Source organism: Cheilinus undulatus, linkage group 5 (assembly GCF_018320785.1).
Source record: "Cheilinus undulatus linkage group 5, ASM1832078v1, whole genome shotgun sequence".
Lineage (NCBI taxonomy): Eukaryota > Metazoa > Chordata > Actinopteri > Labriformes > Labridae > Cheilinus > Cheilinus undulatus.
The window spans coordinates 21001411-21123306 of NC_054869.1; the positions used below are offsets into that span (position 1 = coordinate 21001411).

Genomic DNA, 121896 nt, shown 5'->3' on the forward strand with positions numbered 1-121896 from the left:
ACGTGGGGAAAAAAATATGTGCTTTTTATTATATGTCCCCTTTAGTACATCTGATCTGTGTTTTTCAACTACCTTTAAATCATTCTGTCTTTGGTAAGATGCAGTTTAAAAGTCCTGGGTCAGAGTTATCTGGACAATACTTACCACTTAACCTCAAATAAATTGCATTATATACAGTGTATTTCAATCTAATAGTGCAAAACTTTAAATTGCAATCCTGGCCTGCATCATGAACAAAGATTATTCAATAATCATGGCTTTTAAGACTCTTAATTTCCTGGATCATGCACCAAAGACATCCTCAAACCATCTCCTAAGGGATTCAGTCACAGACAGATTAGTTTGCAAAGAGCAGTTTGATTTTTCTTCTTTCTCAAAAGGAGGACTCCCTGTAAATATAAATGATTTATCCTGACTCTCCCACATTACCATAACTCCCTTCATTGGTCTGTGATCCTCTCTGCGGGGGTATGTCTCTCTCAATCATCTCCTGCTCTAACTTTGAAGCACTTACTGTGTTTCATCTGTTTTTACTAGATTCTCTATAAACACAGAGGCAGTGCAGTGTAATTGGAAGAATTGGACTGTCCTAAACTGATGCTGGAGAGATGCACAGCTTACCAGCAGTTTGCGGACTTCACAAGGCGCGTCCTGGCAAAAACACACATATGACAGCAGGGCTTCAGCAGAGCTGCGGCGAGGCACAATTGGCCAATGTAAACATGCCAGCTAGCTTGAGCTCATTAGTTTCAGCATTCTGTCAGATGCCCATCTTAGAGTCGAACTCATGGGTGTAACCTCAAACAGAGAAATAACAAATCAGAATAATCAGTGATAGCTGGGACTGCACACGGTGCAGAGACTCTGCTGGGATTCAGAGCGTAAACAACGTCTGATGACTGATGAAAACTTTCACACAAAAGAAATGTTTCTCATTAATCTACAAGTGTATCTTTTGTTTTTACATTTTGGCAAAACATATGTTGGCACTCTTTTTCGATTTACAGTTAATGTTCCCTGGCTTGATGATGGAAATGGAGGTGATGCAACACAACAGTGACGTTGAACAGGACCACAAACAGGCTGATTTTCACACTCGGCTGACCACAGGATTTGGTGCTGTGCAATGAAAATAACACTCCTCTTTGTTGAGTAACAATGGACTTGTTTGTTCAGGCTGCTTGTTTTCTCTGTTAAGACTGTGAAAAATTTAGTCACACATTATTCACTCAACTGTTTCATATGCACAACATATCTATAGATGCTCCCGGCAGTCCACCTCAACCACTGACATTAGGTCAAAACTATCAAAATGCTCCTTTGGACTTCCTGATGCGTTCCTGGGAGTACATTTGAATAGGGCCATGGATTGCTGGCAGAAATGAGCTACCAGGATTAAGCTCTTCCATAAATTTTGTCCAAAAAAATGTTACAACTTAAACAGATAGTTTTAAAATTTGGCAAGACAGTGGCTGAAGACTGCACATCGCCGTCTCTGTCAGAATGGAAGTGATGGTCTTGTGTTTCAAATACATGGGCCAGACATGGCCATTGAACAGGCCGGGTGGATCTAGCATTGTGTAGTTCTTAAAGCACCTCCTCTTTTTTGCATTCTTCCTACAGGATGGAAATAAAGTAGCTTTGGTTCAGCACATCAATCAAAGGTTAGTAGGTTAAAAGCAGAAAGTTTCCCAACAATATGGATATGTGCCTCCTCCATAGTGTCAGACTTTGGGATGATCTCGGTGTCCAGGGTGTTATTAAGCCATGAGATTTCTCAAACTTCACCAGGTTCTCCAATCATGCGTAGATCATACTCAACATGGTGCCCATGTCCAGAGCATTTGCCACTACATGTATTTCCAGTTTTAGATGTTTTTTAAATTCAGCTTTATTCATAAACAAATACTGGTAGTTACATCCATGAAATAACTACATGCAAATGGACTAAGCAACTTTTCAAAATAAAACAGATAAAAGGTAGAGGTCTTATCAAGGGCTAATTAACCTGTTTAAGAAGTAGGTAAACAACGGTGCCTCACTTAAGCTTTGTTAGCTTTAGCTATAGCTAACATAGCTATACTAGCTAAATAGTTAACGTTACTATTAAGCCAATGTTGCTAAGTTAGCTGTAGCAATGGGAGCTTTAGAAAATATAACTAAAGCTCATGCAACTACATAGCTGCTTTGTGAGAATAGCTTTAGCTATATATGTTATCTACGTAGCTTATGCAGCAAACAGAGCTACATAAGCTACATTTGCTTTGTTAGATTTTCTTCATGAAGGACGAGCTTTTCTCCTATAAGCAGACTTTTAACTCAGCTTTGTTAAACATTTTGTAATTCAGTTTTGCAGTTCAGGTTTTTAACTTTTGGTATCCTAACCCTTCACGCAAGTTTAATCCAGTTTTATTTCAAATGTTTTAATGGGTATTTGCATTTCAACAGAGATGGCATCTCACATGAACAATATGTGAGAGGGCCATCAGAGATGACCGGCCCCCCCTCTTAAAGGGATACTTCAACATTATGGCAAATTTGCCCATTGCCATAATTCCTATAGTCTTAGTAATAGGTTTGTTTCCTTTAGTTGTCGGTGCAAGCTGTTTCTAGATCTGGGGGGACTGTTAAACCAGCTGCACCGCTAACACTGTTAGCAGATGGAATTTTTGCTTTCCCTCATCAAACTCATCAAATACACAATCCAACAACTCCAAAACACTCTCGTGGACAAGTTGTGACCTGTACATTCACCACGCTATGAAATAATCATGGAACATTACGAGACGGAGATGTTTTAAAGTTAAATGCAAAGCCGGAACTACACTCCAGACATGGCTGCTGCACTGTGTCACTCCGCCCAGTGGTTTACTCGGAAAGTAGTTCCGAGTATTTGCTTCATGTATTGTAATGGTACGTAATTATACATTATTATTTCATAGCGTGGTGGATGTGCATGTCACAACTTGTCCACGAGAGCATTTTGTATCAGTGAGTGACAGGTGTTATGACCCAGCCCCTTGATTTGCTGATCATTTATGATGTATTCATACAGCCCACAAGTCAACATCTTTTGACCTATGACACAGGTGTATTGTTAAGAATGCTCAAGAACAAGCATCTCTTATCTAAATAGACTATCCTTTAACTGGAATTGTCACTGGCAAAACACGATTTTCTCTGATTTTCTCTGATGTCCTCTAAACATGCATTCATGTTTTCTCTTCTCTATCTTTCTGAACCGTGAAGTCATTATGAGGTAAACTCAGACTAGAAATGCCCTCAGCCTGTCGTAACTCATCTTACTTTAATTTTCACTGGCAGCATACAGCTGCCTGAGTGTGCATAATTTTACTGAGATATTCCCCCATAATGTTCATTGTGTCGTTACTGGCTCCTTTAAAGTTTAAGCTAGCTAATGTTAAGATAGGTTATCCTAACTGTAGCTTGCTAACAGAAACAGATAAACGTGACTGACACGGTAATATAGCTTACCCCTGCATCACATGAAGCCCCATGAAGGAGACATTTAGCTGTTAAAAGAAAGCAGCATAAGAATTTGTGCTAAAAACACTCTCACTTGTTTCAAAACACTTTTATATCAAAAAGTCAGCTGCCACAAGGGGTGCCAACATCCACACATACTGGTATTTTTACAGGAGCTTTTAGTAAAACATTATACATCATTTCTTAAAATATAAAAATGATAGAATTTGGTTTGGTGCATTTCAGCCCCTACCGGAGGTCTCTGAGTGCTACTGCATTTTTTGTAAAACACACATGGTGTTGTTTTGTTTCCCCTAATGTGCATGTGTTGACAAGCTGAGGGTGGCGAACATTGCAAAAAGCCAAAGAACCATGTTGACTGACAAGGCACAATAATATTACTGGATTTTATGCAAATTTGACTCTGCTTGTATCTGCAGCCTTTTGTTGGCCAACCAACAAAAGGCTGCATGTGCACTATACAGTATGTATTACTCACCTATCCAACAGCAACATAGCCAGCTGGGTGTTGGACTTGCAGTGTCCGGTTTTCAGAGCTCTCACCAACATATTAAAAGCTGTTTTCTTCTTTGTTTCATCCTTCACTTTCCTCTAAAGTTTCCTGACCTCAGCCATTTTATCAAGCAGTGCTTCTGTGGGCTTCTGGCTTTAGCTAAAGGCTGGTGTCTGAACTAGTGCTGTTAAGCTTAACACACTTCTTAGGGAGAACTATGGCCTACCACCAAAGTTGTACAGTACTTAAAAGTAGGCGGCCGTGGTGCTTTGTGGAAATGGGATACTATTCTCCCAGTTGAAAGCTGTTGTAGTGTTAGACCAACTTTGTGGAAAGGTTGCATGTTGTTGCTTTTAGTTAAAGCTGGTGCAAATGTGATGATATTTCTGTAAGCCTGTTCCTGGTTGTCCATCATGAGTTAGCATAAGGCTAATATAGCTCAGTTAATCTGTGAGAAATTGCTCTTAGGTGGAAAATACTACCCCTGCTGCCTTGAAATGGCTCATTATGAGTCTCGAGCAAACATTGAGGGACTTGTGCCACCTCTTCAAATAAAATTTTACTGCCAAGTTCAAGGATTCGGTAGTTTCACCTTAAGTTTCAGTGTTCATGACTGCAGCAGAGGGTTACAAGAGCAACTCCTTAAAACTTTCCCATTACCTCAGTCACTTGTACAGCTCATTGTGGCTTTTTGTCATATCTAGGCATGTCTGATGTATAACACTGGATCAGTGTAATGAGGTCAAGTTGAACACAGTTGCTGGACCTATAGAATGAGTTTGGTGGGGCGGTGGTACTAGGATGGACAGACAATGAGTCAGCTCATCGACTCACCAACTGCAAGTCACTTGCAGGCCGAGAGATCACAAGTTTTTAATAATGTGTGTCTGTTTAATTTCAAATGGCTCCAGGCAATGCAGAATAAATGATCCACAAAATGAATCTGGCCCAGATGTTCTTCAAACACATACCTGTCAGGTTACCAAAGCAGCGAGATGAGTCATCTTCCAAAATGTAAACTCTGATCTATTTTTGATCTTTCTAAATTTTCTAACATCATCATCCAACTCTAGAGCACAGATGGGCCTCCCTTAAGACCCCAAAACAAAATCAGTCACTGGACAGCTTCAGCAGGGATCAGATCAGTCACACACACGGGTCACAGGCAGGGTTGGCAGGTAAATGTTTACCTTGAATCAAGCCAATAAGTCAACATCCTCTGTTTCCACTGGGATGTTCAGACACGTTTGTGCCATAAAAAATGGCATGAGATCATTTGCAGCTCATTTGAGAATAAAGGGATGATTTTTCAATTGTAAACTCCAGTGTGGCAGTCAAAACTGGTTAAGCTGGAGCCAAATTTACATTACAGTTCAGTCTTAAAGCTCTTGGTGGAGTTGCAAATTTGGCTTTCCTTAGACCAAATGCACAGTATGGGTGTTGCCCCTCCAAAGAGGACACACTGGAGGAAGCTAGGCTATACAGTGTAGCAGAAGGGTACACTATCGCTGCATAATATAGCAAGTTTAAGGTAAAAATGGGCCAGAAGACAATGCTAGCATTAGCAATTTTAAAGCATTTTATTTTTCACCAAGAAAGCCTCTATGTTTAGCAAAGCGAGCTTCGGCTACCTGTTCTGCCTCAGTGCATGTGGTCAGCTGTTTGGGTCTGTGTGCTTCAAAAAAGACCACAACAACAATCTAGGCAAGAAAAAAAAAAAAAAATGGGCAAGTAAGACTTGAGTGACGTTGGCATTCTGTTTACTGTGGATATGAGGGGATACTTTTGTGACCTGGAGTTCACAGAGGAAACTCTACAGATGGAGACTTGGCGGAAGGTGAGAGGGGAAAAACTTTAGTGGAGACTGGTTAGCGGGAGAGCTACCTGGTGGTGTAGGTGGACACTGTGAGCCCATGCCCACTCAGAGAGCTGCTGGTGTCATGAGTGGGGCTTAGCAGCACTTTTTCAGGACATTCCTAATCGAGGATAGCAGCTCACAAACCCCTGCAGCCTGCATCACTCCAAATCCAGAGTTCCCTGCCTTACTGAACGCCAGTGTTTGTATGGACCTTCTTGAACTTTCTGAAGATAAATTGGAGAAGCTGACCCCGACCAGGAGAGCTGAATGGAAATTTGTCATCCAAGTACGTTTATAGCTGACACTTTATTCTTGTAACGGCTGTTAACTAAGCGAAGCTACAGTCTACATGATATTTTTACTTTATTAAACTAGTGTCAGCTGTTCTAGTGCAAAAGTGAACTGAAATAATTAGTTGTAGATAAGCTTGTTGCTACTGTCTCTATTGAAGCATGCATACCCAAACAGCTGTTCAGATATGTTAAGGTGGAAGAGCACATAGCCTGTAGCTAAAACTTGAATTGCAAATAATGCCAAACACAGAGGCTTTCTGGGTGAAAAATAAAAAGCTTCAAAAATATTCGATTTAGCACACAATTGAGTCAACATTGTTTTTTTTTTTTTTACCAATTTATTACTAAAACTTGCGCTGGAGGACATCACTGGAGGCTACTGGCACTGATATTGTCAAGTACCTAATACAGCCCAACATACTGAAATATCCTTTTAAGCCTGTGTTTGAACTCTCTCAGCTGGTGCAACACATTAAATGTTCATAGAGCCTTCCGCCATAAGTTTTGAGGTCACACATTATGCAAAATACACTTTGTCAGGCCTTTCTACCAAATATGGGCCCCTGGCCTGTTGACAATCCCCCAAGCATCAGAACCCCCCACCTCCTTTCTCCACCTTTCAGAAAATGTGTGCTGAAACAAACCGTTCTCAGATTTTCCCCTCATGATGTCATGTGGAGAGTTAGCACCACCCCCAGGTTTGGTTGGCCCTCCCCGCTTGGAAGAAAGTTCCACCCTCCTCTCAGCTGGAGAGGAGGATCAGAAGAGCCACATCCATTAGGCCATATCCATTTCCTGACAGGGGCGGAGTCAGACAGCTTAGTAACATTTAAAGCCACAGACACAGAAATGGCTTGTTCTGAGTACAGGGCTGAAACAGAGGGACATGCAAAAAGCCAATACTGGGTTGTTTTTTCAGAAACAAACTTCACAGTCATGTTTTGGGGACCTCTGAGACCGATATGAACTTGTCTTAAAAGGGTAAAATATGTGACCTTTAAGCTAAATATGAACTGACTCATTGCTAGTGCAACCCATAGAAGGTCTAGCTTTGACTGTACAAACTCCTTTGTTGTTTAGTGCCAAACCAGCAGAGTTATGCTTACCCTCTCAGTACTCTTTGAATCTTTACATAATGGTGTTTCTCCACAGCTTACAGAGGGCAGCAGTAATTCATCACTTCTTCACATGAGTCTGGACTCCACCAGAGGGCATCATATCAGCCTCACTACCCCTAGGTACATGAAGACATCACAGTGGGGTGTATCTAAACATATAGTTCCTTTAAAAGCATCTCTTGATTTAAATGTTAAAGGGTTGTTTTAATTGATACAAATCGCAGTTTTTATTCATCTTTTCCTCTGTGTCTCTTCATGTTGCCCTCATCTCAGTGTGGAAAATCATGGTCTAAAGGGAATAGTTCATTTCCACACTAGTAATGATCTAATTTGTTTGTGTCTATTCTTCCAGTTGCTGTGAGGATCTCCTAACCACCATTATTTTTTATGTCCATGGGTGTGACCAGTATTGCATGCTATGACGACAGAGGTCCAGATTGCTGAGTGAGGGGGAACAAACCACGACAAAATGGTTGGTCACAGCACGTCACAGTGGTAATTATGTTGCACTCTTAGTTGATAGCCTTTGCATGAAAAACATTAACATTTTTTTCCTCCTTATGACGACAAAGGAGGTTATTTAGCAGAGAAGTCTTCGTCGATATCTGCAGAGCTTGCACTTATTCCTCCAAAATATCTTTCATCTAACACACTCGTGTCCTCAAGTAAAGAGAAAAATATTTTTGCCCAGATGAGACAAGTTGTTCAGATGTGGGAAGTGAGCGCGCTACAAAGGCCTCTCTGTCTCCTCCTGCTCTCTCAGACATGAGTCAGGCGGAGAGAGGGAGATGATGTCTCGCAGAAACAGGCCTCCCTGCTCTCTGCTGCGACTCCACAACAGCATCTGTGTCTGAACTTTACTCACATGTATTAAAGGTCTAACAGCTCTCACTTTATGGTGACACATTTGTAGCACCATTTTAGAGAAAAGAAAAATGGAGCTAAAACATGGCAATAAATTGATTAAAGAGCTACATATTAAGTATATTTGTCTCTCATACTGTAAATTTTAAGGCTTTGAGTTTAGTCCTGGAAAAGCCTTGTTTGGAAACATGCATTAACACATCCTGTACAGTCATTTATCAGTTCTGGAGGTGTTGCTTGACAGCCTGAGACAAACAGTGCCACATGCAGATGTGTTATTCCCTCTCTTAGCTACTCCCACTCTTAAAATGTTGCCTTCACGATAACTGGTTAAAATAATCACCTTGGGTTTACAGAGAGCTCTGCAAATAGTTTGTTTTCAACCCAAACACTTGAGTTTCCTCACTCTGACATATTTTCCCTTTCTGTTTTGTTTGCTGAAGATCTGAAAATGTTTACTTAAAGATTCACAAGTCTGATCACTAATCAATTTAAAAGGACCTCTCCGCCTTTGGGTGCACATCTTATAAAGCAGTCAATGTTTTCAACATAACTGAAGATTGAATCAAAGAAGATGGTTTTGAGTACCTAAAAATGGCTTAAATAAGTGGTGGTATAGTTGTTTACCAGGGTTTCCGAGGCCCGTGGTCCTCATCACTAACACACATAACCCCACACACAGCCTTGTTCTGTGACCTGAAGTATGCTTCAAGGGATTGTAACAAGGTCCATATGTGGTCACTTCCTCTCTCTGCTCCTCTAACATGAGGGGGCAGTATTAACAGGACCACAGAATCCATTGATTTACTCCTGAGAGGAAGAAGAAAGGCACAAAACAGCCTTACAACTTCCTAGCACAATAACTTTCTTTGACATTAGGATGTGCATGAAGCTGCACACCTGAAAGCTTTTTCCTTCCAGAGATAAATTATGCCAGTGGTCATTAGCTTTTGGTGAATCAGATCTCTAATCATGTGTGTAGAACCACTGAGCAAAGCAAAGACACCACAACCAAGATGCAACTAAAGGCAGGCACATTGCTGAAGGATCCAATTACTTTTTCCAACATGTTGAGGGTTAGTAATTTGCATGGATAAGCTGTTTCTGGCAGCAAAGTGTCGACCCAGTGGTAACTGCAGAGTCAGATAATGTAGACAGGTTCCAGCAGGTCAGTTTTTAGCCAGAAGAGGCATTTCAATGAAGGAAAACAATGACAAACTGACAAAAGATTCAAAATCAAGTCTTAGTTGCATCACATAAACCCAACATTGAGAAACTGATTTGTCACAGGGATGAATGTGCTGCTTTTGAAGTTCAAGAGAATTATGGCTTGTAAAACTTTCCAGATATCAGGTTATCAGTCAGATTCAAATAAAATAGTCATAGTTTGCTAAAGTGTCCAACATAAAGCATGCAAACATAGACAAATGTTAAATGTAAGGCAGTGCATGATACATTCATTTAGAGCACCATTCAGAGATATATGTGAGTAACTCTGTGACTGTTGAATGGTCATCAGAGTAACTCTGTGACTGTTGAGTGATCATCAGAGTGATTCTGTGACTGTTGAGTGGTCATCAGAGTGAATCTCTGACTGTTGAGTGGTCATCAGAGTGACTCTGTGACTGTTGAGTGGTCATCAGAGTGACTCTGTGACTGTCAAGTGATCATCAGAGTAACTCTGTGACTGTCGAGTGGTCATCAGAGTGACTCTGTGACTGCTGAGTGGTCATCAGAGTGACTCTGTGACTGTCAAGTGATCATCAGAGTAACTCTGTGACTGTTGAGTGGTCATCAGAGTGACTCTGTGACTGTCAAGTGATCATCAGAGTAACTCTGTGACTGTCGAGTGATCATCAGAGTGAATCTGTGACCGTTGTGTGGTCATCAGAGTGACTCTGTGACTGTCGAGTGATCAACAGAGTAACTCTGTGACTGTCGAGTGGTTATCAGAGTAACTCTGTGACTTTTGAGTGGTTATCAGAGTAATTCTGTGACTGTTGAGTGGTCATCAGAGTGACTCTGTGACTGTCAAGTGATCATCAGAGTAACTCTGTGACTGTCGAGTGATCATCAGAGTGAATCTGTGACCGTTGTGTGGTCATCAGAGTGACTCTGTGACTGTCGAGTGATCAACAGAGTAACTCTGTGACTGTCGAGTGGTTATCAGAGTAACTCTGTGACTGTCGAGTGGTTATCAGAGTAATTCTGTGACTGCTGAGTGGTCATCAGAGTAACTCTCTGACTGCTGAGTGGTCATCAGAGTGAATCTGTGACCGTTGTGTGGTCATCAGAGTGACTCTGTGACTGTCGAGTGATCAACAGAGTAACTCTGTGACTGTCGAGTGGTCATCAGAGTAACTCTGTGACTGTCGAGTGGTCATCAGAGTAACTCTGTGACTGTCGAGTGGTCATCAGAGTAACTCTGTGACTGTCGAGTGGTCATCAGAGTAACTCTGTGACTGCTGAGTGGTCATCAGAGTAACTCTGTGACTGTTGAGTGGTTATCAGAGTAACTCTGTGACTTTTGAGTGGTTATCAGAGTAATTCTGTGACTGTTGAGTGGTCATCAGAGTAATTCTGTGACTGTTGAGTGGTCATCAGAGTAATTCTGTGACTGTTGAGTGGTCATCAGAGTAATTCTGTGACTGTTGAGTGGTCATCAGAGTAACTCTCTGACTGTTGAGTGGTCATCAGAGTAACTCCTTCTTTGGGTCATCAATAAACACTTTTCAGCACATTCTTCCAGTTGAGACATAGGTGTATGCTAAATAAAGGTATGTACATTTAACCATTCCCTATCTATTTCATCTGACAGACAAAACAGAAAAAATATGCGAGCTTTCTTATCGCTTGATGTGCATATCAGGCATGTGAGAGGCAGCTCTCACTCAGGCAGTCTGAAAGCGTTGACTTATCAACATGCAAGCCTGATTGAAAGTCCAGTCCTGTCCCTAATACTTCACTTGCCTAGTCTCAAATGGGCTTTTAGAGATAGGATGAGGAACTTGGACATCAGGAGGGATCTCTGAGTAGAACTTTTGATTTTTTGTAGGTGGTCTGGGTGTTCGAATAGGATGGCTGCTGGACGCCTTCCTTTGGAGGTCTTCAGGGCATGTTCAACTGGGAGGAGACCCTGGGAAGACCCCGATTTTGCTGGAGGGATTATATATTCCATCTGGTCTGGGAACGCCTCAGGATTCCCCAGAAGGGGTTTGAAAATAAGAGGGTGTCTAGGTCAATTTGCTTAGCATGGATGGATGGGTGGATGGATGGATGGATGGATGGATGGATGGATGGATGGATGGATGGATTAAAAGCGGCCTTTAAAATCTGTAAACACTTGCTTGGATTAACAGACCGCCGTCTTAGGGCTGTGTTGTTTACAGTTGTTGGTTAGGAACAAAACCATGCAGATCTTCCATGTGAGTCACATATAAAATGAATGTATTGTTTGTTTCTTACAGCACTGATAAATAATTGTGCACAACACCCACAATCCATTTGTTGGTATTTTTCCCATCCGGGCCATTTGGATCTAATTAAAGGCAACATGTAAACAGTTCTTGTAATATGAGAGACTCCGACACAAACAGATGATTTATAGTGTATAATAAAAATTACAGCAGAGCATTCAACAGGAGGGAATGAGCCAATGAGCAGCACTCTGCATTTGCTGTCCCTCCATATGGATCATTATTTATTATTTAACCAATACTAGTGCCCACTTTCCCATGGATGCATTCAAAGGGTGGTGGGAAATATATGTCAGAGGATGAGAGAAGCATTCTTCTAAACAATTGTTGTATATCTGAGAGGAAGGATCCCGGTCACTCTGTGTATGCAGCAGACAAAACACTTTTACACAATCCTCAGATGTGCCGTATTTTAAGTCTTTGATGTGTCATTGTGGGGATCTGACAACTACAATAAAACCCATATGCTGTGACAGAGGTAGATGGCAAAGTGGGAATCGCTGAGAGAAACTTGGAAACATAAAAAAATTTAATCCTTGCAATGGGAGACACTAGGCGGCATAATTTATTACTCATGTACCAATAATTTCCCCTCTGTGATTTCTAAAAGTGATCATTTTCCCTTTTATTCTCTGCTTTTATTTGTATGGTTAATGTATCTTAGAGCCATTGTGATGTCTTTATTAATGCATTAAAACAGTTACATTCATCAGTCTTCCTAACAAATGTAAGCCTTCCTTCACAGAAAGCAATGTCAGTGAAATCAAACATCTAAAAATGTGTTCCCTTGCCAAACAACATCCATGACAACAATTATAATAAAGACTGCTAGAATAAAAAAGCGCTATGCATCACTTTTGCAATGGTCAGGTCAGGTATGGGAGCATATGCTGGTTTGACACTTCACTGCATCAACCTTGGTCCTGTACTGCTCTGGCCTCCTAATGGCTGTCCTCCAGGCCCCATCTCTCCAGGTATCCTCTCAGCTCCACAATGCAAGCAGACTGGACCAACGGTTCCGGTTCCTGGGCACCCAGTATGCAGTGAGCTGAATTAGACCCGGGAAAGCGTGCCAGGTGCCTGTAAAAGCACAGCTGCTGTTCCCATATCAAACAGCTGACCCTTACCATCCCTGCTCTCCTGAGCAAGTCAGCATTAGACACAAGGAGTATGAGTGACTTGCAAGGGAGTTTAATCATAATCTAAGTGTTTCCCCAGCAGCATCTGCAGCTTCATATTTGAGCAGGAGAAATAACAGATGCTTGCTTTCAACTTTGAATACAGTCATCAGCATCAGGCAGAGCTGTGCTAAAGTGAGGATCTGACATCAGTTTATGGATTGATGCAGAAAGGTGGCAAAGAGCAGGTCAGACTGCAGAAGCACACAGAGCAACATCATATTCAATACAGGATCATAACAGATTCTTGGATCCTTTGTAATGTGGTGTATGTGCATTCTGTGTAATTATAAACTGACCTTAAATCCCTTTTGGTACATTACAGGATGTTTGCCATCAATCATTTGGTACAAGAATAAAGATGGATAGAACATGCTGCTATCAACAACTGCACATCACATATCGAATCTGGTTTCCACCAGAACCAGCAGGGAAACTGAGACTGTGCAAAGACAAGGGCCTCTCACTGACCAGTCCAGGTCCAGCACTACACACATAATGAAGAACACATGGTGTGATGACCAGGAGCCAAGTCTCGTCAAAGGTTAGTGTCCAAGAAACAGACAGAGAGGAACAACTTCCTTTAGTAAAACTTTCTGATTCACTGCTTTGTCAGACTAACTTTGTTACACACTGAAAGCATGAACATTGACGTTAAGTTTGATTTCTATAAGATGTCATGTCCCTCCCTCTGTTTTCTGTCTTCTATCTCCATCTAGTGGCTAACAGTAAGCTGAGATTTAAGAGTTTCACTGCAGCATAACCTGTTGCCAACTACAACACAGAGTCAATATGTAGGGTGGTTTGTTATAGGGGTCTTTTTCAAATGCAAGAGGTCACTTTAAGAAGAGCAGTAAAGCATCTGACAGATCCTAAACTGTGGTCATTCTACTTTAAGAACAAGTTTAAACTGCCTTTCAGGCATTTTGAAAATAAAAGTAAAATCAGCATTTATGATAAGAACACTTGTAAGCAGATTGTGCCCTCGGTGCACATTTGTCATGGTATAACTCCAAAAAATGCAGCATCATGCCTTATGGCAGCAGCTCTCAACTGGTGGGTCAGGACCTAAATGTGGGTAGCAGAGTTGTTTTCAGTGAGAAAAGGTCTGTGAAGGCTTGCATCTTTTATTATCCTCTGTTGTGCTGTTATGATGAGTTTATTTCGGTTGTTTCCTTTAGATTTCTTTATCTCATCCATTTTCTGTGCTGCTTATCCCATTCGGGGTCATGGGGGACTGGAGCCTACCCCAGCTGTCACTGGGTGAGAGTCCGGGCTTGCCACCGGTCAATCACAGGTTATTTGTCTCATTATCTTGTGATATCAAAGTTAGTTTTCCCATGATAATGTATGCAATTCTTAAAATCTCAAAAAATTAAGTTTTTTTTAAATCACAATATCATGAAATTGAGTAAAATAAAATGTATTCATGCATGACCTCCTCAGACATCTGTGATTATGTGCTCTATAAACATGTCATGTTTTGTCCTGTCTCTATGTTCAGTCGTGTTTTGTTCAGGTAAAGAATGTTTTGTGGGGGAAATTTAGGTCCAAATTCTCCCATTAGGAGGTGGTGGTGGGTCCTTAGATTAGTCCAGTTTTGAACCACTGCTTTATGGTATTGTATGGATGCCCTAAGACAGGGATGTACGAACTTATATAACTGAGGGTTACATACAGAAATATACAAGGATGGTGGGTCCACTTTCACATACCTCATCATGAGGATATTAAAGTCAGTAAAACCAATCTAATGTAGGTTAAGGTATGCTTAGTGACTGAGTATGCTTAAATGGCAAGTTAATGGTTGAAAAGGCAAATAACCAGTCACTTTAAGGATTTGAGGACGGTCAATCAGATTTTAAGGGGCCCTGGTTGGCCCCACCTACCACTGGTTCTGCCCCTGGAATGCCATTGGTTCTGCTTTTTGCTGCTCCTTTTTGCCATTTTTTCCCATTTTTCCAAATTTAGCCCATTTGCCACTTTTTATCCCCTTATTTTTTTTCTTATTTTACAAATTTTCATATCACCACATTTACTTCCCATTTTTGCCCTGTTAATCTTTTTTTTTGCAACTTTTTAATCCAAGTTCACCACCTTTCCTGCCAATTTTTGCTACTTTCAATCTCTTCCTTGCCACTTTTAACCTAGTTTGCTACTTTATCTTTATTCCACCCCGTGATCTGGACATCCTTGCTCTAAGAGGACATGCATACATCTTATTTACAAAGTTTTCGTGATGATAACTATGCTTTAGTTGTTTTCTCAAGATCTTAGCATCATTTATGCCATCATCTCTGGTAAACAACTCTAGTTTTCTTCAGATCTCAAGAAACAGCTAAAATAATTTCCTATCATGGGACAACTAATGTTCTTATCCATAGATAATGAGAGAAATAAGTCAAGATCTCAGGAAAACAATCAAAATGTACTTATCTCAAGAAACCATAAAAAATGTGTGGATGGCTGTACAAAAGAGGCTTTTCTGCATGCAGAGAACCATAACATGGTCTTCTTTGTTCTTAACACATACAGATGACTTGGAGTTTGTACTAAAAAAACAACCCATTAAATACACACCATGCAACATTGATGTCATCTCACTCTAACTTTCCTGAAGCACAGAGGAGTAGTTATCAAAAACCACCACAAGAGGGCAGTGTGCCACTTTTGCCTCCAGGTGGAGGGTAACCAGGTGACTCTCATGGTTGATGTTATACATCATCTTCATTAGTTTAACAGGTGATATGATTCTTGAAGTTTTAAGTTAAACAGACAACAGATGATAAAGATCACAATTTTTCCACACAAAGTTAGATTTGTTACATAACACTCAGAAGTCAGTGTCACACGTTCTGTGAAAGATTAAGACAACTTGTGTGTTTAAATGAGCTGATGACTAAGTAGCATTCACTGTACTGCCTGAGATTTGCCTTCTCAATTCCAGTCCCATCAGACTGAGACGAAGGATGCTGCCAGCAGTGGAAGGAGACATCACTATTAATAAGGCCCTTACCAACTCACACACAGGCTCACTAATACACACTCAGAGCATATACTGTCTCAGGGACTGACAGAAAGAAGGGCTGGTCTGTCTTTAGTAGGGGCTGCAGTGGTTGCACCATTTGCTCACATGCTTGCAGATCCACACACACACACACACACACACAACCTAAGCCATCTCTGAACTCATCCATGAGAAAAGGATCAGAGCTGTGGAGGAGCTGAGTTAGCCGCACAGACCCACACCCACACAAATCCGCACACGCATACACACACTGAACGCCTGAGCCCCCATTGGTCGGCGTCTCTCCACCCCACCACGGGAGTCTCAGAGGGGTCTGCTGCAGCACTCTGCTCCAGGGGCCTGGAAACGCTGGAGTGAGCCGTTTTTTTCCCTCTTACTTCTATTTTTGGGCTGGATATCGGAGGTCCACAGCCTCACTCATTTTCCACTGTTTCTCCAACACACTGGTTCCCAGTGTACACTGCTAACACTGCTCCACTGCCTTCTCTGCAGATACAAACAGCAACACGGCCTGAAGCTCAGAGAGGCAATATGATACCACTGAGACAACAAGGATCTGTGCAATAAGCTTGTGAGGAAGGACGCATAAATTGTGCCGGGGCTGCAGGGCCCAGGGGCAGCAAGGCAGTGTTCAGCCAGCCATGTAGACTCAGGCCACAGCTAAAAGAATTTGGAAAGGACCCTTCCTGTAGCCCATCCCCCCCCCCCATATGAGAAGACATGACCTAACTAGTCCCCACCCAAGCGGACAAGGAATTCACAACCAGGGTTCTGTTGTTTATGAGTCAACACCAGAGACCTGGTTTTATGTTTTTTGTTTTTTGTTTTTTTTTTTTTTGCAATGAAACTCAATGAATATGCTGTTTATGTGTGGTTATTCAGCATTATTAATCCATTACGTATTCTTAATTGTATTCCATTTGGACTTACATTGAGATGAAGCATAATAAAATATATATATTGGTATATAAAACTAGGCCCTCCCACTGAAGACCCAATGAAAGGGCCCTCCTTAAATCTGATTGATACTTATCAGCGCGTGTCCAATCTCTTAACATGCTCTGTCCTGCATTTAAGAGATGATTTGGTATTTTTGGAATCGGGGTGTATGAGGTACTTGGCACAAATCTGTACATTAGCCACAGGAGATGCCGGTGAGCATGACCACTTTAAGGAGAGACCGGCCAGAATGCCAGAACCGAAGCAAAGCTAAACAGTGCAGAAGAGGTCATTTGCACCTTGCAAGTGTATCTACAAAGCAAGCTTGCAGCTCATACTGTTCCTTTATTGCATAATGACACACCTCATAGGCCGTGCATGACCAAAACACTGCATGTTTGTTGTTGAAGAGGAAAACTGAGCTAGGCGTCAGCTGGGAGGCATTTGTTGCTTAAAACTATCTGAAAATGTGGTGCAGTGACATTAAAACTCAGGATATAATAATCAGTCTACTGCAAAAAAAACAAACAAAAATCAAGTTAATTTGTTACACTATAGACCCAAAGAGCCAATCAGCATGCTGCAGGTGGAGGAGCACAGAGGTGGAGTGCCAAAGTAGTGCTAAGATGCAGCAGCTTGGTTGTGGAAAAGTCAAACGCTGAGATTTTTTTCTGTAGTGTTTCTCTAGCTTGATGTTGATTAGCTTGTAATTAGCTTTTATACATGAATGGTGTAAAATTGCCTCCTTCCATACTGATCAGCATCTCCTGCTAATATACTTGCTTTTGACGAGGACGCCATTCAAACCCACTTCAGAGTATCTCTTCAACATTTACATGCCTGGCTTTTAAAGCATTGCAATAATACACATCTGCCAGTGCATATGAAAAATGTTTTGGGGCTAGCCCACAGTGCACTTCTGATATTTTTGATATTACATCTTTAACAGACTTTGCTCTTACCATTTTCAAAAGAGAAATTCAATTTTGAAACAGAAAAAAGTTTACTTATGGGATGTTCAACAGCTGACAGAACTTGGTTGTAAGTTACATAGTTTTGAGTAGAAATAAGAAAATGCTGCTGTTTTAGTCTGTTTACAGACAAAGAAAAAAATCCAGCACAAGCACATTAAAATGAACCTAAAAGCTTAATGATGCAGTGTCCAGAGGATTTGAGCTTTGAGAAAAGGCTTAAAAAACATCACCATAGCTGAGCACCGACGCTGAGGTGGCACCAACTTGTCTCTTTTTTTGTTTTTTATTTAAAGGAAAGGAAGGGTTTGATTCTGAAATAAAAACCCAGTAAGTCTTTTTAAAAACTGCTGAATGTGAGGTGCAAAGGGAACGATTTATTGATTGAAGCACCAGGATGTCAAGATATCTGTTGCTCAGACACTCTGAAGATCTTCGTACCCTTAGAGGTGATGACTGAAGAAAGGTTAAGTGGTTTTGATTTTGCATTTTAAAAAAAGGTATGGTATTGTCTGCATTTAAAACATGTTACAAATTGTGTTAAACACCGCTAAAAGTAAGTTGTAACGGGGAGAGCGCATGGTCTGGACTGGGTGCTTAGCAGAACATGATAGTGCCATTAGCACTGCATTCAAAACATTTTGATTTTCACATTTTTGATTGCGATTAACCTCGGGGTTTCAGTAGATTTTCATGATTAATCGCAACCATTTAAAGTTGTTATTGTGTCATTTGGGATTTTTCCACCATCTTAAACTAAGAGTAGCTGACATCCTGTTCTGATACGGATCTACTTTTATAGGTAGATTGAAGCTTGGAATAAGAACTTGTTATGGATTGAAAAGGAAATACTGGGACGTAGGTTCTCAGTCATTCAGGTTATGGTTATCCTATGCTGATCAAGCAGCGTTTGAGAAATACTGAGACAATAAAATGTTACATCATTGATAACACAAGGTCCAGGTCATTTTTTGGGCCTGTTGATAGAGACAAAATGCATACAATTTAAAAAAAAATAGTGCACCAATAATGGATCGTAGTTAATTGCGATCTACATTATTGATACAAAGAATACAAAGAAGTGGTCTCAGCACTGACCCCCGAGGCACACCTTTGGTTACAGTGAGTACGTTGCAAGCGCAACCTCTCATCAGCACACACTGGTATAGCTGTTAACCAGTTAACCATTTGTTTGGACAGCCCTTATTTAAGTACTTTGCAGTCCATCACATTAGGGAGGAGCATTTCAGGCAGTTATCAGATAGTCACTGGTAATTCTTGGAAGAAAATCCCCCCAGCCCACACGCACTTTTAAACCTCATACACAAATAAACACAGAGGCTGCAGTCACCTTCATTAGTCTTTAAAATTACTGCCTGTGCTGCAGCATAACGACAGGGAGAAATGCTCCTAGGAGCACAAATGGTAGAGAGTGGTGGATCATTATGAACTCCGTCACCATCTGAGTGATTAACTCAAAGTTGTACATACACAAAACAGCATCCTTTGTTGCATAAATTTAATCCTCAGATGGACTGAGATGTATGTCATAGTTTGTAGGCTTGATGCTAACACAATGGAAATTGACATTATCTGATAATGTTAATCTAACTCAAGAAAATCTGACTGTGGAATGATCTTTTGATTCAACTAACTAGTGATGTGTGGTCCTGAACAAGCCAGTTCAAAGCTCTTTTGGGAGAAATGGGACCCTTGTCCTGTTTGGGAGCCTTTTCCTTTTTTTTATTTAAATTGACAGAATAGGTATGATCTTTTCTCCATACTGCTCTATCACAGGCACACCAAACACTGTGGACTTATGCTTGATGCATAATATAAACATTTTATACAGGGAATGCCATACAGCCCAGACAGTGAGCAGGTTTCATCTGGCCTGCAAGGCGTTTTAGGGGGAAAGAATATTTCTGAAGATAATTACACAAGATTTCATTAATTGTAATAATTGGAGTAAAGTACCAGCACAAATACCATTTATAAGTCAAAACATTGCTAAATTTGGCAGATCTAATAAAGCCAGAGTGATAAGAAATAAAAAGCCGGCTCATCTTGATAAGTTAAGCCAAACGATCGGGAGCTCAAAAAAGAGCCAGGATTCCATCACAAAGTTAACACGGGTACTTCTCTTTGTTTTGTCTAATAGAGGTTAGCAAATGCCAGAGTGGACTGCAAAGTTCTGCTTTTTATCCATACATTCAATCAAATCAAATAAAAACGAGGCTTAATGGTGTTATAGCTGTTATGATCTATGTATTTATGTTCAGGTATTAAGTATTTTGGGTTCTTAAAACAATGCTTTATAGATTTAAGCTATTATTATCATTTCAATTTATATATTTCAAAGGGATGTCAAGATTAATCACATTGATCGCGATTAACTACAATCTGCAATTAGTTTCTGCAACATTTTTTAAATTGTGATTAATCGCATGTTTTACTTTTGCTCTCAACAAACACTGGTTAAGCCATGTCAGTGTCTCCCTGCAGCAACAGTGATAAATGAAATAAATCCACCACTGCTCCTTTGTTTCATTTCGTTCTAAAAATATCACAGAAAGCTAAGTGAACAAGTCAGAAGTCAACTGAGCCTTCTGTATCAAACATTTACCTTTCTACTGTTTACTTATTTCCTTTTCAGTACATAACATGTTCCTTTTCCCAATGGTTAAGGTCTTGCTAAATCTTCTACCTGTAAAAGCAGCTCTATATCCAGACAGGAAGTTAAACACCTTTCGTTTAAGGCAGTAGGAAAATCCAAACGACACAAAAATAGTTTTAAAGGCAAAACAATGGAATCTTACAATGTAATTATAAAAAAATGGTGTGATTAATTGTGATTAACTACAGATTACTGGATTAATCACAACTAAAAATCGCTATCTTTTGACAGCCCATATCTTTCTGTTAGGGTTGTCAAGATTAGTCGACTTAATTGTGATTAATTAAGGTCCACAATTAGTGGACTGAATAGACTGATATTTTTAATCGCAGTTAATCTTGTGCTTACCAACACACTTTGGTTAAGGCGTGTCAGCTTCACCACTGCCCCTTCAAATGTCATTTCACTGTTAAAAAAACTCACAGACTGCTCATTGGCAAGCAATTTCTTTTTTCTGTGGTTTAGTTTGTTTACATCTTTGATCTACCTCTAAAAGCAGGCCTGTATCCAAACAAGAAGGAAATTACCCTTCATTCAAGACAAAAGGAAAATCCAAACGACACAAAAACAGTTTTGAATGCAAAATAGTGGAATTTTAAAATTTGATTGAAAGGCTGCGATCAATCACAATTAATTACATAAATCCTGGGATAATCGCGATTAAAATTTTCAATATTTTGACAGCCCTAATATCTTTATATATAGCTGGCCACCATGGGTCCTCCTAGTGAAGAAAAATAAAATTCCCCCTTTATGAACGGCCCTGACTGAGGCATGGCTATTAGGATTTCCCTTTCCTTATTCCACCTGATGGTAATTCTACCAAATAAAGACAATGATATATGATAATGATAATGTATATTTAATCGTGATTACCTACAGAAAATCTTTTAAAAGCACATTTTAAACTGCTTTGTGTGATTTTTTTTCTACTGTCGTTCCAGTTTGGATACAGACCTGCTCTTAGAGACAGATGACAGATTATAACATGAACTTAACCACAGAAAAAGGAACTTGTCATGGATCGAAAACGAAATAATGATGAAGGAGACATTAAGGAGCATTGGTGGACTTATTTTAAATCACTGTGTTAAAAGGGACAATAAAGCATGTGATTAAAAATAATTAGTGCATTAATTAATCATGATTAACTATATTATTATTGGCAGCCCTATTCTGACACTGATTAAAAGTAACAGGTTTGACAACAAATGGTACAAATATAAACGATTAAAATGTCTAAATTTAGATACAGCTACATTCATGCCTGGAAACAATGATATAAGAGGAAAATGTTTCAAGATGTCGGCTTGATTTTCTCTTAGTGTCATGGACTTTTTTGGAAATATTGTGATGGAAAATCCTGTGGTGAGAGAACAAGACGTCTCATTATTTGTCTACCATCAGAAGATCATCATCAGGGAAAGCTTCACCCTCACTTCAGGAATAAAAAAGAGTATCAGCCCACATTCAGAAAACAGAGGGAGGTCCCTAATTCCACAATAGCCTATAGGGCTTCAGACTCATGTAAGAACCTGTCAGAGGGAAGAAGCATGTTTATGAATGAACAAGCCCGAGATCAGAGTGAATTCTGTTTGGCAAAAGGGGGGAAAAGGGAGTCCTGTATGATGTGGAAACATCTGGCACTGCTTTTAAATCATAATGTGTGCCTTTTACGCATTTCCTTATTATAAATGCATGAATAAAACTCATAATAAGCTAAAATGTGCTAAATAGTGTGAGTAAAAGAGATTTGATATAGTTTGGCAGCTGTGTGGAGTTGATATTAGAAAGTTTTCACACCCCCATGTGTCGTTGTGACAGTTGATTGACAGTCGATGGTTTTGATGTGTGGATTTTACGCAGTGGTTTCTGTATCTCCGCGGCCTCAGAGATGGGTATCCGGCTTATTGATACTGCTGAATGCCAGCGGGCATTAGAACAGCAAGCGGCCATCTGCCAGCCTAGCGAACTAGCAACCCCACCAGCTGCAGTCGCAAAACGCCCTACAAAGCAGGACATGCATGCAGCTTCTGACGTCTGCGGCCACACTGCGCTACAAAGCCCAGAAAACCCAGGAGCGGAAACAATGAGAATCAGGCTTATAGACGCCGCATAGGTCCGCGACCAGCAAGTTTTTGGAGAGGAGGCTGCCTTTAAGTGCACATCAGTTCATTTCGGATGATTAGTTTGTGCGATTATTCCCCCACGTTGGAAAAATATACATAAAAAGACTCATGCAGGGGCACTTTAATACCCCGACATGGCGACGGCAAGAAAAGGGAGAGAGCTTTTTACTATTTTGGAAACTAGCGCGGACACAGAAAGTACAACGGTGTGCGACAGCGACAGCCAAGACGCTCCGCTTAATCTTTCAGCCGATGTGAAGTGGTTTGAAATTCCGTACAGAAAGCCAGACTCGGACGAGGAAGACGGAGTGCGGGAAGAGGAGGAGGAGGAGGTGGAGGAGGACGGCGAGGGGGAGAATGGATTCACGAGCACAGCAGCAGCCGCGGCGGAGGCTGCAGACGCGGCCAGCTTCATCGCAGGAGGAGGCTGCAACATAATTCTGGTGACCGGGAGTAGTAATGGACTCAAGCACGAAGAGGAGGAGTACGCAGAGGACTGCTATTATTCTACCTCCACTAACTGCTCCGATAGCAACTCAAACGACTCGGATATCGATTTCTCCGATTTGGAGGAGGAGGAGCGCAGGAGTTTTTTCAGCTTTGAAGAAGACTTGGACGAGGACTGCACTTCTCCGGACTTCTGGGGCGAACCTGACCAGGTAATCTCGATCGAGCCTTTCTGTGCTGTCAGCGGCCCTCAGCACTCGCTGGGGGACGATGCTGACACCCGTGACTATTTCCGGATACTCTTCCCAGATTCTCTTTTTGAACACATGGTGGAACAAACAAACAAATACGCCCTCTATCGGCAGAGGAGGAGTGGGAAATCAGACCCCCACTGGCACCCCACTGATGTGAGGGAGATGAGAGCTTATGTGGGTCTGAACATTCTTATGGGCATCAATCAGCTTCCAGACACTGGCATGTACTGGGCCAGTGATATTTTCATAGGAAACGCAGGATTTAAGAAAACAATGACTGCCAGACGCTTTGAGAAACTCACTCAGTACCTTCAGCTGTGTGACCGTGAGTCTGAGCCCGTGAGAGGAGAGCGAGGGTATGACGCCCTCTTCAAAGTCAGGCCTCTCCTTGATGTGGTGGAGAACACCATGTGGGACGCTTACACGCCCAACCGCTGTTTGACCATAGACAAGTGTGCCATTGTAATGAAGGGACGCTTCTCCCCCACCCAGTACATGCCGTCCAAGCCTCTCAGGAAGGGGCTGACGGTGTGGATGCTGTGTGACTCTCGCTCTGGTTACTGCCACCGGGCGAAGATCTACATAGGAAAATCCAGTGGGGACGAAGCAGCAGCCACCCTAGGCTACAGGGTGGTGGCCTCCCTGGTGCGCGGCCTAGAGGGCCAGTACCACCACCTCTTCATGGACAGCTTCTTCACCTCCGTGCCCCTCCTGCAGCGCCTGCTTAGGGACGGGCTCTATGCCTGTGGGCCCACCCAACCAGGGCGGAAAGGTTACCCAGAGGTTCTTCGTCCGTGTAATGTGGGAAAGCTCTCCCAGGGTGAATTCTACCAGTGCCAGCGTGGAAACCTTGTCGCTACTGTGACGAGGGATGTCAAGGTGGTTAGCTGCCTTTCTACTAATTCTGCGCCAGGGATTGTGGGTATCAGCCCAGGCCGGCAGCAGCGTGAAACAGACGGTGAGGGCGAGAGTGACAGCATGGAGAGCTCCGGCTTGTCTTTCGGCGTCCCTCGACCTTTGCCCCTACTGCTGTACCAGGAGAACATGAGGGGCGTCGACCTGTGCGACCAGCTGAGGGAGTGCTACCAGGTAGGCCGGCCCTGTAAGAAGTGGTGGCGCTACTTCCTGTGGTTCTACGTCAATCTGTGCATCGTCAATGCCTACATCATCCTGAGGGAGAGCAGAGGGGGGACACCACCGGCGGGCTTCAACGGCAAGCAGTTCACTCAGCGCCACTTTCGGGTGCGCCTGGCCCAGCAGCTGATCGGAGACTACCAGGGGGCAAGAGGCATGGAGCGGGCAGCGCGCAAGAGACACGCAGACTCACCCATAGAGTACGGACACCGCCTGGAACGCATGTCAGAGCGCTCCCGCCGTTGCAGGAACTGCACCAACAAGGGACTGCGACATGAAAGCGTCTTCGGCTGCAAGATATGCAACGTCCACCTATGCAGGGGTGGATGCTTCTCTGAGTTTCATAAATAGAAAAGAACTGATTTGTTTTTATATCCTTTGTGTAATCGAACAACTTGTGTCAAGGGGTTTTTCTAAAAAGTAAAACTATTTGTAATTCCAAAGGTTACCACTACAAGTGCACAATATAGTCACACACTTTATGTAGAGATAGTTTTAGGATAGAAGTATTATTGCACGTTTAATACAGCAAATAAACAGAGAAACTGTAGATTATTTGAATTAGTGTAGAATGTTTTGGCATCTTGCCTTCTGTAACACTGACAGAATTGCCTTGTGTCACTTTTTTATACGTTTAAAATGATGAGAAGGCTTTTATAAGAAAAAGAAGTAATCAAACTTTTCTGCACTTAAAGTAGATGATAAATGTTTACTATGGGAAGTTTATCTCTCTCCTTTTACAAAATAAAAATTCAGTATGATGTACTTTACCAAAATGTCTGTTTTTGTGTCATATGAAAGCATGTACAAGCTAGCTCTAGGGATGCCCTGATATTATTTTTTGTATCTGCAGATATGAACATTTCTGCAAATATATACAAAGCAGCTGTTAACATTGGCTTACACTGGCTGTAAATATCGGCGTTATGTATGAATGCGTTTGTGGAGTTTAAGGCAGGATCACCAGACCTTTGAACACGGGTGGAGTGAGGGGTGACTTACAGGGCTTTAGCCCCGATTCTTTTAAGATGGTGAAAAGTAGTTTTCACGCTGAGTGTTATCATGGATGGTAGCAAAGAGTAATAGATGATAATAAGCAATGAATCATGCTTGTCACAACATGAGAATTTCATTCTCGTAGCCAAATCGACCTTTTTTTTTTTAACTCAGCACCATACAGTAGAGAACAATTAAACATTAAACTTTTTTCTGCATTTTCATAAACACATTATTTCTGGTACACATAACTTGATTTATATGTCAAGCACCATTTTGTAACTTTAACTGACAATTCCTCTGCCTTTGTGATATAACTTTATAGGTGCAGTGTACAAATATTTTCAAAATTTGTATCTAATCACCTGGAAATAAGAAATTGTTTTATTTTCATTAATATAGAATAAGCCTTTTATTTATATTGGGATGCTCCCCTTCATGGACTCTGCCATCTTCGATTTTTGTCTTTTGCTTGTTTCTGCAGTACCACAAAGGGGACAAAATAATAATAAAACAATGTTATATATTCAGGCTATTAAACATAAATGTAGAAAAGCCTACTTATAAATATTGTGTTCCATTTTTGCCAAGTTTGCTCTGCTAAATGCTACGTGGGTAGATTTTACACACTGTACCTTAAAAAAATACGTTTTTACCCTTTTTTAAGAAGCAGGAGTGGAAATTACTGATCATCAGTGTGTTGGTTTCATATCATAAATGATGTTGGCTCTAAAGCCTTGGTTCCCAACCTGGGGTCTGGGACCCCCTGGGGGGGCACCCAAGATCTAAGGAGGGCGAGCCTTCGTCTGCTCTGAGGTTGTCATAATTAGATTTGCACATGTGAACTTTAGTCATGAAAAAACATTTACACAATAGTTTATTCAAAAGCCTTTTGAAAATAACATGTAGACCTATATTCTTTGGATCTTGTTGATGATACAGATGTAATTTATGTAGATTTGACAGCACACATGAAGATCTCAGCAATTATAAGGTACATATTTGGGGGAGGGGCTTCAAGGAAAAATGTTGGGAACCACTGCACTAAAAAATACCTTTTTTTAAGTGGAACTGTTTTTATTCTAAAACTACATTTGTATTTTAACCTGCATAAAAATAGTGCATATAACTACTAGACCTGTTAAGAATATTCATGTCAATTTGGAATGATCAAGGTTTTAATCGCGATTAATCTCATGCTTTATTGTCTTTTTTTAAACACTTTGGTTAAGCCACATCAGTGTCCGCCTGCAGCAACAGTGATGTAAATAAGTCTACTACTGCTCCTTAATGTTTCATTTCAGTCTAAAAATCTCACAGAAAGCTTAGTGGACAAGTCAGAAGTCACCTGAACATTCTGCTATCAAACATTTACCTTTCCACTGTTTACTTATTTCCTTTAAGATCCATAACAAGTTCCTTTTTTGATGGTTTAGTTCATGTTAAAGTCCCTGTAAAGTGATAAAAAAAAATCTTTATTTTAGGTTTGTTGTATGATAGTACACTGTGTTATGAACCACCAGGCCACATTTCAGTCATGAAAAACATCTCTAAGTTTATAGATTTAAGCTTCAAAATCATGAAAAGTGAGGCAGTAAAATCTGCCCATGTATGGTGTCGGCTTGTCAGTTGAATGAGCTGAAGCCACTCATGAGATGATACAATCCTCTCAAATAAAAAAAAAGTCTTTTAACTTTAAATGACGGTAGTGACATCAGCTAACAGCAGTACTGAGATGAACTGCTCTGTGATTGTATATCATTGTAGCGTTAGTGGGGTAGGGTTATTCCCCACTATGGTGATGTCATGGGCTCAAATGTTAGCCCTGCTCAAATTAAACCAAGCCAGGAAAGACGTGAACAACTTTCTAACGGTCTAAATAAAGAATTCAGTCACATGTAGATTTCAGTGTTTTCACATGTTTTTACAGCAACCTTATTCCTGCATATGCAGAGTGTCAAGACACAAATGCTGGATTTCACTTTACAGGAACTTTAAGATCTTTAATCTCCCAAAAAGCTGGTCTGAATCTGAACAAGAAGTTTAAGACAGCAGAAAAAAATCCAAAACGGCACAAAATATTCTGAACAGTGGAAAAATACTGCAAAATAGTGGAATTTTAAAATGTGATAACAAGAGTGTGATTAAGAGTGTGATTAAAAATGTTAATCTTTTTACAGCCCTAATAACTGCCTCATAAGCAGTTTCTCAGTAGCATGTCTCCAGATTTTCTAAAGTTGGGCTAAACTGTGTTTTAAGGACTGAAGTTTGTTTCTTTTTCATCCTTAAGTTTTAAAATGTGTTTTAAGAACTGAAAGTTTGGGTCTGGAAAAATTAGCATGTCAAATATGGGCAAAATCCAGCATCATGTTTCCATAGTTAGTTCACATAAAAGTGGAAAACAGTGCTACTGAATCCTGAACAGGCTAAGCTTTGGATGCTCCTGATCCCTCATACGCACATGAAAATCTGTGCTTCTCTGGGCCTTGAAGGGGACACAGCTTGGAGTAATTAGAGAGCAGAAAAAGCCCCTCAGTACTCTGCAGCCAGCGGACCTAGTGATGCCATGTCTTTCTCCAACCGCACCACAGACCCACAGCCATCTGTGGCTCTATTACACTCAGTCCAAACCCAGAAAGTGGTACTTGTTACAGACATGATTGGAAAACAGAACAAAGATGGCATAAATGCAACTTTGGGAGCGTTCTTTATCTCTTATTAGTGAAGGGTTAGCTCATTCGAGTTAAAATCCCAAGAGCAGAGAAGAAGTGAATTAAGAAACTGTTGAAACATGATGTGTATTTCTGTCCACGCTGTTATCAGACCACTGAGCTAGCGGCTGCATGTAGGCAGAGATAGGCCGCTTCAAGAGGTCAGACTACCAGTCTCCCGTGTCTCCTCCTGAGGTCTCTCTCCTTCCTCTCTCCACGCTGTCTCTCTCTTCCTCGCCTCCATCCTACACATTCTAACACACATACACACACACAAACACACACACACACCCTCCCTTCTCCTCCGCTCTCCCTGAGCCGTTCCCCAGCTGGGAGAGGGTTAGTCAACTGGACGGCCGTCCCGCTGATCTGCGGGAGCCCCTTTGGGGAGTTACCATGGCAACCGTGGCCGATGAAGACAGGGAGTCGCCAGCAGGCCCGCATGGTTGTCATGGTACTCGCTCTGGCTACGGAGGTGGGAGGTGCCAGAGGCCACACCTCCCTACCCTGTCTCCAAACCCAGGCAAGGCTGTGGTGTATATCTCTGTTTGTGTGTGGAGAGAGAGAGAGAGAGAGAGAGAGCTGGCTGGTTGACAGCCTGCACACTGTACATGGAGCCAGACTGGTTACCAGGCAGGCTTAGCTACAGCACAGCCAAGACGACGCCTGCTGCCAAAAAAATGAAGAGAATGACATGAAACTGCTGCTGGAGAGACATCTTCATGCAGGTGTAGGATTCACTGGATTAGAGTCGCACTGTTTTCTGCACCACAACCAATCACATGGAAAGTTTCTCCTCTGATTAAGTGAAGAACATGAAGCACAGCGTTGCTCTGCAGATATCTTTATGCAGGTGTAGGAGGCAGAATGAGCTAAATCTGCACTGTGTACTCTTGACACATGAAACCACACTGCACATTTCAGTCCTGTTCTGCTTAATCACAGCAATAAAACCCTGTATTTTTCACATCTACAGAGTTATATCACAGCTGTCAGTCTTCCTTTACCCACATAGTCATTATACTATCAAGGTGATTACAGTAATTGATGCATTAGAAGCTGGATCCTAGCATATCATTTGTGTTACACTTTATGTGCTTTCACTCATATTGATATGTTTTCCAGCAGGTTCAAGTGACACATGATGACGAGGCAGTTGCAGCAGATGTGGGCAGAAATACACATTTAATTTGCACTGCAAGGGATATATGCAGAGGAATCTGATGATCTTGTGACTTTGTTTTATTAATATTTACGAAAGAACACTCACAATTTCTTCTTTGTATTGTGGGATGGACGTGAAATTGCGTGGCTTCAAATCTGCATCAGATCCAAACTCCTTTCTCTCTCTCATTGTAGGTGGGTGTGCTCTGTGGTGTCACAATAGCCAGATCTAATGTTTCCAGGATGGATCCAAACCATAAACTGCTCTGCTCTCAACATGTTCCCCTCCTGGGCAGAGACAAATCTCTGACGCTCTGTCAGAAACATGGGCCTGGTTTCACTTAAGAACCACTGCTTGGGCAACACATGTACAGTTAAATTCATGAATGTGCCTTTGTTCAATACTTTCCTCTATTGCAAAATGAGTGTGGACAACGATGAGCGTGAGAAATGCCAAACATTTAATTCCAAGCTCTCACTGATTCATTGTTCCTTTTTTCTCTCTGTGCTGGGATGTTTGAATGTTCTTTCCCTGTAGTCACGATTGAGAGATGATGAATGACTTCTTGAACCTAACTTGATCATATCTGATTAAAAAATCAAATGTCTCGCTCAGTTTCAGATGTCCATTAATTGTTAACAGATCCCCAAAGAGACAACGTCCCTCCAAACTTCTTGTGAAGTAAACATTTTTGAGGCTCAAAGAGCTAAAATTTTTGTACATTTAACAAAGCACAGATGAGGTAGAAAGAAGCAAACTTTTGTCATTGTAATGCTGTCAAAACCAAGGACTAGTTTACATGGAACCACTGGCTTCTGAAGCATATTAAAGCCCAGTGATGGTGGACACCATATTGGAAATGTCATCTCAACCAGCGGTCCCCAACCTTTTTTTCGCCACGGAACAGTTTCATAAAAAATGACACTTTTCATGGACTGGCCATCAATGTGTGGAGGTCAGAAACATGACAATAAAATGATACAAACAGCACAAAAACAAAGTGCAGAAAAAATACAACTTACCATAATTCTACATCAGTGGATGCATAAGAATCACCTCTCACAATAAACCTGTATTTTAAGCTTTTAGGCTTCCTTCTTCATGGCAGTCGTAGGCTCTCCTTCTGTCTCCTCATTGATGCTTTCCCCGTTTGCAAAGAAGCTTTCCTACAAAGTTTCTTGTTAACTCGTTTTAACTAGTTTATGGACTTAATTTTCAGATGTTATGTAACTGAGATAAGTGCCTTGACATGTGTCAAGAGGTCAAAAGGCACAGACGGATGACATAACAGTGGAGAATCCAGTTAGTTTTTTAAAACGAAACATGTTTGATGATAGTCAATAAAATTGGTACTCTTGGTGGTTGGGTAACCGCTGGGCTAAACCCTAATTTTGGGTCAACCTAGTAAAAGCCAAACAGCTGGAGCTGGTGTAAGGCCTGGTTGTGTTTTGTGCCTTCAACTTTGCTTGGAAGGCAACAGCTGCCTGGAATGCATGTCCCACCCTGCAAACAGTGAAGTCATGAGCTTAACCTCTCATCCAATCATCAGTCAGCATCGTGTTGAGAGAGCTAGCTGCTTCCCCAGACAATTATGCTAGCTTGCTTGCTAGCTTCTATATCAGGCACAAGTTAATACTAGCTGCCTTAAGTCGAACCTGAATAATGTTGTAGATTAAAACAAACAAGCAGTTGAATCTTCTTTGCAAATTAAAGGAAACTTATTTATTTGTTAGCTAGTATATACAAGCAACCTGAAAAGAAAAAAATATGCCAAGCTGCCTTGCAGTCATCCACAATCAAAGGACTGCCTGGCAGGTAGCCAGTATTAGCAGCCTGGAAGTCATTAATATGTCCCCACAATGTCTTTAGCTGCCTTGAAGCCAGCTAGGCCCTGTCCACACAGAGTTGAATTCAGGAGTATACGCAAAAGTTTTTTGTTGTATCGGCATTTCGTCCGCATGGAAATAGCGTATTGGGAGGCCGTAACAATACTTTTTGAAACAAGGTCCCAGAGTGAACACGTCAGTAAATGCTTACCATGTTGTCTCTGTGTGGACAGCCAACCGTATCTTTCTTGAAATGATTATGTCCTACATAGCATAGCCCACTTATGCCGCATACGTGGGTCGAGCCAAAACAACAATGGCAGATTACAGGGTTGTATGGTTGTATTCATGCTGCAGAAACTACTGAGCTTATTAGGGCTTTTACAGCAAAACTTGATGCTCCTTTACCACCAACGAAAACAGCATACATCAGACGTTCTCAAATCCAGTGTAGAGAACAACCAGAAGGTCAATCAAGAGAAAGTTTGTGGCAGTTTTCTGTAATCTTCTTCTCTTTTTCGGTGCATTTCCATGGCAGCGTTACAGTACCATAACAGTCTTAGCATATATACTACAGCGTTTCCAGTCATTTTCAGCAGTTCTGTGTTTATGCAGACATTTCCTGAAACAATCCTGTGTTTTCGGAAAACTTTTTCAAAACAAAACAGAAATATTTTTGTCTCTGTGTGGACAAGGCCTTAGGCTCTATTTAAGTTACTAAGCCTTCTAGAGGGCACCCGGGAGCCTACCAAAGAAATGTCTCTTAATTTGCAAAGATTCAACTGGATTGATTTTGTTGATTGTTTGTTAAATCTATGACACTATTCAGATTTGACTTAAGGTAGATAATACAGAGTAGTGCAGTCATGAAGTAATTTTGTAGGCAAAACCGGAAGTTAGCTTCGCATGGGTTCCCTCAGCGTCGAGCCTTTGGGATTTTTCAATGGGTTTTTGGATTATTGCTGAAAATAAGATCTGTGTCCAATAAGAGTTTATGAAACTTACACGTTTTGTTCATAAAGATAATCTTCATAAATTGATAATATAAGCAAGACAAAAGTAAAAAGCTAACGTCATGTTATGTTGAACTACAACACAGTCAACTGAATTTAATGTCCTCACCCGCGGATACAAGTGAACGGCAGGCTCAGTTGCCATGCTTCAGATGATGACCGTATAGTCTTCCCGACAAACACTGTAGTCTTTGTTGGCTGTCTTTTAGCAACTGCCTTTATTAAGATGTGAAAAGATACACAATTCAAAGGTGGGACACTGTTCAGATGTATTTTATGTTGAAGAAACGTTAGACTCTCTTGAGCTTGTGTTCACCACAGACCTTATTTCAGGCATTTAACCGAAAACTCATTCAAAAATCCCATAGACTTTCAGACCAGGGCACCGGAAGTGCTAAAATGCTAACTTCCGCATTTTAGGACTCATTCCTCCACCACTCTATTAACAAACTCATGCCTAATAAAGAAGCTAGCAAGCAGGCTAGCATAGCTGTCTGAGGAAGCAGCAAGCTCACTTGATTCAATGCTGACTGATGATTGGATGAGAAGTAAAGCTCATGGCATCTGTTTGGAAGGCAGGATGTGCTTTTGGGGCAGCCGCTGCCTTCCAGGTGAAGTTGAGGGCACAAAACACCATTAAGATAATGTGAGCTACGAGCCTCCTGGCAAACAGCTACAATATGTCTTCCAATCAGACAACTGAACCACAGCCCTGATAATGCGAATTTAAACATAACTTGTAGCCTTAGTGTCATCAAAAAACAGACAAGTGATTAAAAATGCAACCCACATATTGAGTGTACCAACAAAAATATGAGCTAATCAGGCCACAGCTAGTTTTTGAACCATGCTATGATCATGTTTATTTCTGCTGTAAGAATTAACATTTTAATATGGGTGTGTATGGGACTTATGGGGCTTTTTCTTCTTTTTTCACTTTTGCATTGGCTTTACTAGAGATTTATGCTTGTTTTAAACAATGTCTACTGAAAATGGTTGTAAATAATTACTATTAAAATGCTAACAATAAAAAATTTAGAGGAAATCACTTCACTTCAGTTTGACAAGCACATTTAGCTGTTGATATGTCTGTCTCTGTACCACATTGGGGTTCCACATGAAGAACTATGACTTATAATCAAGCACTTTCTTGATTGCTCATCCTGCTGTGAGGGATCAGTGAATTTGGATTGGCATACAAACACTCAGTTAACTAATTGTTCACTGTGTACTGCAGAGTGACACACACCTCCATCTAGTGGGCAAAAGAAATGCAGTGAGCAAATCCTCAGGCCCTTCAGGTAGTTTATTATGCACAAGTCAAATCCCCTCTGTTTCATCAAGAATCAGTTCGTCTGTGTTGTTTGTCTCTTTTCATAAAGCATGCATACCACTAACTCTTCATCTCAGTCTTCTTTCTAACCAGGAAGCTTTCTGAACCAGATGGATCTCTTTGGTTTCTGTTGATGAGGTTTTGGCAGACCCAACAGAATGACAAGGGGAAGTTTAATCTCGGTGCTTTTTGCCAGAGGAACATCAAGTGTGACCTGTAGAAATACAGAAACATAACTTTTAATAATACCTCAGGTCATGTACAAAAAAGAGATAAATCCCAATTTATTGGTCATCTTAATCAGTTTTGTAGCCATTAATTTTCCAAAAACTCTACGCAGGGTTTCTTTACATAAATGTCTATCTAAGGGCAGTCTCTGGGCCTCACTCTCATTATCATGCATTCTCTTTTAATTGCATTTTCGTACACAGATATCGATTTTCAGGAATGCAACCGATCAAAATTAGTATTACCATGTAATTTTTCATTACGTTGCAAATGACAGAGCTATAACTACCTTGAGTCTGTACTCCAGCTTCATCATGCTGCAGTTGAGGAAGGTCGGGGGCTGCTGAGGTGGGACACTGAGGACTTTAGTCATACTCTGACTGGTCTGAGCTGGAACAGAGTCTCCAGTCCCAAACAGGGTGTCATTTGTGTGTACTATCCTCAGTGACTGAGCAGCAAAGGTCTGCTTCTCACACAGGTAGAACTGGGGTGTGACTGTGCGTGATGACTCATTGAGGACTTCTACAGAGACCCCCATTGCCTCCCCTGCTTATATACACGAAAGAAAGAAACCCAACTGTTACTAATAGAGCCAATGTGTAGATAAGATATTCTTAATTAATCAGTTTACCTTGCTTTACTCCCATTTTTTCAGAGGTAACATTCATGGTCACTTTTTCCGAGCCAGGAAATGAAATCCTGGTTGCATGTTGTTGCTCCTGAAACATAAAGAGGTAACATCTTACCATCTGTACCATCTTACAAAAAGAGTCTTTCTCAGAGGGGCTCAGGCCGTAGACCACAGATCTCAGTTGTCCCATCTTGCAGACCACTATGAGGAGATGCCACATATGGAATAACCACATAAACATTACAGACTGGGCAACAAAACATAAAAAAGGTCCATAGTCTAATCAGGATTATATTATGTATAGACCCATTTTAGAAGTAGCTGAGCTAATGGTGGCTCACTTTAGCTTCATTTGTTTTAGCTAAAGCTAGTGTATCTACACTAGCTATGTAGTTATTATTGATATGCAAGCAATGTAGCTATGTTAGCTTTAGCTTGTGCAATGTTAACTTAAGCAAAAAGTTACACCTAACATAGCTACACTAGTTATGTAGTTAACATAGTTAACAGCTGTGTTAGCTTCAGCTACATTGCCTATGAAAGCTACGTTATCCATGTAGTTTACGTAGCTCATGTAGCTTCATTAGCTAAGGCTTTAACTACATTAGCTGTATTAGACTGTTTTCATGGAGGACAAGCTTTTTTCTTGTTAGCAGACTGTTCACTAGGCTTTATTCAATATTCTAGATTTAGGTTTTGCAGGTCAGGTTTTTGACATTCAACTTTCAGTAGCCTAACCCTAACTGGAAGTTTAATCTGATTTCATTTTGAAAGTTTTAGCATGCATTTCTGTTCTGACAGATGCTGCGTTTCACAGTAATGGTCAGATCTGTGGTCTGCCGCCAGACTGCCTTGCCTCACTTCCCTGATGTCCAACCAGGCAAACCAAAGGTAGATAAGCACTCAACGTAAAAAAAGACATTCATTCTGTCTTACTGATTTAAATTGATCATATTTGTATCGTTTTTTTACTATATTGCAAGTGACTCTTATGTGCTTCATGATAAAACTTAAAGGCACACACAAGAGGATAATAAAATTAGATATACAGTGCTTAACAAATTTATTAGACCACCACCCAAAGTAAGGTTTATGCCACAGGTGCACTGAATTAACAGCATTGGTACTTGCCAAAATCATTTTTAATGTTTCTGCAATGGTTAATACACCAATATGTAGAAGCTCTTTAACAGAAATCATATTTTTAATGCTAAAATATAATTATTATTGTTATCCGTTAATTTTCAAATTTACTGATTTACAAAAAAACTGAAAAAATAGTAAAGCACATTATTATTTCTTGATTGATATGTCAAATTATAGTTATTTACTTGCATTCCTGGACAGAAAAATTAGTTTTAGTGGTTGAATGTTATGCTTGATTAATGTCTCAGAGAAGGCCAGTGAGCCAGCTCAAATTTGGGTATAAAAAGGTGAATTCAGTTTGAAATTCCTCATTCCTGTTCAACATGGTAAAACACGGAGAGCTCACTGAAAATGAAAGAGTCCGCATTAAAGCACTTCATGATGCAGCTGTGGCATAAACTTTACTTTGGGTGGTGGTCTAATAAATTTGTTAAGCACTGTAATTCAAAGGATTATCAGTTCCATACCTTAAGTCCAATGATTATCATTTCTGATTTGGAGGCAAAAGGGAACTCAGATTTTGTCAGAAAGGGGAACTCAGTCTTGGTTTTGTGGACACTCCAGATGGACAGAGTCAGCTGTGCTCGTAAACTATATGTAATTTTTCCCCATTTCCCCTCATAAGATGAAGGCATATCTCTGAAAGAAAGTACACTTTAGTTATGATGAACAAGTCCTGTTTTTGTCACTAGCTACAAATTGATTATGGAGGTTTGGCAAGCTTAGCATACATACATATTTGGAATCTCAAAGGTGAAGGGAAACACACTTCTCCCAGGGCCGATTATTTCCGAGCCTTTAAAACAAAACAGTCTGCAATGTCTTATACAACATCCATGTCCATTTCTCCCCATGAATGACACAACACTTACCGTCCCCTTTGTTTTTATCTTGCAGAATAATATGTTCAAAGTCAAAGTATTTCTTCTTGTCACTGTAAACCTCTGTGGTGTGTCCTTTACGTTCAGACCACGTCACCTTAGCTTTTCCTTTAGCTTTGACCACAAAACACTGCACTTTGGTTTCCTTGCTGGTCACCACTGTCACCCTTCCTGAGAGGATGTCCCCGGAAGAAAAAGTGCCTCGTTCATTCACCTTGTTGTAATCCACAAAGAGGTGCTTCACTGTCATGATAAAACAGCGTCGATTAACCTTCAGAAGGGATGTTAAAAAAAAAAAAAGAACAATGATCCTTTGAAGTTGGCGTATGTACTGTAGCAGCAGACTCCTCCAGAACCTGTATCTGTGTCACACATGATCAGGTGGTCACAGGCTGCTGGTGTCATTTTCACACAGGTAACTCTAGACGCTGGCCTTAGTGGTGATATTAGGCCAAATACACTGAGAGTAATTGCAAGGATAACTTAACCTTGTACTCACAGTGACATCAATAAACCACGACTTGATACGTCAGATACAGTTAAGGCACCTTGCCATACTATTGTTTCAAATGTTGTATATTTTAACAATATTTTTGGGGGACTTTTTAAAATGTAGCATGATAAGGTGTGGTTAAATCTATTATATCTCATAATCAGATTTTTTTAAACAGTGGTGGAAAGTAACAAATTACATCTACTAAAAATACTGTAATTGAGCAGTTTTTTGTGTACTTGTACTTTTTTGAGTACATTTTGAAAACAGTCATTTTCTACTTCAGTAAGTTTTAGCCAGAGTAACTACTTTTGAGTACAATACTCTTTTCTGCTTAAATTGACTACACCACAGCATGTTAGCAGAGAATGATTCCACATCACATCCCAAAACTGCAAAAACTGGAGACGAAAACTGGACCATGCGATGGTCTTCATTGGAGTTATTTGACAGTGTTCATCCACCACTGTTAGCTCTTTTGGGCATGTTTCTGATGGATTTTTGTTGATTTTAAAGTGAGGCACATTTGCGCCATGGATCAAGTTATCCACTGAATTAAAGTTTTCACCTGTGACTTTAGGGGAACCTAAAGAAAAAATTTAGTGATAAATCTAACTCCTATGTACACCAATATTTCTGTGCATTTTACTTTATTATAGAGCGGTAACTTTATCTGAACAAGTTGATAAAAAGGAGTTATTAAACATGACATTTAGAAAAGATAAAAATACACTTTTCTTCAATTAATCACTTTTTATTAGACAATTTATAAGTGAATTTAAATTTTTCATACTTAAATTATTTGATGGTTTAATACTTAAGACTTTCACTGTCATTCAGAGGTAGAACTATTTACAATGACAAAAAGTGATCATTATAAGACAAGATAGTGGAATCATGTGCATTTTTATGCACAGTAAACACAATACATTTAAAGTGGGTTTGCTCCTCTGTAGCATTTGGTCTACCATGGCCACCCTTGAAATCTGACTGACAATCCCAGAATTTTTAACTATGATTGGATATGTGCTTATAGAGGCAACTTTTACTTTGATCTGTTCTTGGGCTGTGCACCTGAAATTGTGAATAAAACATCTGCAGAATACTTTAGCATTACATGTTTAATTTTATGTCTTAAGTGATACAAGACAGGGTACATAAATGTTACTCATTTTTGTATCTGAGTGCACATACTTTGGGCCATGCCTGTATAAGTCACTGCCACAGTTGGGCCACCCTTGTCATAAAACTCTGACCATCTTATTGTAAGTCTGACAACATGAGGTTGAGTGTGTCTTTAACTGTGGGCATCACTGATCTTAGATATCAAAAATTGTAATCAGCTTTTGAGGAATAACACTTTAAATAACAGATCAGAGTTGTGCTTAGAAAGCATTCCCATATTTTCCATAATCATTAAGAGGGGGGTACACTGCTGCTTCTCCATATGGAGGAGGAGGGTCCACAGCTCTTGGTGCTGCTTGTGGCAGTGGCATCATCCCCCAGGGTGCTGGGTTTGGGTTCCCAAAGCCCTCAAATCCAAAGCCGGCAGCGGGAGGTGGTTGTTTGGCAGTGCGATGCTCAAACACAGGGAGAACAACTATGGGGAGTTTGATCTCTGGGTCTGTAGCACATTTGATATCCAGAAACACCTGTGAAAAACAACATTCATTTTGTAGCAGTGTATTTTACTTTGTGCTTTTTATTACAAAATTACCAAGCAGTATGATGTGTTATTCATTGTTTTGATTAGTTGTGTAATTCTTCTTTGATTATTTGGCTTTTGCATATTGTGACCAACAAGGCAATAGAACATCTTGATCTTGACACAGGCCTATGCTTATTTAATTCTGTAATTCCTTTGTTTTGTCACTAGAGGTCCTCAGTGGCCTAAAATAGATTTTCTGCTGGTATTTAACTGCATTATGTAACTAGAGAAACTTTCTATACAGAAAATGCTTTTGTCTTTTAAAGAAATGTAAAGCCTTTAATGCCAGATGTTTCTACCAACAAAAGTGCAATAATGATATGTGTTTAAACGAAGACAACTTGTTTACCACACAAAGGCTAACTGAGGGTGAGCTTTACCTTCAGCCTGTACTCCAGCTTGATGATGGAGCAGTTCATGATGGAGGGGGGGAGTTCCCTGGGGATTGGGATCACCTTGGTCACAGTCTTTTTGCCAGAGGGGTCAATAGCTTCCACCTTGTCCTTGAGGATCTCATGTGTGTGAACTCTCCTGTGACCCTGTGCAAAGAAACTCTTCTTCTCATACAAAATGAACTTGGGCTTCACTGAGCGAGATGAGCGGTTGTTGATTTCAAGATGAACCTTGATGCCCTCCCCTGTAAAATGGAGAAACAAAAGACAATTCTATAACACATGTATCCAGTTGATATCAGAAAGTATTTTGCTTAAAAAGTAAAGATGCACTGTAATTGTGTATCCACCTCTTCATGTCTTATTCTTCTGATTCATTTCTCAGTGATATTTTACCCTGTTTAACTCACAAACCAACCCCCAGCCCCCCGAGCCCTACTCCTCCTTATCTATGCATAGGTCTTTGACAACTTAATCTGTCACAAACACACTTTAAAAGAAGGCCCAAGTGAACCATCTTTCATAGAAACCCCCACCACACCCTTTCAGTGTCAATAATGATCATAATGTCTCTCTATGGCTGTGTCTTTGTAAAGAACATGACTCAGTCAGTCAGTCTTTATTTGTCTGGTGCCAATCCATAGTAAATGTGATCATAAGACACCTAACAAAAGAGCAGGTATAATCTGCACATCACAAAGTGCTCTTAATGTGCCACTGTCACTAACGTTATTTTGATCAGGCATCTGCAAAGACACGTGGATTGTTTTCTGATATTTATCTCTAAATGTACTCTGTGGCCAGGCAAACTCTCTCTAAGTAGCATTAATGTCTCTGATAAATTAGAACAATCAGGAAGTGAGTGGCATAGTAGAATGTATCATGGAGTGTCACCAGTAAATCCAACACCAGTTAAACCATGACATTGGTTATATACATCAGACAATATAAATGGTGAAAAGGTGACATAAGTTAAAACTTCTGTGTTTTTATTTCTAAGACAGAATAATAACATGTAATCAATTATTTTATAATAATTTAAAATGTGATTTATTATAATTTTTATTTCCATATGAATGACCGCTCACAGCCCACCTATAGTGCTTCTGGGGCCCACCAGTGGCCTTTGGGAAGCACTCCATTAAGAGATTATTGTTGTCCCTGTGTTCCTGGGGGATAATCTGAGTTCCTGGCTTCTTGGTAAAAACAAAACAAAAAAATCCCTTTTCCCAGTCCCTGCCCATTTACAGCACATCAAACCCTGTGCCATTGACACAGATTTTATCAACAGAAACAGAAACAGAAAATCTTCTAGGGTCCACCAAAACCCTCAAACATTATAGATGCATTTTTTTACATCACCTACTTATTTAGGATAAGTAGGACCTCATTTTTTATATAAAAAGTCAATTAAAACCCTGTAAAGTGAAATAAAAAATGTGTGTCTTAACCCACTAGATACGTTGGAATTCGGTTGCTGTAAACGTGAAAACACTGAGATCTACATGTGACTGAATTTTGGACTGAGACCATTAGAAGGTTTTTCACCTCTCTCCTGGCTTGGTTTAATTTGGGCAGGGCCTATATGTGGGCTCATGATGTCATGAGCCCACAGTGGGGAATGACCCCGCCCCTCTAACACTACAATACAAAATCAGAGAGCAGTTAATCTCAGTACAGTCTGTTGTTAGCTGATGTCACTGCCTTTATTGAAAGTTAACAGTCAATTAAGTGCTGTTTTTTCTTTTCATTGTGAGGTAAATTTGCCAAATCTTTCAGCCACAGTGGTCTATGGATCATTAAAATTATCATAACAGAGATTTCAGTCAAAAGATGGACTTTGGCTCTTTTTCTAAGGTCAACTTAAGGTCAAGAGGCTGATGGCGTGAGTGCTTTCCTCAATGCAGATTGTAGTATTTTTTTTAAATTTGAGAGGATCATATTTCTCCTGTGTGGGCGTGGCTTCAGCTCCTAGAGCAGATTTTACTGCCTCATTTTTCATGATTTTGAAGCTTGATTTTATAAACTTAGAGATGTTTTATCTGACTGAAATTTGACCTGGGGGTTTGTAACACAGTGACCAGATCTCAATTTGCAGGGTCTTTAACATTTTTAACATTTAACATTTTTTAAGAACTATTTTTTGGACGTTTTCTACATAAATATAGTTGAACTGGTTTCAAAGTTAAGGATTCATTAGTCTCAATCCACATTTAACTAAAAACATCAAAGCTTCATAACTAACAGTTCAAAATGTTTTATTTTTGAGAAATAATGCCATTTTATGGTGATGGCAGCACTTTCCTGGTGGCGACAGCAGTGCTATGGCAGTAAATATGTGTTTTCTTCATTCTTTTGGAATATATCAACGACTTTTTCTGTCTTGAAAAATGCAACGGCAAAAAATCAGACAGTATGATTCTCATGAAATAAAATGTAGGGTTTTAGGTTTAAGACAGCCACCTCACAATACAGAGTACCTCACAAATGGATATTTACTACAAATACAACTTAAAATTATCTTCAATAAACTCTTGTGTTTCCAGTGAAATTTCGATATCAAACTACAAACTTAACTGAGCACAAACAACTTTCAGTTATAAAATCTGAAGAATTTGTTTTGTACCTTGAACAGAGCATTTTGGTTAGAATGGCGGCCATCTTGAAGGAACACTGATAATTGTAATTTGCTTTTGTGACCTCACGAATGAGTCTAACAGGTCTAAGTTATGCAAAATTAAGAGTAATGGTGCATGGAACCCAAAATGTCCTACCACTGTTTATTCTGTTTTGATCAGGCATCCTCAAAGTCACCTATATTTTTTTGACTATACTCATGTCTTAAAACATACTCTATGACTGCCAACCTTTTCACACAGCCATAAAGATGGTGATGCTGTTTGGCCATTAGGTAGGTAAGATAAAGAATGTTTCCATGTTGGCATGGTGATGGCTGGCTCTGGGATGCTGGAGATCACTGTTTACCCCTCTGGGGGTGTCTTGGGACTTACTGAACAAAACAACGACAAAGGGTTCCCAAATGACAACCCTGGTAAAAACTTGTTGAAGCTAATCGGCCTGCATGGTTGACTTATGGGGACCATTATTAAGAGCACACGTGGGTTTAGGGATGTCATTGCTGAGTGCTGGTCCTTTCAGTAGGGCACAACTACAGCTGTGTTGAACAGCAGTCCAATATCAATGACCAGATCAATCATTGTTATAGGTAAAAAAATATATATTTCTACATGGCAAATAATTTACTAGCAGGTGTAGAAGAGTTATAGAAAACCAACAGACCCAGCAGTCATGGCATGCATACTGCTGATTCTGTGTATTTGAATTATTATTGTGTTTAAATAACAGCAGTGTGGAGTTTAGTTGGAGAGGTCATTTATTCTGTGAAAAAGCAGGTCACACAGGTGGTCCTTGTTTAGGGAGTGACATTGTGCAGAAGAAGAGTGTAATTTGATTTAAAAAAAAAGGGGGATTGGAGATAGGCTGCTCAGATAAAATGATTTCAAAGGCTTTAGGATGGCTAACTCGACCAGAAATACGTGAAGGAAAACAGAAAACTACCATTTAAATGGACTGAAGAACAGCCAAAAGACTCAGCCAATGCTCAGCTCCAGGATGATCAAAGAGGATCTTAATTTACCTGTGAGTACGGCAACAATTAGAAGACGCCTGTGTGAGGCCAAGTAATCGGTAATCATACAAAATACCCTTTTTCAGGCAATCCCCCCAAGAATCAGAACAACCTCCCCTCCACTTTAAAGAAAATGTGCTGAAACAAGCCATTCTCAGATTTTCCCCTCATTATGTCATGTGGGGAGTTAGCACTGCCCCCCAGGTTCAGTTTGACCTCCCCTGATGCTCAATCCATTGAGCCACATTCATTTCCTGAGAGGGGTGTGGTCAGGGGCGGGGTCAGACAGCTCTTTAACATTTAAAGCCACAGAAATAGCTTATTCTGAGCAGGGCTGAAACAGGGTTTATTTTAGACATGCAAAAATCCAATAATGGAGTGTCTTTTCAGCAACCAACTTCACAGGCATGTTTTGGGGACCTCTGAGCCCAAAATAAACTTGTCTTCAGAGGGTGAAATACGTGACCTTTAAGTTTTCCTCAGAAACAGCAGTTATACAGCTAAATTATATATATCACAGGAAAAACTACATCTTCATGCATTTTCCAGTTTATAGAATAATGAAGAAAAATGCAGACACTGCTATTTTTTTTGAACATTTGTATATTCCCTTTTATTCACTGTCTGTGAAGTAATAAATTTGATACACTTTTCTTTATGTTTTGATTTGGAATAGAATGTGCAGTGTTGCCAATGAATGGATGGAAATAAAAGCTATTATAAGGATTTTAAGCTTTTACTTCAAACTGAAGGTGAAGTCATAAAATTACACAGCACAATTGTTATAGCTCAGACAAAAATAAGGCAGTACTTAACTCTGCCTCATAAACAGATAATTCAGGATTCAGTTCAACCACTGTCCTACTGCCGGTCCATAATCTCTTGGTGGATGAGTTACTTTCAAAGGTGCAGTGACAAGTCGGGGGGAGCTAAGTGTTACCAAACTGGAGTTTGTAACTGATTTTTCCTCGATAAAGCAATGATAAGTTGAGCTTCACCTTCTTCAGTCAGGCCTGATAAACCTGCTTCCTAAAATGCGCCTAGTCAAAACAAGGAGAGGCGGTGTTCCACTTCCTTAAAATGCTAGATGAAATTTTACCTTGCATGTATCCCATCTGCTTTGTGTTGACATCCAATGAGACTTTTCCAGAGCCAAACGTCCTCACAGATTTATCCTTGCAACCATACTGCGGTTCCTAAAAAGGCAGACCCCAGAACATGTTAATTCAGACAGGTCATGGGCCCTTCTGCATGGACAGAAATCAGTAGTGAGTGGTTGCATATTTAAACATGAGTGATTTCTTACCATAAGTCCAGGGGTGTCCATGTCTGCTTTGGACACAAATGTGAAGTGTGCTTTGGCCTTTTTTGTCAGCTTCATGGACTGTTTCAGCTCAGCCTTTAACTTATGCACAATTTTTCCTTCGTATCCTTTGAAAGTCGATGGGATTTTTCTGTAAAGACCATTAATAAAAATTTTCTTCAGCTGGAATTATTAAACAACCTTTAATGAAAATAAAGCAAAGAGTAGGCACCTATCAGGAATGGTGAAGGCAAATGGAAACACATGTCGTCCTTTTCCAATGATCTCACTGCCTGGAAGAGATAAAGAATAAAGCATTAGTCTTTATGCATTAACAATGGATCATTCACCAAGATCCTTCAAATTAGCAGCATTGCATCAGGTATTAATGTCATACTTTACCATCTTGTCTCGACTCCCTCAAGATATGTTGTGTGACATCATAGTATTTCTCATCTGCCCAGTACACACGATGGTCATACTGCCCATAATGTTCACTCCAGCGCACCGAAGCTTTTCCTTTTGCTATGAAAATGAGCGCCTGGATTTTAGTTTCCTTTGAAACCTCTACAATGATTCGTCCATTAATGGTATCTCCATTTGTAAAGATGTTCCTGCTATTGATTGAATCATATTCAATCGAGAAACTCTTAATGGTCATTTTCCAAGAGGGTAAATCAATATGGCATGTAAACACCTAGAGCTAACTCAGACCTAATGAGCTGTGGATAGCTGTTCTGCTCTTCTTTTACCTAGTCTCAGGTACGCACATCCTGTTGAGCCGGTTTTTCTTGCCTTAAGCATTTAGTCATGCAAACTCACCACAGCTTTCTATAGAACCCAGTCCAGTCAACTTTATCTACATAGCCAGCCCCACACTAAGGGGCTTCTACTTAGAAAATATAGTGCAAATATAGTTAATGACCCCTGGTATATAGTTTAGTGCATATTCATATTTTCAGACCATATTTGAATAAAGATTATCATGTTGGCAGGGGTTAAAGAGACATTCAGATCTGAAAAAAAGGAGTAACACAACAAAAAAAATGATGCATGTTTTACTTTATTTTCTATTTATTTTCTCAACCTATTCCTGTAGTCATTTGAGTGTAAATATTTCTAAGACACTAACCTACCCTTAAAAGGAAAGCTTGTGTTCTTTTAAAGCAGGATGATAAGGCAGATGTCAATTATAGGTGTTCTCCAGGAGGAAAACTTAGAGCACCAAATTTAGCAGCCCAGCGGGCATACAGGGCCTTTGTAACTTTATAGATAGAGCTGAAGAAAAAGTGAGGCAATATAAAATACAGCTTATACTTCAGCTGAAATGTAGCTTAACATGGAGGACTTTTAAACGCCCAAGATAATATTTTATGAAATATAAGAAGAAAGTACTAGAATATCAAACTTAAATCACTAGAGCATGAATTACCTGTAAGCTAATAGAGAAATGTCTTAAACTCAAGTGGCTATTTTTACTCACAAACTTGTTAAAAACAGACAAAACAGCATCCTGTAGTATATTATCTTAGCACTCCCTTTGCTGTATAAAATACAGTATGAAAAATATTTATTTACAACTTTGAGAAAACATGCCGACTGAAGGGACGACCTTGGATGTTCTTGGATGTATTTTATTCAAAATTGTAAACAATAGGCTGTTTTGGATGAAATTGTGTTATTCAGTCAAGATATTTTGATTTGTTTTTCTAACTGAAAGCAAACAAATATGACAGGAAGTACATCATTTCTGAAATGTTGCTTGAAATATGGTGGACAGTAAAGTTCTCTTAATGTAACTAAGCAGCAGCTTTCATAAGATCTCTTTTTCTGACTCCTCTACCTGTCTCTGTGTCCCTGCATGGGTGGAGCCTCAGAGATATGAATCCTTTAAAGCCAATTGTATCATATTTGATACACACTTTTTTGATACCTGTATCCACTCTAAATGATTAACAATTTCCTAAAAAACCTTTTGTATACAGTCACATAAATGATAAAAATGCCACCAGTGGATTATCAGTTTCAAACAATTCCTAATGTATCAAATGTGGTACAAAAAATGTAAATGTGAAATTGTATGGCCTTATTTCTTTTTCTGGATTTCAGTTAAACATCTCATTTCCACATGTCCAAAAAATGTTATTTTCTGGCTATTATTTGAGGTATCAGGCTTTAAAAGGTTAAACATTTCCTTTGTTTTACATATTATTGACCTTCAGATAGATCATGTTGGCAGCAGTAACAGAAATCAAGCCTTTGTGATAACTGGTGATGAGCCTTTGGCATCGCTGTGGATGAATTTTGGCCCACTCTTCTTCACAGATTTGTTTTAACTCGGCCATATGGGAGGGTTTTCCAGCATGAACTGCCCATTTAAGGTCACACCACAGCATCACAATAGGATTAAGTCTGGACTTTGACTTGGCCTCTCCAAAACCTTAATTTGGTTTTTCTTGAGTCATTCAGAGGTGGATTTGCTGGTATGTTTGGGGTTGTTGTCCAGCTGCATAACCCAAGAGTGTTTGAGCTTGAGGGCATGAACTGATGGCCGGACGTTTGCCTTTAGAATTTTCTGGAAGACAGCAGAATTCATGGTTCCATCAATCACAGCATGTGGTCCAGGTCCTGGAGCAGCAAAGCAGACCCAGACCATCACACTTCCACCTCGATGTGTGACTGTTGGCATGACGTTCTTTTTATCAACTGCTGTGTTATTTTTACGCCACATGTAACGGGCCGCACACTTTCCAAAAAGTTCAACTTTTGTCTCGTCAGTCCACAATATATTATTCCAAAAGTCTTGAGGATCATCAAGATGTTTTTTGGCAAATGTGAGACAAGCCTTGATGATCTTTTTTGTCAGCAGTGGTTTTGGCCTTGTAACTCTTTCATGATGCCATCTTTGCCCAGTGTCTGTCTTGTGGTTGAGTCATGAACTCTGACCTTTGCTGAGGCCAGTGAGGCCTGCAGGTCTTTGGATGTTGTTCTGGGTTCTTTTGTGACCTCCTGGATGAGTCGTCGTTGCACTCTTGGAGTCAAAAGCCTTGGAAATGGCTTTGTAACTTTTCCACACTGATAGATTTTAATCACTCTGTTTCTCATTTGTTCTTGAATCTCTTTGGATTGTGGCATGATGTGTTTCTATTTGAGATCTTACAGCCTACTTCACTTTGTCTGACAGTTTCTATTTAAGTGATTTCTTGATTAAACAAATCTGGCAACATTCCGAAAAACAAGCAACACAACGAAAAATAAACTGATGCATACTTTACTTTATTCATTTTATAATAACCACAGAAATGTTTTCTGTTTTTCCTAACTCAAGGAAACTGGTTGGATCCATATTGTTTACCAAAGACACTGTTGGACATTTTCTCCACCAATTCCTGCAGTCATTTGACTGAAAATATTTCTAAGACACCAACGTACCCTTAAAAGAATGTTATGTTTTTTTAAAGCAGGATGATAAGGCACTTGTCAAGTATGTGTAGTTCAGGAGGTAAACTAGTTCATAAATAGAACCAAATTTAGCAGCTCTAAATTACTCTAAAATATGGCTTAACTTATAGGACTTTTAAATAGACAAGATGATATTTTGTGAAATATAAGGAGAAAGTACTAGAATATCAAATAAAAGCAGCAGGACATGAACTACTTGTAAGCTATTACAGAAATGTCTCAGACTTAAGTGGCTATATTTATTCACAAAATTGCTAAAGACAGACAAAAAGCATCCCATATATTCTTTTTTTTTTTTTCAAATTATTTAGATGTTATCCGAGCACTCCCTTTACTGTATAAAATATAAAAAATACATTTTTACAACTCTGAGAAAACAGGCCTATTGAGGGGACTGACATCATTTTTCTTTTATTTTGATACTTTTATAAGATTAGGGTTTTTTGTAAAAACAGCAACTAATTATGCATAATGTTCAAAATTGTAAACAATAGGCTAAAATTGTGTTATTCAGTCAAGATGTTTTCATTTGTTTTTTGAGTAAATGTAAATGAAGGTGACAGGAAGTGCTCTTCTGAAATGTTGCTTGAACTATGGTGGACACTATAGTTTTCTTAATGTAACTAAGCAGCAGCTTTCATAAGACCATCCATGACTATTAAATGTCCTTATCTGGCTCAAGTGGTGACATTTCATGTCTCAAGCCTGACCTGAAATAACCCTGATGAAATTTCCACACCAATAAGTTGGACTTGAGCTCTTTTTCAGGCCATAAAATGCATTATTTAACAGTTTTTCCCAGGCAAAGGGCCTACCAATCTAAAATCAGAGTGATGCCTTTATAGAGGAAGGAGAGGACATGCATTACTCACACTTCAGAGATTTGCCTTACAGATTATCTTGGTCTCTAATATTTGTTTCCAAAATCTCTCAAAGGTGGGTACATTCCATACGATCCGTAGGAGGGGGGAGGATCCAGAGGCTGTGGTGCTGTTGGTGGTTGTGGTGGTACGGTCCCCCATGCTGGTGGGTTCATGATTCCAAATGGTTGGTATCCAAAGGCAGAGGCAGCAGGTGCTGGTGCCACAGCAGGAACCTGAGCAGCTGGCAGGATGACTATGGGAAATTTGATCTCAGGGTCTGAAGCATATTTGATGTCAAGGTAGACCTGTGAAAACATGTTTTCTTGAAACATAACCTGAGTTTCAACAGTCATTGTTTATCTGCACAGCCAGATCCTTATGTAAACAATGCATACAATCAGAGGGATGGGTTTGTGCAAACTGCAGCTGTAAGAGCAAATTACTTTGACACAGGCTACATCTATATACTGCAGCTGCGGAGTCTGTGTGAAGTCAGCAGAGAGCAGGAATCAAATATTTAGATATGTGGACACAACCACACTGAATACTCAGTCAGTTTTGTTTACAACAATTATAATAATTAAATTTATAATATCTAACAATCTACAACAATTTTTCCAGTTAGACCAGCCACACACTAGACGATTTTTTAATCTGAAACGATTTTAAATCTGTGAGAGACCACAGACGTCAGGACAATTTCCAAAGATTCTTCCTCTTTAATAATCTGAACGCACACACTAGACGACTCAGCCAGACTGTCAGATCACTGGAGACCACACACCTCCCAACCTGCCTACCTGCCTACGACTTCGTGTGATCACGTGACTTCAGGAAAGAAAAAAAAAACAAAAAACAAAAACAAAACACAGATGTCTGTCGACATCGTCTTGCTGTTTCTCCACAACAGGCTGCCCTGGCATGCATTACAGGTGCAGCAAAAAATCATAAAACATGGGAAAGACTCAGGATGAAATCATGGCTGAAATTAAGATAGAGTTGTGTTTATAGCTGTGAGCGGTGAAAGTACCTATGATCCTGCTGTGATGCTACCCCGTCTGCTTGCTCTCATTGGTTGTTGTGGGTACTCTGCCAGAGGCACCATGACCTAGAATCATTAATATCAAACGTGTTTGACTTTTATGATTCAGGATTTTGGAGGCTACGACGCGATTTGGAGCAGTCAAACAATCGTGTTGACACTACACACATGAGGATTATTCGGACAAATAGTCATTTGCGACGAGTCTCCTCTGGGGATACGCCCCCACGATCGTCTGGGGACGCAAATCTTGCCCCGAATCGGACTTAAAATCCTGCAGTGTGTGGCCGGCTTTACTAAATTCAAAACTGAACTCTGTCACAGACTTTATAGGTGCCGAAAAAGTTGGAACCCTGGATCTGCTCCTGGTCTGTCCTGATATCGCTCATCAGTGTGAAAACTCTAGCCGTGTGCAATTATCGCTTCCTTGCGCATAAGCACGTAAATCTTTACAGTGAACGCTGACATTAGACCACCACTGTAACAGAGTAAGACAGCTGGAGCAGAGGCATGGATAAACAGAATCTCCTTGTCTCCCTGGCAGGAAATTTATCATGGTGGAGGTATCAGTAGCAGAACAGGTAACAGAACGTGGCGCAGCTTGGTTCGGCCAACTGGTGATGGAAAAGCAAATCAGCATGGCTTGGTTTGGCTCTGCACGGCCAAAGGTCGTAGTGGAAAAGCCCAATGGGTAACCAGAATTTCTCATCCTGCTCCAGATGACAAAAACTGACTTGCAATGATACCGTCATAAAACTGACTTGATTTCTCATCACAGTTTATCTATCCTCAGGAGTCATAACATCCCAGAAAAAATGAACACACCTTGGTTGTCTTTTACACACTTACCCTGAGTCTGTACTCTGCCTTGATGATATTGCAGTTAAGGATGGATGGATCGGCATCATGGGGAATGGTGATGACTTGTGATACATTCAGGCTAGCAGAAGGAGGGATGGGGTCCCCCACTTCTTTCAGGAGATCTTTAGTACTAACTCTTCTTTCCCCATCTGCAAAAAAGCTGTGCTTCCTGTACACACAGTACTTGGGTTTGATCTCCCGAGATGATTTGTTCTCAATGTAGGCAAGGACTTTTACTCCCTCTCCTGCAAAACAAACACAGGAATCTAACTAAATAACTCCTGGGATGAGATTTAAAATGTTAAGTTAATTTTGAAGGCTCTTACCTGGGAGAAAACCTGATTTCTCAAGATTCACATCCATGGCTACTGATCCAGATGTGAAAAACTTCATTTTCTTATCCTTGGACTCATGCTGTGGTGCCTGAAAGAAGATAGGATTAATAAATGCAGTACACTTGCACAAAAAACAGAAAATTCTTAAAGTGAGTTTCAAAGGACTTTAATATCCAGGTTTAGTGCCTCGTGCACAAAATGAGCCCATCTAACATGTGAATGATAATGGTATCAGGAACTCAAAAATAATAGACAACTTCATATGGTTTATGGTTTACAGGTGTTGTTGCACCAGCAATATAGCGCAATTAAGGAACATTTTATGTCTACTTTTATACATGTGGGTTTTCTGAATGCAGAAAATGTGAACATTTGAATACTGTACATCCTTTATAAGAGGAACTTGGTCCTATACTTCAATGCAAGACTGCAAAGGCTTTGTTTTCCTCATTGGACATCTGTCAACAAGGCGTTCAGACTTGTTTCACAGTGAGAATGACAGGATGACAACACAACTCCACATACCATTAACTCTGGGATACTGCTTGCATCTGTACGTGACACAAAGTTGATTTTGGTTTTATCTTTCTGGTCAATCCTCATTGATCTGCTCAGCTTGGCTATCAGTAAGTATGTAATTTTTCCAACAGATCCAGTGAAAGAGGATGGCATGTTCCTAAAGCACAGGAGCAGACATGAGAACAGACAGGACAATTATAAGATTGCATTCTAACAAACAGCAAATCCTAAAGTCGATCCATTAAAACAGAGGAACCTTTTCAAATGTCCCCTGTAACATTCTTAAACAGGCTTGATGCATCACAAATTTTTGGTCTGAACTGAGCTTAAGATTTTATTTGATTTTATTTGAATTTTTTTAATCAGAAAAACCTCTTGAGATAAGAATCTCATATAGAACAGTGTCCTGGCCAAGACAGGCAGCAGCAGCATAAACATAGACACAGACAGAAAAACAGATACTACAGTTATAGAAAAAAAAATCCTGAGCCACAGAGCAGAAAAGTTATCAGTCAGAACACCTACCACCCAACACATCTTCCTCTAATACCTTCTATCTACTAGGGGTGGGAATCACTTGTGGCCCCACGATACAATATTACCACAATAATTATGCCACAATTTGATATTTTTGCAATTTTAAACATTTTGCAATACACAGAGTATTTTGATACCAAATATTGACATATAATGCTATCTACCATATTTTCAAATGTTTAGCTGATTTGGCGTTAGCCTTGCCTTCATTTTTAGCATATTACTGCAGTATTTTAATTTTATGGGGCACGCCTTGCAAACTCCATGTTTCATGTCCGTGTTGTTTGTGCACTGCTTGCATTCCTCATGTCCTTTCCCTGGTGCTGCCATATCAGTAGTACTAACTTTCTCCTGCTGTATGAAGTCACCTCTGCTGACCTCACTGGAAAAAAGGGTGCAACAGTATCATCAAGTGGACAGAAAAGCAACTGATGCTAATTATCCAGTATCATAGACTTCAGTTCATATTAGCAGTCAATTTGAAAAAAAAAAAAAAAAAAAAAAAAAAAAAAAACGATACTTGATAGAAGATACAATATATTGCTGTGCAAAATATCCCAATACTATGCTGCATTGATTTTTTCCCCTCAACCCTTCAATCTACCCTTAAAAAGGTTTAAAGAGACCAGCTCCTCAAGACAAAAGGTCCCCTGTAGTAAATTCCAGACTGCAGGAGCAGCATACCTGAAACTCTATTGACCCATTTCATGAGGGATTTTGGGAACAGATAGCGGAAGTAAATTTTGTGACTGAGTCACAGAGCGAAGACTGTAGCTTCAATCACTTTTCACATGATTAAAATCACACAAGTATGATTAAAACAGATTGAGTATAGCCTTGTAAATAAGGATGCAGTGATGCCAATGATTTGGCCTATGCGTGTCAAAGAAGGCCAACCAACTGGATCATACAGAGTACAGTGAGACTTTAGATTACTTATAAACCTCTAACCTTGCAAAGCAGATGGATACACCTGTTTCCTTGTTTCTCACTGGCAAATGAATCTTGCAAAGCTCCCGTCTGAACTGTTTGGACCCGGTTAGAAAGTGACAGGACCAATCAGCGACAAGGGGCAGTACTTTCGGGTGCAGCAGAGTCGTGACGTAAGCAAGCAGCAACAAGAGGCTGGTGCGGCTATGGCAGAAGACATTAGCATGGGTGCTGCTAAAGTGCCAGTTTTATCAGATCTTGATGACATTTCTTTGTTAAAAGAAGTACAACAAACAGCAGTGAGTTTGTTTTTTTTTTTTTAAACGACAAAAGTCGTGCACTGACATGCCGTTAATCACCATGGTTTGCGTTATGCAGTTCTATATGGAGTTTAAACAGTATCCAGAGATTTAAAGCATTGAGAAGATGCATGCATGTATAAAGAATCACCAGAATCAGAGGCATAGTTGTGGAAGGCAGGTGCAGCTGCTTTTTCTTTGAGATTGAAAACACCATGAGTTTGGTTTTAAGACTCAATTATTACTCACGCAGAGTGTCCTGCACAATATCATAGGCTTATTGTAAGCAACAGAGAGACTGATGCTGCATAGGAGCAGAGTAGTAAATGACAGTATCATCTGCACAGAAAAAAAACTGCATTGGGTACATACTGTCAACATAGAGTGTAAATATATAATTAACAGTGGAGGTTAATCTCTCAACCTGCACACTCTGTGCTCTGTTTGATAAATGACTGTCAAACTACCAGAGTGACTGATCAGACACAGCAACATTAACACAGTAAGATGTGCAACACAGTCAGGCAAAAGCGTCATGTTCTAATGTCAGCCACGTTTTCTGTCCTCCAACTATGAATGGATCACTGCCTGCAGATAGCCTACTGACTATAGTTTGGGAACCCAGGATAAAAAGGTACACAATTACTTCTTTATTCAATCACTTGATGTTATCAGGATGCACAGGATAAGTGTCAGCTCATTGTGGTACAATTAAAAGAATGATTACTCACTGGAAAGGGATCTGAAATGTGAAGGGGTAAACATGGACTCCTGGGGCAACAACACTGCTATCTGGAACACAACAAGAAATTGTACACATATTTATAATACACTAGTATTTAAAACAAAAACTCCCCTCAGCCACAAAGGTCTTCACCATAAAACTTACATGTTTCTCCATTCTGTTGTGTAAGCAGGGTTTCATTGTCATCACCTGGAGAAGAATCACAATCACACAGCAACTTAGCTTTGTTTTTGAACTTTACGTGATTTCTCTGAATATGCTCAAAAACAGAAAATCATAGCAGAACATGCCAAATTTGACTGGTTTACCTTTACTATACAAACCCTCAAAACAAGGAGGTTGAAGAGCAAACTAGCAAATAAGGAAAAATACTACTTAATTTATTAATCTTCATGTCAGCTCATTGACTTCAGTCATACCGAGCCAATATGAGTTAAGGTTAGGATGTTAAAATTCAAGATAGGAGGCCAGTATGAAAAGGGAGGAATTAAAACTGAAACAGGTATGAAAAAGACACATTGGAAAATAAATAAAATAATAAAACACCAAAAGATAGTTCAGTAAAATACCTTAAAATAAAACTCCTAAGAGCAATTTAAGAAAACCAGAATTAATGAGAAAATACGACATAAAAATGGTAGTTTATTTTAATTTTGCTACTCGTTTTTCAGAACTTTAATGGTCATGTAACGTCTGCACGAATGCCTTATCTCTGCGTCTGCAATAAATAAAAACTTTACGTGTTTTATATCATTGTCTGTTTATCGTTGCAGATGGCATGTTATTTAAATGAAACCCGGGACCAACAAGAAGAGGTCAGAACCGGTTTGGCCGGTTTATTTCTCCTTCACTATCATATAGGCTACATAAACAAACAGTCCAGTATTTGGAGAAGCGGGCAGTTATTCTATAAAGGTACCATTTGGTCCTTAAAAGACATCTTTTTTAACTTACCTTTGACGTCTTTGTCTCGAATGAAGTAATGTTTGATGCTGAAGTACTTGTCCTTGGAGTGGTACACAGCAGTAACGTGTCCGTGGCTCTCTGTCCACAACACTTCGGCTTTCCCTTTGAACTGGATCATCAGAGACTCTATCTGGCAGTCTTTGGCTACTTCCAGAGTGACCTGGCCGGAGACCCAGTCGCCATTTGTAAACGTATTTTTCTCATTGATAGGATTAAAGGTGACTTTGAGGCTCTTAACAGTGGACGACATGGTGCCAAATGTGGAAAATGAGAAAGAGAGGGGGAATTTGAAACCCAAAACAGGGAATAAAATAAAGACCATCCCACACTTCCTTATTGGATGTATCCCGGTCCTAAGAGGGTGGAGTTTTCCGCTCACACCTTCCTCTCTTATTAGTAGCCTGTCCATCAGCTAAGATGTAATAATACCCATTTCTCTTTCCAATAAAATAACAACCATATAAAAAATAATGACAAGCACCCCTCACGATATAGGGAGTGTTTGACAACTGAATCTTTCACAAGTAAAAATAGTGGGGATAACTTACCTAACACAGCTTTTCCAAACATCCCAGTGTTATTTTGGATGCCAGTATTATTTTACTTTGCACACAGAAACAAAATTATTTCTCTAAAACCAAAAACTACCAGGGTCAAAATTATTAGCCCCCTTTAGAACTGACCTATTAGTTGAGCCATAGTAAAAAAAAAAAAAAAAAAAAAAAAAAACACAGTTGGTCAATGATGTGCCTTAACTTTGCAATGTGCAAAGCTTGTAAAATCAAGTTGAAACCAAGGGTTAGTTTACAACTAGTAAAAGCCTCAGAAAGGGTTTGAGCTGCCACTTGAGAAGGCACCATGCCAAAATCAAAATAAATCAGTTTAATCTTGAGAAAAAAGGAATTGTTGATGCTCATATAGTGCTGTGAAAAAGTATTTGCCCCCCTTCTGATTCTGGATTTTTTTGAATATTTATCACACTTAAATGTTTCGGATCATCAAACCAATTTTTATATTTCACAAAGACAATCCAAGTAAATACATAATGCAATGTCTGAATTATTATTGATTTTTCATGGGGGGGAGAAAATCCAAACCTATCTGGCCCTGTGTGAAAAAGTATTTGCCCCCTGAACCTAATAACTGGTCGTGTCACCCCTGGCTAACTGGTGATGAGTCTTTCACATCGCTGTGGAGGAATTTTGGCCAACTCTTCTTCACAGATTTGTTTTAAATCAGCCATATTGGAGGATTTTCCAGCATGAACTGCCCTTTAAAAGTCACACCACAGCATATCAATAGGATTTAGGTCCAGACTTTGACTTGGCCTCTCCAAAACCTTAATTTGGTTTTTCTTGAGTCATTCGGAGGTGGACTTGCTGGTATATTTGGGGTCGTTGTCCTGTTGCATAACCCAAGAGTGCTTGAGCTTGAGGGCACGAACTAATGGCCTGATGTTGGCCTTCAGGATTTTCTAGTAGACCGCAGAATTCATTGTTCAATCACAGCAAGTGGTCCAGGTCCTGAAGCAGCAAAGCAGACCCAGACCATCACACTGACACCACCATGTTTGACTGTTGGCATGATGTTCTTTTTATCAAACGCTGTTATTTTTACACCAGACGTAACGGGCCACAGTCCACAGAATATTTCTGCAAAAGTCTTGGGGATCATCAAGATGTTTTTTGGCAAATGTGAGACAAGCCTTGGTGATCTTTTTTGTCAGCAGTGGTTTGGCCTTGGAACTCTCCCATGGGTGCCATTTTTGCCCAGTGTTTTTCTTATGGTTGAGTCATGAACTCTGGCCTTAACTGAGGCCTGCAGGTCTTTGGATGTTGTTCTTGTTTTTTTTGTAACCTCCTGGGAAGGTTCACCAGTGTTTCCAGTTTTCTCCATTTGTGGATAATGGCTCTGACTGTGGTTCGCTGAAGTCCCAAAGCCTTGGAAATGGCTTTGTAACCTTTTCCAGACGGATAGATTTTAATCACTCTGTTTCTCATTTGTTCTTGATTTTCTTTGGATCGTGGCATGATGTGTTTCTATTTGAGATCTTCCAGCCTACTTCACTTTGTCTGACAGATTATGTTGAAGTGATTTCTTGAGTCAACAAATCTGGCAGTAATCAGGCCTGGGTGTGGCCAGTGACACTGAACTCAGCTTTCAAAGAACTGTGGTTAATCACACCCACCCCCACCCCACCCCCCACCCCGCCTTAAAAAAAATTTAGAATCATTCAAACACTGCATTTTCTGTTTATTGGGTTGTCTTTGTGAAATATAAAAATTGGTTTGATGAACAGAAACATTTAAGTGTGATAATGCAAAAAAAAAATCCAGAATCAGAAAGGGGGCAAATACTTATTCACGGCACTGTAAAGCAGGAGAAGGATGTACAAAGTTATCACAGTGTTTCCAAGTGTCAAGAACTGGAGTGAGAAGTATAATCAAGAAATTCAATGAGAGCCACACAGTGCAGACTAAGCCTGGCAGAGGTAGGAAGAGAAAGATTTCAAAGATTGATCACTGTGATTGGTCCATTGATTCTTAGACCGTTTTAGATTGTAGCTTTGCAAGATGAATATGCCTGATGACAGACATGGAACCTGGCCAATCTATTGACTTTGCAAGGTTAATCTTTTGTCATTTGATAGCTGTAACTGAAGAGGAAGCATATGCTGGTTAGACTGACATATTATTGCTAATAGGGGCCACTGAGGAAATCCAAACTGAGATCACACTTTGTTATTGGTTATTTGACTGATTATGGTGGCTAGACTCACCATGTTAGCTGCGTTGAGTACTGTTACAAGTTTGCTGTTAGCACTGGCAAGTGTACGTGTATGAAATTACAGTCATCAAACAGATACAATCCAATGATACATCAGAGAGTGTGGTCTAGATCTGCCCTCTTAAAGTGTCTTGAGATATTTTTGGTTATGAATTGGTGCAATACAAAAAAAGACTGATTGAAAAGCTCTCAAATCATGTGTACATGTAAATTAATACAACGAAAAATAAACTGATGCATGCTTACTTTATTCATTTCATAATAACAACAGAAAGTAAAATATAACCTTTTATAAACAACCAGTTCTTTAAAACATGTTTTCTGTTTTTCTAAATGAACTCCAGGAAACTGGTGGGATCGAGATTGTTTACCAAAGACACTGTATGACATATTCTCCACCCATTCCTACAGTCATTTTAAATGTAAATACTCTAAGACACTAACCTACCCTTAAAGGGAAAGCTTGTGTTCTTTTAAAGCAGGATGATAAGGCACTTGTCAATTATGTGTGTACTCCAGGAAGAAAACTTAGTCATATATAGCACCAACTTTAGCAGCTCAGCAGGCATACAGGGCCTTTGTAACTTTATACATAGTGCTGAAGAAAATGTAAGGTAATATCATGAAATGCAGCGTATATTTCAACTAAAATATGGCTTAACATGTAGGACTTTCAATGCCCAAGATAATATTTTATGAAATATAAGGAAAAAGTACTAGAATATCAAACTTAAATCAGTAGTACATGAATTACTTGTAAGCTGTAACAAAAATGTGTTAGACGTAAGTGGCTATATTTATTTACAAATTGTTAAAAACAGACAAAAACAGCATCCTATATATTTATATATATTCTTTCAAACTATTTAGGTATTATCAGAGCAATCCCTTTACTGTAAAAAATACAAAAAATATTTATTTACAATTCTGAGAAAACAGGCCTATTGAAGAGATGGACAACTGTGTTTTATTCTAATGCTATTGTAAGATTTGTTTAAAAAAAAAACAGTAACTAATTAGGCATATCTTATTCAGAATTGTAAACAATAGGCTGTTTCAAGTTATTTTGGATGAAACTGTGTTATTCAGTCAAGATATTTTTATTTGTTTTTAAAGTAAATGCAAATGAAGGTGACAGGAAATGCTCTTCTGAAATGTTGCTTGAACTATGGTGGACACTATAGTTTTCTTAATGTAACTAAGCAGCAGCTTTCATAAGACCATCCATAGATATTAAATGCCCTTATTTGGCTCATGGGGTAAGATTTCATGTCTCAAGCCTGACCTGAAATAACCCTGATGACATTTCCACACCAATAAGTTGGACTTGAGCTCTTTTTCAAGCCATAAAATGCATTATTTAACAGTTTTTCCCAGGCAAAGGGCCTACCAAACTAAAATCAGAGTGATGCCTTTATAGAGGAAGGAGAGGACATGCATTACTCACACTTCAGAGATTTGCCGTACAGATTATCTTGGTCTCTAATATTTGTTTCCAAAATCACTCAAAGGTGGGTACATTCCATACGATCCGTAGGGGGGGGGGGGATCCAGAGGCTGTGGTGCTGTTGGTGGTTGTGGTGGTACGGTCCCCCATGCTGGTGGGTTCATGATTCCAAATGGTTGGTATCCAAAGGCAGAGGCAGCAGGTGCTGGTGCCACAGCAGGAATCTCAGCAGCTGGCAGGATGACTATGGGAAATTTGATCTCAGGGTCTGAAGCATACTTGATGTCAAGGTAGACCTGTGAAAACATGTTTTCTTGAAACATAACCTGAGTTTCAACAGTCACTGTTTATCTGCACTGCCAGCTCCTTATAAAAATAATGCATACAATCAGAGGGATGGGTTTGTGCAAACTGCTGCTGTAAAAGCAAAATAATTTGACACAGGTTAGACCGAGATACGGTGGCTGCAAAAGTATTAACACCCCTTTGAACTTCCACATTTCTTCACGTTACAACCACAAACGTAAATATATTTTACTGGGATTTTGCGTGACAGACAAACACAAAGTTGCACATAATAGTGAAGCGGAAGGAAAATTATACATCACTTTCAAAATGTTTTACAACTGAAAATCTGTGAGGTGTGGTGTGCAACAGTATTCAGCCCCCTGGAGTCTGATATCCATAAATAAAATCCAGTGCAACTAAATGCCTTCAGAAGTCACCTAATTAGTAAATAGAGTCCACCTGTGTGTAATCTAATCTCAGTATAAATACAGCTGTTCTGTGAAAGCCTCCGACGTATCTTAGAGAACATCAGTGAACAAACAGCAGACAGGTCAGGGATAATGTTGTGGAGAAATTTAAAACAGGATTAGGTTATTAAAAAAATATCCCAAGCTTTGAACATCTCACGGAGCACTGTTCATTCCATCAGCCGAAAATGGAAAGAGCAAAGCACAACTGCAAACCTACGGAGAGATGCCCGTCCACCTAAACTTACAGACCAGGCAAGGAGAGCAGAGATGCAACAAAGAGGCCCATGACAACTCTAGAGGAGCAGCAGAGATCCACAGCTCAGGTGGGAGAACCTGTCCACAGGACAACTATTAGTCATACACTCCAGAAATCTGGCCTTTATGGAAGAGTAGCAAGAAGTAAGCCATTTTTGGAAAAAAAAAAAGGCCATAAGGAGTCTCATTTGCGGTTTGCTAAAAGCCATAGGGGGACACACCAAACATGTGGAAGAAGGTGCTTTGGTCAGATGAGACCAAAACTGAACTTTCTGGCCTAAACGCAAGGTGCTATGTGTGGCAGAAAACTAACACTGCACATCACCCTGAACACACCATCCCCACCATGAAACATGAGGGTGGCAGCATCATGCCGTGGGGATGCTTTTCTTCAGCCGGGACAGGGAAGCTGAGAGTTGATGGCAAGATGGATGGAGCCAAATACAGGTTAATCTTGGAGGAAAACCTGTTAGAATCAGCAAAAGACTCCAGACTGGGGCAGAGGTTCATCTTCCAGCAGGAAAACAACCCCAAACATACAGCCAGAGCTACAATGGAAGGACCCAGTCAAAGTCCAGACCTAAATCCCACTGAGGATCTGAGGCCAGACATAAAATTGCTGTTCAAAGACGCTCTCCATCAAATCTAACTGAGCTTGGTCTGTCCTGATATTGCTCATCAGTGTGTGAACTCCAGCTGTGCGCAACTATCGAACTGTAGTGCGAGCACAGAAATCTCGAGTTTTGGCCATGTGTCATAAGCAGTGTTTTCCCTCCCATTCACCCCCCCCCCCCCCCCACGTCAAGCCGATTTTTTTTTCTATATAGCGCCAGATCACAACAGAAGTCATTTAAGAATAACTTTCCTATAGAGCAGGTTTTTACTTGGTCCTTTTATTAAACAAACTAAATAGCCTAAAGTTATTTATCTAGTTTATATTAATGTATTCAATTTCTAAGTCCTGGTTTTCTGTCTGTTCTCTCTGACTACATGAGCAGAGCTGAGCAAACCACTCACTGAGCAGAGAGCCCTGCTAGGGTTCGTGTTATCACCATGCGAACTGCTTTGACGTCAGCACGGCGCTTGGAGATGGGGCTGGCGACATGGGGGTGGGCTATTTTAGCACAGCTTGGCTCAGCCAAACTGGTGATGGAAAATCACATCAGCACAGCTTGGTTTGGCTCTGCTCAGCCAAACGTCATGGTGGAAAAGCCCAATGGGTAACCAGAATTTCTCATCCTGCTCCAGATGACAAAAACTGACTTGCAATGTTGCCGTCATAAAACGGACTTGATTTCTCATCACAGTTTATCTATCCTCAGGAGTCATAACATCCCAGAAAAAATGAACACACCTTGGTTGTCTTTTACACACTTACCCTGAGTCTGTACTCTGCCTTGATGATATTGCAGTTGAAGACGGATGGCTCGGCATCATGGGGAATGGTGATGACTTGTGATACATTCAGGCAAGTAGAAGGAGGAATGGGGTCCCCCACTTCTTTCAGGAGATCTTTGGTACAGAGTCTTCTTTTCCCATTTGCAAAAAAGCTGTGCTTCCTGTACACACAGTACTTGGGTTTGATCTCCCGAGATGAGTTGTTCTCAATGTAGGCAAGGACTTTTAATCCCTCTCCTGCAAAACAAACAAAGGAATTTAAATAAATACCTCCTGGGATGAGATTTAAAATGTTAAGTTAATTTTGAAGGCTCTTACCTGGGAGAAAACCTGATTTCTCAAGATTCACATCCATGGCTACTGATCCAGATGTGAAAAACTTCATTTTCTTATCCTTGGACTCATGCTGTGGTGCCTGAAAGAAGATAGGATTAATAAATGCAGTACACTTGCACAAAAAACAGAAAATTCTTAAAGTGAGTTTCAAAGGACTTTAATATCCAGGTTTAGTGCCTCGTGCACAAAATGAGCCCATCTAACATGTGAATGATAATGGTATCAGGAACTCAAAAATAATAGACAACTTCATATGGTTTATGGTTTACAGGTGTTGTTGCACCAGCAATATAGCGCAATTAAGGAACATTTTATGTCTACTTTTATACATGTGGGTTTTCTGAATGCAGAAAATGTGAACAGTTGAATACTGTACATCCTTTATAAGAGGAACTTGGTCCTATACTTCAATGCAAGACTCCAAAGCTTTGTTTCTCTCATTGGACATCTGTCAACAAGTCGTTCAGACTTGTTTCACAGTAAAAATGAGAGGATGACAACACAACTCCACATACCATTAACTCTGGGATACTGCTTGCATCTGTACGTGACACAAAGTTGATTCTGGTTTTGTCTTTCTTGCTAATCCTCATTGATCTGCTCAGTTTGGCTATCAGCGAGTATGTAATTTTTCCAACAGATCCAGTGAAAGAGGGTGGCATGTTCCTAAAGCACAGGAGCAGACATGAGAACAGACAGGACAATTATAAGATTGCATTCTAACAAACAGCAAATCCTAAAGTCAATCCATTAAAACAGAATAACTTTCACAAATGTCCCCTGTAACATTCTTAAACAGGCTTGATGCATCACAATTTTTGGTCTGAACTGAGCTTAAGATTTTATTTGATTTTATTTGAATTTTTTAACCAAAAAAACCTCTTGAGATAAGAATCTCATATAGAACAGTGTCCTGGCTAAGACAGGCAGCAGCAGCATAAACATAGACACAACCAGAAAAACAGATACTACAGTTATAGAAAAAAAACAATCCTGAGTCACAGAGCAGAAAAGTTATCAGTCAAAACATCTACCACCCAACACATCTTCCTCTTATACGGGGTAGTCAAACTTACAGCCCACAAGCCACATCTGGCCCAGCAGCAGGTGCCAGCGAGACGTTTGGGGAAAAAGGGTGATATATTTCTTAAATATTAATTTTCAATATTTACTAACTTAGGTGTCTTGAATACAAATTTTCACTCATTTTCATGATCTATCTGTAATTACAGGGAAAAAGATCATAATATGATGCAATAAATGAGTTAAATATGATACATGAACCCTCTTTAGAGCAGGGAGGAACATCGTAAAAAAAAAAAAAAAAAAGAGGAACAGCAGAGCGCACAGCAGCATCACCTCAGATCACCTCAGCTTGGCAAACACACAGCCCAAAAAGAGAGGCTGATACAGTATGCATTTTTTAAGATTGAAAGAGATGGATTTATTTTGTCTTTTTTTTTGTTTGTTTGTTGTTGTTTTTTAAGATGAAGGACTTAACCCCCGTGCACAGCTGCACTTCACCCTCTCATAGAGTTCAGTCCTGTCTGCACCTCAGTTTCCTGTATGTCTGGCTTAACAAATTTGAGAGGTTTTTGCCTTGTAAAACCAAACTTCTATCCCTGTGGGGGATTAAAACAGCAAACTTTCACTGTTCACATACTTTCACTACGCAATTGTCCATCAGCCACATAGCAGATATCATGTCTCGCTTTGGCGAGTGACTCAGTTTAATCTCCAGCCTGAGTTAATCCCTCATTATAATAAATCTGTGATGCCAAAATATATCAACTTAATTTATTTACATAAGAATTTTATTACAAAAAGAAGTGCAATTATGGTTTTGATCACTTCCGTTTAAATGGGACATGGTTTATAAATCCTGTGGCATATTTAACTACAGGTCAAGTCAAATGGTAAAAATTCCTCTCATAATGATAAAACAAATTCTTTATAACTGAACATTTAATCTTAATCTTGACACAGGTTGTGCTATTACATGAGAGGTCAGCACGCTTGGTCTTGAAAGGCACCAAAATTAGGCACTGAGATACACCACTTCATGCCGCGTGCAGGGATGTCAGGGGGATTCAGATAAAGTGGACATGCAGAAGAAAGACTGTAGGTCTCAGATATGTGCTTAAAAGTCAAGTTTTCACTCAGTAGGTGAGGGTTTGAAGATTTTGTAAACAGGCTGCCATTTTAAAGCCATAAAGTCATACTGAATGTACATTTAGAATGAATATTCCAGTGTAAATTGTTAAAAATCTGAAAAAAAAATATTGTCACATAATAAATGGACAGCATATTTTTCCCTGACCTGTTTAGATTATTTGCAAGGTAACCCTGTTTAAAGTAGCTAATTAATCATTTTGTGGGTGTGTGTGTGGGTGTGTGTGCATATATATATATATACACACACATAGAATACTCATTGGAGCAAATTCAGCCCCCGACCCAAAATGAGTTTGACACCCCTGCTCTAATACCTTCAATCTACCTTTACAAATGTTTAAAGCATCTCCTCAAGACAACAGCCGCCCTTTAGCAGATTCCAGGCTTCAAGAGCAGCATACCTGAAATGCCTTTGACCCATTTCACAAGGGATTTTGGGAACAGAGGGCAAACGTAAATTTTGTGACCAAGTCTCAGAGCAAAGACTGTAGCTTCCCGCACTTTCCACATGAATAAAATCACAAATGCATGATTGAAGCAGATTGAGTATAGCCTTGTGAATAAGGATATGCCAACGATTTGGCCTTTGTGTGGTCAAGGAAGGCCAACCTACTCAATCATACAGAGTAATATGATGACATAAGTTCTGTAGAATTGCTATAAACGTCACTGCCTGGTGTTGAACAGTATCCAGAGATTTAAAGTATTGAGAAGATGCATGCATGTATAAAAAATCACCATAATCAACCAGAGGCTCAAAAGTAACAGAAATAAGTTTTTCTTTGCAACAGAATAAAAACAAGACTCATTTCTGAAACAAAAAACTCAGTAACAGCTTTAACTTCTTTACAAGTTGCCCTATGATCCCAATGATACACACTGAATTACATCACGCTGGAACATAGTCATGGAAGGCAGGTGCAGCTGCTTTTTCTTTGAGTTTGAAAACACCATGAGTTTGGTTTTGTCAAGATTCAGACTCAATTTTAACTCACACAGAGTGTCCTGCACAATATCATAGGCTTTTTGCAAGCAACAGAGAGCCTGATGCTGCATAGGAGCAGAGCAGTAAATTACAGTATCATCTGCAGAGAAAAAATCAAAATAAAAGTGGAGGTTAATCTCTCAACCTGCACACACACTCTGTTTGATAAATGACTGTCAAACCAACAGACTGACTGATCAGACACAGCAACATTAACACAGTAAGATGTGCAACAAAGTCAGGCACGGGCTTCATGTTCTAATGTGGGCCACATGCTATTACACATCTGTCTGCCAACTATGAATAGATCACTGTCTGCATATAGCTCACTTACTATAGTGTGGACACCCAGGATAAAAATATACACAATTACTTCTTTATTCAATCACTTCAAGTTATCAAGATGCACAGGATACGTGTCAGTCAGCTCCAACTCATTGAGGAACAATTAAAAGAATGATTACTCACTGGAAAGGGATCTGAAATGTGAAGGGATAAACATGGACTCCTGGGGCAACAACACTGCTATCTGGAACACAACAAAAAATTGTACATATTTATAATAGACTTGTATGTATTTTACCCCCCTTCCCTCGGCAATAAAGGCATTCACCATAAAACTTACATGTTTCTCCATTCTGCTGTGTAAGCAGGGTTTCATTGTCATCACCTGCAGAAGAATCAAAACAATACAATACAGCAATTTAGCTTTGTTTTTGAGTTTTAAGTGTTTTTTCTGAATATGCTCAAACACAGAAAATCATAGCAGAACATGCCAAATTTGACTGGTTTACCTTCACTATACAAACCCTTTAAAACAAGGAGATGGAAGAGTAAACTAGCAATAAAAACTAAATAATACCCAATTCATTCATCTTTATTTCAGCTCATTGACTCCAAAGTTTTATCTGTAATTTGCAGGCATATATGGTTAAGATGTTAAAAGTCAAGATAGGAAAATAACCCAGTATGTAATGGGGGGAAATACAACAGGCAAACTTAAATACGGCTTGGAAATGATAAAACACCAAAAGACAGTTAAGTAAAATGCGATAAAATTAAACTCCAAGAGAAAACTGAGCAAACCAAAGTGAAATGAGAAAACACGACGGTAGTTTCTTTAAAGTATGCTACTTATTCGTAGAACTTAAATCGATAAACGATAATGTCTCTTTGATGCGTTATCTCTGCGTCTGCATCTATGCAAGAAATTATCCGTTTTCTTGTCGTTTTATCGGTTTCATCGTTGCAGACGGCATGTTATTTAAATGAACTCAAACCCAAGCAAGGGAGTAAGAAGTCAGAACTGGTTTGGCAGGTTTATTTCTCCTTCCCTATCGTACACGGAAACGTAAACAAAACGTCTAGTACTTGGAGAAGCGTGCAGTTGTTCCTTAAAATGCTGCTTTATTAACTTACCTTCGACATTTTTGTCTCGGACGAAGTAATGTTTGATGCTGAAGTACTTGTCCTTGGAGTGGTACACAACAGTAACTTTTCCGTGCCTCTCTGTCCACAACACTTCGGCTTTCCCTTTGAACTGGATCATCAGAGACTCTATCTCGCAGTCTTTGGCTACTTCCAGAGTGACCTGGCCGGAGACCAGGTCGCCATTTGTAAACGTATTTTTCTCATTGATAGGATTATAGGTGACTTTGAGGCTCTTAACAGTGGACGACATGGTGCCAAATGTGGAAAATTATGAGGCGGAGGGGGAGTTGAAACCCGAAACAGGGAATAAACTAAAGACCACCCCACACTTCCTTAGTGGGTGTATCCCGGTCCTAAGAGGCTGGTAATTTCCGCCCCCCATCTTCCTCTCTTGTTTGTAGCCTGTCCATTGCCCAAGTTTCGATAGTACGCATTTCTCTTTCCAATAAAATAAACATCCCTTATGATACAGGGAGACATTGATAACTGAATCTTTTACAAATAAGAATAGTGGGGATAGTCCATGTGATGTAGCTATTACTGCTGTCATAATTGGTGTCTATTGGATTAATTAATCATGTAGCTACCTGCAGGGGTGGAAAGTAACTAATACGTAACTAATTACATTTACTCAGTTTACTGTAATTGAGAAGCTTTTTTATGTACTTGTACTTTTTTAAGTCGTTCTCAAAATCACTACTTTAACTTTTACTTAAATATATTTTGAGTGAAGTTATTTTACTTACAGTTTTAAAAGCATGGAGTACTGAGTAAAACAATAAACGCTTAAAGCAAAGAGGTCCAAGCTTTCTGCCAACAACATAAAAACAACCAGTCGTTTGGCTTTCACAACACATGGTGGTCAGTACATGGACATAGCAGGAGAATGATTCCATATTTCTTCCCGAAACAGCTGTTGCATTTTATTTAATTTTAGGTCATACCTTATTATAAATAACGTGGTTGGAGGTCTATTTTTTCTTGTTGTTGCACATTAAGGACAGGTTATATTTCACTGTGAAAGTCCCCTGGGTATCACACGTAGCTGCTCAGTACTAAGTAAATTTCAAATGACTTACTTTTTACTTTTAATTGAGTAGATTTATAGATAAATACTTTTACTTTTACTTAAGTAAATTTTTACTAGAGTAACTGTACTTTTACTAGAGTACAATAGTCTGGTACCTTTTCCACCTCTGTGTATCTGTTGTTTTAGACTGCAGCTCAAATAGCTTCACGATTCTCCCAGCATGTACATGACTAAAAATGACAAACTGCCAAAATACTTCTTGAGATAAACAGTATTAGGTATGTGTCCTCTAAACAGTGATAAGCTGATTTGTTCTGCCAGTGATATGAGTTGGTGTTAGTGTGTGCCATGTAGGCTATGCCAACGGACTGTTTCTTTATTCTTCCTTAAATATTTCAGTTTTCTGGGTTATACATGCCAGTAGGTTATTTATTTGCAAACTAACTCAACTAAACGTAATGTCCTTCACCCTAGAAGTTTTGAAACAGACCTGCCCTCTTAAAGCGTCTTGAGGCATTTTTGGTTATGAATTGGCGCTATACAAACAAAGACTGATTGATTGAAAAGCTCTCAAATCCCATTCACAACATGTATTAAATTACAAAGACAACATGGAGGGGGCGGTAATAGTGGGATGGACAGCAGGCCTCAATCGCTGACCCATCAGTGCCATCATCAGTGCCGTAGCCTCTTTTCTCCAGAATCACAGCTTTTAGGAATTTAACAAAAACACTGTATTTTTCACATCATTTAATACTAAACTTGCAAATTCAGCATGATGCTTAGCACTTTTTCTTGGTTTAAAATGTGTGAACACCTACACAGATGCAAATGGTGACAGCACTGATTTATAATAAAAAACGTGGCATATTTTTCACTTTTATTTGACCAGTTTCCTGGTCAGTTTTCTTTGTGAAATAAAGATGAGCTGGATTCTGCTCATCTACCATTTATGCATTGTCCTGTAGTTTCTCACATGATGTCTTGCTTCATGAGCAGCCCCATGCCACCCTAATGCCCCTGACATGTGAAGTCTCCCTCTGTGAGGTGCATGTGTGAAATAACTAGATTTCAGGTGCATTCAACCCAGTGGTATAGTGCAGGATACATGTGGGTATACTGAGTATACCACTTGTGTTTTTAATTCTATACAGTATACTCATCTCTAAACCCTCTCAAATGCACATCATTCAGCAGTATGCTTCATAATTTTCTCTACAGGATGACAAGGCCATGACGTTAGTGTTCGAATTATACACTAGCTTCCAAAAGAGCCCCGTTTTCTGATGTGCACCATGGCATTCCAAGTCACATAGACCACACATACATGTATAAGTGCAGCGCGGTCAACATTAGAGTTAACAGTCATTCTGCCGCTTCTGCAGCAAGGAGGTAATTCTGTCAGTAACCTGCCATCTAGGTGAAATAACAACAACTTAAGTATTGCACAAAAAGTTTAATCAGAGAAAATCTGAACGAAAAAACCCCCATAAAAACAGACAATCACAGAAAACACATTGTTATAACCACAAAATTCTTTAGAAAACACATCAACTCACTGATAAGTTCAGGTACCATCATAATTCTAGGCCTTATTTCAGTGCAGCGCTGCCACGCATGAATGACCATGCAGGAATAGTGGAGACAGATGGTCAACTTTTTTTTTACATTTTTAATTTATTATTTAATGAACAAGTAAAAAAAACAACACTGATATATATATACTATTTGTTTTATATTTCAGGAAATAAAATATACATGAAATAAAATAATAATTTACATGTTGCCAACTTTTTAGGGCTCCCCTAAACATCTCATATGAAGAGGGTTTTTTTTTTTTTGTTTGTTTTTTAAGCTTGCTTTCCTCATCTTAATTTCATAACCAACCTTACCTGAACTCAACCTGAATATGCAGGTGTAGTCTTTAACACAGGCTGCTTAGGGATTAGGGTCAGAGGTGAAGGAAAAAACACAATGCTGTGCACTTTGAGATCAAAATTAAATGAAGTGGGAGAAAAATCCTTTGCTTGATGGGCTGTTCAAAAATGTGAAACATAAATAAAGAGCACTTCTGTAGGCATCTCTGCACTGCTGATTCTGCCTGAAGTTTTCATGAAACTTTAAGGAGTGCACATGTGATAACTGTAATATTTTACTGTACCAGCTGGGGGCACTGTGTCACATGCTGTGCTTGGAAGTCAATCTGTTTCAAAGTTTAATTTAAGTCTTCAAAAGCACAATCATCAGTTCTTTTGCTGTCTTTCAAACTGTGGTGGTATGAAGTCTTGATTACAATTTACTTTGTGCTTATATTTTTTCAGGGCAAATGAAGAAATTTGAGACCACATTTTTCCAAGACTAACTAGAAGAATATCTGTATTACTATTGCAGCAAAAGCATGAAATTACTTGGGGAAAATGTTTTTGCAATAAACCAGATCAGACCAGTGCAAAAAAGAATAGATTTCTACATTTCTACATTTGTTATACAAACTAATCCTTGAGATGCCATAGTTCGCCCCATAGTCTTGATAACAAGGGGAAGGAGCAGAAGGTACAACTGTATGTCGGAAAGCATCTTTGCATTTCTTAGTTTGCGAATGCACCAGATCTGTAGGCAACCAGATGAGAAGGCTGCTGCTGTCCTTCAGGCTCTGGTAAAGCAGGAAGGATGACGATGGGGAACTTGAGCGTAGGGTCAAAAGCATACTTGACATCCAGGTAGACCTGTACAGGAGACAAAGTAATTACTCATTAGAATCAGCATGAACCATTTACTCACTGCTTTGCGCCAATAGATACACACCTTGAGTTTGTACTCCACTCTGAGGAGTCGACAGTTCAGGATCGACACACTTGTATCATCTGGGATGGTGATGGTCCTGGTGACAGTCTGAGCAGTAGAAGGTGGGATGGGATCACCCACCTCTTTCAGGATTGGTGTGGTTTCAAGTTTCTTGTGTTCATTTACAAAGTAGCTGCACTTCCTACACAAAACGTACTTGGGCTTCACTCTACGAGATGATTTGTTTTGAATGCAAGCAATGACCTGCATGCCTTCCCCTGAAAAGACAGAGAAGTATCACATATTGGCATCCTTCATCATCCCGCTTACTCATGTTGGCACCCACATTTCAGCAGTAATATGCTATATTTCACTGATACTTCATAGAATAGATATCAAATGAAGCCTTGCATGACAATAGAAAGTTTACTGGTTGTACTCTCATACTACAAACCAATAAGTCGGGATATTTAAGGTCCATATTAATATGTCTAAAATATTTTATGCTGGTTTGAATGCAGAGTAGTTGTTTCTTAAGTCACACTTTACAGCTTATCTCTTTATAATCTACAGGCCTTTTTAAAGGTTTTTAAGCGAAGGGACATTGAGCTTAAATTCCTACAAAGGTTTCTCTTATACAACAACCCACTGATGAGGTAATCTGTGAAGGGGATGCATTATTATCACTTGCATAATTGAAAATCACCTTGGTAGAAGCCTGTTCTTGCAATTTTTACAATCATTGCAATTGTTCCAGAAGAAAAACACATCCTTTTCTTTTCAACAACCTGCAGCTGCGGAACCTGATTAGAAAGTTATTACAAAAAATCAGAGTTAGTGTTACTTCTTATTACTGCAGCAGTGTGAAAGTCAAACAGCTAGCACACAGATGTGTCTGTATTTGTGTTGGGTGGGTACCATCATTATTGGGTGACTGTTTAGAGCCCCTCTGTAGATGAGAGTAAATTCAGTCTTAGCTGTGCTGTCCATTCTCATCGAACGGCTCAGGATCGCCTCCAGAGTGTATAGGATCTTCCCCTTGGAGCCGCTGAAGGAAGACGGCAGGGGTCTGCAAGATGTGACATTGAAATATTAGTAAATATTGTGCTTGAGAGGGATCTGACTGCAAACTGTTTATCTCTGACAGCTACTCTCACAGACCGTTCATCTGAAATTTCCTATATCTCTCATAGGAAGTGCCATAATTTTGCAAACATTAAGGACTAAACCACATTTAATGAATAAAACAGAAAAGGGCCAGAGGTCTAATCGGGGATCAGATTAGGTATAGACTTGTTTTAGAAGTAGTTAAACAAAAAAGTGGAACGCTTCAGCTTTTGTAGCGTTAGCTAAAGCTCGCATAGCTAGGCTAGCTACGTAATGAATAGTACTACATAGGCCAATGTGGCTAAGTTAGCTTTAGCGTCATGAGCTTTAGCAAATGTAGCTAAAGCTAACATAGCAACATAGACAATAGTATATTCATAATAATAATTTTATTAAAGCAGTGTTTAGGTTACACCCATGTACACAGATGGCCCGTGTTCAAGTACGGCCTGTGGCTCTATCACTGCATGCCATTCCCGAGCAGCAGAACCCAAACAGGAGATTAAGACAGCAGAACAACAAAGACAAACTAAAATAAACAACAACCTATATATGAAACCCAACCAACATTATTGCCCAGACATCATGAGTTATTTTTAGTACTGTAACATCCCAAGACATCACATGAACTAAGACATCCTGACACATTGTAAAAACTAAGACATCCCAAGTTGCCATAAGAACTTTGGCATCCCAAGACATCTAACATGTCACATGATATCATAGGGACCCTTGAGTACCAGACCAATACAGGAACCCAGCTACAAAACTTGAGACCAAGAGGACCAAAGATACAAAAAAATTAAAAGGTTAACAATAAGAACAACAGAAAAGGTAAAGTAAAACAGGGAAATGACAGGCAAAGGCCTACATTTCAGGAAGGGAAACACTAATAGAAATACAAGAAGTAAAATTACAAAATAAACAACCAGTAAGGTCAGTCAAAATGAAAACAATAAAAAGAGTAAAATATTCTTAAACATAACATTTCTGCATAGCTCGCATAACTGCTTTGTTGGATTATCTTTAGTTACATTAGCTTTGTAGCTCAGTTAACTGTAAATAAGTTAGCTTTAGAAACGTTAGATTTAGTTAATGTAGCTAAAGCGAACTCAGCTACATATGTAACATAGATACATACCTTAAATTGTTGAATTTTGAGCTTAGCTTTAACTACATTAACTATGCAGCATCACTATCTGAATAACTTAGCTTTGGCAACAGGTGCTTTAGCAAACTGAGCTAAAGCTAACTTAGCTACATGGAAAATATATCTACATAGCTTACATAGCCGCTTTGTGAGCTTAGCCTTAGCTACATTAGCTCCCTAGCCCCATTATCTATAAATAAGTTAGCTTTAGCAATCTGAGCTTTAGCAAACATAGCTAAAGCTGACTTAGCTAAATAGGTAACATAGATGAATAGCTTAAGTAGCTGCTTTGGGAGCTTAGCTTTAGCTGCGTTAGCTACATAGCTGACGCAGCAAATGGTGGTACGTCAGCTAAACTTGCATTTGAATGTTTTCATGGGAGACAAGCTTTCTTCCTGTAAGTAGACAGTTTAATTGGGCTCATGAAATGTTTTGTAATCAGGTTTTGCAGGTCTGATTTTAACTTCTAACTCTTGGTATTCTAACCATTACCTTAACCCTTACACTAACTCTAACTGGAAGTGTAATCCAATTTTATTTTGAAAGTTTTAGCCTCCATTCCGCTGTGAAATAAATACATGGTTTTTGAGAGTGGCCATCAGAGATACACAGTCTGCAGACAGATTGTTCTTGTGTACTCTGCCCAAAAAATGCCATCCCGGCACCTTTCTGGGTGAAAATATGCCACCTGACTGAGAGACAGAGATAAATGGTGTCTTTAGGGTTTTAAAAGCTTTACAATCAAAAAAATAAACAGTTTGATGGTTCATAGGAGATCAATTTCAGTGGCTGACAAGGTTAGCTAAAGGTTATCCCCATCACGCTTGCCAATGTGTTAAGAATCTGTTAACAGGCAGGCAAAATACAGCAGCAGAATGACCCTTGTCCACTCAGACAACCAGGTTGGACCTAGTTAACATATAAACAATACTAGCAAATGAGATCATTTTTGTGAATTAAACATTTAATTTCAGAAACTCACAGGGCAGGTATCTGAACGTTGAATGGGTAGACGTGGCGACCCGGGCAGATAACGTTGTCACCTGAAAGCCAATAAAATTTCATAGTTCCATTAGTGTAAGCAGAGGTTTGTTTATCATGTCATAAATGGATGCAGTACACCACACCTGTCAGCATGACTGTTGGGTTTATTTGCTCTGATGTATTAGTGAGATAACGCATGGAAAAATGGTGTTGAAACCTGTTTGCTATCAGTAAAATGGGACACAAATCACAAGGCTTCCTGTATGCTTAAATCATGATTTAGAGTGATGTGAAGAGGAAGATGAGAGACACCAAACTCAACAATACAGATGAGCTGAAGACTGCTATCAAAGCAACCTGGGCTTCATAACACCCCTGCAGTGCCACAGACTGATTGGCTCCATGCCACATCTCATTGATGCAGTTATTTTTACAAAAGGAGCGCCAACCAATTACTGAGTGTGTAAATGGGCACAATTATATGTAAGTATAACTTCTTGAATTAAATCACAGGAAAAAAGTTTTCATGTTATTCTATTTAGATGCACCCATTTATTTAAGGAAGGTATATACTTTTAAAAATATCACATTTTGTGCTGCTACATACAGAGCCAGTGGATAGCATGGAAACAGAACAAACTACAGTAAATATTATTGAAATAAAAAAATTCATATAACCCACTATAGAATCAAATGTTATGTGTAGTAACAGTGCAGGGCCTGGTGATATCCTTTGAGGCCATGCTAAAAACTACTAAATATAATTGACAGTTACGGAGGTAAGAGACTCCAAAACAATCACAACAAGTGAGTAAAAACCAAAGCACTGTTGTGCCACCCTAGTGTCACCTATATAATGTGCAAAATGAATCTGGTTTATTTCTGAAGAGAATCAAAGGAGTAGACCACTTACCTTGGTTTGCCTGAAGAATGTCATACTGGATGCTGAAGTACTTATCCTTGCCATGATATGTTACTTTTGTGTTTCCATAATCTTCAGTCCATTTGACTTCTGTTTTCCCCTTCATCTTTAAAATGAATGACTTTGCTTTGCATTGTTTTTCCAGCTCCAGTGTAATTTTGCCTGAAATATAATCCCCACTGGTGAAAACATTCCTTCTGTTTATGGGATTATATTGCACCGAAATCTTGATATTACTAAACATGACTGACTGTTTGACAACTGAGGAAGTGGCAGGTGAACTAGAGGAGTGGGAAGAAAACACACTGTAGTTAATCTGCATATCTCTGACCCACTTCCTCCACAGCATCCTACCACGAAAATGTAAATTCTATAAGATACACTTTCCATTGTAACACTGGTTAAATGTTGTTCAAAGTTTTTTCCATTTGTGGATAACGGCACTCACCGTGGTTCACTGGAGTCCCAAAGCCTTAGAAGTGTCTATTTAACCTTTTCAAGACTGATAGATGTCACTGACTTTGTTTCTAATCTGTTCCTGGTTATATTTTTTTTATTGCAGCATGATGAATAGCTTTCTTGGATCTTTTAGCTTTCTTCACTTTATCAGACAGGTTCTATTTAAGTGATTTCTTGGAGGTCCAGTAGTAATCAGGCCTGGGTGCGGCCAGCTAGAGAAATTAAACTCATCTTTCAGCTTTATATGTAGTATTTGTTTTTTATGTTTATGAAATACTGTTTTGAATAAAAACAAGCAAAAATTGTAGTTCTGCTGGCTCTGTTATTTTTTGGTGGTGTTTAGACTAACACTTAAAATTAAAATGATCAGGATTGTAACATTTATGGCAGTGGGGGTTGAGGAGGTGGAAATAATATGATAAAACAAATTAGCCTTTGGCTTCATATACAGTCATGGAAAAAATTATTAGACCATCCTTGTTTTCTTCAATTTCTTGTTCATTTTAATGCCTGGTACAACTAAAGGTACATTTGTTTGGACAAATATAATGATAACAACAAAAATAGCTCAGAAGAGTTTAATTTAAGAGCTGATATCTAGCCATTTCCCATGGTTTTCTTGATAATAACCAAAATCACTTAAGTTCTTACATCAATAGCTATGGCATTGTACTGCCAAAAACAGTGCTTTTAGGCATTCCATATTTTCTTTTCTGTCTGTTAGTCACATGATACACACAGGAGTTAGTACTTGATTGCATAACCATTGTTTTTGATGACTGCAGCCATGCGTCTTGGCATGCTCTCTACCAGCTTCTGAAATTTTTCTGCTGTCACAGCAGCCCATTCCTGTTGCAAAAATTCAACCAAATTTGCTTTGTTTTAGGGCTTGTGATTCTCCATTTTGAGTTTGATGATGTTCCACAGGTTTTCAATTGGATTTAGATCTGGTGATTGAGCAGACCAAGGCATGGTTTGAATGTTCTGGTTCTCCATCCAGGCTTTAACTGACCTTGCCATGTGGCAAGGGGCATTGTCTTGTTGGAAAATCCAGTCATTCGAGGCAGGAAAGAGTTTATCAGCTGATGGAAGAAGACTGTTTTCAAGAGTAGCCCTGTACGTGACCTGGTTCATTCACCCTTCACACAATTGCATTTGCCCTGTTCCACTCATACTGAAACAACCCCAGATCATCACCAATCCACCCCCATGTTTTACTGTAGGGACAAGACAGTCTGGTTTGTAGGCTTCTCCAGGCCCCCTCCTAACCAGTAAGTTGGCTGGAGTGGGCATCAACTCAAAATTGGATTCATCACTGAAGAGAACCTTAGCCCAATCATCAACAGTCCAATCCTTGTGATCCCTAGCAAAGAGTAACTGGGCCTTCCTCTGCCTTTCATTGATGAAGGGCTTCTTCCATGCCCTGTGTGACTTCAGACCAGCTTCAAAAAGTCGGTTTCGAACTGTCCTTGCTGAACAAGTCACATTTCTCAACAGTGCCCACTCATTTTTAAGGTCCCTGGAGGTCTGACAACGATTCCTGACACAGGAACAGATGAGTGCACAGTCCTCTCGTGGGGTAGAAAGACGTTTCCTGCCTCGACCAGCTAGCAATTTGGTAGTACCATGTTCAGTACCTGTCTCTTACTCATGCCAATTTCCAGCAGTGCTGAGATGGCTGCCTTTGTGGCTTCACATAATTCTTTTGTTTTAGGCATTATGTTAGAGCTGACAACTTCTGAGTTGTGCTGCGGTTTGAGTGTAAGCAGTAAACCACTCTAGGCCTTTGCATGTGCAGTGCTGCTTATGACATGAAATGGCCTCTTATATACCCTGGGAATACAATTAAGCTTAAGCATGTCAAATAGGACATAAAGTATTATGGAATCAGTTGCATTTTTTGTCATGTTCATTGTATTCTTCAGGTAATATACCTTTAGTGGTATCAGGCATTAAAATGAACAAGAAATTGAAGAAAACAAGGGTGGTCTAATAATTTTTTCCATGACTGTATGCTTCAGCCTGCCCTGTCGTTGCCATTGTGAATGTTAGCTGTGAAACAGCGCACCCTGCCATTACACTTTTCTCTCATCTCTGCCAACTTGTTGCGTAATTTCAGTGTAAAAATACATGCTAATTTCTTAGTATACTTTCCCCATCCTCAGCACTATAAAGCAATCTAATGCTTTCGAAATGAAATGGTGCTGTAATGGAAGAAACTGTCAGAAGGGCTGAAAATGTGATTAATGATTGTCATTAATCATTGCTAATTCATCATTGTTAACTTGTTTGATCATTTATCCATTATCACTGACTTTAAATACTGTAAATATTCATTAAAAAAAAACTGCCGCTGCTGCTACTGCAGCTTGGTGAGAAAGCTTAAAACCACACAGCTTTCAGAAATAGTTCATGCAGTTACACGGAAAAAGTAAAACCACAAAGAGTTTTTTTTCTACCACTGGTTGTTCCAGAAAGTATTGTTTAAGTTCACAATGAAATAAGCAAACTTAACATTCAGTCAACACAGTTTAAAAAGAATAAGGTCATGCTCATGGTTCATAACTTATTATGAGTAATGTTTATGGATATATACACAGTAAAAACCGCAGTGTTGAAACTCAGTTTTACATTGATATAACACCCAAAGTGTAATTTAAATTCTATTTTGAGTTAAATGGCCTTCAGTGTTTGAGTTATTTGACAGTGTTGATCCATTTAACTCTGTAGAGTCAAATGATCTAAGCCCCGCCCACTGCTATATCAAATCTAATTTTCCCATGATGCCCTCAGTCAGAGTGTTTATATGTGTATTAGGTATTTTAAATTGTGTTTAGATGATGCAGTTGTACAGTGATCATTGCTGAGATTCCTTTCCTCATGGTTTGGTGGATTGTGTTCTTTTTTTTGTTTTGTTTTGTTTTGTTTTGTTTTGTTTTGTGTTTTGTTTTGTTTTGTCTTTAAGTTTTCTGCACCATTAGTGAAATGGTTTACTGATTTAGTGACTCCCGCCTGTGGAGTACAAGAATATATGAGTGCATCTGATTGGCTGTCTGATTATGCACCCTTTAACAAAGAACTAGATTATGAGCTTGAAGCATGTTTGTGGTGTATGATATTGCATAGGGTTGTTCTGGTTCTAATTCAAGTATCAGAAATACATCTGATACTGTTTATACACCGATCGGATACCACTTGGTTAAACTTTATATTTTGCTCCATTTAGCCATGCTAAATATTAGCACTGTAAACCGGAAATCTGTTCTTCCGTGCTGCTGGAAAACACTGCATGCACGGGCTACCGAGCAGCAAAGAAGAACCAACAAACCAAAAGTGACACCATTTTTTCAAAATAAATAACATAACACTGACTCTGTTGATGCCTTTGAATCTCTTGTGGCAGCTTTTTCAGCGAGCCTCAATAATAAGCCAAAAAATAACTTTAGGGTCAAAGAGATGCTGTATATTATGATTCTATTTGTTGAGCCATGTTCTGAGTCAGATATAGGTCTAAAATAATTTGCTAGTCTGCACAGTTAGTCCAGAAAGTTCACACTGATATCGGATCAGTACTCGGTATCAGCCGATACCCAACACCTTGGTATCGGAATCATATCGGGAAGGAAAAAATGGTATCTGAACATCCCTAATATTGCATTTGTTATTTCCTTGCAAATTAGACTAATTAAAAGTAGATGATAAGAATTGCAGGTAATTGATTTAATCTTTAGATAAACGAATACAAAAAGAAATGGAGAGCAACGTTATAATTCAGTCGCTGTTATGACCTGTGAGTAGGTTACAACTTATTCCTTTATCTGTCATATTTTCATGGCTGATATCCACATAATACACTGTCAAAGTACAGTGTGTGAAGTGAGGTTTCAGTGCGAGAGAGGGAGGTGTTAGAGCCATAAAGTAATTTAGGTATAGTTTTGCATATTTTGCCTCATTTAAATAGTAATTTATTTATTTTGACTTTATATTAGATTGTGAGATAGTCTTACATGTAATCTTTCTCTAATATTGGTTTATTGTAGTATTTGCATCTAATCAGGATATCTGTTCCCGATTAGTTTGTCCTGCTACACAAACTGACCCTCTGCAGTAAAGCACAGCCAAGTGTAGTAAAGTGATATGAGGACACCTGGAAAGCATATGCTCTGAGGGGAGGGACTTTCAACTAAGCAGGATAGGGAGCAACAGTATTTCTGGCCATCATGTTGTCTTAGTGGTTGCTGTTTAGGAAATATTGAAACTTATTTTGGATGTAAAGGCAAAGAAAGCTTTAACTGTCGACTTTATTTTTGTGAACTTTTTGATTTTTTGTGATGAAGAGACGGATTGCTCTATTTTACCTGCCTTTTTTCTTCTTTTGGATTATGCTTTGAAAGCACGAGTCAGAAAACTTCATGTCCTGCAAGAAGTGGCAAAGAAGGTTTTGGTTTTTTTGTTGCCACTACAGGAGGGGTTGGGCGGGGGCGAGTGAGCGAGAGAGAATAAAGCAACAGGCGCTTAACTAAACCATCAATGACCCATCTATCTGTTATATTTCCATGGTTGATATCCACATGATAAATGAGCAAACACCGGTGTTTGAAGTGAGGGATCAGTGCAAGAGAGAGAGAGAGAGAGGAGGGGTTGGTGGGGATGAGGCAGCAAGGAGGATGCAGCGGGCACTATTTTGATTCATCAGTCACCCATTTAAATCGTTCCCCTCTACTGGACAGTGACGCAGCACACAAGTGCGAGCGCAGCACCTCCTCCACCAACGAGCACGATGCTCCACTGACACCTGTTCGTACTGGCGCTGAACGAGACATCAACACTAACAATATTCAAAATGACCGAACAGGCTGCTGGTCAAAGGATCAAGGGCTGTAGTTTTGCTTAAAGAACAACTGACTCACTGGCAAAGACAAAAAGCCTGGATCTACAGTGACAAAGTCAGCTCACAGATGGAGCAGAGACTCAGGGTGTCAGTGAGTGGATGGCTGATTCATCTTTACATTTGGCGACAAAGAACAACTGTTAATTTCACTGTTTTTAATATTTCTATTTCATTAAAGAGTCTTTTTACTTTTTATGTACAGTATAAAATGTTTTATTTTAAATGTTATTTCATTTGTTTTTTAAAGATTTATTTAAGGGCTTGTTGCATTTATTTGGAGAGGACAGGACAGTGGATGGTGTAGGGAATCATAAAGAGAAAGTCAAGAATACTAGGACTATGAATGAAAAACAATAATTGGCTTACTGACCACAAAATAATCTATTTCAAATGCTGAGTCTAGTGGGGGGAAAGCATTTTCCCCCACTAGACTTATCTAAGGAGCATTATTGTTAATAGTAGTTAATTTTTATGTAAGTTTTTACATTTCTGTGTTGACAATGACCAGCTTCCTGTTAATAAAAGAGACAGTGGGACATTTGATCCATGTGGATTGGACTTAGAGGTGACTGTTTTTGTTATTTCTTTGTACTATGAATAATATACTGCCATTCAGCTAAATTACTACGAAGAAATGATTTTTGCTCTATAACGCCCAAATTAGGTCTGGGATTGTGTGAGAAAAGAGTACTGGTACTCATTTTTTCCACTTAAAGCACTGAGCCACAGTGGCTCCAATGAATGCTATCAGCTCTAATAGATATGATGGAATATGAGAAAGGTCATTTTGTGATCAAATAAATTCTATTTATTACATTTCAATGAAACAATAAAACAGACATATTAATAGCGGTTCATTTTTCAGGCTTTCTGTCACATCTGCACCGAGGTGGCTCCAGTTATTTTAGTGGTTGGGGAATTCAGCTTCAATGGAACAATCTTTACACGGAAAACTGGTGCTTATTGGACAAACTGGACAAATACTGGTGCAAAACCAATGTTGCATGAGAACAAAAATGTCAGAGAGGGAAGCAGAGGATGAGATGGAGGTCGTAAATGAGCTAACATCGCTTGTGGTCTGTTGTTTCTGTTAATTCATTTACATAGAGCATGAAGGAAAGGGAAGTTTAGCAAGTATGTTGAGAAAAACTGAAGCAACATTGCCAGTAACTTCAACAACCTGTCCCAGAAGATAAAAGCATCATGTGAAAATGCAGGTAGTCTCACACCAGAAACAAATCACCTGGGCTGTGACTTTGGAAAACCTTACGTATGGCGGAATTGACAGGCCAGATACACAGCTGTGCAGTGAGCTCTGACTCCAGCATGCAAAGCCGACAACTTTGTGGACCTCTTGGATTCTGAATGGCTGTTCATTTATAAGCATTTTTAAGCTTCTGGGTTTTTTCTGGCCATAATTTAACTTAAGACAGAGTTCACAATCACACACTTAGAAGAAGTTTTCACGAACACTTGGTGAAGTACTCTGAGTCTTTCTCACAGGCTCATCATAAGGGTTTTTCCAAGAAGGACCCGCTGCACCACACAGCTGACTTGACACACATCACACAATCAGGTTAAGAGGAAGTGCTGTGGTTCACCCATCCCAGGGCCTCTGTGCTCAGAAAAGACCCTACAGCTGCTAGGCAGAGAGAGTAATTAATAGAGTTTTGTAACATGAGCAGGATGGGTAGCAGAAATGGTAACAATTTAGATGGGCACATTGAACCAAACAATTAGGGAAGTAATGTCTGACTTTATAGCTAAGTCATGGTGTGTTTAAACGCCAGGATTCCAGAAAATAAAGTTGAAGAAACTGAGACAACTTTAAGGGAATAATACTAAAACAATTGCAAAAAAAAAATGGGTCAAAAGTGGCAGCAATAAAAAAAGTGATGAAAAGAAGTTGAAAATGAAAAAAAAAAAAAACGGAATATGAAAATGGGCAAAAATGGCTGAAAAATGGTGATAAGTGGGTAAAAAGTGGCAAAAAAAAGTCAGATTAAGTTGCAAAAATGGGTCAGACTTTCACACTATGTTAAAAAATGAAAAAAATTGCTAAACGTAAAATAAAAAGTCACATAACAACCAAAAAACAGTGGTGAAAAACAGTTAACAAGTGGAAAAATGGGTTTAAGAGGCAAGAAGGGACAAAAAGTGGCAAAAGGTTTCAAAAATGCATGAAAATAGGAGTAAAAAGGTGTAAAAAAAGAGCTGCACAAATGTGTTCAAAGTAGACAAAAATGGGCTGAACAAGGAAACGTGGTGAATATGAGCAGAAAAATGTGAAGATAGGCCAAAAAAGTGGCATAGTTGGTTAAAAGTGACTGAAAAGTTGTAAAAATGGCCAGCAGTACAAAAGGGTTTAAAAAAAAAAAAACAAAAGGCAAAAATGAGTAAAAAAAAGAAACAGTGGGCTTAAAGGTAGGAACGTGGCAAAAGAGTAGAAAAGTGGTGAAAAGTGGTAATAGTGAAAAAGTGGGTTAACAGACACAAAGATTTGTGAAAGAGGCAAACACAGGAAACTGTGTGGCCTTCACATGGGCCAACCACTCTGCCAGGTGGCGCAACCACAAATAAATAAAGCCTGGTATGTCTCTGACCCATTTACATATTGTAATTATGTTTAGAGCTCAATCTCTTACAAAGTTTTACTCATGAAACTTTTCAGGCCATGTGTAGAATAGACTTCAAGACACAATAAGAACTGCATCTCCTTCATATTGTACTTCCTTTCTTACACAGAGATTTAGTCAATTGATTCTAGGATTTTCTATCAAAACCAGCCAGGGATGGGTTATAGGGATGGGGACATAGCATGCTTTTGCCCTGACAATCAAGTTCCATTTGTCTCCTGTACAGTTCTACCTTGTTTACTCATTAGAATCAACATGAAGCCTTGTTAATGTTGCTGATTATATTGTAAAGACAGATGCTTTTTTATGCAGACTCCAATCAGGCTTTCATGTGTTATGTGTTCATGTGAGAAGAGGCTTCCTAGCCACCCTGCCATAAAGCCCAGATCGGTGGAGGGCTGCAGTGATGGTTGTGCTTCTGGAACTTTGTCCCATCTCCACACATGATCTCTGGAGCTCAGAGTGATCATCTCAGTCTGGTCACCACCCTTACTAAGGTCCTTTCCCCCCTGATGGTTCAGTTTGGTTGAGCGACCAGCTCTTGGTAGAGTCCTGATTCTGCCAAACTTCTTCCATTTGAGAATTATGAAGGCCACTGTGCTCTTGGGAATCTTCAGTTTCGTAGAATTTTTGTGGCCTTCCCATAGATCTGTGCCTTGCAACAATCCTGTCTCTAAGCTCTGCAGGCAGGGTCTTTGACCTCGTGGCTTGGTTTTAGCTCTGATATGCATTGTCAGCTGTGAGGCCAAATCATGTCCAGTCAACTTAATTTGCCCCAGGTGGACTCCAATCAAGCTATAGAAACATCTTAGCAAGGATCCAGAGAAATGGAAGTAATCAGAGGTACATTTCAAGTGTTGTTGCAAAGTGTCTGATTACTCATGTAAATGTCATATTTGAGTTTTAATTTTTTTTTTTTTTTTAATGCAACGCTTTTTAAAAAACTGTTTTCACTTTGTCATTATGGGGCACTGAGTGTAGGTTAATGAGAGAAATTTTTTTTTTTTTTCAACTGGCTTAAACATAATATTGAAAAAAGTGAAGGGGCTCGGAATACTTTTTGAATGCACTTTATACTTTATGCTCATATATTGATGTAAAGAAGGAAACACATTGGAAATCATATGTTTCAGGATACTTAACACGAAAAAAGAAGAATCTCATTCACTCAACATCATATCATCGAAATTAGATTGACACAGACAAACTGGTCATCTTTCCATCTGAGATTTAGTCAACAGATTCTAGGATATTTTCCTAAAATCAAACACAGGTACATGTCATGCATATGACTCAGAGGGTAGAGCAGAAGGGCCTGTGCATGGTGGGATATGTAAGAAGCTGTTTCCTCCTGGCATGTCTGAGTTTGCAAACGCCCCAAATCCGTAGGCAGGATGAGAGGGATGCTGCTCCCCTTCAGGCTCTGGTAAAGCAGGAAGGATGATTACAGGGAACTTGAGCTCAGGGTTGAAAGCATACTTGACATCCAGGTAGACCTGTACAGGAGACAAAGCCATTACTCCTCATGGAGTCTTGTTAGTGTAGCTGGATGTTTTATAGAGAGATACACACCTTGAGTCTGTACTCTACTTTGAGGATATGACAGTTCAGGATTGACACGCACGTATCAGGTGGGATGGTGATGGTCCTGGTGACAGTCTGACTTGCTGATGATGGAATGGGATCACCAACCTCCTTCAGGATGTCTTTGGTTTCAACTTTCCTCTTTCCCTCTGCAAAGTAACTGCATTTTCGATACAAACAGTACTTTGGTTTGACTTCACGAGATGATCTGTTCTGGATGGAAGCCACGACCTGCATGCCTTCCCCTGAAAACAAAGCAGAGCTCAGACATAAGTAGAGTTGGTACATTTGATCTAATACAATACCTTTGACAAAATTCTTCACAGAAACAACAATAAAACATCACAAATGTACAAAACAGTGTTTCAGATGTTAAAAAGACAGTTTGTAAAGATGTGTATTTTATTGAAAGCATCAGCAGTGCAGTGGATGAGAGTTTCAAAGAGTCAGCGCCACACATTCAAAAGCACAATCACCTTTAGTTTTTCAACAAACCTGAGGGACAACAAGATGACCCTGAACAGGAGAGGTCTTAAAGTCAATTCAGACGCTGATTGGTAGCTGTAAGATGTAAGCAATTCACACAGGGGTAATGCGAGTTGTCCTTTTGGACCTAGTCTGCAGTCTTACAACAGAATTTCAGGGCATTTGTAGGTGACTAAAGATTTATTCAGGGCAGGTAAAAAGTGAGTACAGCAGTCAAGCCAGATAAGATGTTCAGAGCAGTGCAGTGAGATGCTTTGCTAACCCTGCATGTCCAGTATGCTTGTTTTCTTATCTTCAGGCCCTGAAAGCTCTTTAGCATTGAGACTTGGAGATATAAATGGCCCAAAGAGCTTATCTTTTACTGCAACTCACTGTTGAGGATATCTGTAAAGGGGATTATCATTTTCACTTGCAGGATTGTAATTCACCTTGCTGGAAGCCTGTTTTTGATATGTTTACATCCATTCCTACTGTTCCAGATGCAAAAACCTTCATTTCCTCTTTAATGGCCCGCTGCTGAGGAGCCTGACAAGACAGACAGAGATAGAAACTTAGTTAATCCTTTGCAGGAAATTGCTTTGTTACAGCAGCAAAACAATAATAAAAATGAATAAGAAAAAAGGATTAAAAAAGAAGAAATGTGCCGTGTCAAAGTCAAACAGACAGCATACAGATGTGCGTTAGGTGAATACCATCACTGCTGGGTGACTGTTTTGGTCCCCATTGTAGACGAGGGAAAACTTAGTCTTGGCTTTAATGTCGGTTTTCTTCGAACGCCTCAGAATTGCTCCCAGAGTGTATTCGATCTTTCCATAGAAGCTTTTAAAGGAGGGCAGCAGGTCACTGCAAGATGTGACATCACAATCAATGACTCCTTCTCAGCGGCAAAGAAACACTTCTGTCAGAAGTTGATGCTTTGAAAGCACAAAAAAGCACTACACAGTTTCCCGTGTCAAGTTAAAATTATATTATTATTATTATAATTATAATTTTTTTTTTTTTTTTTAAGTAAATCAGCTCTTTGTTTTGATTTATTAATCCCAATGGTAGGATGATAGAAACAATTTATTATTTTTACAAAGAATACTTATGAAATTGTTACTGATAATGTTCCATTTGGTGCGTTTTGTTGATCAAAAGTGCCAAAGCTACGTTGACACTGCTAGCACTGCAAAATGTTGTGCTTTTCATTTAATTACTACATTTTCAGTCAATTTTGACTCAGAATCAACCTGACTGGTGATCTATCAATGCTTATTAATACAGGGAATTTAACTATGACTAAGGTTGCTTTCTTGGTACAAACATTACAAATAAAATAATATTCAAATGTAAATCATATATCCACAAGCTTAAATAACACACCAGTGCTATGGAAAAAATACAAGATGTAGTTTATTCTAAAAGCTAGTTTTTATTTTAAGTTAGCTCTATGTTGCATATACTGCATATGCATAGATTCATTGACAGTATGACTTTAAGTACAATAACTTTGGTGTTTATTTGTGAATTTAAAGAATCATCATATGGATCTTTAGATGGGTATGCAGTTAACTTGTATTGCATCTAATGTATGTGAATTTTTAAATCACTTTTTTTTAACCAGTTGTCTTGTTCTGAGGGAGAAATAAATTACAGTCCTACTCTGTTTGCAGAATCAAGCAATGGAATACCTCATAAAAAGTAAGCAACTACATGCTCTGCTTTCTTGATCAGTCAACCATCATGCTTTGACTTGAGTGCACTGCTAGATATCCCATATAGACTTTCGTATTACTTGGATGGAAACAATTGATGTAAAAAAGACATTTGCAAGAACAAAAACTCACTGTGCAGGTATCTGTAAGGTGAATGGATAGGCATGACAACCCTGGTCGATAACACTGTTACCTGAAAGCAAAGGTGTTAGCTAAGGCGTTTTTATCCTGCCATAAACGGATATAGTAAGCAACACCTCCCATCATGACTTTGTAGGGTAAAAGTGTCCATCTGCTCTGAATATCAGCGTTAGATAATGTGTGAAAATGTTGTTAAAACCTTTTTGCTATCAGAGTTAATGGGAAAAAATTAAAAGGATGTTGACAGACTTAATATGGCCAGAATAATTTGGTTACAGGTTATGTCTGAAGAGAATCATAAGGAAGATAACTTACCTTTTTTTGCATGAATAATATCTTGCTGGATCCGGAAGTATCTTAACTTGCTGTGGCAAATTATTAATGTTTTTCCACGATTTTCAGCCCATTTGACTTCTGCTTTTCCTTTCAGTTGTACAGTCAGTGACTCTGCTTTGCAGTCTTTCGCCAGCTCAAGTGAAATTTTCCCTGAGATATAATCCCCACTGGTGAAAATGTCTCTTTCATTTATGGGATTATATTCCACTGAAATCTTTATGTCTCTCAGCATGGCCATTGTGTAGTCATAGTACAGGTGAGGTGAGACAGCGGGGACTGAGAGTTTATTCATAAAGAGCCGTATCTTATACAGACAGTGACGTTAATTTTGGCAATAATTAAACCAGAGCTAAGCAATGAATGTTGCTCATAAAAACTGGATTTTCAGATAGTAAACAAAAGTACTGATTTAAATAGTGTAAATATTCCTCTTAGTGAGGTAAAATGTAGAACTGATTGTTACAGTTCACTTTGTTTTCTTCCGGCTATAACAGTGGAATTTTTCTGCCCAAGAGGTTGATTCAAGAGTGTTTTGCTGCAGCCCAGAGTTGTGACTTCTCCTATAGGATCCTCTAGTCCAGTGGTTCCCAACCTTTTTTCCTTTGAGCCCTCCTACTTGTATCTAAGAAAACTTGAGCCTCCCCAGGCCTGACACGAAAAAAAGTAGTGATACTTTGAGCCCAAAATTAACCTACCTTTGAATTATTTTGTTGTGTAAATCCAAACAAAGTAGCCCTACACACAAATTCTTTCACCCAAAAAAAAACTTGTACAAAATATTCATGAGTGTTATACCATGATTTCTGTTAATATGTGCAAATCTATTTTTTAACAACCTCAGGGAAGACAGACCTCACGCCCCCCTAAGGGGGTCCTGGACCCCAGGTTTGGAACCAAGGCTCTAGTCTACCTCTAATCTAGTTTACTCTGAAGCTGCTGAAGCAGCGCCCCCTGAAACATTGTGATCTTCAAAATAAAATCTTGATTCTGGTCTTCAGGCATGGGGCTCCAAGGAAAAATGGTTGGGAAACACTGCTTCAGATCAGTCAGCTCACTCAAATGACTCCTCTGACCAGTCTGTAACACAAGCAGGTGAGCCAACTGATTCACTGCGATGAACCTCAACTGTGCCCTTTAATATTACTATAAATAGTATTTAACACAGAATAAATGAAAAGTCTGCCCCTCCTACCGGCACACTTGGCTGGCGCACTGAATGAAACAGTGAAACAAAACAGCGATGACCTCCTGGCTGTGTGTAAAGGTGCCTTCATGCATGAACAGGAGGAGAGAAATGCAGAAACCTCATTTTATCTTACACTTCAACATGTTAGCACTGTTTATCAGTGGACAGAAGAAACACACCATAGACTTCACAGCAGAATGTTGGCTGAAAAAGATTTGCATTTCTCTATATCTTTTTACTTAAATCTTGATGTATGCATGTCAGTTTATTTTTGAGCTGTGTCGTTTCCCCTCAGGGACAATAAAGTATATCTCATCTTATCTTATCTTTTAGTTTTAACTCCCATTTTACACAAGTTGTGGAGGTTGGGTTTGTATTACTTTAAGGAGTCATTTGAAGTTGGTAACACAGCAGGAAACTTGATAGTACAAATAAAATCTGGCTGCCATACTTGTTTAATCTAGGTTTGTCATATTGTGAATATTAAACCCTCACATGACCAGTGATCATAACCAGCATGTGATTCATTCAGGCTAAAGGGTGCAGGAATGAGAAGTGATAATTAAAAAACATTATCTGATCTCATTGTTTTAACATCGGATGTATTCACACAAAATAGGTAGCCATGTTTAATTATCAGTCTCTTACAAAGTTAGACGGGTCTTAAAAGTGCACAGTTGTCAGACATTTAGCTGACTAGCTTACACAAGAAATGTAATGAAGAAAACAGTGCTTCCTTGATAATGTAAAGTGTTGTGCATTGTTTGAAAATGAGGAGGTAGTTACTATGTGGTCTTTGGAACAAAATTTGCTTTTATATTCATTTAATAGAAGCTAACAAAGTGCAAATAATATTCCTCTGGGTATATATGGCACAATTTCAGAGTTACTGGCAAAACAAGAACATGAAAGTGAGGAAAGTTATTTACTCGACATCAAATCATCAATCTAGCAAAGCTTTTCCAACTCCTCAAGAAATATTTTGTCTTAATGTAGAGTCATGTTTTCCCTGAGATTTATTCTAGGATTTTCCATCAAAATTAGCCAAGGAGGGGTACATGTCATATGTCCCATAAGGTGGAGGTGGAGCAGAGGGGCCTGTGGATGGTGGGACATGTAGGAAGCTGTTTCCTCCTGGCATGTCTGAGTTTGCAAACGCCCCAAATCCATAGGCAGGATAAGCAGGCTGCGGCTCTCCTTCAAGCTCTGGTAAAGCAGGAAGGATGATTACGGGGAACTTGAGCATAGGGTCGATCGCATACTTGACATCCAGGTAGACCTGTGCAGGAGACAAAGCCATTACTCCTCATGCAGCCTTGTTAATGTAACTGGATGTTTTATAGAGAGATACACACCTTGAGTCTGTACTCCACTTTGAGGATTTGGCAGTTGAGGACTGACACAGGTGTATCAGGTGGGATTGTGATGGTCCTGGTGACAGTCTGACTTGCAGAGGGTGGGATGGGATCACCCACCTCCTTCAGGATGTCTTTGGTTTCAACTTTCCTCTTTCCCTTGGCAAAGTAACTGCATTTCCTGTACAAACAGTACTTTGGTTTGACTTCACGAGATGATTTGTTCTGGATGGAAGCCAGGACCTGCATGCCTTCCCCTGAAAACAAAGCAGCATGTGTATGTAAGAATGTAATTTTGTTTAATACTGCACCTTGGACAAAAAAGCACATGCAGGGCTGTATAAACAAAAACAAGGATCATAAAGTGAATTCAGGAGCTGGCTGGGTGCCTATATTAGGAATATAAATGGGAGTGATATGAGTTGTCCTTCTGGACCAAGTTAACAGTCTTTCAACAGTGTTTAGGATCAAAGACGATTGAGGGGGGCCTATTCATAAAGGTGAAAGAGCAGTAGTCCAGCTGAGAGGCTACAACAGCACAACTGATGTTATATCTTCAGGACACAACAGATTTCCATTTTCAATGTTTCCTTGATAAAAGAAGTATTTAACATTCTTTACAAAAGAATATTTATTTAATTAAAATATTTTTTTATTTGTCTTTAAAGAAAAGGGGATTCAAATCATTTGGGAATGTGAGAAGATATTGTCAGAAGAAACGATGAGGATGTCTATTCTATCAGTATTAAACTGAAGAAAACTCATCCAGTCCTTTATCACAGTGGAACAGGTGTGTAAAGATTATCAGTCACACAGTTTAAAAGATATGCTGTAAAGGGGATTTTCATGCATATGATTGAAATTTACCTTGGTGGAAGCCTGTTCTTGCAATTTTTACGTGCATTCCTACAGATCCAGATGTAAAAACCTTCATTTTCTCCTCAAAGGCCTGCTCCTGTGGAGCCTGACATGAACATAAAAAAAATCAGAGTTAGTGTCACTTCCTGTTACTGTGGCAGTGTTTAAGGCAACCAGGCATCACACAGATGTGTGTGTATTTGTGTTAGGTGTGTACCATCAATACTGGGTCACTGTTAAGGTTCCCGTTGTAGATGAGAGTGAACTCAGTCTTAGCTTTACTGTCCATTCTCATGGAGCGGCTCAGGATTGCCTCCAGAGTGTACTTGATCTTTCCAAAGGAGCCTTTGAAGGAGGACGGCAGGTTCCTGGAAGATGTGACATCACAATATATTGACATATGTTATCATATAAGACATCTTCTCAGCAGCAAAACATCAAGACTGTAAGGAAATAATCTATTCACACAGCATAAACAAGACCTACATGTGAAGTGAGATTGAGAGATTTTTCTATGCTCATAAATGCTTACCAAATGTTTACCAAAAGAAGAAACTATTTTTTTCATGTTAATACTTTGCTCAAATAATGCCAGCCCTTTCCCTCTCTGGATGAAAACATGCTTTCTGACTGAAAGGTTTGAAGGCATAGAGTCTTTAGGGTTTCAAATGCTTAAAATACAAAAAAAAAATGTACAGTTTTAATGGTTACTCTGAGCCCAGATCTAGTTTTGGGTAAGGTAAACAGAGAAATGATGACTATTTTGCATGAAAAAGTTATTATTCAACCAAAGTTATCGGTGTAATGAGAATTTTTTCAGACTTTCTCAATCAAACTGGAAAAACATCCCCACTTTGTGGTCATAGATGTCATAAACTGACATCACATACTTTATGAGTGCATTTCCGTCATGTTAAATGAGTTTGAGCTTAATTCATAGCACGCCATTGTCACGTTTGTCAGTGTGTGAACAATCTGTTAACAGGCAGGCAGAATATAGCTGTTGTTGTCACAGAGTGAACACTGGCTTTAAGTCAGGAGGAACACAACACCAGTCCAGCATCTGACAACTTTACTCCTCTGTAGTCTCATTCCAAAGCCACAGCTCTGCTCTAACTCTCATTTGTCTTTTGAGAACAGAAAAAACATTATAAATTATGTTCTTTAAAATGCTGTGCATTCTGGAGCAGTTTTCAGTGGGTCATGAATGTGTGCCTTGAAAAAATAATGGTTGAAAAATTTTCCACAGGAATGATTTATGCAATCCCTAAACAGACATACATATATGGACAAAAGTATACAGGTGACTGGCTGTTACACTAACAGAGACTGCAGTGACATCATATTCAAACACACATACTTCAATATGGAGTTGACCCCCCTTTGCAGGTTGATTAGCATCCACTCCTCTTTGAAGTCTTTGCACAAGATTGTTAGATGTCTCTGTGGGAATTTGTGCCCATTCATTCTTTAGAGCATTTATGAGGTCAGACACTGATGTTGGATGAGATTGCCTGGCTCGCAATCTCCGCTCCAGTTCATCCCAAAGGTGCTCGATGAGGTTGGGGTCAGGTCTCTGTGCCAGCCAGTCAAGTTCTTCCACACCAAACTCATCAAATCATGTCTTTGTAGTCTTTGCTTTGTGCACAGGGGCACAGTCATGTTTGAACAGAAAAGGGCCTTTCCCAAACTGTTGCCACACAGTTGGAAGCAGCATTGTCCAAAATGTCTTGGCATGCTGAAGCTTTAAGATCAGCACAAACCTTTAAAACAGCCCAATGAATAAGAGCAGCCCATCTGGGTACTTTGACTCAAGATGCAAGCCCCACCCTTTTCTGGGGGAAAACGTTCTATAAAATGAATGGCAGACAACGGGAAAGTTTGGGTCATAAGCGATTTAAAGCCTAAAATATTAAAACCATATGGTTAAACAGTTATTGTGAGCCAAACTCCAATGGCCAGTGAGATAAACATATAATGTAGGTCATTTATGAAATAATACTTGCATTGTAACAACATGTAATAAACGAAATTATTAATGTACATGAATATGTGTTCAGGCTGCCTCTGTCAAACTGGACAACCAGTCCCATCTTATGATGTCATAAACTGACGTCACATATGTGTGTTGGATCTTTACACTTAAATGTGGTTGAAAGTTAGTTAATGTGTGAAAAGCTGTTAACAGACAAACAGACCACAGTTCCTGCTGTCACAGAGGGATCGCTAGCTTAAAGTTATTAAGAACACAGCCCTGGTACAACATTGCATTTGCTTTAGTCCTCTCTGGTTTCAGCCAAAAGACACAGAACTCTTCTTTGTCACTCCTTCATCATTTAAGAATAACAAAACATGCACTTAATTATGACTTTTAACTGTTTAAGGCACAAAACACAACAAAATGTCTTTTAATTATGTTGTTACTGATGTTTTCTAACCTACCGCCATTCAGTCAGAGGGCTTGTTTTCCCTTAAATGGGGGCGGGGTCATATTGGAAAATGTGGAGTGACATTGCACTGCTCTTATGCATACCATTATTGCTCCTCCACTAACTTCACTGTTAGAACAGTGCAGCCAGGCAGGTAAAGTTCTTCCAGCATCTGCCAAACCCAGACTCACCCATATGACTGGCAAACAGAGAAGCATAATCCATCACTCCACAGAGCACACTGTACATGGTGATGTGAGGCTTGCATGCAGCTGTTCGGCCATGGAGACCCATTCCATAAAGCTCCTGCTGCAGGGTTTTTGTGCTTACATTAATGCCAGTAGAAGATCAGAACTCTCCAGCAATTAAATCAGCAGAGCATTTGCAACTTTGTGTCTTACAGTGTGACCCCAATGGTCTCACGCTTTGTGGCTGAGATGCTTACAGTTGTCCTTTGAATATCCAGCAGGGATCAAATTTTGTAATCTGTTTTATTGCAAAGGTGGCACCCATCACAGTACCACTTTTAAATTCACTGAGCTCTTCAGAAGAGACTGCATAGCTAAGTGCTGTGGCCAGACTGAAACACCTGAATTCAACAAAACAGGTGTGGCCAAATACTTTTGTGCATAGTGTACATCCTTTAATTTTAACAATTTACTCCAAGTTGGCCACAATGACAGTATTTTTTATTATCCCAAGTTTTTTATCTTGTAATCTTGCAGTTATAAAGCTAGTATTGTTTTGATTTTGTGCTAATTTCTCGAGATATGCATGACCTAGGCTCACACATTCTACAAAAATTGATTGAAGTGTTTGAGAATTTTTGGAAATTTGGGTCACACATTTGAATGCTCTCATCAATTGGAAACACATAGAGGTTGCAGTAAATAAAAATTTAAAAAGTTTACTAAGGGATGAAACCAATAGATGGAAGAAAAAGACACTGGAAAGTAGTATAATCTCATGCATTAAATTTTTAACTTGTGAGAACTCACTCTGCAGGTATCTGAAAGGTGAATGGGTAGATGTGACATCCCGGGCCGATAACGTTGTTACCTGAAAGGCCATAATGTTTCATAATTTCTTTAGTGTTAGCAAAGGTTGAGAGTTACATAATGTATGACGAATTTTTGTTAAAACCTGTTTGCTATCACAGTAACTGGGACAAAAATAATAATGACATCTATAGCCCTAAATCAGGACTCAAATTTATTACAGTATGTTGATTATTTCTTTAGATCGAACAGAGCAATTTTTTCTGTTAACAGCAAAAAATGTGAAGATGACCACAAAGGAGAGTCCAAAAACAATCCACATAAATGTGAGAAGAAAAATCAAAGCGTTTGTCACTGTAGAGGCACATACATGATGACTGGCATAAATCTTGTCACAGCAGGTTATGTCTGATGAAAATCACAGAGAAGGTGACTTACCATGGTTTGCCTGAAAAATATCTTTCTGGATAGTGAAGTACTTCTCCTTCTTGTGATAGACTACAACTGTTCTTCCATAGTTTTCTGTCCATTTGACTTCTGCTTTTCCCTTCAGCTTTACAATGATTGACTCTGCTTTGCATTCTTTTGCCAGTTCCAGTGTAATTTTCCCCGAGATATAATCCCCACTGGTAAAAATATCCTTTTTATTTATGGGATTATATTCCACCGAAATCTGAATGTCACTCGACATGGCAGACTGTGTGACCAACGAGCAATTGCAAGGTGAGCTAGGGAGAAACTGAGTGCTTATTTATGAGGAGGTGTGTCTCACGCAGATAGTTACTTCTGATTTTTGTTAATCGTTAAACCAAAACAAAGCAATAAATGTTGCTCAGTGATAAAAAGCTGGGCATTCGGGTAAAAATAGTGATTGTAGGAATGTAAAATGTACCTCTGGGTGAGGTAAAATGTAAAATTGTTTGTAATAATTCACTTACTTAATCAGTGAGATGTTCAGTCTTACTAAGATAACCTGGCCCAACTTAATGCACAGATCTACCAGGACTTCAGCCCCAGGTTCCCCTACGGGAGGTGGCTCAGTAAGACCAGGAGAAAATAAGAACCATGCTTGTTGAATATGACTGTGTCAATGTAAGTGTGTGTGAGTGATTGTAATGGGCCTGTGAGCGGCAGAAAAAAAGTCCCTAACTTGAATAAATAAAAGTGCTTGGTTCATAGGAAGTTGGTCCACCTATTGTTCAATCAAAGAGTTGCTCTTCAACTACACATGCAACTTTTTGATGGCGGTAGGATCTTGTGAAAAGTACGAAGAACATGTGTGGAAATACGTGAAAGTGGTGAAAAGAAACTGAAATGCTAAAGGGATTACAGTGGGAGGCTGAGCTTTTCAGAAGAATCCCCCTGCTAACTTGATCTATCAAAGCTGCAGTCCCCGACGACGACACCGAAAGCCCCTCAGCAGCAATAGGGCTGAACGATTTGTGAAAATGAGCTAATTGCATTTTTTTTCCTGCAATATTGCAATTGTAATTTAACATGCGATTATTTTGGTTCCTCATTTGTTGTGTTGTTCAACAAACATAAGCAAAAAATCATTCTATGTTATAACAAGCACAATATTAGATCAGTTAAACTAGAGATAGACAATTTTGAAAAAAATATCTTATTGCGATTTTGGCTCATATAGCCGGTTTGATATAGATTACTATATTGACAGGGAAGAACATTTTTCATATTATTCTCATTTTAATGAAGAAAACTAAATACATGAGCAAGAAAAGTAGGATTTTTGTTTCAAAAAATAAATAAATAAAAAAGACTGTTGAATGTTTGAATAATGAGTAAAGCATAAAAAAGAACAAAGACTGTATCAAACTGGTACGTTTTAGGTTAAAGACATATTGCACTGTCTGCGATTGAAAAATTGCAGCATGCAAAATTGCGATATAATCTAATTTGCGATTAATTGTCCAGCGCTTAGCAGCAATAACTGAAGAGCTACCGGGTGCGAAAGAGCTAAAGCTGGGCCGACAATAACTGGCACATCGCATTGATGTGGATAGAGAAAAACCTGTTATTTTACCACCTTCCTCAGGAAAGTTTCATGCATCATAGAAACTGCAGTGCACTTCTATCAGCTCCTGCAGACATGTAGGCCAATCTTTACTCTGTTTATCCTGTACTGCGCAGGTGTCCAGCCCGTGGAACAGTTAAATCCTGCCTGCAAGATGATCTCATATTTCTGTTATAACTGGTCCATCAGTATAAGGTCTGCAGATTTCCTCAAGTATAAAAAATGTGAACTTATCCTTGATGATATAAGATATCCTTGTTAAGTCATAAAATCCAAAAAAGTAAGGAGTAAAAATGTTTAGATAAGAAGTCAGGAATGTGGGAAAAGAAATTATTTTGTTTGCAAAAAAGGGCGCAATGACTTGCCTGTAAATATCAAAAAAGTACATTGTATAGATGGCGGTCAGAACTGAGGATCTGAGGCACTGATTTCTGAAATGTTCTTTTTGACTAGGCAAAATTGAATTACAGATATCTTGAATTAAAATGCCGACTATTCAAAATGTAATTACTAGTCAGAAAGACGTTGTTGATATCTACAATGTTAATTCAAGGTAGTCAAACTTTGCTTTTGAATGTTAAAACCACTTGCCATAGGTTTACCATTTTGATAACGTTGCATCATACAACCGAAAAAGCAACAAAAGGGTCCAACATGACTGACCGACCATAGATACGGCATCATATCAGCCTACCCTATCACATTACATAGGAGACATATGAAATTAAAGCTGCAAGCAGCATTGGTCGGGTCTTCGCTCTGTCGCACATCCCTCATGCACGTTCGACCTCCACTTTGAGGGTTTCATCCCTTTTTGACCCTTTGACCTGCTCAAAGTTAGACTGAGGTGTGTACCTGCAGCTCTGTCAGGAGCCTCAGACTTTATAATGGGTGTGTATTACACATTCCATTTTCCCGCCTTCAGTGAGTCACATGACCAGCTGCACTGAACTGTCAATCAGTGAGTGACATCATCACCAACTGCTCTTTTTTTCAGGAGTCAAATTGACCGAAATTTTTTTGAACCTCACCTCACAGATGCCACAATTTTGACCAAATCTCTAAAAATAAGATCTTTTTGTAGTAAATTTTGTCAGGAATCCATCCATGTCATTTTTAAAGCTGTAGGACCTTTGATTTTTTGTGTAGAGGCCCAACTGCCACAGCAGTTCCACCATGTAGTTATTTTAAAAGGCAAATTGCCGGCTTCCTGTTTGAGATAGGTTAGGGGTGTCAGCGCGTGATTTGTGGGTCTCCTCGTTGAGGCCAGGAAAGGAGGTGGCCCCCACTGTGAAAATCCATAAAGTCTCTCGCTGCAAGAGGCATTTGAGTTTGTCCCCCCCTCACAAGTTTTTAGAGATGACCTCAATGACCATGACTTTGAGGGTGTCTGGATTGGTGTGGCCTGCTGATTGTAGTGTTGTGCCATTGGGTAGTTTGGGTTTTGCACCCTAATGGCATATTTGTGTTCCACTAATCTGTCACGCAGCCTGCATTTTGTGTGGCCAACATAAAAACAGCCACACTCACATTCCAGTCTGTCTTCCAGTTCAGTCTGATCTCACTATGATGTCATTGTTGTTTTTAAAAACAAGTGGGGGGTTATCCTAAACAAATGTTTACTCGACTTGATGCTGCTTTTAATCGAAGAGGCAAAACAACAGAGGACGGAATTACATCATGAACTAGAGGAAGTCAGAAAGACGCTTGCGCAAAAGGCCGCACCCTCTCTTGCACTCTTGTAGCAAATAAAACACATTAGGCTTAGGTGACATCGGGGGGAATTAAGAAAAAAAACAGGAACTATGACCATGCATCAACAAAGCACTTACTCTAGCACAATAGGAGAACACAGAACACAACAGTAATACAATACAACAATACAGTCACAGCTGTAACATGTTTTCTCTTAACTTTATTCTAGGATTTTCCATCAAAATTAGATTAGCCAAGGAGGGGTACATGTCATATGTCCCATAAGGTGGAGGCTGAGCAGAACGGCCTGTGGATCGCAGGAGGAAGCTGTTTCCTCCCAACATGTCAGAGTTTGCAAACGCTCAAAATCCATAGGTAGGATAAGCATGCTGCTGCTGCTGCTCTTCTTCAGGCTCTGGTACAGCAGGAAGGATGAATATGGGGAACATGACCTTAGGGTCGATCGCATACTTGACATCCAGGTAGACCTGTGCAGGAGACAAAGCCATTACTCCTCATGCCGCTTTGTTAATGTAACTGGATGTTTTAGATAGAAATATACCTTAAGTATGTACTCCACGGTGAGTATTTGACAGTTCAGGATTGACACAGATGTATCAGGTGGGATGGTGATGGTCCTGGTGACAGTCTGACTTGCAGATGGTGGGATGGGATCACCCACCTCTTTCACGATGTTTTTTGTCTCAACATTAAACCCATCAGCTGCATAGTATATACACTGCCGATATAAACAGAACTTTGGTTTGACTTCACGAGATGATCTGTTCTGGATGTAAGCCACGACCTGTATGTCTTCCCCTGAAAAACAAAACCGCACTTGTAGGTAAGAAAGTACATCTTTAATACTGCACCTTTCACAGAAAAACACATGCAGGGCTGTGTAAACAAAGACAAGGATCATAAAGTGAATTCAGGAGCTGACTGGGAGGAAATGTAAGGGAGAAAAAGGGGAGTGATATGAGTTGTCCTTCTCGACCAAGTCAACAGTCTTTTAACATTTTGGACCACAGGCGATTGAGGGAGGGCCTATTCAGACAGGTGAAAAGGGGAAGTGCAGAATCTGTTTTATCAGTGTTTAACTGAAGATGGTTGTTCATCCAATCCTTAATGACAGTCAAACAGGTATGTAAAGTAATAAGATTTTCAGCATCACTCAATTTAAAAGATATGTGCAGTTAAATGCCGTCAGCATAAAAATGGTGTGAAACACTGATACCACTGCTTAGGGGAAACGTACAGTGAGAAGTAAAAGACCCAGTGGCAGTTACTGATTACAGAACAGCTCCCTGAATCATTCCTCTTACTCTGTTGTTGACATCTACATTCCAGTATTAATTAGCTTTATTTTAACACTACATCAAACATAGTATTAGAGATTGCTTTGAGTGCAAAGTAGTTTTAATGTTTCATGTGTCACACTGTACAGCTTGTGTCTTTGATTGTTGCTGGTAATGTCTTTGGAGATACAGTGCCTTTATAAAGTATTCACCCTCTTGAATGTTTTACCCTTTCATTACCTCCGCCAAGGAGGTTATGTGATCAGGTGTGTTTATTCGTTTGTTAGTTTGTTAGCAACATAACTCAAAAGGTTGTGGATGGATTTTGATGAAATTTTCAGGAAATGTCAGAAATGGCATCAAGTGATCCGGATCACCGTCTGGATTTGAGAATTTTTTTTTAAGGATTCTGTACTATTGGGAGATAGGGCTAATAGGGGTCTGCGCTGTTACCACTTTACACCAGGAGATGGCGGACATGAGCAACTTCAATCCCAGCAGCATTTTGGGTGTGTTAATATTCAAAGTTTTGGAGTTTATAGAGTTTGAAAGACGCACACCCGGTCGAGGAGACAAGTCGGAGCACAACAGAAAGAGCAAATTGTTGCAAGAATACTCACAATACTGGGAGGAATAGGGGAATATTCACCTTCTGCCATGACTTCATCCAGTGAGACCATGGGTGAGACTGTCAGTGCATCTGCTGGGACCAGCTTCTACCATGGCTGTCCACTTGTAGCAAAGCCAATGCTTTGCCTCACTGTGTTTCCACCCACCAGGGAGGCAAACGCTGTGGTGGGGGGTACGCGGGGGACAGATGCAGGAATTTTTAAAAGGATTCTTCACTATTGGGCGATATGGCTAATAGCGGAGGTCCGTACTCTCTGAGTGCTTTTCTAGTTGATTTTATAAATCAATTGTGGTCAATATAATCTGGCTTTTCTGACATAAGATACAAAAACTCTCCCATGTCAAAGAAAAAAAAAACATCTCTACGAAATAATGTTACTTAAATAAAAATATGTCATGCAAAATAATCAACTCCCTTCAGGTCAGTATTTAGTAGATGCACCTTTTGCTGCAATCACAACACTGAGTCTGTGTGGATAGGTCTCAATCAGGCTTGCACATCTGGATACTGCAATTTTACTCCATTCTTCTTTGCAAAACAGCTCAAGCTCTGTCAAGGTTACCCGGGGATCAGGTGTGAACAGTAGGGCTGCAGTAATGTTCAGTGTTTAGTGCTTCAGACTTTTTTTGACTTACACTTTTCAATAACCTTTTCTGTGAGTTGCTTGGACTGTTCTTTTGTCTTCATGGTGTAATTGCAGCCAAAAATACCTATTAACTGGGAACTGGACCTTCCAGACACAGGTGTCTTTACACTACAATCACTTGAGACACATTCACTGCATTCAGGTGATCATCATTTCACTGACTGTGAAACTACTAGCATCAATTGGCTGGGACTCTGTTGAATGGGGTCTGTTACTTGAAAGGGAGTGATTATTTACGCAATCACTTATTTTACCTTGCATACTTTTTATTTAATTGACATCATTTTGAAGAAATTTGTTTTCACTTTAATATTAAATATGGTTTTTAATTTTTCGTGAAAAAAAATTTTAAAATTAAATAAAATAAAATAGGTTTTTAAAAAGACAAATTATATTGACCACAATTGTTTCTAAAAAAAATAATAAAGGGATAAAACACCCAATGGCACTGAAAACTTTTCATAGGCACTATAAGCTCTAAATTAGGACAATGATTTTTAAGAAATTACCCTCAAACTTTCAATTGTTTAAACATCCCTTTGGAGCAGACTAAATATATATTTTGTAACAAAGCAGTGCTGTGAGATTATCTCTTAGCATTAACTCTACATGTTTCGCCTGTTGTTTTCTTATCTTCAGGCTTTTTTAAAGGTCCCTGAGCAATGGGACTTTGAGCCACATGGCCACAAGAGTTTATCTTTCACCACAACTCGCTGTTAAGATAATCTATAAAGGGGATTTTCATGCACATGATTGAAACTCACCTTGGTAGAAGCCCATTCTTGCAATTTTTACGTGCATTCCTACTGATCCAGATGTAAAAGCCATGCCTTTCTTTTCAATGGCCTGCTGCTGTGGAGCCTGACGTGAACATAAAAAATCAGTTAGTGTCACTTCCTGTCACTGTGGCAGTGTTTAAGTCAAACAGGGAGTACACAGATGTGTTTATATTTGTGTTAGGTGTGTACCGTCATTATTGGGTAACTTTTTAGGTTCCCATCGTGGATGAGAGTGAATTCTGTCTTAGCTTTACTGTCCATTCTCATGGAGCAGCTCAGGACTGCCTCCACTGTGTACTTGATCCTTCCGGAGGGGCCGACGAAGGAGGACGGCAGGTCCCTGCCAAATGTAAAATGACAATATATTTACGTAATCATATAAGACCTCAGCAGCAAAACACCAGGTCTGTGAGGGAAATGATACATTCATAAAGCATGAACAAAAAACTCCATGTCAAGAGAAAATGAAAGATTTTTACATGCTGATAAATACTTATACTTACTTATACTATATATGAATATAACTTTCGTACAATCTTACATTGCTAACTTGATAGGTCTGCACCAGAAACGTTTTGTAGAAATATCCCTTGACCTGTTACCACTACAAGTTACACTGCACCAATCATGTGCCTTGCTTCAAATGTATTTGCCTTTTTTTTTTTTTTTGTTTTTGTTTGTTTGTTTGTTTGTTTTTTGATCATTTTTTTATTATTTTCAAAAAGTTCATAATAAGGATGTACATAGTGTCGTGTCCCATTAGAAGACAGTATCCAGAAAGGAGATATTATTTGTGTACATACAGCAATATTGAACAAAGGATAAATGAGTAACAGGCCAAAATAAAGCATGCAAAGTCAAGATAAGTCTGTCCCTCTGTTCTCACTCATTACAACACAAGTATACGTAGAAGAAAAGCAAAATAAAATACACCCCATCCAACCCATACCCACCCACCCACCCATCGCACCCCAAAGACCCAAAGGATGGACCAAAAAAAGTAATAAAGCTGTTCATAGTAAGGCCTTAAGAGTTCTTATGGTAACAAACCAAAATGTTACATTATCAGGTTTAGCATGGTGCATTTCTGCTGCCCAGCATTCCATGTTTGCAATATCAATAAAATCCAACAACCATTTCTGCACAGATAATAAATGGGAGGGTTTTCACCTACATGCTATAAGTCTTTGGCAGTGGTGAGGCCAGCTAAAAGGACATGCTTCTATTTAATCAATAGCTCTGAGCTAGAGCTGTCATTAAGCAGAAGAACATCTGGTGAGAATGGAACGGGTTTGGCCAAAATAAGAGATAGAATATCGCAAACTCCCTTCCAGAAATCTGCAACACCTGGACACTCCCAAACCATGTAGAAAGGTGCCAATAGATTTATCAGGACATAAACTGCAATTAGGAGATGATAGAGCTTTCATTTTATAGAGAGTAAGGTGTATAATATGTGCGATGAATAAAATTAAAATGAACAACTTGATGGTTAGGATTTCTGGAAGACAGGATGGTGTTTTGCCAGATTGAATTCCAGTTACAAACAGTAGATGGTAGGTCCTTCATCCATGCATTGTAAAGAGATAGGGGATTAGCCGTAGCTTTCAGTAAAGAAGCATAAAAGGTAGAAACTATGCATTTGCATGAAGTTTGTGAGAGAACAAAGCACAGACTGCAACTTAAGAACACAAAGAGTAGAGAAATTGTAGTGAATTAAACTACCATCAGCTGTTGTCACGATTTTATTTTATAAATAAATACTGTTTGTACATAGTGGCAAAAAAATGTACAGTGTCACATAACCAGTCACTCTGAGACAACATGGCGCGGTACGTGGAGACAGAAGAAGAGACGAGACTTTTCTTAACATCATACTTCTTCCCTTATACGTGGTTTTTGCCATACATACGGACTTTACCTCTGAACTATCATCTTTTTCCGTTGTCTTTTGTTCAAAATTATGAAGGCAACCACCAAAGATGTAACCAAAACTGCACCAACACGCAACAGGTTTTGAGCGTCAAGCTTCCCTGCAGCGGATTCACGCTATGAGAATTGCAAGGCCTACACCCAAAACTCCCTTCAATGGAAACACATTCAAAGCGCAATTGTACTTAATCGAAATTTAAGAAATATCGCTTTGATTTTTCGAAAAACTGTAATGGAAACCCAGCTAGTGACGTCCCCTTGCCAGAAAATGACACAGAGTCTCATAGCACTGCTGCCTTAGAGCAATCTTTTTGAGGTGGAGGATTTTTCCCCTCCCAAGTCCCCTTAAGCAGGCTTTTGTGTGGTGGTGGACCGTGGTGGTCCTGAACGCTACCCATTTGGGCCATTGGATCCATCACCGTCATTACTAAAGCTGGAGCTCTCAGAGCCGAGGCAGTGCAGGTGCAAGAGAGGATGGGAGTGGTCTCTGAATGGTAAAGTTGGTTAGAGGCAGTAGGAAATTTGTGTTTGGTAGATTACTTCTTTGTAAGGAACAATGCTTCTTGGCAATAAATATTGTACTGTTAGAAAGCCTGTTTATTTCCCTTTTAAATGGTTCAACATTTGTAAGGATCATGCATTTGTGGGATGAGCAGCAGAGCGAAGTATTTTGGTTGCACCCAAGAAACATTTGCCAAATCTTCTCTTTCAATGCCAAACAGCTCTTTCTGCTTTTGCTATTGACTTTTGTTTTGAGCTTCTGGTACCCCCAGGTGCTGCCAATCAGATGCCTGATTGGCATGGAAACCCACTCCATAAAGCCCCTGCTGCAGTTCTTGTGCTTTCATTAATGCCTGTGGAAGTTAAGAACTTTCCATAGCGTTGGTGACATTTACACACAATATGCCAGTGAGTTGTTGTTTCTAAATGCTGCCACTTTCTATTAATATCACGTACAGGTGACTGTGGAATATCCAGCAGTCATGAAATTTCTCAAACTCTTATTGCCAAGGTGGCATCCACCACAGTACCACACTTGAAGTCACTGAGCTCTTCAGAATGCCCCATTCTGTATCACAAATGTTTACAAATGGAGACTGCATGGCTAGGTGCTTGATTTTATACACTTGTGGCAACATGTCTGATTCAAATACCCGAATTCAAATTTAACAGGTGTGGCCAAATACTTTAATCCATTGTTAAGTTTGCCTCGATGTGGGGTTATTTGTTTTCTTGATCTCAATATTCTATCTTGCAATTACAAAGATGGTTTTCCTCTGAGGATGTGTTAATTTCTTCAGATATAGAAACAAGCAAAATGTACATGTCATCATGGGAAACTGAGCTAAATAAAAAACATGCATGCATGGATGTCCTCAGTTGATTGGGTCTTGATATTATTTTTAAACATGTTTGTTTTGTGTTTCTTTGTCCAGTAAAGTTTTGCTCCCTCCAGACTAAAAAAAAAAGCTGGCACATTTTACCAAAAAATTACAAAGTGCTTGAGAATTTTGGGAAATGTTGGTCATATGTTTGACCACTCTCATCGATAGTAAGGTTGCAGTAAAAAAAAAAAAAAAAAAGTTCTTTTTAAAAAAATGAATGCCTCTTGTCTATCAGAATGCTTGGTTAAAACCAACTGATAAAAAAGACACAAAAGAAGTGTAATATCATGCATTGAACACTTAATTTATGAACTCACTCTGCAGGTATCTGAAAGGTGAACGGGTAGACATGACATCCCTGGTCGATAACGTTGTTACCTGAAAGGCAAAAAAGTTTCATATAAGTGTTAGCACAGGTTGAGAGTTACGTAATGTGTAAACCTGTTTGCTATTCAGTGTAAGTAGGGTTATTTTATAACTCTGAATGTGATATTTGTAGCCTTAAATCAGGACTCAAATTTATTTTTTCCTTTGTCTAGCTGTGTATAGCAGGTGAACTCTGACTGTTGAGTTGTCATTTTGTCACGCCTCTCTGTGCAAATTGGAAGCGATGCAATTTTGCGAATAAGTTATGCAAATTCTTAAAAAAAAAGTTCATGCTGCAAAAGTCTATGGTGTGTTTTTCACCTGTCCTCTTATAAACTGTGATATGTACAGGAACGGAAGATAAAATTTGAAATTTGATACAAGGTTTCTACCTCTCCCCTCCAGTCTGTGCGTAAAGGCACATTTACGCACAGCCAGGAGGTCAGTGCCATTTTGTTTCACCGTTTCATTAACTGTACCAGCCAGTTAGCTAAGAGAAGGGACCAACTTTCATTCATTCTTTATTAAATATTATCAATAATAATAATAATAATAAGGGCACAGTTGAGGTTCGATGTCAGACAGATACGAAAAGAGGAAAAACACCATGTAGTGTTGGAGGGGAGGATGATTTTGCTCCTCTGTCTGCTTTAAAACTTTAAATGACGGCGAGTGTTTTGATGCTCATCGGGAGACAAAACTTTGAAAAAAAACAACCAAGATTCCACAAAATATCTGCAGCTCAGTGATATTACCTTGCTGGTGTGGAAGCTTGGATCTGTTTGCTACAGGTTCGAAAACTAAATATTTCTTGCGGAATAATTCACATGAAAAAACAGCGTCTGGTCTGCAAGGACCTTGACTCTGTAACTTTTGCCATGATTTGAATTTTATATGTCTTGACAAACAGTCAAATCTGATGTTTTAATCAAAGACAAAAGAAGTCAGCTAAATCATGCAAAATGTTTCTCCGTAAAAAAAGTAATTTTCATAAATTACAGCGCATTCCTTTTATTAATAGAAGGTGGAAAATGAAAAATATAAAGCAACTGTCCATTTACTGACACTTATAAGATTAATTTTGGTTATTCTTGCCCAGTCATTTTGATTCAACACTGACACTGTGAAATACAGATCAGTTGACTGTTCTTACACACGGCAGAGGAACCTCTTCAGTCGCACTTAAAAACATTAGGATGTAGTGGCTGGAATAAAACTTAATTATTTCAGTTCTGTAGGAATATGTGTTCATTGCTTAAGTGCTGACAGCTTGTATTCCTTGTCATCATTATCAGTGGAATAATCAAAGTCCACATTATCTACCCTACAAAGGCTGTTGCAGTCCGAATACTTTAACTAAGGTTATTTTTGAAGCAAATGACAGAAGATCACTTACCTTTGCTTTCATGAATAATCTCTTGCTTGATACTGAAGTACTCTTCCCAGGCAAAGTTGGCACTTCCATTAAAGAATCTCACTCTTCCTTTGCCTTTCAGCTTGACAATAAGCGACTGAACTGTACATTTTGTGGCTGATGCTAATTCAACTTGCCCTGAGAGTTTGTCCCCACAGGTGAAAGTGTTGCGTTTGTTAATGGGATTGTATCCCACTTTAATATCAACTTCATGACACATGACGGACTGTGACAGAGTCCCAGGTGAGTTAGCAGAGTGTCTGGTGAGGTGTGTCTCATGCAGACTGTCACTTGGGTTTTTGTAATTAAAAGATTGATCAGCTGACTGAGGCTTCACTAAGAATGTAGGTTCTAGAAAATCACCAACCTCCATGGGTGTGACTGATTAAACCATCTGAGTCCAAGGTTCTAGTCAGATTGCTTAATATTAATCTTTTTATGTCAGGGTGTATACTTGAGTGTTTATTTTTATGAGGGAAAGAATAAAGCAGAAGGAAACAAAACACAGGGGACCAGAACCACAAAGAATAGATTGTGCAGCAGCATAAACTTTTTGTTAGGGATGAGGCAAATCAGCAATAAAAGAAATGTGTTAATGAACTTGTTAAAATGTAGCTTCAGTGTTATTTTTAAAGATATACCAACTCAATGAATGAATTTTTGATTGTATTAGGTATATAGACAAGAGTGTTTTTAATCTATTAGTTAAGATGAACTTTCACAGTATGTCTAGTGGCTATTCAATCTAGGCATTTCTTATATTAATGATATCTAATTTTACGGCATGCTGCACCTTTGTTTTACACTGTAAAATCTAAAATGTCATTTCAAACTCAACACTGCTCCTTAAATACTGCCACACAGTCAGAGGGGTGTTAACAGAGCAGAATTAATATTATTTCTTGGGGCTAGGGGTGTAAATCATGACATGATACAATATTGTCTTATATCACAAAATCTACCACAATACGATTGTAATTAGATTCAATATAGGATCCTACGATCTATATGAGACGATTTTATGCACAACTTTCCTCCAGTTACAGGGATAAAGGATTTTAAGCAATATAATTTCTGAAAGGTTTCTTTATTTTTTCAAAAAATATAACAATTTTCCAAAAAGGACAAAGACCTGCATTTCATCACAGTATTATTTTTAGTGTTGTTTAGTTTCTTAAAAGAGGCTTTGAATATCTTAAAAATTAGTAACATAATATGGACATTTGTGTTAAAACATGTTAAATTAACACCAAGAGTGACATTGTCATATTGGACAAGAAGAGACCAGTGTTGCCAGATACAGCTGATAGCTTCCAGCCCAAAACCTGTCCAAAAACGGCCAGAATGCACAAAAAAAAAATGCCTGAAAATCAATATTTAGTGTTTTTTCTTTTGACAAATGTACTATACTCCATAGAAGTCCACTGACAGCTCAAATACCAAAAATAACTTATAAATCGACAAGTAACACCAACAGTCAACCATCACAACATATGGATTTCAGGTGCATGACCACCACTTGCATCTCTATTCCTCAAAAAAAAAAAAAAAAAGGCAGAGTTTACAAAGCTCAGAAACATAACAAAAATTAATCTGTATTTTTCATATCATCGATACAGCATCTAGGGTTAGGATTTGATATCTGTCCTTTAGATGCGGGGACATACCCCTTTAACACAACGATGAATAGCACAGATGAATATCTGATTGTAACAGCTGTCTACATCAGTGTATGTTGCAGCTGGGTGTGCAATACAATAACATGAGGCTAATTTATAACTCCTCTCACCAGAATGTTTTGCTAGCTGTTATGTATAATACTGAAGCATTCAACTATTTGCTTATTTTATCAGGACCCTCATTCTTCCTATACAACAGGACGTTTTCCAGCTTTGTATACGCTTTTGCTAACTCAGTACAGGCTACGTGGGCCGTAGCCAATGCCAAAAACAACACAATTTGCCATATTTATTGGTCTCCAAGAGTTTAATTGTCTTGCAGACATGCACGCACCAGGGACGGCACCAGGATTTCAGTTTTGGGTGGGCCAAACCAATTTTGGCTGGGCCTTAAATGATAAAAATTAGTAAATCACTACTTAAATTAATATAAACAACTGATTTACAAACTACTGTTACTGTATGTGGTATTAAAGCAGATTTGGTTGCTTTTTGCTCCTTTAAAATTTGATTGCATTTTTATAACGTTTTAGTTCAAAGAGTAGCATTTTAGCGCACCAGCGGGCTGGCTACTATGGCTTTCCATTTGGAAGTAGAGCAGCGCCATTAACCATGGTTAAATAAAAGACAAAATCTACAGTATTTTCCAAAATCATTCTCTAGTCCCGCCTGTATAACATGAGGCTGAATGTTTTGTGACAGTGCCCCATAGGTGTCAAAAAATGGGAAAACGGTAACATTAGCTCTTAAATCACAAAAGAAAAATGATTGATTTGTTTGCAATATTATTAAAGATGCAGTTTTCCTCTGTAGAGAGTGTTTGAATGTGGCGTTAAATGCAAATAATTTCAATGGGACAAAAATTATTTAAGGAGGATATGGCGTAGCGTAATAGGAGGTCCAGGGAACGCTGCAGGCGAGAATATATTGCCAGATGTCTGCAGCGAAGCGATACATTGTGTATAAGCTGATAAACGTTTAAGATATGAAATAGATATAAATTGAACACTTATCGAACTGAGTGGAAGACTAACTTATCACAGTGGATTTACTCGGAGCTACAGGTGGATACCAGCCCCTGAGCAACCAGGAGGGTGCCTACCAGACTCTCCCAAACAAAACAGGGCTTTTCGTTTCTTAGATTTTAACACTGGGTGAGACCAGGGCTTAATTTGGACTGGATCCTGCCAGAACAAGATCTGGCACCTCTCAGATCGTGACCGGTCCTTATTTGATTGGATCCAGCACCTCCAGGGGCGGCAGGTGCATAATACATTTCTACCAGCGAGTGTGTGTGTAAACATAACATTGCATGTTAGTTTTCTAGTGTGTAGAGGAGTACCGACTTTGTGTGACTGTATGTTGCAGCTGATGGGTAGGCAGGCTAAAAAAAAAAAAAAAAAAAAAAAAAGTTATATCAGCCAATCACATCCTGACTTTTGTGCAAAAGGTCACATTGGTAAAAAAAAAAAACAACCAATCACAGACAATCAAGCGCTATTTTCAAAGTTAACATTAGCAGCGAGAGTTAATTTCAGCTAACAAAATGGATTGAAGGCAAAAGATAAAAACAGCTGTGAGCCAGAAGTCATCAGCAGCAGTCTGAAACAACAGCTGATGTACATGCAGACACCGAGTTAGCGGTCACCTGTACAGGTAGATGAGAGCTGAGATGAAGAGTTAGCAACATCCACAGCAGGCTGCTATCCCTGGGTATCTGAATCACATTAGGACTAACGGGGCAGACCTGAGAGAAACAGGCAGCGGTTCATCCATGGACGAAATTTTGATTTCAGAGGTGGGGGGGACACAACTGGTTTGAGTACGGGGGTATGGTCAATAGGCCTCATTTACATAAAATTATACCAAATTTTTGAGTAAAAATAAGCTATAATAAGCTATAGTAAGATATAAAAATAAGATTATCATCACTCTAACATTTGTCACAATGCTCAATCTCATGACTAACATATCTTTATTCCTTTAACCTCACCTGTGAGCCTCCAGCCTCTCCTCCTCTACCTCCTCCAGTCTCTCCTCCTCTACCTCCTCCTGTATCTCCTCCTCCATCTCCTCCAGCCTCTCTTGCTCTACCTCCTCCTGTATCTTCTTCTGGATTTCTATTATCTGTCACCTGACAAAAAAATATTGATGGATGACATATGAACAGTGGGACAATTTGGGATACATCATTGATTTTGATGGTATAGTCTGAAGAAAAAACTCAGTTTCACAATTATTATGTCTAATTTATTCACAAACAATATGGATGTATAAAATCACATTTCTAATCCAAGGTTTCATTTTATTTTTCCCACTAACTTTCATTGTTAGTGTTTTTAAACAGCGGCTGCCTTTCAAAACACAAATAATACATGAAAAAAAAAATCCAAAAGTGTATCTCTTTGGTTTTAAATATACGCTTTTTTAAAATCTCTGTGTTGTTGAGGCTCTACTGTTATAATAATAATAATAATTATTATTATTATTATTTATTTGTCAGCTCTTTCAATAAAACTCAGACACTTTACAAGAATAAAACAATTACATAATATGAACATATAAATTGCAATACATACGTTTATCATAAAGTTAAATAATAGTATATTTAAAAAATATATAAGTAATACTACTACTACTACTACTAATAATAATAATAATAATAGGAGGGGAGAGAGCCTGAGTTTCTGATGGATGAGGGGAAGGAGTTTGTGGTGTAATGTGTTTCTCTGAGTAACTTACACTTTCACTTCTAAAGAAGTCTCTATATCCAGTTTTCTTTTTTCGACATCTTGCCACCTGGCTGCGCCTAATCGCAAACACACATTCACATGCACGCACACACACAGACACACATTCAATGTTAATGTAAACGAAACCTCTGATATCAAAATCCGTCTAGCTGACGTGACCCAGGCAGAACAAATGCCCAACATGTTAAGAACTTACAGCGGCAGATGAACGTGGACTCATGGCCAACTAGCTAAACATCGGTGTGCTCATGTGCTATAGTCCAGGCGCTGTTTATAACCAGATGGAGTGACAGCAGGGACGGCCAATCACACGTTAGCAAGAAACGGCAAAGCCAATTGATGAGCTTGTGGGCCAGTGGGCGGTCTAAAGAGAAACAGGCTTCAGCTTGAGCAGTCATTTTCCGCTTGGTCCTAGTGCTCAACCTGTCTCCATTTAATATAGCGTAACATTGTTTTTGGATGGCAAAAACTGCAGGGGACCAAAAGTGCCTTTTTAAAAAGTGCAGGGGACATGTCCCCCCGCCCCCCCCCCCCCCAAATTACAAATTTGGATGCATTTATAGCATTATTACGAGATAAATCACAAGCTGATAGCAGATCATTCAGTGAATTCTGCCATGTGAGCTGTTCAGGCTCTGGGTTCAACCTTTCTGCTGTCTTTTTAGGCTTAGATCTGATTAACCTAGGTCTCACAACTACTAACGTGGGCGTGTGTGCTGTGTACTGTGGAAGCAGCAAGCACAGATGTTTTAATGAAAAGGCATTAAGATGAGACACAGAGGGTCATCCATGATCGGATGATAGAGGTGGATGTTAACTCGGGCTGTCAGCTAATAGAAACATTTTAGCAGAGAAGCTCTGATTGAATACCAGAATAATATCTATTGAATACTAAATGACCTAAATGCTACAATTTCTTAAATAATATTTCAGCTGAATAAACGGGGTTTTGTGTAGTGACAGTTTAGTAATGTTCTAACTGAATAAGCGGGGTTTTGTGTAATGACAGTTTAGTAATGTTCTAACTGAATAAGCGGGGTTTTGTGTAGTGACAGTTTAGTATGTTCTAATCTAATCTCTCCACCCTACATATTCTTTATGTACGAGGACTGACCCCACCTGGGCAGTTGACGTGGACACTCTTTAAGACACACCGCCTGTGGTGGCCACGCACTGATTAGCTAAACCTGATCTGACCTTGTTGGAGGAGGCGGCTGGGCTGTTTTCCCGCATAGAGTCTGACCTCGTCAGAGGAAGCGGTGAGAGAACGCGCTTCACAGTTTACTGCTGAGCTGTGGTGGAGGTGTATTTGCATGGGATCAATAGCAGCGCTGTTGATTCCGTAAGCATAGTCTCCACAGAGACCTGCATGTCAGGGTGTTGGTGACATGCCGGTTGCGCTGGGCTCTCCGTTGGTGGGAGAAGCCAGCCAACTTAGCAGAAGGCAGCCCACTGGGGCCAGTATTGCGTCACCAGATGGTGTCATCCGACGCCTCCCTCATAGGCTAGGGAGCCGTGCACGAGGGGCAAGGCATCTGAAGCCAATGGCAGGGACCCCGGTTGACTCAACACATCAATCTTTTGGAACTACATGCCATTCAGCTGGCCCTTCTATACTTCCAACCCGAGCTGGAAAGTTGCCATGTACTTGTCCAAACAGACAGCGTAGTGGTAGCAGCCTATATCAACAGGCAGGGGGGCCTGGGTTCTCCGTGTCTTTGCAGGCTTGAGTAGTATTGGAATGGGCATATCCAAGATTCAAATCCCTCAGAGCGATGCACATCCCAGGTCAGGTGAACCTTGGTGCAGATGAGCTCTCCCGAGCGGGACCTCTCACTGGAGAATGGAGGCTGAATCCAGAAGTGGTGGGAAGGATCTGGAACCGCTTCGGTTTTGCCGTAGCCAATCTCTTCGCCTCCAAGGAGACGACTCACTGCCCCCTCTTCTTTTCAATAGGGAGAGACGATCCTCCCCTGGGCACGGACGCAATGGCGCACCAGTGGCCAGAGGGGTTACTATATGCCTTCCATCCCTTCAGCCTTCTGCACCCTCTACTACAGAGAGTAGAAGTGGAAGAGGTACAGCTCATCCTGATGGCCCCCATCTCTGTGTTCGGGTGCGGCCTTTTGCGCAAGCGTCTTTGATGTGTATTCCAGTTCTTTAGTCTTAAGGCTTATCATCACCATAGCTCCTCTTCTGATTTGTCACTGACTTTTTTTCTTTGTTAAACAATTACAGTGTGCTAAACTTGAGTACCTTAGCGACCTTGTAGTTTTTCTTGAGCCCATATTTAATCTATCTAGATGTTTTTGTGGTGACCTTCCTTACTCATAAATACAGCCCTATTATGCTGTATTTATTATGAGCTATTTATAGTACTATAGAAATGCAAATACCAAGCTCCATGACGTCTGATGTCATTTATTTGTATTTGTGTTTTTAACTCTGTTGTGACCTCGGTTACGAGATTGTGTCACATGGTGCTTTTCTTGTGTTTAAACGTGTTTTTTATCTGCTCATTATGTCCTGATAGAGACTCTTTGGAGTCAAAATGCGTAGATATCGCAGGTTAAAAAAAGGATTTTTATTACATCAGAGTGCCTCGGATCCTCAGTTCTGACCGCCATCTATACAATGGACTTTTATTGATGTTTACAGGTAAGTCATTGCGCCCTTTTTTGCAAACAACTTTTTGTCCTGAAGAGCACGTGACCCTGACTACACAAAGTTGGATACTTTGACCCTATGTAGCACTCACCCACCTTTTTTATCTAGAAATTATTTTGTGTTTTAATTTCATATTTTCAATTTAGCATCTCACAATTGGGACTCATCTAGGATTTTGATTGTTAATTTCATACGTTGAGCATTTCAACTAATAATTTTTACTTCTCATATAATATTTTGGACTTTAAGATTAAAAATTCTAATTTTTAAGTGATATTTTGACCTTTTTAACCAATTATTTTGTAATTTACCTCATATTTTCAACTTCAAACTTTGACATCATCTCATAGTTTGACCTTTTAGACACATAATTTAAAGTTTAAAATATTGTATCATATTTTGACTTTTATATTCATGATTACAAGTTTTATTTTATATTGACCTTTTAAACTCATAAGTTTGACTGTCTTTCTAATATATTTGCCATTAAAAATGCATTATTTTTCAATTTCATGTTTTGACCTTTTTGAACAACAACAAAAAATCCTTTGTTTGATTGTGAGCTTTTAAACTTTTTAAAACTTTTTAAATGTCAAAATTGTTTATCATCAGTGCTAAGTTTTTTTTTTTTTTTTTGTTTTTTTTTTCATATTACCGGCGAAACAAGACTGACAGTTTCTGGTTAAAAAGGTGAAGCTTTTAGGCCCTCAGGTTAGTCCTGAATCCAGAATCCGGCCCCTGCTGGGATAGAGTTTGACACCCCTGCCTTACTGTTACCATCCTCATCATTAGATGCTTAATGTAAACAGGCCAATTTCCAAAGCAAGGGGTTATTAGTCCCCAGTGGTGTGTTTCAATAAAGTACTGTCATTTTCTGGCACTGTCACTTAATCTTACGTGCTTGTAGCAAATAGAACAGGTGTGACGTCATTTGCAGCTCCGACATCGGGGGGACTTAAGAAAAATACAGGAACTAAACAAAGATCCATGCATCAACAAAGCACTCACTCAGGCACAATAGGAGAACACAGAACACAACAGTATTAAAAAAATACAAGCTCTGAGATTTATTCTAGGATTTTCCATCAAAATTAGCCAAGGAGGGGTACATGTCATATGTCCCATAAGGTGGAGGTGGAGTAGAACGGCCTGTGGATCGCAGGACATGTAGGAAGCTGTTTTCTCCTGGCATGTCAGAGTTTGCAAACGCTAAAAATCCATAAGCAGGATAAGCAGGCCGCTGCTCTTCATCAGACTCTGGTAAAGCAGGAAGGATGGTTATGGGGAACATGAGCTTAGGGTCGATTGCATACTTAACATCCAGGGAGACCTGTGCAGGAGACAAAGCCATTACTCCTCATGCCGCTTTGTTAATGTAATTGGATGTTTTAGAGAAAAACATACCTGAAGTTTGTACTCCACTTTGAGGACATAAGAGTTCAGGATTGACACAGATGTATCAGGTGGGATGGTGATGGTCCTGGTGACAGTCTGACTTGCAGAAGGTGGGATGGGATCACCCACCTCTTTCAGGATGCTTTTTCTCTCAAAATTGAAGTCATCACCTGCAAAGTACCTACACTCCCGATATAAACAGAACTTTGGTTTGACTTCACGAGATGATCTGTTCTGGATGGAAGCCACGACCTGTATGTCTTCACCTGAAAAACAAAGCAGCACTTGTACGTAAGAAAGTAAATCTTTAATACTGCACCTTTCAAAGAAAAGCACATGTAGGGCTGTGTAAACAAAGACAAGGATCATAAAGTGAATTCAGGAGCTGACTGGGAGGAAATGTAAGGAAAAAAATGGGAGTGATATTAGTTGTCCTTCTCGACCAAATCAACAGTCTTTTAACAGCATTTTGGACCATAGGAGATTGAGGAAGGGCCTATTTAAAGGTGAAAAGGGGAAGTGCAGAATCCATTTTATCTGTGTTTAACTGAAGATGGTTGTTCATCCAATCCTTAATGCCAGTCAAACAGGTACGCAAAGTAATAAGATTTTCAGCATTACTCAGTTTTAAAGATATGTGCATTTAAATGTCATCAGCTTAAAAATGTTCTGAAACACTGACACCACTGCTTTGGGAAAACATGTAGAGTGAGAAGTAAAAAGACCCTGTGGCAGTTACTGATTACAGAACAGCTCCCTGAACCATTCCTCTTACTCTCTTGTTGACATCTACGTCCAGTGTTAATTAGCTTTATTTTAACACTACATCATACGGTGGCCGAGAGGTCTCACACAAATGCAAATTCAGAATGCTTTGCAAAAAGAAAAAACACGACAACATCTGAGAAAAACACAAAAACAAAAGTTCACAACACAAATACAAAAACTTGCTGCAGCGCATGAATACAAACACTGAGCGCCGCGCATGGATACCTAAACTCGGCACAGCGCGGAGGCAAACAGATTCCACAACAGCACAAAAATACAACTTGGCGCAGCAGATGCAAATAAAAAGCCATGACACAATGGAAGTGGGGCTGTTATTAGGATTTGCATTCATGTGAGACCTCTCGGCCACCATAACATCAAACATAGTATTAGAGATTGCTTTGAATGCAAAATAGTTTTAATGTTTCATGTGTCACATTGTACAGCTTGTGTCTTTGATTGTTGCTGGTAATGTCTTTGAAGATGCAGTGCCTTTATAAAGTATTCACCCTCTTGAATGTTTTACCTTTTCATTGATTTCATTAATCAATCGTGTTTAATATAATCTGTCTTTTCTGACATAAGATACAAAAAGATACATTTTTGTGTCCTTCTCCTGACACTTTTCAATAACCTTTTCTGTGAGTTGCTTGGACTGTTCTTTTGTCTTCCTGGTGTAATTGCAGAAAGGAATACCTATTAACTGGGAACTGGCCCTTCCAGACATAGGTGTCTTTACACTACAATCACTTGAGACACATTCACTGCACTCAGGTGATCATCATTTCACTGACTGTGAAACTACTAGCATCAATTGGCTGGACCTCTGTTGAATGAGGTCCATTACTTGAAAGGGGGTGATTATTTACACAATCACTTATTTTACCGTGCATGTTTTTTGTCTAATTGACATCACTTTGAAGAAATTTGTTTGTACTTTGATATAAATATGTTTTATAATTTTTTTGTGAAAAAAACTAAAATGTAATAAAACAGATTTTTAAAAAGCCAAATTATATTGACTGCGATTGATTTATAAAAAATTAATAAAGGGATAAAACACCCAATGGCATTGAAAACTTTTCATTGGCACTATAAGCTCTAAGTTAGGAAAATGATTTTTAAGAATTTACACCCAAACTTTCATTTATTTCAACATCCCTTTGGAGCAGACTAAATATATTTTGTAACAAAGTAGTGCAGTGAGATTATCTCTTCACATTAACTCTACATGTCTCGCTTGTTGTTTTCTTATCTTCAGGCCTTTTTAAAGGTCCATGAGCAATGGGACTTTGAGCCAGAACCCACTGTTAAGATAATCTATAAAGGGGATTTTCATGCACATGACTGTAACTCACCTTGGTAGAAGCCTGTTCTTGCAATATTTACATGCATTCCTACTGATCCAGATGTAAAAACCATGCCTTTCTTTTCAATGGCCTGCTGCTGTGGAGCCTGATGTGAACATAAAAAAAATAAGTTAGTGTTACTTCCTGTTACTGTGACAGTGTTTAAGTCAAACAGGGAGTACATAGATGTGTTTATATTTGTGTTAGGTGTGTACCATCATTATTGGGTCACTGTTTAGGTTCCCATTCTGGATGAGAGTGAATTCTGTCTTAGCTTTACTGTCCATTCTCATGGAGCGACTCAGGACTGCCTCCACACTGTACTTGATCTTTCCATAGGAGCCTCTGAAGGAGGGCGGCAGGTCCCTGCTAAATGTGACATGACAATATATTTACATATATAATCATATAAGACCTCAGCAGCAAAACATCAAGTCATAAAGCATGAACAAAAAACTACAAGTCAAGAGAAAATGAAAGTTTTTTATATGCTGATAAATACTTATACTTACTGATACTATATATGAAAACTCTCACACAATCTTACACTGCTAACTTGATAGGTCTGTACCAGAAACATTTCGTAGAAATATCCCTTGACCTCTTACCACTACAAGTTGTGCTGCACCAATCATGTGCCTTGCTACAAATGTATTTGTGGCAAGTTTGTGAGAGAACGAACCACAGACTCCAACCCAAGACCAGAGAAAGGAGTGAAACTGTAGTGAATTAAACTACCATCAGCTGTTGTCACTGTTTTATTTTATAAATAAATATGTACATAGTGACAAAAAAAAATGTGCATACAGGATTACGGCTTGCAGTACCACTGCTCTGAATAACCATGTGTGTGCTGATGCCTTGAGTGTCTACGTGCCGGTTTGTGCCATATGATTGGTCTCCACAGTCACGTGACACAGAAAGCAGGGCAGCAAGTGATTTTCAGCACAATAGACAGAGGAGAATGACTGTAAACAAGCGGATGAGGTGCATGGTTAGACGTTTCATTAAAGTACTCATTTAATATTGATACTTTAAAAAAGTACTTAATACCAAATGAGTACTTTGTAAATATCCATACATCAATACTTTAGAATCGATACACCCACTACTACGATCCATTGCCATCCACTGAAAGGGATAAGATAAGCAATGCTTTGAGTATTTTATGTTGAAACAGAAGTGATAGACAATAGGTTGTCTTATAAGGTATTGTTCAAATATGTTTGTATATTTTGTAGTTTTGTTTCATCTTTTGTAACACAGCAAACACTGAATGTTTTCCATATCTTGATTGCAGTTTTCACCACCATGTTGATGTGAACTAAGTTTACAGCAAATGCGAGTAACCTTACTAAGACTCTGTCTTCACTGACATTGGATTAACATGGTGTTTAAAGTGTAAGTGAACCCTCAGCTCAAAGCTAACTCTGCCCAATTCAGTGATTAAAAAAATGCATAGAAAGTGAGCAGTTTGGTGCCGAGAGGAGGGGAAAAGGACTGGATTTTCCAGATGAGGTGGGAGTCTCAGTGATGTCCCTTTGCCAGCACTGCTGCCTTAGAGCAATCTTTTAAGGTGGAGGATTTTTCCCCTCCCTAGTCCTCTTAAGCAGGCTTTTGTGTGTGTGGTGGTGGTCCGTGTTGGTCCTTAGCACTACCTGTTTGGGCCGTTGGATCCATCACCAGCGGTACTAAAGCCGGAGCTCTCAGAGCCGAGGCAGTGCAGGTGCAAGAGAGGATGGGAGTGGTCTCTGAATGGTAAAGCTGGATAGAGGTGGTAGGAAATTTGTGTTTGGTAGATTACTTCTTTGTTGTGACAATGCTTCTTGGCAATTAATATTATAACATTTGAAAGCCTGTTTATTTCCCTTTTAAACGGTGCCACATTTGTAAGGAACATGCATTTGTGGGATGAGCAGCAGAGCTGAGTATTTTGGTTGAGCCCAGGAAACATTTGCCAAATCTTCTCTGCCAGTGCTAAACAGCCTATTTTACTTTTGCTATTGACTCTTGTTTTGAGCTTCTGGTACCCCCAGGTGCTGCCTGTAACAATAGGAGCTATTGTTCTGATCTGGGAGGCAACACGGACGTATTTTGGTGTAACACAGACAGAGAGCGCTGCATGTCACAGCCCGGTTGAATGTGCCTGTGTGAAGAGTTTGATTAAAACTTGAATACCCGGTTGGGTAGAAACAGATATTCTGTTGTCTTTGAGTACATTAAGAGCAGAATGTAACACTGCCAATCAGATGCCTGATTGGCATGGAAACCCACTCCATAAAGCCCCTGCTGCAGTTCTTGTGCTTTCATTAATGCCCGTGGAAGTTCGGAACTTTCCACAGCGTTGGTGACATTTACGCACAATATGCCAGTGAGTTGTTGTTTCTAAATGCTGCCACTTTCTATTAATATCACGTACAGGTGACTGTGGAATATCCAGCAGTCATGAACTTTCACAAACTCTTACTGCAAAGGTGGCATCCACCACAGTACCACATTTGAAGTCACTGAGCTCTTCAGAACGACCCATTCGGTATCACAAATGTTTACAAATGGAGACTGCATGGCTAGGTGCTTGATTTTATACACTTGTGGCAACATGTCTGATTCAAATACCCGAATTCAAATTTAACAGGTGTGGCCAAATACTTTAATCCATTGTTAAGTTTGCTTCAGTGCGAGGTAATTTGTTTTCATGATCTCAACGTTCTATCTTGCGATTACAAAGATGGTTTTCCTCTGAGGATGTGTTAATTTCTTCAGATATAGAAACAACCAGAATGTACACGTCATCATGGGAAACTGAGCTAAATAAAAAACATGCATGCATGGATGTCCTCAGTTGATTCTGTCTTGATGTGATTTTTATATATGCTTGTTTTGTAATGTTTCTTTGTCCAGTAAAGTTTTACAGAAATTCACAAATTGTTTGAGAATTTTGGGAAATTTTGGTCGCATGTTTGACCGCTCTCATCGATAGTAAGGTTGCAGTAAAAAAATAAATAAGTTCTTTTTTAAAAAAATGAATGCCTCTTGTCTATCAGAATGCTTGGTTAAAACCAACTGATAAAAAAGACACAAAAGAAGTGTAATATCATGCATTGAACACTTAATTTATGAACTCACTCTGCAGGTATCTGAAAGGTGAACGGGTAGACATGACATCCCTGGTCGATAACATTGTTACCTGAAAGGCAAAAAAGTTTCATATAAGTGTTAGCACAGGTTGAGAGTTACGCAATGTTTAAACCTGTTTGCTATCAGTAAGTAGGGTTATTTTATGATTATAATTGTGATATTTGTAGCCTTAAATCAGGACTCAAATTTATTTTTTCCTTTGTCTAGCTGTGTATAGCAGGTGAACTCTGACTGTTGAGTTATCATTTTGACACGCCTCTTTATGCAAATCAGAAGCAATGCGATTTTGTGAATAAATTATGCACATTCTGAAAAAAATTCACACTGCAGAAGTCTACAGTGTGTTTTCGCCTGTCCTCTTATAAACTGTGATATGCACTGGAGCGGAAGATTTTTCCCTCTCTTCTCCACTCTGTGTGTAAAGGCACATTTACACCAAGAGGCAACCTCCGGTCCTGAAAAATGAAGCCAATGTGGAAGTGGAAAAAAATTGCAATACCACGAGTGTCCACTTGAGGCTGGCTGCAGGAACACCCGAAGTCCCGTCTGGACATATGTTAAACAGCCAGTTTTGCCACTAGAAGTAAACTGGTTTATAGCAAGGTTCAAAATAACAAACACATCTCATTCACTAGTGTCTAATTGTGTTCTCACTGTGCGGGGGTGAATTTTTTTGTGCCACGATCGTTTGGATTATATTTAGGATAAACCTCACTTCATGGTGATTGGCGAGTCTCATTTGATTGACAAATAGCTTGACATGCAGAGGCTACGTTTCTGTCAACCAGAACGCTAGCTAGCTATCTGACAGGAAGTTGCGCTTAGTGGGCAGGCCGTTAGGTTGATCCAAAGTTTGGTTGAGCCTGCGATTTCAATATGGAAGCCTCTGCAGATTGGCTTCAAGAGCTGTTTGAGTTCACCTATTGTAAGCAGACGACTGACATCACACAGGATTTGTCCAGTTCTTTCTACAGTCTATGATTTACACACAGCCAGGAGGTCAGTGCCGTTTTGTTTCACTGTTTTATTAATTGTGTCAGCCATTTAGCTAAGAGGAGGGACCGACTTTTCATTCACTCTTTGTTCCATACTCACAATAATAATGATAATAATAATAATCATAATAATAATAATAATAATAATAATAATAATAATAAGGGCACAGTTGAGGTTCAATGTCAGACAGATACAAAAAGAGGAAAAACACCATGTAGTGTTGGAGAGGAGGATGATTTTGCTCCTCTGTCTGCTTTAAAACTTAACAACAGCGAGTGTTTTGATGCTCATCGGGAGCGAAACTGAAAAAAACTGAACAGGGTTCAAAAAATATCTGCCGCTCTGTGAAATATGTTGCTGGTGTGGAAGCTTGGATTAATTTGCTACAGGTTCAAAAAATAAATATTTCTTGCAGGAGTATTCACATGAAAAAATAGCGTCTGGTCTGCAAGGACCTTGACTCTGTAACTTTTGCCATGACTTGAATTTTAAATGTCTTGACAAACTGTCAAATCTGACGTCTTAATCAAATAAAAAAGAAGTCAGCTAGAGTATTCAAAATGTTTCTCTGTAAAAACTAGGGGTGCAGGTGGCCTAGTGGTTAAAGGCGCTCCCCATGTACGTGGGCGGCCCGGGCTCGAATCCGGCCCAAGGCCCTTCACTGCATGCCTCTCCCCCACTCTTGACCCCGTTTCTGACTCTATCCACTGTCCTCCTCTATCTAATAAATGCCCAAAAATAAATCTTTAAAAAAAAGTCATTTTCATAAATTACAGTGCATTCCTTTGATCAATAGAAGGTGGAAAATGAAAAATATAAAGCAACTGTCCATTTACTGACACATATAATCAGAATAAATCAAGCTTCTGAACGTGTATGTTAGAGATTCATTTTAGTTATTCATGCCCAGTCATTTTGATTCAACAATCTCACGAATAAGACAGAAATACAGATCAGTTGACTGTTCTTACACTTGGCAGAGGAGGCCCTTTAGCCGCACTTAAAAACATTAGGATGTAGTGGCTGGAATAAAACTTAGTTATTTCAGTTCTGTAGGAATATGTGCTCATTGCTTAAGTGCTGACAGCTTGTATTCCTTGCCATCATTGTCTGTGGAATAATTAAAGTCCACATTATCTACCCTACAAAAGCTGTTGCAGTCCGAATACTTTAACTAAGGTTATTTTTGAAGCAAATGACAGAAGATCACTTACCTTTGCTTTCATGAATAATCTCTTGCTTGATACTGAAGTACTCTTCCCCGGCAAGGGCAGTATCGTCTCCATTATACCATCCCACTACTCCTTTGCCTTTCAGCTTGACAATAAGCGACTGAACTGTACATTTTGTGGCTGATGCTAATTCAACTTCCCCTGAGAGTCTGTCCCCACAGGTGAAAGTGTTGCGTTCATTAATGGGATTGTATCCCACTTTAATCTCAACTCCACCAAACATGCCAAACTATGACAGAGAGTGCCAGGTGAGGTAGCAGAGTGTCTGGTGAGGTGTGTCTCATGCAGACTGTCACTTGGGTTTTTGTAATTAAAAGATTGATCAGCTGACTGAGGCTTCTCTAAAAATGTAGGTTCTGGAAAATCACCAACCTTCATGAGTGTGACTGATTAAACCCCCTGAGTCCAAAGTTCTAGTGAGATTGCTTAATTTTAATCTTTTTATGTCAGGTTGTATACTTGAGTGTTTATTTTCAAGAGGGAAAGTTTAAAGCAGAAGGAAACAAAATACAGAGGACCAGAACCACAAAGAATAGATTGTGCGTGCAAATACCACAAGGACTTGCATATTCTGCCCCTTCTATTTGCCAGGTTTTTGCACCATACCCACTTCAAAAAATTTGCACCAATTATATGCTTGTGCAAACATGCACCTTTAATGTGGCAGCAGGATAAACTTTGTTGTTGTTGTTAGGGATGAGGAAAATTAGCAATAAAAGAAATGTGTAAATGA

The 121896-nt window shown here is 39.3% G+C and overlaps 9 protein-coding genes across 10 annotated transcripts; 1 reads left to right on the plus strand and 8 right to left on the minus strand.

The window, feature by feature from the left end:
• The first annotated feature begins 22665 nt into the window (after positions 1-22665).
• On the plus strand, positions 22666-24717 carry LOC121509567 (piggyBac transposable element-derived protein 4-like). The gene has a single exon (XM_041787021.1). It carries the CDS (start codon positions 22666-22668, stop codon positions 24715-24717), a length of 2052 nt encoding a protein of 683 aa, XP_041642955.1.
• Positions 24718-38102: 13385 nt separating this feature from the next.
• LOC121510432 (arrestin domain-containing protein 3-like) lies at positions 38103-44536 on the minus strand. The gene is made up of 6 exons (XM_041788471.1): positions 44244-44536; positions 44074-44134; positions 43845-43992; positions 43638-43734; positions 38878-39134; positions 38103-38441 (listed from the first exon to the last, which is right to left on the minus strand). The coding sequence occupies exons 1-6, from the start codon at positions 44500-44502 to the stop codon at positions 38175-38177; spliced, it is 1089 nt and encodes a 362-aa protein (XP_041644405.1). The 5' UTR covers positions 44503-44536; the 3' UTR covers positions 38103-38174.
• A 2719-nt stretch (positions 44537-47255) lies between these two features.
• LOC121510237 (arrestin domain-containing protein 3-like) lies at positions 47256-54650 on the minus strand. Its single transcript, XM_041788200.1, has 7 exons — positions 54389-54650; positions 53579-53623; positions 53421-53481; positions 50930-51080; positions 50396-50492; positions 50058-50314; positions 47256-48471 (listed from the first exon to the last, which is right to left on the minus strand). Exons 1-7 carry the CDS (start codon positions 54648-54650, stop codon positions 48211-48213), a joined length of 1134 nt encoding a protein of 377 aa, XP_041644134.1. The 3' UTR covers positions 47256-48210.
• A 2764-nt stretch (positions 54651-57414) lies between these two features.
• LOC121509269 (arrestin domain-containing protein 3-like) lies at positions 57415-66278 on the minus strand. Its single transcript, XM_041786508.1, has 7 exons — positions 65961-66278; positions 65167-65211; positions 65010-65070; positions 61897-62047; positions 61364-61460; positions 61026-61282; positions 57415-58930 (listed from the first exon to the last, which is right to left on the minus strand). Exons 1-7 carry the CDS (start codon positions 66220-66222, stop codon positions 58670-58672), a joined length of 1134 nt encoding a protein of 377 aa, XP_041642442.1. The 5' UTR covers positions 66223-66278; the 3' UTR covers positions 57415-58669.
• A 3312-nt stretch (positions 66279-69590) lies between these two features.
• Positions 69591-74055, minus strand: LOC121509569 (arrestin domain-containing protein 3-like). Its single transcript, XM_041787024.1, has 6 exons — positions 73941-74055; positions 73026-73086; positions 70705-70855; positions 70493-70589; positions 69808-70064; positions 69591-69728 (listed from the first exon to the last, which is right to left on the minus strand). The coding sequence occupies exons 1-6, from the start codon at positions 74053-74055 to the stop codon at positions 69591-69593; spliced, it is 819 nt and encodes a 272-aa protein (XP_041642958.1).
• A 10348-nt stretch (positions 74056-84403) lies between these two features.
• On the minus strand, positions 84404-86417 carry LOC121509570 (arrestin domain-containing protein 3-like). The gene is made up of 4 exons (XM_041787025.1): positions 86159-86417; positions 85835-85895; positions 84698-84848; positions 84404-84530 (listed from the first exon to the last, which is right to left on the minus strand). The coding sequence occupies exons 1-4, from the start codon at positions 86415-86417 to the stop codon at positions 84411-84413; spliced, it is 591 nt and encodes a 196-aa protein (XP_041642959.1). The 3' UTR covers positions 84404-84410.
• A 1712-nt stretch (positions 86418-88129) lies between these two features.
• LOC121510337 (arrestin domain-containing protein 3-like) lies at positions 88130-93696 on the minus strand. The gene is made up of 6 exons (XM_041788338.1): positions 93444-93696; positions 93006-93066; positions 89796-89946; positions 89588-89684; positions 88721-88977; positions 88130-88644 (listed from the first exon to the last, which is right to left on the minus strand). The coding sequence occupies exons 1-6, from the start codon at positions 93694-93696 to the stop codon at positions 88387-88389; spliced, it is 1077 nt and encodes a 358-aa protein (XP_041644272.1). The 3' UTR covers positions 88130-88386.
• Positions 93697-97052: 3356 nt separating this feature from the next.
• On the minus strand, positions 97053-104067 carry LOC121510464 (arrestin domain-containing protein 4-like). The gene is made up of 5 exons (XM_041788511.1): positions 103724-104067; positions 100279-100429; positions 100075-100171; positions 97298-97554; positions 97053-97223 (listed from the first exon to the last, which is right to left on the minus strand). The coding sequence occupies exons 1-5, from the start codon at positions 103804-103806 to the stop codon at positions 97098-97100; spliced, it is 714 nt and encodes a 237-aa protein (XP_041644445.1). The 5' UTR covers positions 103807-104067; the 3' UTR covers positions 97053-97097.
• A 9261-nt stretch (positions 104068-113328) lies between these two features.
• Positions 113329-121404, minus strand: LOC121510277 (arrestin domain-containing protein 3-like). Of its 2 annotated transcripts, none has more exons than XM_041788249.1 (6): positions 121146-121404; positions 118924-118984; positions 116013-116163; positions 115807-115903; positions 113690-113946; positions 113329-113615 (listed from the first exon to the last, which is right to left on the minus strand). In XM_041788249.1, exons 1-6 carry the CDS (start codon positions 121384-121386, stop codon positions 113358-113360), a joined length of 1065 nt encoding a protein of 354 aa, XP_041644183.1. In that variant the 5' UTR covers positions 121387-121404; the 3' UTR covers positions 113329-113357. The 2 variants fall into 2 exon arrangements, with proteins under 2 accessions (XP_041644183.1, XP_041644182.1); XM_041788248.1 differs by having other exon boundaries at positions 116013-116166.
• Positions 121405-121896: the final 492 nt, after the last annotated feature.

Bases quoted from the DNA above. Each gene is read 5' to 3' on its own strand.
- LOC121509569 (XM_041787024.1), bottom strand. From the start codon at position 74,055: ATGAAGGGGAAAACAGAAGTCAAATGGACTGAAGATTATGGAAACACA. The intron at 70,590-70,704 runs GTACCCACCCAA...CTTTCTAATCAG, and splicing joins ACAGTCACCCAATAATGATG to GTTCCGCAGCTGCAGGTTGT. The intron at 69,729-69,807 runs GTGTGTATCTAT...TCTCCTGTACAG, and splicing joins GAGTGGAGTACAAACTCAAG to GTCTACCTGGATGTCAAGTA.
- LOC121510237 (XM_041788200.1), bottom strand. From the start codon at position 54,650: ATGTCGTCCACTGTTAAGAGCCTCAAAGTCACCTTTAATCCTATCAAT. The intron at 50,315-50,395 runs GTAAGAGCCTTC...TTTGTTTTGCAG, and splicing joins GAAATCAGGTTTTCTCCCAG to GAGAGGGAGTAAAAGTCCTT. The intron at 48,472-50,057 runs GTAAGTGTGTAA...ATGTTTTCACAG, and splicing joins AGGCAGAGTACAGACTCAGG to GTCTACCTTGACATCAAATA.
- LOC121509570 (XM_041787025.1), bottom strand. From the start codon at position 86,417: ATGGCCATGCTGAGAGACATAAAGATTTCAGTGGAATATAATCCCATA. The intron at 85,896-86,158 runs GTAAGTTATCTT...CTTTGCTTTCAG, and splicing joins TATTATTCATGCAAAAAAAG to GTAACAGTGTTATCGACCAG. The intron at 84,849-85,834 runs GTGAGTTTTTGT...CACATCTTGCAG, and splicing joins ACCTTACAGATACCTGCACA to TGACCTGCTGCCCTCCTTTA.
- LOC121510277 (XM_041788248.1), bottom strand. From the start codon at position 121,386: ATGTTTGGTGGAGTTGAGATTAAAGTGGGATACAATCCCATTAATGAA. The intron at 116,167-118,923 runs GTGAGTTCATAA...TGTCACATTTAG, and splicing joins ACCTTTCAGATACCTGCAGA to CAGGGACCTGCCGCCCTCCT. The intron at 113,947-115,806 runs GTGAGTTACAGT...TTTGTTTTTCAG, and splicing joins AAGAACAGGCTTCTACCAAG to GTGAAGACATACAGGTCGTG.
- LOC121510464 (XM_041788511.1), bottom strand. From the start codon at position 103,806: ATGAAACTTTTTTGCCTTTCAGGTAACAACGTTATCGACCAGGGATGT. The intron at 100,430-103,723 runs GTGAGTTCATAA...TACATTTGGCAG, and splicing joins ACCTTTCAGATACCTGCAGA to GGACCTGCCGTCCTCCTTCG. The intron at 97,555-100,074 runs GTGAGTTTCAAT...TTTGTTTTTCAG, and splicing joins AAGAATGGGCTTCTACCAAG to GGGAAGACATACAGGTCGTG.
- LOC121510432 (XM_041788471.1), bottom strand. From the start codon at position 44,502: ATGACCATTAAGAGTTTCTCGATTGAATATGATTCAATCAATAGCAGG. The intron at 44,135-44,243 runs GTAAAGTATGAC...TATCTCTTCCAG, and splicing joins GAGGGAGTCGAGACAAGATG to GCAGTGAGATCATTGGAAAA. The intron at 38,442-38,877 runs GTAAAGCTCACC...TGTTTTTCACAG, and splicing joins AGCTGGAGTACAGGCTGAAG to GTGTTTCTGGATATCAAATG.
- LOC121509269 (XM_041786508.1), bottom strand. From the start codon at position 66,222: ATGTCGTCCACTGTTAAGAGCCTCAAAGTCACCTATAATCCTATCAAT. The intron at 61,461-61,896 runs GTATGTGGAGTT...ATCTTCTTTCAG, and splicing joins GCAGTATCCCAGAGTTAATG to GCACCACAGCATGAGTCCAA. The intron at 58,931-61,025 runs GTAAGTGTGTAA...ATGTTTTCACAG, and splicing joins AGGCAGAGTACAGACTCAGG to GTCTACCTTGACATCAAGTA.
- LOC121510337 (XM_041788338.1), bottom strand. From the start codon at position 93,696: ATGTCGAGTGACATTCAGATTTCGGTGGAATATAATCCCATAAATAAA. The intron at 89,947-93,005 runs GTGAGTTCTCAC...CACATCTTCCAG, and splicing joins ACCTTTCAGATACCTGCAGA to GAACCTGCCGTCCTCCTTCA. The intron at 88,645-88,720 runs GTGTGTATCTCT...TCTCCTGCACAG, and splicing joins AAGTGGAGTACAGACTCAAG to GTCTACCTGGATGTCAAGTA.
- LOC121509567 (XM_041787021.1), top strand. From the start codon at position 22,666: ATGGCGACGGCAAGAAAAGGGAGAGAGCTTTTTACTATTTTGGAAACT.